At 40.7% G+C, this 144,179-nt stretch overlaps 1 protein-coding gene and 1 long non-coding RNA gene across 2 annotated transcripts; both read left to right on the forward strand.

Moving 5' to 3' along the window:
* The first annotated feature begins 2,847 nt into the window (after positions 1 to 2,847).
* On the forward strand, positions 2,848 to 99,168 carry AQR (aquarius intron-binding spliceosomal factor). Its single transcript, XM_032775001.2, has 35 exons — positions 2,848 to 3,180; positions 5,231 to 5,287; positions 9,737 to 9,777; positions 10,888 to 10,923; positions 11,561 to 11,681; positions 13,348 to 13,488; positions 17,777 to 17,845; positions 19,381 to 19,481; positions 20,325 to 20,401; positions 23,455 to 23,519; positions 23,697 to 23,813; positions 27,616 to 27,729; positions 28,786 to 28,889; positions 30,388 to 30,490; positions 32,226 to 32,346; positions 37,660 to 37,801; positions 38,734 to 38,912; positions 43,574 to 43,741; positions 44,060 to 44,229; positions 49,561 to 49,802; positions 56,354 to 56,500; positions 56,902 to 56,971; positions 63,079 to 63,189; positions 65,478 to 65,587; positions 68,281 to 68,416; positions 69,312 to 69,521; positions 70,444 to 70,581; positions 71,925 to 71,996; positions 76,355 to 76,542; positions 82,694 to 82,865; positions 86,095 to 86,265; positions 86,941 to 87,026; positions 87,708 to 87,882; positions 88,941 to 89,054; positions 98,273 to 99,168. The coding sequence occupies exons 1-35, from the start codon at positions 3,085 to 3,087 to the stop codon at positions 98,492 to 98,494; spliced, it is 4,386 nt and encodes a 1,461-aa protein (XP_032630892.1). The 5' UTR covers positions 2,848 to 3,084; the 3' UTR covers positions 98,495 to 99,168.
* A 33,722-nt stretch (positions 99,169 to 132,890) lies between these two features.
* LOC116821650 (uncharacterized) lies at positions 132,891 to 141,066 on the forward strand. Its single transcript, XR_004372974.2, has 5 exons — positions 132,891 to 133,000; positions 133,139 to 133,172; positions 134,779 to 134,839; positions 136,043 to 136,115; positions 140,073 to 141,066. It is a non-coding gene; the product is annotated as an uncharacterized LOC116821650 (long non-coding RNA).
* Positions 141,067 to 144,179: the final 3,113 nt, after the last annotated feature.

Consider the following 144,179-nt stretch of genomic DNA (forward strand, 5'->3'; position numbering starts at 1 on the left):
CATAATTCATTGCATCTTTCCAAGTTCTTTAAGCCTGACACCATTTACTGCACATTGGACTTTAGAAAGTTTTATATTGTGGTGATTGTCAGCTAGGCTTCACTCTTGATAGCAGTATTTTACTTTGTTAGATGATATGAGGTTTTTAATGCACAATCATTGGTTCCATTATATATATGTCATTAAGGACTTCCTTGTGCAGGCTTCCCCTATCGCTGGCAGCAGTGTAGGGGGAGAGCTGCCAGTGGGCTGATAATCCTAAGGGTCAGAGAAGGGAATAGATGGACGCTGGGCTGTGCAGCCCACCCCAATAAGCTGCTCAGTACCAGAAAGGGAAGCAAGCTGTGTCAGAAAAAGGCCTCCAAGGAGCTGAAGGGGATCATTTTATGACCCTCAGAGTTGCAGTTCAGTCCCTAATTTGCTCTTGGAATAGCACAGCTTTGCTCTGTCCTTTACTTGGGGTAAATTACAAAGTACTAGTGCAGAACATCATAACACACTGCTCAATGTGAATCAGGCTCAATATTTGGCTATATATTTCAGACAAAATTTTACTGAACATCTGAAGTCAAATTAGGGATCTTACATTATTATTGTGTATTACCATAACTTCTAGGAGTCCTGCTATGTTTCCAGATCTCTTAAAGAGAGGAGATGAGGCTTATTAAATGAATGATGGATCAGGAGCAACTCACAATGAGATGAGAATGAAATAATTCACTTCTAAAGGATAATTCTGGCTCTGGGGTACAGTAGTACCTGGTAAAATCTAAAATGAATAGGTAAGACTGAAATTTAAATAAATGTAGTGATATAGGTTTTTAAAAATAACCTGAAGTTTAATTTAAGACCATCAGGGAATTCAAAGTTATAGCTTCATGAGTTTAAGATGTTCAGATCACATGCAATTCCTGTGTCATCAGTAGAAGTGTGTTTTTTTCCCCACTTATTTTAGAGGTGAATTTATCACTGTTCTATATCAAGCTACTATCTATTTCTTATTATTCTATATTCTTCAGATTACAAATGCAAAATCAGGAAACAGGCTTAAAATCTTATACAATTTAATGATGCCAGCACACTTGGTTTTATCCTGCATTTAGTGTTGGCAAATTGAAATACATATTTCAAAATGTAAAATTTAACACCACAGCCATTAACACAAAATAGTGTACAGCATATATAAAAAGGTGACAAGATACATTTACTTTGACCACAAAAAGTTGGAAGTTCCTGGGCCAGATTCTGTGTCGTGAATTCCCAATCTGCTGGAGACTTTGTTTTGTCCAACCCAATTCCAAAACCTGACAGGAATAGCATTTCCTTGGCAGTGCTTCACAGCTGTTCATGCATAACTGAGATGAGAATTTGTTCCCTTGACATTAGAGCTTGTAAAATCTCCTCCATATTGTAGTATTACTATGTCTTTCCTCTGACAGAGATCTGCTGGTATAACTGACAGTGTTTAGCCTGACATGAATTTGAACTGGGGACCTATAGTGCAATAACTGTGAGCCTCTAAAGTGTGAATTGAAGCATTGGGTCTTAGTTGGCTGCCGTTGCTGATTATTAAACTCTTACATTATCCAACCACTCAGTGGGATGGTGCTGCGGGTAATGGGAAGTGCAAGTTATGTTGGCAGAAGGTGTAGAAGAAAAATGAATCACTAATAATACATGAAAATTGCTCTGTTTGGAAATAGGTTTGGGGTAGCTGAGCTCTCTCACTCCTCCTGCTCTGTTCCCTCTTCACAGCTGGTATCACTAGCCTCTTGGTCCCTAGGCATTGCCTTGTTACTGTTGGGGAGAGAGCCTTCTCCCTTGCAGCACCAGGGTCAGGAGCTGCCATAGTCTCTCTTACTGATATTCGTCCCTGGGCATTGCTTGCCCCTCATACTTTTGGTCCCTGGAATAGTGTGATGGTGTTGCTGGCACAGAGTGCCCAAGGGGGCAACAGCAGGGTCCGTTGCCCGGTGTGCTTCGCGCCAATAAACACACCAGGGTGGAGAAGCGAACAAAGCTTATTTGAGATCTCAAAGCAGTGCAAGGAGACTGATACGCCTCAAATCAAGCACACTGATACAAGCAGGTTTTCCCTTATATACCCCAGTTGTTTACTGAAAACTTTTTCTTGCTGACTAGCTTATCCCCCCTCCCCCTCCCCCTCCCTCCTCCATCCAGCTGCAGCATTTCTTCTCACTCAATCGTTTGTCTCCCCCTTCCTTCCCCTGTCTTTCCGTTACAGACATGTATGCTGTATCTAAAAGCGACCTTGAGCTAGTTTCAGCCTGGCTTCAGTGTGTTACAGTAAAGAACTGGCTGCTGACACTACATTTTTGCAGCTGTTAGCACATTAGGTTACACTCAGTTACACAAAGTGTTTAACATGGAGGAACAATGGTTCACTGAGGCCTAGAACAGGAAGGCTTCATTGCCACTCGTGGTCTACCACCCTCTTGAGTTACCTAGGGTTACGCCTGGTGACATCAACAATGGGGTTAAAGGGCGACCCCAGCACCTGCCCCCGATCTCTGGGTTAGGGGCACAGAGCAGGATGAATGAGCAAGGAGGAGACTGAGCTGTGCTGTATAATGGGTTGGTGCCCCATCACTGCCACACTCCCTCCTGGCTCCTACAGCAGCACAGGCTCCCTGCCGACTCACCTGGCCCAAAAAGAGTACAAGGTATGAGAGGAGGGCTCCTATTACCATCTTGCTGCAGTTACACTGAGTGTCCACCAGGTGGTGCAGCCAACGCATTGTCTCCCACTAACTGCCGCTCTAGCAACGAGCTCTCGCTCTCTATGACCTCGCCTGTCTGCCTCTCTAGCCCTGGAGATTCTATGATGACCCGGACGCCAATTCTGTTTCCGTTTTCTCCCTAAACTTCCGCTCTCCTGACCGAAGCGGCAAGCGCCCGGTGTGAGGCGAGTAACTCAGCGGGGTTGGCTAAGGCTCTGGGTGGGAGAGTCCATTCGGGGGCGGACCGGGCGCGCCGCGAAGGAACAGAGCATTCGTGCCTCGAGACCGGTTACCGGGAGGAGACGGGGTGAGTGAGGCACCGGGACCCCCTACGCTCTTCGGCATGGCGGCGACGGCGGCGGCGGCGGCGGCTTCGCTTCAGCCCAAGAAGATCGTGGCGCCCACCGTGGCGCAGATCAACGCGGAGTTCGTGACCCAGGTGAGGGCGGGAGGGGCCGGAGCGGGGAATATTCGCCCGTGTCGCGGCCGAGGAGGACCGACCGCGGGGTGGGAGCAGTGCGGGTCCAGGCCCATTAGCTGCCCTGGGCTCTTTGGGGGCGTCCCTAGGCAGTGCGTTGCTCTGGTTCATGGGGCACGGTGTGTACAGCGTCTGAGCAGTTCGACACCCCGGTCTTCAGTGCGCGCCGGTCAGCGATTTAATGGAGGGTTGGCCTGGGTTTCGTTAATTACGTGGTATGTGGCGATGCTATGAGCACTGAGTTGTCTGTCTGCAGACTCAACACGGCAACTTTGTCTCACACTTGGGTCACGTTTGGAAGGTTATTGTTACAACTACAAGGACTAAAATCTCGTTCTTCTTCAAGTGGAAACATTACAACAACCCCCTCCCCCCATGTAATGGCACCTGAAATAATCACACTGCACAGCAGACTCTGGTCCCTTCTCCAACCTTAATTCCACAGAGCTCGGTATCCACCGAGGAAGCACATGACCTGTGAAGAGAACTACAGCGCGTACAGATGAGCAATTCAAAGCACTGACTGCTTACTCACAGCCAGTTATGCGGAAGGCAGAAAGCTGAAGACTGTTCATGTCTCCTAAGAAGGATGTCCAGGCTGCTCAGGTCCACCTCTTCCAATTGTTCCTCCAGCTAGGGCTCCTGAACAATTTCTTTGCAAGAGCAGCTGCAAAAGCCAAGCATGAGCCATCACTGTACAAAGCTCCGTTGATGCGTGAAATCTTGTCCTCATCCCTTCCTCCATCTCCCATCTCATCTACATCAACCCCAGTCGATGCACAGAGATTGAGTGAACACTGACAGTCTTTGCTCCACTATCATGCCCACTACCCTGCATGATTTTTGTCCCCTGCTGCTTCTTTGTGGCTCCCGAGACCTAGCCTGTGGGGATGCACACTTAGCACGCCTGCACATGTCCTGTGAAAGGAGGTGGTACAACGAGTGGCAACAACAGAGGCTATGTCTATGTTACAAGTCCTTACAACGTCAGGCCTGTAGCTGTGCCACTGTGGTGTAGATGCTTACTACAGCAGCGGAAGGGGTTTTTCCATCTCTGTAGTAAATCCACTCCCTAGAAAGGCAGAATTGTTCCATTGACCCAGTGGTGTCTACACCGGGATGTAGGTCAGTTCAACTATCTGTCTTTCAGGGGTGTGAATGGTTTCATGCCCCTGAACGACATAGCTAGGTCAATCTAAGTTTTAGTTGCAGTTTTTGACTCAGCATATGTTCATGAAACTTGTAGAGTAAGCTGTCTACTGTAGGGAAGTGACTTTTTCAAGTTCATTGTATGGTAGTGTTGGAATATACTGCTGTACAACAGGAAGGTCTCTGCCAAGAAAGTAATAGGTCCTCTGACCTGAGGGACTTACAGGAAAACAATTTGTAATGGTACAAAATAAGCAGAACATCGTAACTGTGGCTGAAGGTTCAGTGTAATTGGAATGTATCATGAAACAGGTGGGTTTTAAGTAGTTGGATGTGAATTCCTGCTCTGCTCTGTCCGGTGGATCCTCCCCTTCTTCATTCAGGATGAAGCTTGGTCAGAGATGACCATGGAGCCTGTGGCAGCATATCTCATTAATCTTGCTGAATCGGGAGATGGGGAGTAGTGAGGAGGTGCTAAGCCTTCAACAGAAATCCTTTGGCTCTTTCTGAATATCCTGAAACCTCTGAAATTTCTCAGGACGTCTTAGAATATCTGCTTGAGTGGAGGCCAATGCATACTGTATGGCAAGCCCACCTGCCCTTCCTGTCCCACCATCAAGATGATTTAGGAGAAACATGCAGTCCTTCATCCAACTTGAGCCTTCTCACATCATCTATGGAGCAGCGCGTGACTTAAATGGCACCTTTTTAATAGGTATATCTGTTAGGAGATTAAATTTAGCTAGCATGTGGAATAAAAACATTGTGGTTTTCGTTCACTATGTAACTACATTGTATCTATTTTAGATGATTGTGTGTTTTGTCCAAATGTTTAATGAAAATACTTTTTTTTCCCTTACAGTTGGCAAATAAGTACTGGGCTCCACATGTGAAGAAAAAATTACCTTTTGATTCAAAGGTAAAAACTTAGGTTATTACTTGCATTGGTATTAACAGGATGTGATAGAGTGATGGATGTTTAAAAAATTCTTGGCTAGTAGTATGTAAGAATGTTGTTGTCTCTCCTCCTCTTCTCTTCCCTCCTCTGCCCCTCTCCCCCGGTGGAGCTCATCACTGTAGTAGGGTTTCTCTAGACAACAAAACAGAAAACCTAGTAGGTAGGGTATTAGGCAACCAATGTTGATATTCTGTTTTTTTTGTATTGTCTTGAAAATTTCCCAGAACAACTTAGTTAACTTTTTATCATGCTAATCTTTCTGATTTTTATTGATAAATACACTTGCATGTTAATAAGGCCCCCATCTTGCAAATGCATGTGCTTAACTTTATGTAGGACTAGGAAGTAATAATCAATGGAGATACACCTATTTCCTAGAACTGGAAAGGACCCTGAGGGTTATTGAGTCCAGCCCCCTGCCTTCACTAGTAGGACCAAGTACTGATTTTGCCCCAGATCCCTAAGTCGCCCCCTCAAGGATTGAACTCACAACCCTGGGTTTAGCAAGCCAGTGCTCAAACCGCTGAACTATTCCTGCCCCTTCTATTTATTAGTAGTAAATCCATTTATTCGTATCTGAATGCTGGTGACATAATAGAATTTTCTGAGGACTTTTCGATCCATTGCTAACTTTGCATGCTAAGCAACTGAACACCCTGTGATCTGTCACACATCAGCTAATTCTCTCCTCACTGGTCGTCCTCTATTATGATGACTTGCTATCATTTCTTCCATGATAATTTTTTCAAGATTACTTCCAGCTCTTCACTTGATGTGATCAAAGTACATAAGTCAACATCTGTCCAATAATATTTCTAACATAAGAGTCCTTCGTCTTTTCCATCCAGGAGATAGACAAGAGACTTTGCCTTCACCATGTTGAAGGGCTGCAGTTTTCTTATTGTCAGCAACATTAGTTTCTTATGTAGGACTACTTGTGTGTAAAGTTAAGTACATGTTTGCAGGATCAGACATAATAGAGCATCTAAAACTACTCCTGGGGGAATTATATGCCAAAAAAATAAAAATTCTGTGCACGATATTTTAAAGGTCTGCAAAATTTTGCATATTTTATTTATCATGTTAACACAATTTAATCATGCTCCTTCTATCAGCTACCGGTGGCTGGGGCTGTCAGTGGGTGGTAGAATTCACAAATGCTGCAGGGGAAAAATAAAATCTGTGGGGAACATCAGTTCTGCACAATTTTTGCATTACACGGTGGGGCAGAATTCTGACAGGAGTAATCCAAACCCAGTGTTGGTTCTGTGTACCCAACAACTATAGGTGAGTCAGTGGATCTAATTACAATAGATTCCACAATAACATGTCTAGGGCTTTAGTTAAGATCTTGTCTGCACTATAAATAAATTGAAACTGAGCTGTAATTAGCTCTTGTGCCTGTTATAATTGTATAGACTCATAGGTCAGAAGGGACCAATATGATCATCTAGTCTGACCTCCTGCACAAGGCAGGCCGCAAAACCCTGCCCATACACATTTATAACAACCCCGAACCCATGACTGAGTTATTGAAATCCTCAGAATTGAGATTTGAAGACCTCAAGCTGCAGGGAATCCACCAGCAAGCGACCCATGCCCCACGCTGCAGAGGAAGGCGAAAAACCTCCAGGGCCCCTGCCAATCCGCCCTGGAGGAAAATTCCTTCCTGACCCCAAATATGGCGATCAGCTAAACCCTGAGCATGTGGGCAAGACTCACCAGCCAGCACCCAAGAAAGAATTCTCTGCAGTAACTCAGTTCCCATCCCATCCAACATCCCCTCACAGACCATTGAGCAGACTTATCTGCCGATAATCCAAGATCAATTGCCCAAATTAAACTATCCCATCATAACATCCCCTCCATATACTTATCAAGCTTAGTCTTAAAGCCAGATAAGTCTTTTGCCCCCACTACTTCCCTCGGAAGGCCGTTCCAGAACTTCACTCCCCTAATGGTTAGAAACCTTCGTCTATACTAGATGACTCCTTAATGTTCTGAGTCTTCTGGTGCATCAGATCATCTTTGTAGTGATAGCATAGACCAGGGATCGGCAACCTTTGGCACGCGGCTTGCCATGGCGGTGCAGGCCAGGCTGCTTTATTTACCTGCTGCCTCCGCAGGTTAGGCTGAACACGGCTCCCACTGGCCGTGGTTTGCCATCCCAGGTCAATGGGGGCTGCGGGAAGCGGCATGAGCTCAAGGAAGTGCTGGCCGCCACTTTTCGCCTCCCCCATTGGCCTGGAGCGGCGAACTGCGACCAGTGGGAGCCACGATCAGCTGAACCTGTAGACATGGCAGGTAAACAAACTGGCCTGGCCCGCCAGGGTAAGCACCCTGGCAGGCCGTGTGCCAAAGGCTGCCGATCCCTGGCATAGGCTAAGAGGAAGGATTGTCCAGTGCTTAGGGCACTGGCCTAGAACATGTGAGACATGGGTTCAATTTCCTGCTGTGCTGTAGACTTCCAAGTTACTTTGTCTCTGTGCTTCAGTTCCCCATCCATAAAATGCCTTCCTACTTCCCAATGATATTGTGGGGATAAATGCATTAAAAGATTGTGAAACTTTCAGATCCACCAGTGAAAAGCATTATAGAAGAAATAGGTATTACCAATATTATTATTATTTTATTATTAGTGTTATACAAGTAAATTTAGGAAATACGTGCTCAGGAGACCTAATATTTTATATTTTATTTGTAAACTTGACTATTATTTTCTGACATTTACGGAAGCACCAGGTCTGTGAAACTGATTGCTTGACACTGGCAGTATGTCTACACTGCAATTAAACGCCTTCAACTGGCCCATTTTAGCTGACTTGGTCTCGCAGTTCTCAGTCTACAGGGCTGTAAAATTGTGGTGTGGATGTTTGGTCCTCCCAACTCACAGGGTCCCAGAGCTCAGGCTTCAGCTACACCGCAGTTTTACAGCCCAGTAGCCTGCCCAGCCCTGCGAACCTACGTCAGCTGACAGGGGCCAGCTGTAGGTGTTTAATTGCAGTGTAGATCTATCCTGGCTGTCTTCATGTAAACACGATCAGTATAATCTTAAACTGTCTAAATACAAAATTCTTCACAGAGAAGGAACAAAGTTGGCAGCCAGTGACATTTATAGGGACTCATGGTTCAGAGGGCTGTTTGTACCTCTGACCCCTTCTTTTCTCTCCTAGAGTGTACTACCCTTAGGGGCGTCTTGCCTTCACCTGTCTTGGAGTGGAATACTATAATCTTACCAATCATAGACCATGCGTTGGGCTATAGTACTCTATGCACTTACCATGATTGCTTAGCAGGGCTGACTAGGTTTGACTACTTGCAAGCTTCCCTTCATAAGCTGTGACCAGTGACCCAAAACAAAACATAAAAATAAAAAGGGATTTTAACACAGTTCGAGGCCTATGCACATATCTATTTTACCTAAAGAGATGTAGGCCTAACTTATCCCAGACCCCCTTTGCCACTGAGCCCTGGGGTTCAGTCTCCTCCCCAGCAGTCTGCCTCACTCTTACCATCTTCCCTCTTCCTGTCTGTCTTAAAACTTTGAGGCTTTTGATCCCCTCACAATCTTTACAGGGCTGTGATGTTCCTGAAGAAATGTGTTTCACAAGCCCAGTTGTGGGATCTGGCCATCACATCACAGCAGATGGCTCTAGCACTGTCAATCCAGTGTTGATGGAGATGGGCATATAAAGTTATTGTCTCTCTTTCTGCCTATGCGGAAAGAGAGACAATGCAACTATCCCCTTTTTGAATTAACTCCTTGTAAACAGCACAATAACAAAGGCAAACAGATGGAATATGTAATATTTATGAAATATTACAGGCAGGTCCCATATGCTTTGCAGGGACAGCCCTACCACTCAATTCTTGGTTTAAAGGAAGCAAAAATAATGAAAAATATAGTGTGTGGTTGCTGGAGTTCTGTAGTGACAGTATCGTCTAGCATACAAGTCATGGGACCCAGATTTTCAAAAGTTTCTAGTGGTTTTGGATACCTCTTTTTGTGTGTGTGTTTGCCCAACTTGAAAGATCTTAAAGGAGTCTGAATTTCTGAGGGCAGTTGCTCAATACTTTCTGAACATCAGGCCTCTTTAATATGTCTCAAGTTGATTACCCAGAATTACTAGTTAGTTTCAAAACTGGGTTTAGTCTGAGCACTGCCAAAGACTTCCTGTGAGACCTTACCCACTTTTGTAAAGCGCTTTAAGATCTGTGGAGGAAAAGTGCAATAAGGATGCAAGGTAATATTGATATAATTGAGGACTCCCTGAGTATCATTAAACATAGAGCATCTGGTTAATGGCAGTTCTGATTTCAGAAACCTTAATGTCTAGAATATAAAAATGAATCCATCCAAAAGTATGAGCTCTTAATTAATATAATTTTTTAATATATCATTTGCAATAGGTTATTGAAGATGTGTATATAAAAGAAATAGTCAAATCAAGGTCAGTACAATGTTTGCTCCTTTATTATTTAGAATATGTTGGAGACATGTATCCATGCTAATTTAAAGTGCTTTCATATTATGAAAGTTAGAAAATGAATGAAAAGTGTAGTAATGGCCGTTGGCTGACTTATATGATTTCAGAGATTAAATGTAAGCTTTCTTTATGACAACGTTTCTAGAATTATGATCTAACTAAGGTCTGATATAGTGAATAAATCATTCTCTGCATTCCATTCTCTGTTCCCTTTATGTGATTTGTCGTAGCATAAGGTGGTCTTCGTAATGATTGTTAATTTTAGAGTCGTTTCCCCCACTCAATGTGGAGATGAGTCTCTCCTTCCTACCCTCTGTGATCTCCCTGCAGTGTATTCCTGTTTGAGATGTGCAAAGGAGATGACAGCTAGGGAGACCTCCTCTTCTGGTTGTTGTCTTATTTGTGTCATTTTCCTAGTTTACTAATAACAGTTTGCTAAAGAGAATGTTTCTAATGAGCCTTAATGTTAAATAGAGAAGATGAGGCAAAGCATTGTGTAAGGTTAAAAACAACATTCCATGACTGTATCCAGAGAAGAGAGGGCAGCAACTAATATCCTCGAAGGCTCATGAAATCCATATAAGTTAACATCCCTGTATAATACAGTTATAAATTTAACTGAACTTAGGACTCCAATAACTAATAGTCTTAACATCCCTGGAAGCAAATTTGGGATCTGGAGATCTCTGATTTTAAAATCTAGGACATTAGAGTTTGATTTACAGTTGCTTTATTTTTAATCCCCTTTACCTATAAAATAACCAAAATCATTTGGATTAAAAATTATCACTTGTAGATTTTTATTACGGTGAATTCATGTGGGATTCCTTTAAAATCTAATCCATTGCCTTTGAAGAATAGGTGCTGAAGTTAATTTGGGATCCATTTAGCTGTCATTGCAAGGCAATATTTGAAAGAAGTTGCACAGAAGTTTTGAAGAAGAGTACAACTTTTATTAACAAATCATGAAGTAAAGGAAAAGTTTTACGCTTCTTTTTCTGAGTCATCTAGACTAAAGATAAGCATGAGGGGTTTTCTTTTCTGTTTCACTTTTTGTCTTTTTTTCCCCTTTAGGTTTGCCATTAGAAAGATAATGCTGCTTGAATTTAGGTAAGTTTTGGAGTGAAATAAAACTTAACTCTCTATAGTAACCAATGAAAGTAAAGATCAGACACAAGAGCTTGCAAGGTAGTGTACTTAGTCCATCCACACCTGTTAAAGCTCAAAATGTTAGTTGCCTTTGTACACCACTTTATATGTATAATCTTTGCTGATGCTTAGTCATTTTCTATTATCAACTAAAATATGTATATTAATAATCATTTTATAAAATGTGGTGTTATGCCATAATGCATTCTCTCATGAGGGAAAGCTGGCATTTGTATCTAAGTACTAGAGGAAGGGTCTGAAGTGTTTATCATATGCAGTAGATTGAGTTATTCTCTTCTACTGGAAAATCAACCTGAAATAGTGTCCAGGCTTACGATATTATGACCACCTTGTACATGTAAAAACTCTTTAATCAACAGTCCTCCAAGTGAGTGAGTAATCTCTCTTCATATATGATGCCTATCCAATGAGTTTTGCTGCAATGACCTAGATTAGATTTAACTTCAGGAACTACTCACGAATTGTAAAGGTGGATTTTAAAGAAAAATCTGTAGCTAATTATGCTTTTTTCAGATAAGTGACAGCTTAGGTGGATGGTGGGAACTAATGAGAAATTCATTCTCTTCACGCTTCACAGCCAGTACCTCGAAAATTACCTGTGGATGAACTATTCTCCAGAGGTGTCCAGTAAGGCCTGTTTAATGTCAATCTGCTGTATGGTGAATGAGAAGTTCAGAGAAAATGTACCTGCATGGGAGGTAACCAATTTCAGTTACAGCTTGCATTGACTTTGATCCACAAGTTGCAGCTTTCACAGTGTGCCCACTTAAAGTGGAAGATAGCAGAGCTGACAATGTTAAAAGTAAATGGTGCGTTTTCTGAGGTTGTCTGCCAGAGTGCTTTAAACAGTTGTATGTTCTTTTTTTTTTGAGAAAAGCAGTGGACAGATGAAAGATTTCTTTTCACAGGGATTTCTCCTTTGATATGAAATCATTTGTTCTACTGTGTAATGTCTTTGCATTTCAGATGTGTTCCTCTTTTTTTGACACTTGACAGAAAGTCTGGCATTTGGTGAAGGACTGTTTTTGGTGGCAGAAAAAAATGCTGAGGGAATTACATTTGTGTATGTAGAAATATATCACTGGAAGTAGGACAACTATTTTATCTCTGTCAGTTTCTTGTTTGAAACCTTTGAGTATATTTTTGTAGCTTATATAAACTGAAAATGTTTTATGTATAATATGCTTATTAGTAACTCCTTCAGAATACCATTTCTTAAGTAAACCTCTAATTTTTAAATATATATAAGCAGGTATCAGCAATATAATCTAGGCAGAAATATAATATGCAAACCTTAGAACAGAGGCACATTTTTCTCCTAATATGATTTACTGATTTAAATATGTATTTATAGAGAGAGAGAGAGAGACCTTTTAAGCACTGCTGAAATAGTGATCATGATTAGAAGTAAAAATATACCATGTTCAGTGTTTTAAAAATAACAACTAAAAATCTCATTATACCTCAATACATTCCAAGTATCGGCAGGTGACAGTACAGTAAAGTCAGTAGTGTGTTAGTTTACTTTTTAATAGTGCGCATAATATTGATCTTACAAGAGAAAGGGAAGGGAATTACTTTAGTATTAGTGAAACAGGCCAGATGAATAGCATGAATGAGTGACTCCGTTTGCCCAGGTCTCTGCAGCTTCTGTATCAGCACAGGGACTGCATGGGAAGTGACAGGTGCAAGCCTCCTCACACCTTCCTATCCATGTACATGAGTCTTGTTCTGGAGGGGCATCTGGTCCCCATGATTATCCAAGCCTTGTTTTCTCTGCTGAGATGATTGAGTGCCCCTATTATGGTGGCTTTGTGGGGTAGGAGCTAGAGCAAGACTCATTGCTTTGACCACCAATCAGCTGTGACTTTTTTTAAGTCAGAATCCACCTGATTCCCTGATAGTCTGACTGGGCCTGAACACAGGTTAGGGTGGTATGGGGGCTGATCTAACTGGTACCAGCTGGTAACAGTCCCACGGGATCCTCGGCTAGCTGAGCCTAACCAGAACATGGAGTATTCCTGCCAGGATTCTGACATACCTCCTCCCCAACACACCACCTGTGCCACAAACTAGGTAGAGTGTGTGTCATAGCCAGCCAGTGGTCTGCCCCTGAGGACTCCTGCACATCATGGGAATTCTGGAACAAGAAGATATGGCCAATCTCTGCTCTATTTGTACTGTGTAAGAAGCATAAAGGGACCAAAGTAGGGCAGAGAATCAGCCACAATGTTTTTCATGTGTGCATTTTGTTAAGAACTTACTTCCTTTTTTGTGTGTGTGTATTTTTGTTTTGTTTTTTAAAGACAGTAAATAGTTTTGACTGGAGCTAATTGAAAATACAACTTTCCCTTCTATTCCTAGACATTCAAAAAGAAGCCAGGGCACTTTCCTTTCTTTTTCAAATGTATTTTGGAAGCATCATTAGATGAGAGCGACAGTGAACTGTCTCTGCATGAACAGACAGTCCTTCTGCTCTTCCTTGATCACTGCTTCAACAGTTTAGTAAGTTATGCTGAATGTGTTTGAATATTTTCCATATGGCTGTATTGCTCCAGGTGAGAGCTAGATTGATTTAATTGGTGAGTCTGCTAAATAGGACATACATTGAAATTTCTACCCTCAGGAGTTGGGAGCAGCAGAGAAGGCTGTGGTAGTTGCTGTGGCCTTTGTGTACTCTTCCATTCCCTTCTCCCTCCTTCCAACTACTGACTGTCCTGCTATGGGGAAGGCATGCAAGGGGATGCAGTGTCTTATCTCAAAGTTGAGAGAGGGACACTTATTGAGAGAGGGAGTGTGTACTATAGAAGACTTAAGAGGGCATAAGGCTATTAGTTATTGGAGTCCTAAGTTCAGTTAAATTTATAACTGTATTATACTGGGAAATGTGCTTTTATTTTATAATTGGGTATTTTAAGAACTGGTTGGAAAACTTCCATGTAAATGAAATTTTGATGAAACACCGAAAAAAGACTTAGCAATTTTTTAAACTTTTCTAACCAGTTCTAGTTATTAATGTATTGCTGCACTAATAGTTGTTTTAAAGAGCAGACACAAAATTATGTGTTTAGTTTCTAGTGGAAGTGGTATAAAACTGTACATCATAAGTTGGGGCACTTGGCATGATACATACAATGGATATTTGAAACTGAACTAGCTTTTGTCCTCTGGAGCATAAGTTTTCTACACACACACATTATTTGAAATATTGCTCCCCCGTCATTCATGGTGGTGATGGTCTTCCATTATTTGTATTTTGCTTTCACCTGCAAATCCCCAGTCAAATTCAGTGTTGTAGTTAAGCTTGATAGAAATTTTTTTTTTTAAATATTGATGGATAATATCAGTGTTTATTTTTAAATAATTTTTTAATCAATTTAAATCTTCACCATTGCGGGACATTATGGGGGAGGGTCAGACAATAATTATTTAAGGACAATAGTCACTGAGATTCAAAAAGTTAAAGCTTTATAACAGTTAAAATGCAAATTGTCCACATGTCAAAATATAAAGTAAATATCCTTAGAGTTTAATTTAAATTATTCTCAAGCATCATTTTTCTTTCTTTGCCTATTTGTACATTTCAATTATTGATACAAATTATTTTTGATCCGATTATGTGTGTACGGCGAAATCAGCTTTTACTGATGTTTACAGATAAAATATTTACTGATTCCAAGCCTACATTTATTGCACTAGGTGCTGTAGAAAAGGAATAAAATATAGTTTGTCCCCCAAAGAACTTATGATAAAATTAAGACAGGATCTAAGAAGTAATGACCAGAAGGTATGGGACAGAGTGGTTAAGAGAATAGTAATAAAAATGTGTTTCCATTGACCAGATATGTGCATAACTAGGTGGTTTGAATTTTTTTGTAAAAATATATTGTAAGAAAATGAACAACATAAATATAAGGTGTCTCTGTTGTTCTTCTACTTAGCTATTATGAGTTAATATTTCTCTCAGAGGCATCATGGTAAAAGTAGATCTTCAGGGCTGTGAAAGAGAACATGGTGGGAATACGTGGACTAATATGGGTAGGATGTTCCATATACATAGCACAGTATGGAAGGAATTATGAAGGTGCTTGTGGTAGGAGACTGGATCTGGGAGCAAACTGGTGATGTAGGCTGGAATCTAACATGGAATAAGGAACAAGAAAAGTTAGAATATTGGTTAACAAGGCAGATGCTAAATTATGAGGTCTGAAAAGTCGAGGATAGAGTGGAGCCTCTCATACTTGCATAGCAAGAGGTCATTGGAGACCTTGGTGAAGCAATTTCAGTTGAGTGGAACGGGCAAAAACTAAATGGATGGAGAGCAAGGGCAGAGTTATAGATGGAGCATTCAATAATTCTGGAGATGGTGCATTAGGAGGAAGTTGGGTCAAGGGTGGATTTCTTTCAGATTTTGGGGAGACTGTAAGAAGTTTCTATTATGAGTGGAGAAAAAACCTTATTAGGTTGAAGAAAAGTCTGAAGGAGTGAGTGGAGCAATGGGAGTCATAAGACAAAAGAGGCTTGTGCTACTAGGGTATGTGGAGGGGATAGTGGAAGGACGGAAATGAGAGAATTCACTGTCATTGGGTAGAGGGAGTAATTGGGATGGTCATGTCAGTTCTTGTCTATCTTCACTTTGAATTACCAACTCCATATAGCAGGAAGTCACCAGACAAACCCTGAAAAGTCGCTAGATGTAGCTGTTGAAACACTCAAAAGGAGTCAAAAATGTCACTGAACAATATTTCCAGAGAATTCAACAGAGAATTATACACACACGCAGGCACACACGTATAGTCACAAAATCATTCACATGCAGCTCAATAGTGTTGTTAAAATCCATTCCATGCTCCTCTTACTACATTCTGCTGCACCCCAGAAGCAACTACAATAGCACACTGTCATCAGGAGGGTGCACTCTTCTCACTGGGAAGGAAACTGCAGCCCTCTCTGCTCATTGGGAAGAGTGCTCTGTATAATGCAGCCCAGGTTGGCTGGGGTTGGTTAATTTCAGCTGAGCCTTCCTATTTTGCCAGCCTGGGATTTGAACTGACAGATTAGTGAAAGGTGGGAGAGTCCAGAACCGGGGGGAAGAGGGCATTCGCCTGACCTGAGCTCAGTTCTCCAGGGAGCCAAGAAAGTAGATTTAAAAACAAAAATCTGCTAGCTGGATCCCTTCCCCCTGTTTCCAGAGTTTCATTTCTGAAAACAGCTGGGCAGCTAATCTCAGGCCAAGCCAGGGGAAAGAGTAAATGGGAACTGAAATAAAGCTATCTCCGTCTTTGATCCTGTAGTAACGGCTTCAATCCTGGAGGCACAGTGCCCCCTCTTCCCTCCTTCCCCACCCCCGACCCAACTGGGGCACATGGCCCTGTCTCTTCCCACTCGTGTCTCATTCCATCCATGTGGATCTCCCTGCTGGCTAACTTGTCTTACCCTCCCTGCCCACTTCATTAGCCTTCTTTCCCTGCATCACAGGATGCACTATCGACTATGGAGCAGCAAGCAAGAATACATTGGGTAAAAACAAGCCCTGGCTAATGTGCTGCTTTCTTCAAAGTGCTCCTGGCTTTAGCATTATATTCAATTAGCATCCACAAACTTCTTTTGCTTGCCTGTAGATTATAGTGTTCTTAGCCCAAGAAGCATTGGAATGCGATTCTTTCTGAGGACATGCTCAACTGAGATGTAATTACATTGACTTGATGTGCAACAGAATGTAGTAAGAAGAACATGGAATGGATTTTATTAACACTATTGAGCTGCTTGTGAATGATTTTGTGAATATGCATATTGATAACGACTTTCTCTGTATGTCACTGTAATTAGCAGTGAAAGTCACTAGATTTGTCACTGGTCACTTTGACACTTATTTTCTTGCTAGGGAAACCAGAAAGTCACTAAATCTAGTGACAAAGTCGCCAAGTTGGCAATACTGCTTTGAAATAGTTAGGTAAGAGGATTACATGGATTAAATAGGAAACTTAAGTGTCATGTACTGACAGAGGATTTGTGAAAGCAAACCGAAACAAAAAATTCCTAAAATAATAAAGTTAGATAGCATGTTAGCTATGATAGCGTGTTAGATAACATGGCATTGTGTAGAAGTCAACTCTTATCTGCTTGGAATCTTCTAAATCTAGAATAGTACGTGTATTTTTTTTATGTGAAGGGTGGAGCCCGTAATATTTACGGACATAAAGGCATTAGGAATGTGCTTGCAAGATAATTCTTTGCTTCAGTCTTCACGGCTGAGGATGTTAGGGAGATTCCCAAACCTGAGCCAGTTTTTGTAGGTGACAAATCTGAGGAACTGTCACAGATTGACGTGTCACTAGAGGAGGTTTTGGAATTAATTGATAAACTTAACAGTAACAAGTCACCGAGACCAGATGTCATTCACCCAAGAGTTCTGAAAGAACTCATATGAAATTGCAGAACTACTAACTATGGTTTGTACCCTGTCCTTTAAATCGGCTTCTGTACCCAGTGACTGGAAGATAGCTAATGTAACTCCAATTAATGGCTATTAGCAAGGATGGGTAAGGAATGGTGTCCCTAGCCTCTGTGTGTCAGAGGGTGGTGATGGATGGCAGGAGAGAGATCACTTGATCATTATCTGTTAGGTTCACTCCCACTGGGGCACCTGGCATTGGCCACTGTCGTTAGACAGGATACTGGGCTGGACGGACCTTTGGTCTGACCCAGTATAAACATTCTTATGTTCTTAATATTTCTGTAAACAGATCTTAAATGCTGTAAGTTGACTTCTCTATTTAATAACTTATTATAGGAAGTGGATTTGATCAGGGGTCAAGTGCAGCAGCTCATCTCCCTGCCAATGTGGATGGGCCTACAACCTGTAAGTATTTTATCACATGAAAATGACAAAACAACCTTCCAAAGAGTGCACAAGGCTTTAAGTATGAAAAGTCCATTAACTTTAATGGAAGACACATACTTTAAAATCCTATGTAATTCTTTTAAAAATGTACTCCTTCATGTTTGCCAAAACTTTCTCTTTACTTGACCTACCGCATCTTCTTGCAAAAATCATTTTAATTGTATTATAGGCGGCAGGGGTAGCATTTATTGCAGTTAAGGTTTCCTAATACTTTCGATTGTGAGACCTGTTTTCGGTTGTTTGTAGCTGTGTTAAACTTTAATGAGTTGGGTTGAGAGAGCTTCCATGCCAGGTGTCTGATTATTATCATTTAATTTTTAAATTCAGCAAAAACAAATCAACGGTTACTCAGAACAAGCTCAGGGAAAAATGCATTGTTTTGACAATTAAAAAAAATTCTTATAATCATTTGAGCAAGTCTAGCACCTCTTGCTTTGGAACAAGGACTTGAAATTTGTCAGGGGAGATCACCCTGGTGTCAGAGATGTACTTTCTGCTGGCCCTGTGAAAAGGGTTCAGATCTGACCAAGTTATGAACCTCTTAAAAAAATAAAAATAAAAATAAAAAATCTCAGTTTACATGTGCATGGTCTGTGATGGCTTATGCTTGATCTATTTTTTATCTTTCTCAGGAAAAATATTTTGTGTATTTGGAAAAATCGTTCGTTTTTAGAGACCAGGAAAGTCAATATACAATAGAGTCTGGTGTTTTATTTATTCTTAATGCAAACAATTGAAAGTAACCACACAAAAAGAAGGAAATTGACTAAACAACACATTACTATCTGGTATTAATTCAAAACCAAAAATATTCTGTGGGCTTCACAGCTGCAGATCTTTTGATGAAGTCAATGAAAAGTAACCAGATTTTCAGGGTTTTTTGATGGTGAGGTTTTCTGTTGTTTTCTAAAAATGTTTTATACTGGGATGTGAATATTGGAAGATGATTCTCTTCTAAAGACTCTCAGCAGACCATCTAAGGCCAGGTCTACACGAAGCGCGAAAATCGATTTTAGATATGCAATTTCAGCTACGAGAATAGCGTAGCTGAAATCGATTATCTAAAATCGATGTACTCACCCGTCTTCACCGCGCAGGATCGATGTGCGCGGCTCGCCATGTCGATTCCGGAACTCCGTTGGTTTTGGTGGAGTTCCGGAATCGACGTAAGCGCGCTCAGGGATCGATATATCGCATCTAGATGAGACGCGATATATCGATCCCCGAGCAATCGATTGTAACGCGCCGATACGGCACGTCGTATAGACGTGGCCTAAGTGTTGACTAATCAGTAGATTATTAATTCGTGTAATGTTGTAACCTTGGTTGTAATAGGTACTTGTTGAGAATAGACTTGGGGAAACCTGGTCATGTTGTTGGATGGCTGGCTATAGATTTTTTTTTCCCTTTCCTGCTAACTAGATTTATATCCTGTATAATAGAAGGGGGTTCATAATTGTTTTTGGTGACTGAATACTATTTCACTTTTTCAGGCACGTCTGGAACAAGAACTGAAAAAGACACCAAAACTTAGAAAATTTTGGAATCTGATCAAGAAGAATGATGAGAAAATGGATGAGAAGACACGAATGCAGTATGTTATAGAAACCTTTTTTCATATTGAATTCAAAGCATGTAATGCATTGCTAGTGGTTCAGTTTAGTATTCCTGAGATAAATCTATTTGAATTAAATAGATCTGAGAGTGACAGAAATCAGCAGCTGATCATGTGCTGCTTTTGGACAGAGAGTTATAAAACAGCATTCCCCCAGATTATCCTATGTGAAATGCTTATGGGGTTATTTATTGAATCATCACCAGTTAACAGATTAACCAGATCTTAAAAAAGACTATATGATGAAACCCGAAAAATAACATTTAACATTCCATACAGTTGATGAATAAATGTTTCCCTGTCTCCAAGATTTTAGAGATTATTTAAGTCTTATTGCTTACGCTTAATGGTTTATTTTGAAGAAATTAATGTATTTCTTACCAGCAGTATTAACTCTTCCAAACACTTACATTCTGCAATGCGCAAGATGTTGCATACATCTGTGATGCATCAGTAATTACCTGCACTGCGATCACTTTCTTTCTTTGACTCAATGGTAAAGTGGTAATCAGTGAGCCAGTTCTTTGTAGTAAAGTTGCAAATCTTGACTATGCTAACTGGTAAGTCATTTTGATTGGTGGTAAGAGAAAATGGTTGCTGACCAAAAAAAAAAAAAAAAATCTTGTTTTTGCTGCTGCTCAGAAATGATGGGAAAGAGTTAAGGTACAATTTCAAAGTTCTCGGAAACAGTTCTAGTAAAATAAACTTACCTTGGATATAAATTGCATTCAGTTTAGAACCTTTTGTGCTAATAAGAGATGTAATATACTTCTAGCCTGCATTTATGAAATATTAATACTTTGATCCTATGTCTGATTTTAGGGCATATCGTGAGAGAAGATTTCTTTCACAGCTCATCCAGAAATTTATCTGTGTGCTAAAATCAATACCCCACTCAGGTAACTTTGTGTGCATGTATATAATATATAAGTATTTTTTTCAGGTATCATTTAGAAGCTCCTATGGTGCTGAACCAACTATTCTTAAGGCCAGAATCCTTCAGTCAGATCCAATAGGTTTGAGTATTTACTTCAATGAGGTATTGTGTTAATGTAGGGATCTGCCTGCATGGATCAGTCTTCAGGGAGTCTAAATCTCTCTATTTTTGTAAAATAAAATAAATTGGAATGTTACTTTACAGAGTTTCTTCTCTGTTGTAATAATATAAGAATAACTATGCACGATCAGACCACTGGCCCATCTAGCCTAGTATCCTGTCTTCTGACATTGGCAGTTCCAGATGCTTCAGAGTGAACAAAGTCCCCAGTTCAGCAAAGCACTTAAACATGTGCTGAAGTCCATCACTGTTCAACAAAGGATTTATGTCCCATTGACAATAGAATTTAAGCACATACTGAAGTCCCACATTCAGCAAAGCACTTAAGTCCACAACATAAACCTGCACTTTCAGTACTGTGGAGTTACAGTAAGGAGAACAAAAACATGTATGAGAAGTGGGGTCTCATGTCTTCACCAGAAAATTGGTCTGACAAGAAAATATGCATGCCTGATTTTGAAGGAAAATGTTTTCATACAGGAAGCAATGTTAAACCTCCAATAAAGGCTATTACTACAATGCTGCCAGGTTCAGCATCAGCTCAGGCTATAGCTCAGGGGGTGGCAATCTTTCAGAAGTGATGTGGCAAGTCTTCATTTATTCACTCTAATTTAAAGTTTCACGTGCCAGTAATACATTTTAATGTTTAATATATAACTAAACTATTGTTGTATGTAAAGTAAATAAAGTTTTTAAAATGTTTAAGAAGCTTAAATTAAAATGCAGAGCCCCCCAGACTGGTAGCTGGGATCTGGGCAGTGTGAGTGCCACTGAAAATCAGCTCGCGTGCCACCTTTGGCACGTGTGCCATAGGTTGCCTACCCCTGCTAAAGCTCCTGCAGGACCCCTGTTCTTAGTTTTGGAAAACGTTAGCTTGTAGTAGTGCGTTAGGTTTCTATGAAACCAAAATTTTGTGCCTCTGGAAGATACTAGAAAACTAGATATTCATTAATGCAGATCCAGTACCCTCCTCACTGGTATGATCCTAAGAGTCTCCCCTACAGGGGCTATTTGAGGCTCCTGTATGACTGCTGTGCTCATGCCTCCTCCTTCTGAGTCAGTGTAACGCTTAATGATTCATCTTGTAAAGCAGCAGGGAAAGTGGAAAAGATACTTCCTAAATCAATAACTGCGACATCTGTCAGGCCTCATCTCTCTTCCCGATAATAATAATAAAAAAAGCCTCAAGGCTATTTCCTTTGAGAGTTTATTTTTAGAAAGATTAGTCTTGGCCCCCTGTTTTGGCCCCCTTCTCCAGGCCCTTATTCCCTTTTTATGTTGGAACCTTGTGATTGGTTTTATTTGTTTGAATTTTGAGTTATAATGGTTTATTATATTCTTAATTATATTTTAATTATATTTTTATCTTGTGCTTGTCTTGTATATTTTTATTATAATATCTTAGCAGGCGAAGCTTTATTTAAATAAAACCTTATGATTCACAGCTGTGCTGTAGACTTGCTGTGTGACTTTGTGCATGTTGCTTAAGGCTGTTTTCTGCACCAGTCTAGAGTAATCAAACTTGATGCAAGGGGATTCCATGAGGGTTAGGGGAAAAAATCTTCTACTATACAATCCAATCTGTGGCTGCTGCAGCAGCCATTTCCATTCCAATGTCCTTGGCTTGTCAAGGGGCAAAATCTACTGGATTTGTATAGTAGTGGATCCATTGACTTTACTCCTCCCTGGTCAACCGCTGTCAACCTCCAAATCTAGCTGCTATGCAGAGCCATTCAGGCAATCCTCTTGAAACTGGGTTCCATAGTGTCCCCAATCCTGTGCATGCTTCTCTACCCTCCGTGCACTGGATTCACACCGCTTTTCTTAACTACAATATGCTGGCTTATGGAAATGCAGTTGTATTATCTGATGAGAGTGCATCACCACAGTATATATATGTTTATTATACAATCAGGCTAGGGAAAGGACTTGAAGGTAACTGGTCCAAGGATAACTTGCATCTCAAATTTAATTATCGAACAAAATGTTTTCTTTAAGTGAAATATAGTTTTTTGTTTCACTGTCCATTATTACTTTTGAATGTTAGTTGTGCCCTATATTGGATAGCCATAGTTTGCTTCCAGGCACTGGAAAGCCCAATGGGTGTGCAGTGTTAAAGTTGAGTACACTTGCTAGATCTGAATAGGAGTCTTAAGAGGGTATCTGTTTTGCTTCTTATTGTTTGTTCTTCCTCTACTTCCTAGTGCAACTCAGAGTCTTAGGATACATAATTGAGCTCTAATAGGCAATTCCAAAAATCAGAACCGAGTGCTTTGAAATTGTAAAGACCTTTTTATTAAAAAAAGTCATGGCCGAGAATTTTTGAAGTGACTAGTGACTTTAGGAGCCTCAATTTTGCATGCGTGGCTTTTGACATACTGTAGAGGCCTGATTTTTGGAGAGTGAGTGCTCAGCATTTTGGAAAAATCTGCTACCTTCATGGTGTGTTAGACTGGCCAATCTTAAATTGAGGCACTCAAACTCACTAGTTATTTTTGACAGTCTTGGCCTGTGACTTCATTACATCTGAAAATCTGTTTTGGTTTTGGGGGAGCATTTCAGAATACTGGAAGAATGAGCCAGTAAATGTATAAATCTAATACAGATTAAATACTAAGAAACATTAATGTTTGCAGTGTTGTTGTAGCCATGTTGCGTCCCAGATATTAGAGAGAAGAGGTGGGTGAGGTAAAAAAGATGTTATCTCACCCACCTTGTCTCTTTAAGAAACATTAATGTTAATTATTGGCTAACAACTATGTTGCTGTGAGAGCTTCAGCTTTTTAGTTCTTGTTTAAATGTGATATATTTTTAATTTTTGAAGTGTGGTGGATCAATGATGTTGAGGAATAAATGATGAGTTTCAGAGATTTTTTTTGTTTTTTTTGTGCTTAGGTCCTCTTTCCATGGACAAAGTTCATTACTGTGAAAGATTCATCGAACTCATGATCGATCTAGAGGTAAGATAGCTATAAGACAGTGTCTCTCCAAAGCTTTGGGGAGAACATACTGAATATTTTCTGAACATATACTGCTCATTTACCTCTATCTGTACACAGAATATTCCAGATGGAAAGCCAACGGTTTCAAAATCATGTATGTTAAGACTGCTACTAATGCCAAGGTATTTATTTTAGGCCTTGCTTCCCACACGGCGCTGGTTTAATACAGTATTAGATGACTCCCACCTTGTTGTTCATTGTTACCTGTCTAGCCTTGCTAAAAGGGAAAAGGAGGGCCATCTCTTCTGCCAGGTGAGTTTTGATCTTACTGAAGAAAGCTCTTTAGTTCGGAAGCAGCTCAAAATATTTGCTTCCTCTTCTCATGTTATCTGTCTTTGTCTGCTGAAAATGATTACTTTGTGTCGCATTTTGCTGGAAATAAACTAAAAATTGGATTATTATTAAGTAGACTTTGTGCCCAGATTTATTTTAAATCCTCAAAACATTATTTTTGCATTACCTGTGTATGTGTGTGTTTATATCCTTGTCTCTGTGTTTTGAGCAGTTTTAAAAATATTCTACACAGCATTTACTCAATGTGTCCTAACACAGATAAAACAAAAATCATTTAAAATCTGCCGTTTTTGTGACCTCAGATTTTCTTCTGCACAACTTAATTCTCCCCAGAAGCCATAGGAAGTGAATGATTTATATAGCATCCCCTGAAGTTCAGCAGTTTAGGCTACTTTAGACCAAGGGTTGGTGCCAGCTGGATGGGATGAGGGCAGTTCGGCCTAGCGGCTGGAGTGGGCAGCAGGCCTAGCAGCCGGAGCCAAAGCCAAGGGTAAAACCAGAAGGCAGAAACTGGGTACCAGGCCCAAGAGTTGAATTGGAGTGAGCAGGATATCAGGCAGGGTATCAGGCAAGGAGGATTTCAAGGCAGGGGCAGGACAGAGACAAGGCTGAGTGCAAGGCAGGATCAGGCACAGTGGTGGGTATGAGCACTGAGAAGCTAGTGAGCTGCTGCTGCTGCTGGCCTAAGAGTTGCCCTGCTGGCCTCTACAACCAATCAGGTTGTGTGACTAGTCAGGCTGCAAGCTGCAGGCCTGCGGTACTGATGAGGCTGGGTGGAGACTAGCCCTGCTGCAGGCCCTGATTCCTGAAAACTGGGAAGCGAATTCCAAAACTGACAAGGCTTCATGAGCATCCTACTGAATTTGACATTAGAATCACGTTATTCTAACTGCCACCCTTCTTTTCTTTTAATGTGCTGACATGGTCTTAGCAGTTAATATTTCACAAATGTTTTACACCATCAAAAAGCTGGTAAAAAAAAAAAATTCTAAATTTTAGAGTGGTAGCTGTGTTAGTCTGTATCAGCAGAAACAACAGGGAGTCCTTGTGGCATTTTAGAGACTAACAAATTTATTTAGGTATAAGCTTTCATGGGCTAGAACCCACTTCTTCAGATGCATGGAGTGGAAAATACAAGAGCAGATATAAATAGCACTCTCCTATACATGCTGCTACACTTACCTATATGCCTCTAGCTTTGATCTAGACCACATCACACTATCCATTGTCTACAGCCAAGCTCTAAGATACAACCATATTTGCTCTGATCCCTCAGACAGAGACAAACACCTACAGGATTTCTATTAGGTGTTCTTAAAACTACAGTACCCACCTGGTGAAGTGAAGAAACAGATTGACAGAGCCAGAAGGGTACCCAGAAGTCACCTAGTACAAGACAGGCCCAACAAAGAAAGTAACAGGACGCCACTAGCCATCACGTGAAGCCCCCAACTAAAACCTCTCCAGCTCATCATCGAAGATCTACAACCTATCCTGAAGGATGATCCCTCACTCTCACAGACCTTGGGGGACCGGCCAGTCCTCGCTTACAGACAGCCCCCCAACCTGAAGCAAATACTCACCATCAACTACACACCACAAAATAAAAACACCAACCCAGGAACCAAAGCCTGCAACAAACCCTGGTGCCAACACTGTCCACATATCTATCCAAGGGACACCATCATAAGACTTAACCACATCAGCCATACTATCAGGGACTCGTTCACCTGCACATCTACCAATGTGATATAGGTCATGTGCCAGTAATGCCCCTCTGCCATGTACATTGGGCATACTGGACAATCTCTACGCAAAAGAATAAATGAACACAAATCTGACATCAGGAATCATAACATTCAAAAACCAGTAGGAGAACACTTCAATCTCTCTGGTCACTTAATAACAGACCTAAAAGTGGCAAGTCTTCAACAAAAGAACTTGAAAAACAGACTCCAATGTTAAGCTGCAGCAATGGAATTAATTTGCAAACCGGATACCATCATATTAGGCCTTAATAAAGACTGGGAATGGTTGAGTCATTACAAAACCTAAACCTAATTTCACCAATACTAATTTTTCCCTACTGTTACTCACACTTTTTTGTCAACTCTCTGTAATGGGCCACTCTCTTACCACTTCAAAAGTTATTCCCCCCGCCCTCCTTGATATCTTGCTGTTAATTGATTTATCTCATTAGATTGACCTCACACTTGGTAAAGCAACCCCCACCCTTTCATATATTTATACCTGCTCCTATATTTTCCACTCCATGCATCTGATGAAGTGGGTTCTACCCCACAAAAGCTTATGCCCAAATTAATTTGTTAGTCTCTAAGGTGCCACAAGGACTACTTGTTGTTTTCTATTTCTAAATTTAATACTCTAACAGCTGTTAATCAAGTCCAGCTTGAAATGAAAAAGAAACCTGGTAACCAGAATGATGTGAATTTTTTTCTGCTTTGGTCCTTTATCTTGAGGTCTTTCAAGGCTAGAAAGGCTTGAGCACTCTTGATGTATTTTCAGGACCAGTATTTGTAGCAGTTGTCCTCGACGACTCATAAGAGAGTGAACTTGGATCCTCTCATTTTCAGCTGGATTTCTTTGCCTTCATAGAAAATTCCATGTTACCTGGATGTATCCAGATATAGTCTCTCTCTGTTAATAGGAGGAGCTTTGCCCTCCAGACGTGCTGTATGGGGTTAGCATTCTTTTTAAAGAAAGGTGCCTTCTGTGGCCAAAGCAGGTTAGCCAGTAAACCCTTAGCGTGTAGCAGTACAGTCAGTGTACCAGGCCTCTGCATCTATGCAGATAGTGTGCCAGCGGTTTCAAGATGTTCTTGCTTATTTTAATCTCATTTAATTTTCTTTCATAAAGAGGTGATTATGATCTTAGTGCAGCATTCAAAAATTAATTTTACTTTTTCATTGTGATACTGTTGAAGCAAACCCTACCAGATTATAACTCATCACTTCATGGCAGATGATTAGAGTTTTATCTTTTTCTCTTGTTATGCATTTATTGCAGGCACTAGAAGTTCACTTTATGTACTTGAAGTTATTTGTTGTTAAGATGTTCTCTTCAGCTGTATCTTATGGCAGTTAAGCTAAATTCCCTGGGTAACTAGTCTCAACTTTAACTCTTGGAAGTTCCTAGGAGAATTTCCTTGATAAAAAGTTAATCTACAATTATTTTAGTCTCTTAAGAGATTACTTCCATAATAGACCTTTATTTTTTGGTTGGAACTATAGCCTTTGCATTTCTGTGAGATATATTGTCACTTCTGAAGTTCATTGTGCACACATTTGGAGCATTGTATATGTATCAAGTGGTATATGAACAGTTCATTTTTATTTGCATGCATAGCATTTTTACAAGAATTAGTATGAATGGCATTCAGGGTAATGTGACTGGCCATGTGGATATAAATTTAATATAGGGGTTCCTATATGAAATATTTTACCACTCTCTGCATACAGAGATAGGTATTATGGCCATTGCTAGGACTTCTTTAAACTGTAGCTAGAATCTCAGCTAAAATTGGTTTCAAGTTATTTTTGGCTAATGCACAAAACATGTAATTAGTCCATGCATATTTCTCTGGCTAAATTATTGGTACCTTGGTAAGAGAGAGATTATATAGTGTACAGGGGTGCCTGAAGTTAAAATGTTAGGTTCCATCTCTTTTTGTTCAAGGTTTTATATGGTAGTTGCTGGTCCCATTGTCATACTCCACTAATTTTCATGTATCGTGTTTCAGCTTTTAGACATGCTTAAATTCTATACTGGCTTTGAAATTAATGACCAGACTGGGAATGCTTTAACAGAGAATGAGATGACTACAATTCACTATGATAGAATTACTTCCTTACAGGTAGGGAAATACTGGATTTCAGTTTTAATGTATTTGTTTAAATATAATTTGCAAGTAAGGTGGTGATTCTGGTCTTTCCAAAAGGAAAGATCTTGCTTTTTCTGCTGTATTGAAGGAATAGTGCTAGTCTTTCAGTTCCTATCTTTGCATCCTAGCTTTTTTCAAAAATACACTGAACTTCATATAACACACACTTCAAATTGCATGAGCAGATAAAAGAGCAAATAGCCTATGTATGTGCAGAAAATCTTACTAAAGTGGCAGGCAGTATTAGTAAGCCTATTATCCAGTTCAGCAAAACAATACCACTTCCAGTTTTGATCTTGTCAACTCATTAACTGAAAAGGGTCAGTCTCCGTAAGACTTATTTGCGTGGGAAACCTTGGTGCAGAAGGAAGTGGTATTGTCACTTTTCCTCAGAATAGATACTGAGTATTGGACAGCAACTGCTGCTAATAGTGCTGTCTTTCAGGTGAGAGAGAAATCAAATCCTGACTACCTGTGGTCATTATGGGACTTTTCACAAGAGCGTTATGCATGTTTTTCACGTGGTGCTAATTAGGACTGTGATGAGATTTCTTTTTGGGTTTTCACTGCAGTTTTGAATTGCGCCTCTGGAGGTTCACTGAAATTTTCATGTCCTTTAAAGTTCAGAACTAGATGAACTTTGATGAGTGAAATTCCTGAGTTTCAAAACCTTGTCAGTCTCTACCAAAATTTCATTACTGCCAATTAGGAGGCTATTATAAAGCCAAAACACCTAGTGTCTATTAGATATATTAGAAAAATAAATACATCTCAGAAGCACAAGAATAGTAAATCACATATACTAAGCAGAAAAATAGTTGCTTTTTCATTATTTTTACTCCAGTAGTGCCCACTCTGTGCTAGGTGCTGCCACATGCAGAGGAAGATGGAGTTCTTACATGTTCATGATCAGGGTCCTTTATTATTAAACTCTTGTCAGTGCAATTCCCCCCGCCCCCTGTAATAAACTTGAAGTTACTGTGAAAAGGTCAGTTTAACCTCTCATTAAATTTTGGGGTGCTTTTCTAGAGAGCAGCTTTTGCGCATTTCCCAGAACTATATGATTTTGCACTTTCAAATGTGGCAGCGGTGGACACTCGTGGTTCATTGGAAAAACTGTGTGGACCCCTGAGGTAAGCCATAAAGATGGAAATTCAGTTTTTCTGTTTCAGGTTTATTTCTTCCCATTGTTTGTTGTTAGTCTTCCAGCCTTTTCATGTATATTGTAGTATACATGTGTAATACTGAAATTAAATGTCACATTGCATATTATGACTCCTGGTTGGAAGAAGGCATTTGGAGTTGGGACTCTTGGGTTCTGCTTCTGACTTGCTGGTTAACCTTGGGCAAATCATTTGTGCTTCAGTTTATTCATTTGTGGAACCTAGTACATAGCTTACTTGCCACATCTGGGTGTGCAGAAGTTTAATTTATTATTGCTGGGTTGCTACTTTTTCCTTGTAAAATGCAACTTTCCTTTAATTCTGATCTCTGGAGTGAAAGAAATACTATCAATTTGAAATATAGTCATTTTAAAAGTAGAAGAGTTATTATTAGTTTTTGGAGCTAATTATACGTGCTCCTTAGTCGTCCTGCCATTTTTTGTAGCTATACAATAATTCAGGTTTTTCTGATATTTTCAAAATGTTTTTCTTTCCTTATTGCTGTATCAAAGACCCACAGAAATCACTGGGGGAATTTGAGTTGGAGCCACTCTTTATCCCAAAGTTCTGCCAAGTGCATAAAATAAAGAAACGGGAAAAAATATAATGCTTTTCACTAATCTTAGTTTCAGTTTAAACATTTTCATATAAGTAACACTATATATTTGCTGTAGTTAGAATAGTCATTTTGTAAGTTGACTGGGTGTCCCTTTATGTCTGCTGTTATAACAATTCTTAATGCAGTTCTGGGATCCGTGATACCATAGGATAGATTAAACTGCTTCCTTTCTGCCTGACTCGTCATTCTGTTAATTTTTCCACTATTTAGTCTTAGTAAAACTAACAAAAACAATAGCAGTAGTAGTGAACAAAAAAGTCATCTTCTCTTGAACTACTTGTTAGAGTTGGCTTTCTCCTGTTCAAACATAATAGCCTCATCCTGAAAAATGTAGACCTTTTCAAGACTAACTTTTAAAAGTCTGATATTAGCAATATTAGCTAACTTGCTGACACATTTTAAAAGTTTAATGTGGACAGGTATTCTACCTGTAGCACTCACGCTCTACCCTGGGCTTTAGCTTGACCTCTTTAGCAAATATTAAAGGCAGGGTGTCTTGTCTATTCAAATATAACTGAATGTACATGGAAATGAAAATCTTAGCTGGAAGGTCTGATTATGTTCTCTGTTTTTGTATCTAAATTCTTTATGAATGGTGTGCTGTTTCTGTTGTTGTTAATCACTTTCTGTAATGCAGATATTGTGCTTGTTACCTCTAGGCAATTACCAGGTAAAGCAACTAAATAAAAATTTAGCTTAACTTTTAAGACTCTGCAAGGTTTTTTTTTGATAGTTTTACAGTTCAGGTAACACAATCAAGTCGTCTTTTTAACAGCAGCTTTTATAAACTGTAAAAAAAAATCACTGAGTGAGTTTTGTATTTTCCTCCTCTCCCCCCGTATTATGCAGCCCAAACACACTCCACCAGGTGGCATCATACCTCTGCTTGTTACCGGCTCTACTTGAAGGGGAAGATACAAGCTATGACAAAGAATTTCTGCTAGAATTACTGGTAAACCACACAAGCAAATTAAATTTATCACCTATGTTTTTTCTTGTAAGAAGGCTTGCGTTCACTTCCTCAAACTGAATAAAATTACAACAATTGCAGCGCTAATGCTGCCAAGCACATGATGGCTTTCACAGTTAGGAGTGCCTTATGAACTACAGCAGTATTATGACTGAGTGAGCTGGAAACAGATGTGAATTCAAATCTAGTAATTAATGACTAATTTTCAAACAGGGAAAAGGATGATTTAGGAAAATATGGCTCCTCTGGGCAAGTGGTGGTGTGTCTGAACAATGGCAACTGTAGAGAACTGTTACCAGTGTTTCATCAACAGTTGCTTAAGCTCCGCATATCATGAAAGTTGTTACAGCATATGTAGATGCTTGCATGATACCTGCGTCCTTAGTTGTTTAGACCTGTTTAAAATATATTTGGGCTGTGATTTTTTGTGTTTCAGTGCTGACCAGAGGGATTTAGACATTCAGTTCCCATAAATTAAAGTGAGAATTGAGCATTCAGATCCCATAGGCAGTTTTGAAAATCTCCATGAGTATAGAAATGGGGTGGAGGTTGGAGGCGGAATTCACTTGAGTAGATACTGCTCTGAGCAAGGAACTCTAACCTGTGTTGTAATGATGGGACACTTCTCAACATATCCGTTGTTCCATTTCCTCTTTAAAGGCTGACATTGCTGTAGCTGATCATATTTTAAAATTATTTGGAATACTTTCTTGATGTTGTGTGTGCAGTTTTAAGTCAGATTGTGGACTGATCCTCCTGCTAATGCAAGGCCTATTCAAACAGGATGCAGAGGTATCAGATACATTTTTCTATATAGGCACTTGTTATAAATATTTATTGCTGAGTATAAAGTATCAGACTTAACTACTATAGGCAAACACTGGTGTTCAGAAAAATTATAGTGAAAATTTGTTTCATCTTCAGTTTAAATTCTAACCTTGTGAGGGAAATTTGACTAGATAGTTTCAGCCATTTCATATCTTTTTATGTGCTGTTGTTTAAATCTACTGGGGGAAAAATGCCATTTTTTAATAGGGAAAGAGAACCTTTCTTCTCCTGTCTTGTCAAAGAGTAATGTTAAAACTAGAACATCCAAATTATAATGGGACACTGCAGTATTAAGATCCATGCTTGAACTATTTATGATCTGATACCATTGAGCTACATGCATACTATTCTGTGATAATCATATGGCTTCATTTGTGTTTGATAATGCATCATTGGATACCACCCGTGCTCTCCAAGAGCCTGATCCAAAAGCCCTTTGAAGTTAATGGGAGTCTCTATTACAGGTGACTTTAGATGAGACCATTAATTAATGAATTATTAAACAAGCCTAGTTTTCAAAGAGGCATAAACCTGGCCACTAAAATTACACCTCAGCTTGTTTGTCATCTTAGTAAAATGGGACCTCTTTCATTGTTTTTTAAAGAAATAGCCCACATCAGGTTGTTAGCAATACATCTTATGATTTCCTTCAATGTACAAACAAGATTGATTAACTGAAGAAAAATAAAATATAGACAGTTTGAAGGTAACTTTTTAATTTCTGAAGTCTTAAGGTACTTTTATCACTTCAGCTTGTTGTGCTAGTTGAAGATGTGATCTTTTTAGTGTTCACTTCCTGGATGACCATCCTATACATTATTTGTCACTTGCATAGCAAAATGCTGACTTGGTTAAGCTTTGGTTTAAATGTTCACTTTCGCTTTCCTAGGTGTCCCGTCATGCACGTAGAATTTCTCAGATTCAGCAGCTTAACCAGATGCCCCTGTATCCCACCGAGAAGATTATTTGGGATGAAAATATTGTCCCAACTGAGTACTATTCTGGAGAAGGTATATTTGTTCAGATGTATTTGGATTGTTCTTAAAACTTCGTAGTTCAGAGGACTTTTAGTTAATTCTAGTTCATGAAGAACTATTCCATAGCTTCTAAATCCGGACAATATTTACTTTTGGCTACTTTTAGTGCCTTTTAACTTCCACGGGGGAAAAAAATCAGTTTTTATAGGTTTATTTGAATTGGACTGCATAAATTTGATCTGAAATGAATGTCTTCATTACCAATTAGATAAACATAGATTAACAAAGGAATAATAAAAGCTTGCAGTAAATCATAAAACAATGTCATTTACTCCATCTATGTATAAGCACAAGAAAAAACTGCTTTCCACATTGCTACTACCTGCTCACAAGAAGTGAACTATACAGAGCTTGAGAGAGAAGTGACTCATGCCATAGTTTTACAGTGAGCAGCAAGTGAATTCTGTGGAGTTCCTTTAAAAGAACTTTGCTCTTTTTCAATATTGATTTCTTGAAAAGTCAGTTTAGTGTGGTGAGGTTTTTTCACTTTCAGTTTAAACTGAAATCCCAAACTCTTAATACATATCCTGAAAGCTAACATCTGTACTATGAAACTGCTTATGCTCAATAATAGCTATTAATTTTTTTAATATTTTAAATACGTTTGCCAGTAATGGCTTGTCAGTGAACCAATTTATGTAATTTTAAGGATAAAAGTGCTTATCTACATTTGTCACAAAATGTCCCACTGGGCACTTCAGGATGGAATCCATAGTCTGTGTGGCAGGCAGGGAATTCGTGGAATTTCTAATGTCGATTTAACCTGTTCCCTTATTGGCACAGATCTGTTCCTGTTGTCAGCTAGGACAATGTGATAAAGCCTGGAGCTCTGCCACTGCTAGTGCTGTAGAAAATGTAGAGCCATATCTCTTCCTTGGCTGAGATGGAGAACAGAACAGTCAGGGAAAATGTTTAAATTAGGGACATGATTGTTCTCTGAACTGAAATTGTTTTTTTAAATCTGAATTCTTTTTTAAAAAGCAAACAAAAAATTCCAGTTTGAATAGCCACGTGGATATTCTTTGGATATCAGCGCACACAGAGCAGAATAATAACTTATACTGACAACAGCACTAGTATTATGGCAGTATTTTGTCTTGTAACATGATTGAGATTCTGCAGAGTAAGAGGTTCCCTTTTCCTTATAGCAGTGATATCTGGAAACTGCAGTGTTAACTTGATCACTCTAATCTCTCCAGGAAGGTAATACTTGTACTGCTTGAAAATCAAGTTTTCTTTTTAATCAGGCAAACAAGCTGGCTACATTCCAGAACAGAGGACATTCTTAACTGGGTACAAGGCCATGCAGTTGTAAAGCTTTCTCCAACAACACAGTCTTATACGGACACCAGTGGAAGGCTTATTCTTTGAAACAGTTTGACATGTTTCAGAGAATCACATATTAGTGTTTGTGCAAACCTGCATTTGCATTTTTATGCACTGTTAGCTGTGTTAGATTCTATCACAAAAGATAGAATTGTCATGTGTAAAACCTACTATGATGGGTGGAGGAGCAGTGTGTACATGAGGTGTTGCACACAGAAATGGAGAACGCCTTCTGAAAATTAAGCCTGACATGGAATAGAATAGTTACAGTAACAGTTTTCATTGCCAGCAGAATGTGGATTAGGTAAGGCCACCAGTGCTGCTTCTCATAGTGGAGAGTCTGTAGAAATCCTTATTTCACCCTTTTTAGTGAAACTTCCATTTCAAATGCACTTTTATTTATTAGTATATGGCATTCTTAACCATATATGCAACAAAAATGAACAATCTTATTTCCACATTGGTAAACTGAAACACTAATTTTAACAGATGTCTGGAAAAACTTCCTGTCATCCTGTGTGATTACTCATTTCTGTGTTGCTTGTTTCATACTTTCACATTGCAAAATATTAATATTGTATACTGTTATAAAGATATTATGCTGAATTGCTGTCAGCCCTTTATGTAATTTGTCTATAACTGCACACACACACAACTTGGTTAAAAGAACATTATTAAGGTTCCAAAGGCAAGCACTCAAATGTAGGAAATGCCAGAACTAAGGTTGCCTATTCACTCTTAATTCTGGCATTTCCTAACTTCTGAGTGCTTGAGTGGGTCCGCAGACCAGGATTTGTGCCTATTTTCTGAATCAGGAAGAAGGCCATGAGCCAGTTTTAACCCAGAATGTTTGTACCAAAACACTTTTTCTTGGTTGGTCCCTGAAGAATCCAGTTTGAACTAGTATATGCATATCTCTCTGGGGGTGTTCCAAAGGGTTGATAACAGAGGAAGTACATTAGCATTCCCCCCACTTTCTGCTAGAGAAGGTAAATGCAATGCCACAATAGATATTAATTCTAATTCAGTAAGCTTTATCTTAATTAAATGAAGCTCATCTTAATTCCATAGGGTGTTTCAGGGTATTACAGGATACTGTCTGCCAGTCACCCCATTGCATGCTGCCATATTGACACCTACATGGGCCATCAGCAGGGCTGGAATCTTCAGATCCACTGCACAGACTTTTGCCACTTGAGTTAAGGGCGTAACTGTTTGCAGTAAAAGACTGTCATTCTCTATGTGGACTGATACTAGGGGGTGTTTGGATACTTTATCAGTGGGTTTCACAGATGTTTGGAAACAGCAGGTGAGACTCTGAAGTCTTGGGTTTCATTCCAGACTCTGGAGAGGGGTATGCTGTACTGGGCACAGACACTTTGGCCCATTGCTCCAGACGTTTTATCTTCATATAGCTTCACGGAATAGAAATAATTGTGTTCTATCACCTTTCTTTATTGGCAGTATGTCTCTGTGCTTGTGGAAGCCAACATGTACTGTGTGCCAGAAAGATTTCAAGGATAATATTGCATGTTGCAAGAATTTTCATGCCTTCACAGTTCATAAACAAAGGTGTAAAACTGGGACAGTAGTCAAGTGAAAGTATTAAATGTGTAAAGAGGGCTTTACCAGTTTTTTTTTTTTCTTATGGAAGTTTGGCTTTTTTGGGACTTGGGAATTTTTTTGTCGGAAAGCAGATGGGCCTCTGTCAGGAGGTGATGGTGGAGGTGGTGGTACTCATGGGCTGCAGCCTTCCACTCCTCTCCTCATCCTGGCCCTTTGGTATGACTCTGTTTGCTTCCTGTGCACAGGATGGGAGTGAGAAGAGCAGGGAACTGGGTCCTGGCAGCTGAGACCACCTGGCCATTACATGGAGGGGAAGGCTTTTGGTGCATACCCCCCCTTCCCCCCCAGGGTGGTTTGTTTTGTTTACCAATTTTCTCCCATTTTTAAATAAAACTTGGTAAATTCCTGGGAAGCTAAAATTAAAAACCAAAAGGCCGTCTAAATGAGCCATGTGTAAGAACTTGAGTTGTGGAGCAACACTAGTATTTTTCATAGTGTAGGCTAAAAATACAGCTATTTATTTTGGAGAGACATGGTGAGTGAGGTAGTAACTTTTATTGGACCAAACTTTTTCATTGGTGGGAGAGACAAGCTTTCAAACTATTCAGAGCTCTTCTTGAGTTCTGAGAAAGGTACTCGGAGTGTCACAGCTAAATACAAGGTCAAACAGATAGATTAGCATAAGTAGTAAGCACATATTCTGAGGGACCATTTATGGTTAAGTAGCCTATTATCCTGGGACTGACATGGCTACAACAGAATTGCTATTTTGGATATTCTGTGCCCAATTTTTAACACACTTAGGTCTCCCTCCATTAGCTTGACTTAATTAAACCTAATCCATCCACTTGAAATTTCGTAGGAATGGTTTTATGCCAATGTGGAAATGATTTGGGGCTAAATGGGCAAGGTATTTTAGGGACAAGATGGCTTGAAGTATGCAGTGATCTTACTTCTAGAACAGTTTCCTATCGTTGTTGTTTGAGTTTGATGTTTTTTTTGGTGGTATGGTATGGTAACTCCACAATCTTGGCTTAGATAGAAACTCCAAAATTTATTTAATCGCCAAACCTGGTGTCAATGATAGTTGGAGAGGTTGTTGCTGTCATTGTTTAACTGTTTTAAAGCATTTTCTGCATAAAATATAATCATGGAGCTTAGTATAGGTGGCTGCAATGCTGGGAAGATAAGGTAGGGAACTCTGTGGGTTGGGTGAGAGGTGTGTGGTTTTTAGCTGACAAGTGAGAGGGATAGTACTGAATGGGTGAGATAGGGGCCGGTATGGATAGTGAAAGGGGCCCATTAAATAGTATAGGTACTTCTCTCATACATAAATTTTCTCCTCTTGCTCCTTCTGTTCCCTCTGCTTATCTCTATCAACAAAAATGTATCAGTTACGTAAGGAGGGAGGAGAACCTTGAACACTAGCACAAATGTTAGTCACTAAAGCACCGTTACTCTGCCTCTATATCACTATTACCATGATGTATTAAAAATAGAGAGAACCATATCCTTAAATGTTTTTACTATATTACTGACAGGAAAATTAAAGGGGACCTTCAGATAACCTTTTTCTGCTGCTTCATAGTGTCTATAGAAGGACAGAAAGCGTGGGGATTTTTTCCTTTTTTTTCCTTCAGGTGTATCGTTAATGTCAAGTTTGGTCCTCTCTCGTTTTATAGGGGGGTTTCTGATAGGAGTTGGTGATGGTTATTGTGAGCCCTAGTACAGCGAAGGAATGATGGTGAAGAATCTTTGGACAGAGCAGCTTTTTGTTAAATGTTATTTTCTCATAGAAAATAGAGATCTATTTAATAATAATAAAAAAAACTTCCTCTTTCAGTTGCTCAGGCTTCACTCTCTTGGCTCTAGTTCTCTAGTCATCAGTCTTCCAGCCTTCTTTTTTTGGTTTCTAATGAAGAAACCACCTGACTTGTCCACAGCATGTGTCACAGGACCAGTTCTTCTACATCAGAAACTTTTTGGGAGAATTGTCCAATATCGTTGTCCTAAACGTGGTCACTTGTGGTGAAGTGAGATTTTTTTTTACCAATCGCTACAAGTAATTTGCTGTGGCAATGCAAAGACAGGTGCCTTTTAAGTACAACAGTTGCATGCAGAGAGATGGTCAACAAGAATAAAATAATACACTTAGATCACTTGAAAGTGATTTACAAAGGAGGGGGGAGAGGGATGTCCTTTGTACCCTTCCCCTTCTCCCCCCCCCTTTTTTTTTTTGGTAGTATGTGGCTTTAGAAGAAAGTGCTCTTTAAATCTTCTCGTATCATAACTAAAGCATGATGATGGAATTCTATATACTGTTTATGAATATGTAAGACCAATGAATTTGTTCCATTTATAGACAGAAGATGAACTTAATGTTTTTTTCCGTAGGCTGCCTCGCTCTTCCTAAACTGAATTTACAATTTCTTACTCTTCATGACTACCTTCTACGGAACTTCAATCTCTTCCGCTTAGAGTCTACATATGAGATCAGACAGGACATTGAGGATAGTGTCAGTAGGATGAAACCTTGGTAATATTTCTGTATTAACTAAAACAAACCAAACACCACAATGTAGGAAATAGCTAAAGTTTTTTGGGGTAATAATTAATTAGTGATATATATAATATAAAGTGGATATATTCATCTAAGTAGTGACCAACTGTTTCCAGTTGTTATAAAGGTATAAATGTGGTGTTCCATAATCTCTTCTAAAATACTGTTTCATGCAAGATTAATCTTATAATATTATGAAAATATATTTTGGGTATGGTTGCCCAGAAAGAACGCTTGTGACTACTATGTGCTGACTAGTATTCCATTTACTAACGTTAAAATGCTATTTGTGTTAAATGTTAACCGCAAACTTCACGGTATTAACAATTGTTCTTAATAGTTGATCATTTGTATTAGTGTTATGGATGGGGAGTACTGGTGGGATTTTCACAAGTACTCAGTATTGTCCTAACTATGCTCCCAGTGAAGTCAAAATGTTATCACTCACTTCACTAGGAGCAGAGTTACACTAGTGCTAAGTGCTTTTGAAAATCCCACCTATATGTCACCAGTACCTTTTTTTTTTTCCTCACTACTTTTTCTGTAGTGCATAAGGTGTAGTCTCCCTTTCATATCCATTAAATCTTTCTGTGGTGTTCTCATCATCTTGCTTTCCTTGGATGACTTCATATTTGAAATGTCATCACAAATTGTTTCATACATCACACAGGAGGTGAGAGTATGAAACTAATATGTGTTAGTTTACATTATATGTTGATTCTTTGATACAAGATATGCTGAAACTTCATGCCTTTAAATTCTGGAATTCTGCTTCATCGTGTCTCTCAAAAATTGGAGCTGATTATGTGATTTTTAAATTATTCAGCGGTTTAAATAAAATCTGAATGAAGCAATGGTTAATGGCTGTAATGCAACACTGATTTATTTATTTATTTATTTATTTTTAGGAAATCAGAATATGGAGGCATTGTGTTTGGTGGATGGGCTCGAATGGCACAACCCATTGTGTCTTTCACTGTGGTAGAGGTGGCAAAGCCCAACATTGGTGAAAACTGGCCAATGCGAGTACGAGCAGATGTTACAATTCATTTGAATGTCAGAGATCACATCAAAAATGAATGGCAAGGTGCTCATTTTTATGTCAGTAATGAACATTCGATGCCTATCATAGTGACAGGACTATCAGAATTTGGGATAAGTGTAGAGCTCTCATAATATTAGTGTTAAAGTACCGTGATCCCACTCAATATTACGGCACAGAAGTAGCTACGCTATTAAGGTTGGTATACAGAGTTCAGTTTTAACAGGAGATTTAAACCTTTATTTTGTAAAAATCTAATTTAAAATATTAAAAAACCCTAATATAAACTTTGAATACTCAGTATTTTTGGTGCCTTGAAAAATAAATTGATATAGAAAAAATAAGAGTTCAAAAATCACCGTAGTGGGTGATCTCCCTCCTCCGCCTCCCACCCCTTACCCCGATTACCTCACTTTTCTTTGTACTCTTTTGCAAGAAATCTGAAATACTACTTCTTCTGACTTCTAAAATGTTAGTGATAGAAAGGTTGTGTTTGTCTGTAGAGCACTTTATAACCTTTCATCTGCAATGGAAATGTATGTGCACCAAACTGAATGTCACATTTTACTTGACTATAAATCTGCTGTATCACAGAATCATAGAATATCAGGGTTGGAAGGGACCTCAGGAAGTCATCTAGTCCAACGCCCTGCTCAAATCAGGACCAATTCCCAACTAAATCATCCCAGCCAGGGCTTTGTCAAGCCTGACCTTAAAAACCTCTAAGGAAGGAGATTCCACCACCTCCCTAGGTAACCCATTCCAGTGCTTCACTACCCTCCCAGTGAAAAAGTTTTTCCTAATATCCAACCTAAGCCTCACCCACTGCAACTTGAGACCATTACTCCTTGTTCTGTCATCTGATATCACTGAGAACAGTCTAGATCCATCCTGTTTGGAACCCCCTTTCAGCTATCAAATCCCCCTTTATTCTTCTCTTCTGCAGGCTAAACAATCCCAGTTCCCTCAGCCTCTCCTCATAAGTCATGTGCTCCAGCCCTAATCATTTTTGTTGCCCTCCACTGGACTCTTTCCAATTTGACCACATCCTTCATTTAGTGTGAGGCCCAAAACTGGAGACAGTACTCCAGATGAGGCCTCACCAATGTTGAATAGAGGGGAATGATCACGTCCCTCGATCTCAAATGCTGTCACTTACTTTAGGCTGCAAATGAGGAGAGAGACTGAGACTCTCTGTCATCATGTAGCCCCTGTAGCCTAGGAGAACGTTCCTTGAGCTGGCAAAGAGTATGCCAAGAATTCAAATCTTACCACTTAATTGCTGTTAAAATTCTCATACAGTTTTCTAAAGCCATCATCCCCAACGTAGAGGGTAGTTAAGGATCAGCCACTGAATGCTTTCCTCTTAATACCTACAAGGAAAGGGGTGGTTGGAGGCTAATCACATGATGGGTCTTGAGTGTTTAAACAGATACACCAAGCAAATACGGTTTTCCATAATCCCCTTCCAGCAACTATTCCTCTATATTGTGATTCACGTTATTAATGGAAATAACACATTCTTTGTAATAGACCAGCGTCAGCACTGGATTCTGTTGTTTGAACTTTCCACAGCCCTAAGAGTTTTTTACCAAGTATTTGGCAATAGGCATTGTGATTGTTCCTTCGAAGTCCATAAAATTAAAGCAGGAAAACTTCTGTAAAATGAAACCCTAGGATGGGTTGTCAGCAGTTTTCATTAAACATGGGACCTCTGGACCTAAAAACCTGATCCTCTACTGCCTGAGCTAAAAGAACTAGGTCTGTTAGTTCCATCTGTAGCAGACTCAAACTGTCTTATGTGAAATGACAGCCATTCTCCATCTGGGGAAGGCAGAAAGGACCTGTTCCTAACCAGTCTTCCGTTCTCTTTATTCTGGCTCATGTACTTCGCTTTAAATAGTCAGGTCTCTCCCTCAGCTCTGCAAGGTAAAGCTCCACTACATTTTCAGCTTTTCACTTACCCCTGCAGGAGCCTACAGTAATCTTTCACCCTAAAGGGTTCTTTTTTAAAGAACCTACTTATTATTTTTCATCCTGTTCAGAAGCTGTCACCTTTCTGATGTGTACACAGGTTGCTCGCCAAAGTAACAACCACAATTTAAACCATTGTCAGAACGTACTTTCCACCTTTTTGTAGCTGAGTGGTAGTTTCATAAACCTCTGCAAATAAAGTTTGTTGTGTTGGCAACAGTGCCCTGTTCTGTTGTCTGTTCATTAGACAGACAGCCTAGAACTACACAAACCAAGGAAACTTGGTGAAAACCTATACTACTACGTTTTGTTGGCATAACTGTGTTAGTCAGGGATGTGAAAAAGATACACCATCTAGCCAACATAGCTATGGCGGCAAAATCTCCTCTGTAGACACTCTAGAAGCTGATAGCTAAATGACAAAAGCATTTGTCTAATGTCATTTGGGGAGGTTAAGTTAGTATGCTGGCAGAAGCACTCCTTCTCTTGACATACGCTATATTGAGACAAGGCCTGGCTATCACTTTTGCAGAAGTAGTAGTTGAAAATCTTATTTATGGTTGCATCTCTGTACGTACTGCTTTAGAGACACTTATTGGCATTGACTCTGAAAAGGGAATATGTCTCCAAAATAAAATTGTCTATATCTATACTGTTGTTGGAATGATTAACATGAAATAGAAAAGTGTCTTCAATGTATGGTGTAATGATTTTACATAAGATCTGCCTTCAGTATTTATTTTTTTAAAAAAAGCTTGTCATAATATTCTTTTATATTGTATGATTTACTTTAATGGGATATCAAGATGGAAAACTCCATAGGTCACTTTAAAATCTTGCAAAACTCTTGAGAAATCAAAGCTCTCCAAAATTAAAATTGCAGAATTATGCAGGTGAAAACTTCTCAACTGAATAAGCACACTGACAGCAAGCCCAACATGCTGAATATTTCCATTGTGTACCTTCTGTGTTACACCATGATGCCATTCCTCTTGTAAAAGTCATACCCTGCTTGCTAACAAGAACAGAGCAGGGAAGTAGTGTGGAGAGATGGTGTGGCCTGCATGCTGGTAGTCTTCTTTTGTTAAAGTTACAGAGCAAATCTGATCCCTTTTATATTACAATGGAAAGGTGATAGGAGTTGAGTTGATTAAACCCAGTGTTTTTCCGGTTGTGCTTTTTAATATTGTCAGGAATTGCCAGCTGGCACTGTATATCCTATGTTTCCTAGTGTAGTATCAGTAGGCAACACTTCGTGCTTAGGGAATTACACTTGAGTTGACCTTGTTGGCAAGCTGCATAGAAGCATTTATTCATATTCTGCATTGACATTGACTGATAGTGCTTAAATAGAGTTGACTATTGTAGGCTGTCACATAGCAAAAATCCTAAATGCAGAACATGCAGTAAAATGGATTGAGTTTATGGCAATAGATATAACTTTCGGATTGTGATATGAGTTTAAGTCCTAGCTCAGATATGGCTTTGTAACATAGTAGATTCTCAGTAGTATTAATAGATATTTCCATATTAGTAATTTATATTTATATTTATAATTTCCATATTATTGTCACATGGAAAGGATAGGTACCTTATGTACAGTACAGTAAGCCAACTACAGTGGTTATACAGTTTCAGATATTTCTGATCAATGACCTATTATTGACTATCAATGGCAGCATGGCAAAAGATGGACTAGAGTATTGTCTGAAAATCAGGTTGTCTGATGTATGCTGGATGTCTGAGAAGTTTGTGCTAGGAACTCAGACAAGTATCCAGAATCCACAATGTCTATTTTAAAAAAACATTCTGCAGTCCTGATCTCTCTCTTCCCTGATGTCTCCGTAGATGGATCTTTCTTTTACACTTCCTTTGCAAAATAATTCATTCTAACTATATTGTCTAAAGCTGCTGTTCTGTCTTTGTTTCTTGGTTTTTTTTCCTCTTTCATCTTGTTTTGTTAAGCAGATTCTTTCCAGAAGTCATTACTTGTATTTTTTTAATCAGATTTTTTTTAATTGTTCTCTGATTACCTAACCATTTTGTCCAGTCTGGATTGGTTTTAGTGTATTTATTATTTGCGCTACTGTAGGAACTTTGAGGAACTTTAGTCATGGACCAAGACCCCACTATGCCAGGCGTTGAACAAACACAGAATAAAGACCACCTCTGCCCCAAAGAGCTTACACTCGAAGTACAAGACAAGAGACACCAAATGGATGTAGAGAGGTGGGGGAGTACAAGGAAACAATGAGACAGTACTAGTCAGCATTATAGGCAGTGGCCTTTAATGGCCTTTAACAAGTGACCTTGTTGACAAAGTTTTTTTTATGGGCATCATGACAAAGGAGAGTTTTGAAGGAGGAAAATTATAGAATCATAGAAATGTAGAATTGGAAGAGACCTAGCTAGAGCACCAAATTTTCCTTAACTTTCTATAGAATTTTATTTAAAATGTCTTACATTATTATCCTTAAACTTGGAAGTGTTCTAGCCCAATTGTAGGATCAACGATAGATTAAAAAAGACTGTTGATTTTATATCCTCTAAAAGCAGGACATAGTCCCCCAGTACAAATTATATCAACTACTAAAAGGAAATGACACTTCTTAGCCAAAAGGTTAAAAAGAATCTTGCCTGTTGTACACCTTTCCAAGTGCTTTTTAAGGAACAAACACAGCAGTTGTTTTTGAATAAACCAAATAACTCAGCTTTTTCCTGTTTTCAATCAGGTCTGCGCAAGCACGATGTTTGTTTTTTAGTTACGGTGCGTCCAACACAACCTTATGGCACAAAGTTTGATCGAAGGAAACTTTTTGTTGAGCAAACTGGCCTGGTGTACGTCAGGGGATGTGAAATCCAGGGCATGTTGGATGATAAAGGACGTGTCATTGAAGAAGGTATGATGATGATTTTTAAACTATATATATATCTCTCTCTATATATAATCATTTGGAACAAATAATGAACCAGTCTATTAGCTGGTACGAATTGGTCTTTGTTCTTTTAGAACAAAATAGACCTATTTCTGAAAACGTTAGAAATGGTATGGAAGCATGCCAATAAATCATACTTGTAAATATAAGCTTCAAAGTGAATTTTTCTTAATTCTGTTTCAAAAGTGATTATTTTTCTCCTAAGAAGTGGTTCTTAATCTGCTTTCAACGCTGTTTTTCTTGCTTTAATCTACTTTTGATTTGTGTTTCAAATATGAACAGGACCAGAACCCAAACCAAGACTTAAAGGAGACTCAAGAACATTTAGAGTATTTCTGGATCCTAACCAGTATCAACAGGACATGACAAACACAATCCAAAATGGAGCAGAAGATGTCTATGAGACATTCAATATAATTATAAGGAGAAAGCCAAAAGAAAACAACTTTAAGGTAAGCTACGTTATAGCTGTTCTTAGGATAATAGTTTTTTAATGTGCTGAGTTGGAAGAGTTGTTGAAATATATGTCCGACATGTCTTTGATTAAGATTGATTGTTTGTTTTGGAAAAAAGCTGGCTGGAATTTATTTCCCTAAACTGTTTAATGACAGTGTTGGTGCTGAATTAAAGAGTTTTGGGTCCTGGTACACAATGGCAATTGGGACTGCCCCTCTGGGGTGTGGGATGCCCTGAGGTTGCGGGGGAAATTTGGTCCAGCCCCCCCAGAGTGGGAGGCTTCCAAGTGGGGTTGGATCCTGCCCTCGGGAGATGGGAGGCCTGAGGGTGGGCTGGTTGGAGGACAGACCCACCCAACACTCACCCCAGAGCAGCGTCTGTCCTGCAGGGCTGACCTGGCTGATCTCTCTGCCCTGTTGGCTCTTGCCAGAGTGCGCAGTGGAGGCCCTGGCTCCTTCCTGTCCCTGGGTTTTTATGTATGCAGGTGTTTTTGTTGCTCCCTTCACCCCTTGGTGGTCGGGGTCCCTCTGAGATGGGGGTCTCTGTAGGTGCAGTCAGTGCATGTTAATTTGGATGTGGACAGTATGTTACATACAAAGAAAGTTTGTAAAGATGCATCTTAAAAATAATAAATGCTGGGAAACTTCAGCCAACCTCTGAAATGAACCTGTACACAATTGAGAGGGTAATATTTACTGAAAGTCTGTTTATAAGTTTCAGACTACAGATATAAAGGTCACAAAAAATGGTGCAACTAGAAAACAGTACTGAGAAATAGAGCCCTGCATGGATACACAATTTATAATTGGGATATAAAGCAGATATCCACAGAGCTGCAGGGCTCTAGTGACAATGAATGAGACTAGCTGTGCCACCCCCTGCCCTGCCCACTGGGATGGACATCAGGCTCATCAGCAAGTGTCCCTGGTCATGCTAGTGTGTGCAAGCGTCTCGCACGCTCCCGGACAGAAGATGCGCAATACTGTCTGGAAAGGAGGAGTGGGCTTTGGTGCTGGCTTCTGCGAGCGGCGGCCCAGCATGCTGCTGCTGCTTTCACCACTTTATATCCACGGATATAAATTGTGTGTCCGTGCAGGGCTGTAATGAGAAACCACTACATATCTTGTGAGATCATTCCCTTCTGCTTTGTAGGCACTCTGTATTCTAATTTCCATTGCCTAGCACTCTTTCAGAGCCTCATAAAAGGTATATATTTTGCTTTGTATTCCATCCACAACTTGACTGAGTATAGCAATGAAACTTATTTTTTTTTTTTAAAGTCAGCTCATTTAGTGGGGTAAGCACGCAACGTTTCACCTGAATGATGGGACCTTCAAAGGGAAATAAAATGACTGAAACTCAAGTCACTATGCTGTGGTGGGGATCAGGAGGGGCCACTACTTTCACATCAGTACAGGAACAGTCACTGTCACTCAAATAATTTCACTTGATTCACCATCGTCATGTTCTTTGTAGAATTATGAAGGGGCACTCCATATACTTTGTGACACTCTGATATAGTCATCTTCAACACACAGTCAACCTGTGGAACTCCTTACCCCCAAAGGATGTTGTGAAGGCTAAGGCTAGATAAGTTCATAGAGGATAGGTCCATCAATGGCTATCATCCAGGATTGACAGGGATGATGTCCTTAGCCACTGTTTGCCAGAAGGAGAACAGGGGTGGATCACCTGATGATTACCTGTTGTGTTCATTCTTTCTGGGGCATCTGGCATTGGCCATTGTTGGAAGATAGGATACTGAGCTATATAGACCTACGGTCTGACTTGGTATAGCTGTTCTTGAGTAAGAATTCAGGTGTCAAAAAAGCTCAGGGCCTGCTTAGTTTTGGACAATCCAAGTATTTTTATGTTTGAGGCACAGTATTGATTTCCAGTTTGTTTTACTGTAAGAGCTTCTTTGTCCTTCATTATGTCTCCAGTGCATATGTGCAGTGTTTCCTTTTGCTCTTTGCAGTCTTATCTATGTCATCTGTTGTTTTTGCTTTGGCCTTGAGGTAATGTTACATCACTTATCTGTTCAGATTTCTTATTATGTATCACTACTTATTTTCTTACCCCACTTATTTCTTCCACTTTATCCATGTTTTGTTCAAGTTCCGAGATTTTTAGTATTGACTTCTTCCGAGAGGTTGAGGACCTTTTCCGGTCACTCTGTTGCCAAATAAGAATGTGTGTTTTAGGCTACTGTTGGGAAGAGGTCTTGTGGCTAAAAATGTGCAGGTTAGTCGACTTTGGCTAATCTACTCTCCAAACTAGGGAGGTGATTCCCCTGCTTGCGTGCAGATACTCCTGCTAGCATGAGTGTAAATAGCAGTGTAGCTTTGCTACCATGGATAGCAGCAGCAGAGGCATAGCTGAGCCGTGCCCAGCACAAACCAATGATATAGCCCTTGATTTCTCTTGTACAGATTCTCACTGTTCAGAGAATGTAAGGATAATGCAAGAGAAAGGAAACTATTTTAAATCTTGATTTCTAGCTATTGTGCCATGAGCACAAAGTGCTGAAGGGAAACACGTCTTAGTTCAGCTCTTTTCTACTTAACATAGTTTTTGTCATTTTTAAGTAAAAGACCAAACTGAGGAAAGAATTCTCATGAGAGTGCATTTTATAGGAGTTGACATATCGCTCAACATCTCAGCTGCTGCTGCTCCAGTTAAGAGTGAAGGTAGCCTCGTGTTATCAATTGGATATTCAAACACCTTCAGATTTGAAAACAAACCAAAAAAAACCAAACAGAACATTAAGTTATGGTTTTTATGTATATTCCATGGCCAAAGTGTGTGGTGCAAATATTAACCAAAGGGAAATTGCCATTGAATAGATATAGTAAGATTCTATTGGAAATATGTATGTCCATGCATTACAAAGTTGAATGAAATTCTAGTTTTCATAGGGGATTGTGGAATATGATCTGTGAAGTTGCTTAAGAAGGGAGGCAAAAAGATCCTGCTCTTTTTAATATTATGTGGAAGAGTGTATCTGAAATGAAACAATGACTCATGACTTTTTTTTTTTAAACTATGCTTACAATTGCAAAGCCCTGAAAAGTCAGAAAACCATTAAATGAATGTTTGCAGATGAATTTTTGCTTAAACATCTTTTCATCTACACCAAAAAAATCTTATGTTCCTACTGGCATCATAGCAGCAGTTAGTTCACAGGTCTGTGTTGTGATGCAAATAAAGAAATAAAACAAAGTTCATTTTGAACAGTAGTAGATACTTTAGTTTGGTCTGTGTTTGGCAAAGGATGGAAGTGTAGTTTTTAGTTTTGTATTAGGGTATTTACAATCAATGGACAGAACAAAAAAAATCACCTTCACAAAGCATTAGTTGTTAGTTTTTCCTCAATTTCATGTTTATTCAATTAAGCCAAAACAAATAATTAGCTGTTAGCTTTTCATAAATTGAAGTACAGATTATCCATATCTAGTGTATATCTTCTCACCAACTTCAGCCGGTTAACAGAAAACAAGGTGTTACTCTAGAATGATTAATGTTAATAATGAGTCAGGCAGATAGAAGACAGCCTTATTTTATGGTGAGCCTGCAGGGGAGAGAGCAGCCAAAAAACCTGTGCAGTGTAGTAAATTAAGCAACTATGACAGCAGCAGAAGTGCAAACATAATCGGATTGCTAGATACGATAGTCAGCACTTCTCTGTGATAGGTCAACAGTGTTATCTTATATGGGTTATTTTCCAAGTTTACATGTCTGCATTCATCAAAGTAATATTTAACATTAGGGGCATATTTCTACACTTTCCACCCAAAGACTTAATATAACCATTTAGAAAGATAATCTAGGATATCCCTGTGTTGTAATTAGTTGTACTACTTCTGAGAAATAAGATCTCACTAAGTTCAAAATTATGCAAAACCACACAATCTATTCCCTTCTTTCCCCCATTACTAAGCATCATCATCCTCTAGATGTGAGATTTATCTGTTTTTGACTCATGTCAAAAGACGTTTGAGGAAGCATAGAGGGCATCGTGTACTGGCATCTCTGTGAAGTCATGAATATAAAGTAGTCCTTAACTTTACAAGCTCTTTCGATTTGCCTTTTGAGTTGCCTATCTTCCTGATATCGTGGGCTGTTAAAGTTGAGGGAAGTGAAATAAATATTATAAATTGACCTACTCCTAATATGCGTTTATCAGCCAGGAAACCTGTCATTTATACCCAGAATGAAATTCCGGATGTTTCCAGCTGATTTGTGCTTCTCAGTTGGCTTAAACCTGTGAGTGCTTGTACTGTGTGTAGTGTATGCACTCAGATGATGCTTAGGAGGGCAGAAAGCTTTACACAGTTCATCTGATTTTGCTTTTTGAGCTAAGGACTGGTTTTAGATTAATAATTCTTCAGGGACACTGGTACTAGACTGATAAGTGAGTTCTGAAAAATGAATCATCCTGAGGGATCCACAGCTCCAAAATGTACAGTACCTGAACAGTGTTCAAGCACAAAATTACATAGTACCTCAGGTTAATGAAATGCTGAATAGGAAGATCAGTAGTTTCTGAATGGAACAGTTGTTATAAAAATAACGCTATCACGTCCTTGTGTTCCTGGTCTGTAACTTTATATCTCAAAATAATTTTGTTTGTTTATTTTTTGTTGTTGTTTTTCTGCTTCTGACACCTTCCCCATCCATAAGGATTCTGGAATGAGAACTTCCTGGAAATTTCGATGATGAGGCAGAATAAAATACAGCATGCCCATCTGTAGATACAGTATATTTGCTTTGCAGCACTGAAAAAAGGAAAGTGCCATTAATGGTCAAACACACAGGAAACAGAGTTACAGCATATTTGCTTTGCAGCATTGAGAAAAGGAAAGTGCCATTATTAGTAAATTCAGGCTATAATGGTCAAACACACAGGAAACAGAGTTATAGCATCAAAGTGCCACTTTTAAAGAATCACACTTCTGATAGCTCTGACATTTCAGTGATGATGATGATTTGGTGGCACTGTACAGATACCGTTGTGAACCAAAAAATCCATTGTTTCATTTGGGCTAAATTAGCGCTCACTAATGGTACAGTTCAGTATTTAGACTGTTCTGCTTAAATACTGACATTTTGTTGAACAGGCTGTGTAATGATATCAGCAGAAAATATAGCAACTGATTCAATCTAACCAAACACCTGTCAGTGGAAAATAACCTTTTTTTTTTTTTTTTTTCTCGGAAACACACTGGGATACTGGGGTATTTCAGAGAATTAATCTTTAGTTTGTTACATTATGATAATAAAAGATGTCACTTTTACTGATTCATCTTCTATTTTGTCACTCACAGGCTGTTCTGGAAACTATTAGGAATCTGATGAACACAGACTGTGTGGTTCCTGATTGGTTGCATGACATCATCCTTGGATATGGAGACCCAAGCAGCGCTCATTATTCAAAAATGCCAAATCAGATTGCTTCTCTGGATTTTAATGACACCTTCCTCTCCATTGATCATTTAAAAGCTAGTTTTCCTGGATATAACATAAAAGTAACTGTTGACAATCCCGCTCTACAGAAACCCCCTTTCAGGTGATCTAAGAATCTCACATGTACTTGGTCTCAGACAGTCTGAATAGATAATTCTCCAATTAAACCATTGTATAAATCTAAGTCATTTCAGTTTTGTTCCTCAAAAGTACCATAGTGAAACTGGTACTGGAAGAGTAAATCAGTTTAGTTCAGTGACTCAGTATGTTCTTTTGCCTGAGAAAATAGCTCATAAGAGCAGCTATTGTAATTTATTATTAATATGTTATACTGCAGTGGCATCCAAAGGTCAAAATTAGGATCAGGATGTCATTGTGCCACATCCTATACAAATGCGTGTGAAAACATATTGTCCCTGACCCAAACAATTGACAGTCTATAGGGGAAAGTGATATACGAAGGGTGGGATTACAATCAGTATATATATATATACTGGATATAAGATAGCGACTGGATAGTGTAGTGGTTAAGAGCGCCGCCCTTTGATACAGGAGACCGCCCTTTGATACGAGAGACTGGGGTTCAAATCCCAGTTGGTACCCAACTTTCCAGTAGGGGTCCTTGGGCAAAAGACCCCCTAAAGCTTCACCTGCCTACCTCAAATATGAGAGTGACACGAACTAGGAGAGTCATGCCAGCTCGGACGTCGCCCGGATTAACAAGGTCCGCGCCAGATGTTGAGGAGCCAGGACAATCTGACGATAAGTGGGCTACTGGAACAAACCATTCATGGACGAGATAAGAGAACCTGGAATTGATGGAATGCTACTACAACAGTAGACCTAATGAGAGGGGATATATGAAACGTATGAGGGGACTTATGGATGGACAAAGACCTACAATCCACACTTACTGCGAAACAGCTATTACCCACGCTTCAACATAGTAATAGAGTGAAGTGCTCGCACTAGGCTTGAGATAGCCAACTCCATCATTACATCCCCTGACCTCAAGAAGTACCTAGAAGACAAGTGGATGTGCAGTCCCACACCTGAAGCTGAAACTTCACTGCACTCCCTCCATTGCGAGCACAGGCAGCTGATATGAGGCATAAGATCATAGGAGAACTTAGCTTACATATCTTCTCGATTCCTGATTTCCAAGGCCTAGTGGATGACAGTACTATCAGTAGTTGTTAGAAGATTTGCCAATAGAGCCGCTCTTATGACAATCCTATCTACACCGATAATCAAACAATGAACTGTTAATACGTCTACAGCTCTGTATCCTGTTGTTGGTGGGTTGTGAGGTGCTTGGCTACATCGATCCGATAGATTACATTCAGTATGTACTTTCACCCTGGAAAATGAGGTTGGAGATTTAAGATTCAAGGCGACTCGGAGAGAGTTAGTTCAGTGGTGGACATTCTACAGATAGGGGTTAGAGTTATTAAGGATTAAGACTCGTGCTATTGAAAAAATAGCAAGGCTGACTTCCACTGAAGCCCTTTAGAGACTGCTAAACAAAGGTGACCAGCACTGGCTACCAGTCTAAGGAGATACCGGGTAGGAAGCAGTAGTGGCCAAATAAGTAAATGCTTTGTCTGTTTTCAAGACATCATCCAAGGTGTACTCCCAATGGGCAGTGCAACTAAACAATAGGTAGCAGAGTCCATCCAGCAGGCAGAACTGAACAAGTACGGATAACATTAGTGGAGAAAGAGTAAACTCATAACCAGTGCAAAGTTTGGCTGCAGGCCTGAGACAGATGCACAATGTCATCTCTCCAGAACCGAACAGTCACTTATCACAGTAGGATTTAGAGCATCTAGCAGGCGGGTCAAAACCATGCAGAGCTGGACAGCAACCTGGACAGACATGATCCAACCTCTGGCTAAAACACTAACAGCAGTGCATGACGCCTAGCAAGCACAGATAAACCCAGTCTGTAGTCAGCAGGGCTCCACTTAACTGGCTTCAGCACAGGGAAGACAGTTGCTTCGATCTATGTGAAAGACCTGCAAGGGAACATGACCTGCCTAACTACCGTCGGCTATAACCTTTTACTATGGTCACAGTTACAGAGGCTCGATTCGTAGGCCTTTAAGGGCCAGTTTTTTTTTTTTTTCCCCGGGTTCTGTCGTGGTTTGCGTGCTCTTGCGCGTTCTTTTGTGTGGCGGTGCCCGGCGGTGCGCGGGCGGTTGTGCTTTGGTGGCTGCGGGGGTCGTGTGCGTTGGTCGGGGCGGTGTTGGTGTTGTTGGTCCTCGGGCGCGGGCGCTGTTTGTGGGTGGTTGGGCGGTCGTTCGGCGGTTCGCCTGGGCGTCGTGGTGGGGGTTGTGTGTGGGTGTCGTCTGTGTCGCAGAGCGGGGACCGCCGGGCACTGTGCTGAGGTGAATGGTAACGGCAGTTCGCAGCATGCTCAGACACTGCTGAACGAAAGTCCTTTTTTTTTTTCCCTTTTTGCGGCCTGCCTCCCCACAACCATGGAAAGTTCTATCAGGCATCTAGCTGCAAGCTCATGCCATATGGGCCATACTTAAAGGCACAGCACAGAGGGCATTGGGAACAAACACCAAGGCTCAAAACCAGTTGCTCATACATAAGCAGTCGCCCCAAAGCTCAAGGTCTAGACAGACCAATCGAGCACAGCATGGATTGACCTACAGAAAGCCTACCCAATGCCGCACACGTGGATCTGTGAATGTCTGGTGCTATATGCAAAGTCAAACAGGACACTAAGACTTCTCAAGAACTCAATGGATATGAAGGCCAACACTACTCGCGAAGTCACATCAAGCCAAGCTTGCGCGCAAGTGGCCATCAAGTGTGGACATATACCGAAGGTGCGTGAACGTCCCCGCTGCTGTTTCCCATGCATAGGCTTAAACCCCTCAGCACAAGATAATTACACAAGGACTGATGTGAGATCTAATACCAGTGATTCAGGAGTGGACTAACCATCAGAACCACCTCCTCTAATGGCTCTATCAAGCTGTATAGCTCAAATGAGAGCGAGACAGTATATCAGATCTACGCAATAGAGATCGACCTGAGCGTGACTTTACCTAGATCGATTTAAGGATCAATATGCGGAACTGAAAGAAGTTCGTAGGCATGATGCGTAGCTTGGAATGATGAGAGAGAATCAAGGATGAGGGATGGAGCTGCAGACTGCAGGGCGCGACTCCTCATAGGCCAGCCATAGAAGTAATTACAGACCAGTACAAGTTACCCTTATGCGGTCCACATGTTGGCACGTCGGAAACCAGCGAGAGGAGGCAGGAACGACATCAACACTCCAAGCTATCACCACAAGAAGGGACAAGGAGTCCTGAAGCGCCAGCTCACGTCGGAAGAATCAAGATCACGCTCCATTAACAGAATACCTGCCGATATAGTGAGACGGCACAAGAGGACATTGTGCTTGGCTTGATGCTGAGTACCCGCAAGTCCTCAAATGCCTGGAGTTACCAACCCAAGAATCCAACACCAGAGAGCTGTATACTTGCCGGAAGAAGGTGGTCGCGGTAGGCTGTGGTGAGGTCCAAAGCCCGTGTCTGGACGAACTCTGGTACACATCCAGTGAGTACATAGTAAGATGGCCCCACAGATAGACGCTGCTGCCGATGAAGGCCTGAGCAACAGCATGACACATGGAGAGAAACCAATGCAGAAGAAGTGGCATCGGCAAGACAAGCCCTGCATGGGCAATGTAGCAGCATGACACGGATACTGAGGTTGGCTTGAACAGTTCGGAAATCCCTACACTAGCCTAGGCATGGAAAGGGCTGGACTAAAAGAACAGCACTGAGGCACTGGATCATAGCAGCACAGGAGAGGCACGAGCACCAGATCGGTTGAGCAGGGGGTCTAGCCCACATAGAGAGGACCACGGTGCAGATAGTGTGCAGAAAGGCCAGAGACAGTCGCAACCATTAGTGGCAAGGATGTAAGATGCAGGCAGAACAGCATACACTGAACGGCACAGACCAAGTGACCGTGCATTGTTAGGTCCATGGAACAGTCTGCACCACGCTTTACGATGGCACTGACCCTCCAAGACCAGAATGGGAGTATCCACAGAAGGTTGTGGAGAATAGCTGGCTAAGATTCTGTGGGACTTCCAGATCCAACGACAGAGCAGAGTATATGGCCAATCAACAAGACATCGGTGGAATAGACAAGGAGCAGAAGACAGCGGTGGTGATAGATATAGCAGTGCCAAGTGACAGCAACATCAGGAAGAAGGAATATGAGAAGCTGGAGAAGTACCAGGGCCTGAAAGAGGAACTAGAGAGAATGTGGAAAGTGAAGGCCAAAGTGGTCCCAGTGGTGGTAGGAGCACTCGGGGCTGTGACTCCTAAGCTGGGTGAGTGGCTCCAACAGATCCCAGGAACAACATCAGAGCTCTCTGTCCGGAAGAGTGCAGTGCTAGAAACAGCTAAGATACTGCGCAGAAGCCTCAAACTCCCAGGCCTCTGGTAGAGGACCCGAGGTTGAGGAAGACACATACCACCCATAGGGGTGAAAGGGGAATTTTTTTTTTTTATAGCTTTTACATTTGACATCTTTTCTATAATAAATAGAAAAAATGTCAACTGTTCCCATCTGTCAGTCTAGCTGTCATTTAATTAGATATGTGTTTTGGCAGACATGAGTCTTCAAGGATGTGAAGTAGGGGAGAAATGGATTTGTAGTAGGCAATGTAGAACAAGGCACCCAGACTACTTATTATTTATTTGTATTGTGGTTGTGGATGGGAACCTCAGTCAAGGATCCAGTGCTAGGCACTGTACACACACACAATGATGATTCCTGGCTCGAAAACCTTGTTATCTAAGTATAAGGTGATGGAATAAGTTGGGGAGAAAGGGAGGTTCAATATAATAATGGGACATTATATATGTGAAAAACTATATACAACCAGTGGGTGAGGTGCAAGATGATCTGTTCTAACACAGTGATTCTCAAACTTTTGTACTGGTGACCTCTTTCACATAGCTAGCCTCTGAGTGCGACCCCCCCTAATATATTAAAAACACTTTTTAAATATATTTAACACCATTATAAATACTGGGGGCAAAGCAGGGTTTGGTGTGGAGGCTGACAGTTCACGACCCCCCCACATAATAACCTCACGATCCCCTGAGGACCCGACACGTAGTCTGAGAACCTCTGTTCTAACATCTAGAAATTGCATTTCTATAGTTTCATTCCAATAAATCTCAAAATGCCTTGTAACCTTTATTTTTAATTTCTCTTGGGAAATGAATTGTAAGGATTTCCTGTCTTTAGCAGAATATAAGTCATTAAAGTCTTTCAAAATGCTGCTTCCTCTGTAATATCTGATGATAGATGTAGTCCCTACACAAAGAGATGAGAGCACTTATTGCCTATCACAGATTTTTTTTTTTTGATTTACACAGCCTTGCCACACAAAGAAGCCCTTCACCTTAATTTATAGCCCCGTTACATTGTAAAGATATTTCTTACTAATATGCTGTACCATGAAGAGGTGCCTGTCGCAATACAATATTAAATGGAATTGGAGGATGCAGGAGCTCTTTGTGCTACTGTCATAAAAATAATGTAGGCAATCTGCGAAGGAAACACTACTACAAGGAGTGAGGTATCACCAATGTTTACAGGGAGTCCATTGCTTCTATCTGTAGAGTGTCTTATTTTCTATCATTAATGTATATTTATATTGACCTCCACCTACTCTCCTTCCCCATTCCCTCTGTGCTGTTCCATTCTATCTCACCTTACTGTTTGTTCATATATCTCTTTTTCCAATTCTCTATTTTCTACCCCATGTCTTATGACTAGAAAACTTTCCCTGTCCTCGTTTGGCAAGTACACATTCTGTCCACCTCTATATTACTCCTTAAAACTAACCTCTTCAACCAAATCCTTTTGTGCCTCATCAATAATCCCACATTTTCTCTCTCCTGGATTGTTGTCCTATTGTCTTGAATAGTGCTGGCCGAAACTCGGGTTTTGGTTCAAGAGAAGTTTTGGTATTTCCAGTTTTATTTTTGATACAAATTTGGAACCAAAGCAAAATTCCCAAAATTTCTTGGCAAACCAGAGATCCCTGAAAAATTGGTTTTAGAAACACCAAAATACAGTGTTCCTGAGACCAACGGTATGAAATTGACATTCGTGTCAATTGCCTGTTTGCTACTTCCTGAATAGTAGCCATGAAATTGAAAAGAATGTCATTTTCATTCTGCTGGCGCTTTCAGGGCTGCTAGGCTCCCTGCTTGAACCAGAGCTTCCAAAGTCCCTGCTGTGAAGCTTGGACCCTAGAAGTTTTAAGACTGGCTCCGAGGGTCTGGGACCACGTGGACTGCTCTGTGTTGAGGACCCCAGGGCTTTCAGACTTCCGGGCCAGCTGACTGCACAGATTGTCCTGCTCCCAAGTGAGGAATACACTTGGTGAAACATTTTACTCCAATGAATCAGCATTTTCCAGCCTGTTCTAGTCTTGAGTTTTGTCTTACAGGTTGTAAGATCTTTGGGAAATGGAATGGCTTATTTATGTATATAGAGTGCCATATCATTTGCTGGTGCTCTAAAAATGTATATGAAAGACTATCTGACCTACTTGTGAAGGAAATGAAGTTGAAACTTTACAAATATGTTTTACAGGATAACTTTTCCAGTAAGGGGAGGAAAAGGGAAGAAACGGAAAGAAGAGGATGAGAATGAAGAAAAGACTGAAGAAGCTAAAACATTAATTGTGGAACCTCATGTTATTCCCAACAGGGGACCATATCCATACAATCAACCCAAACGGTAATATTGTTATAACTTTGTGTTAATGCAAATAGATAAGTAACAATCCAGTGTCTGGGAGACCGAAATTTTATTGTAGGTTTCAAATGAGTTTCCACGTTGGTTTGTTTACACAATCAGGAATAATTTCTGCTTATAAAACAATCAGAGGATATTTATTCTATATTTATTTATTGATTGATTTATTTCAGTAGATAGTAGAAGTGAGCTAGACTGAATTAAGGCCGCTTTAATCGTGAATGAGTGTCCACAGGAGTTTAATGCTATTTAGCTAATCCACTTTAAATTCAGACCTTTAGTTAATTTGGATTAATTTTTTTGAGTGTCGTATATAGACAGTCCCTTTAGAACATCTTTTTAGCATTTTCTGCATTTACTGAACCTATTTTTGTTTGTTACAGCAATACTATTCAGTTTACTCATACTCAGATTGAGGCTATACGTGCAGGAATGCAACCTGGGCTGACTATGGTAAGGACAATAATAATTAAGAGTTATTATCATATTTCTTGTTGAAAATTATGCTGTTTAAATTTAGGAGAGATTCTCTGAAGTGCAGGTAACTTCCATTTTCTGTGTCTACTATGATTGTGTTTTGTGTTTTCTTCCTACCAGCAGATAAAGAGAAGGACACACCCAAAAACATCCTCTCTCTTAAACAAAAAGCAAACAAACAAACCAAAAAAAACTCTGAATAGAATTCTATCCTGTGTTTCACTGGTTGGGGATTCTCTCTGGATCACTGAATTAACATGCATGCGTGTGTGTGTTTGCGGGGGCAGAGGGATTACTAATTTTAGAGTATAGTGATTCTGTGCTGAATTTGTGACTGTTTTGGTTGTATTTACAGTAATTGAACTATCTTGGACCTGATGCAGTACCCACTGCATGCAATGAAAACCTTTCTGTTGACTTCAGTGAGCTTCAGTTGGGCCCCTCAGGAGAATTTCAGTTCCTCACTTCCAAAACTGAGGACATAATTTATAGTATTGAACCTGATTTTGCTTGAATATAGTCTTGACCAGTGAAGGGTTTACAGGAGTCACAGTTCTTAATAAGTAAATTTTCTGCTGAGTGTCTTTGTCACCAGCCAGCTGTTTTCTCTCCTTAAATTAACTACTCAGAATACCTCACTGACTCTTCTTTCTCCACCCCACTGTACAAGGAGATTGAGTGTCTAGACACTCAGTGCTGCTTTTTGAAATTAGGCCTCATGCTACCTTTGCTTTCCTCTCCATCTCTTCTTATGTAGCACACAAACACAGAGGAAGGAAAGAAAATGAAACTTAATTACTGTTCTTTGAGTGCTTGCTCATGTCGATTCCATTCTAGGTGTGTGCATGGTCGTCAGAGTTTTTTGTCTTAGCGGTATCCATAGGGTCGTCAGTGGCACCCCCTTGAGTACCACGTTCATGTGTCAGTATATCAGGCGCTGTCATCCATTTGCCCTTTCAGTCCCTTCTTACCACCTTTGGTGGTTAGTCAGAGCGCCTTTCCTTGCATAGCCATAGGCTAGCGGTTTTTTATCTTTACTGACTTTGAGACTTAAGGCCGTGTAAATAGTTTGTTTATAGTAGTTTGAAGTAGTTGTTAAGTGTAGTTAGAAGTTAGAGTCCCAGGTGAGGCATACCCCAGTTTCCCGGGTTTAAGCCCTACGTGGATTGTAACAGGCCTATGCGTATAAGTCACCCCCATAGCAGCGGCCTCAAGAGCTTGGGGGAAATCACATGTGAGAGATAAGTGCTGTATTTATAAAAACTTTCGGCCTTGCACGCAGAAAGAGTGGGCCATTCATTTACAGGCTCTCCTCATGGAGTTCGCCCTTCATCCGGCTTCCATGCTGTCCCACCAGGACTTGTCAAGTACCGTTCCACGTCGCCAGTGCCCAAAAAGAAGGCGAGAAAGCATGGCTCCCCGGCACCAAGCAAGAAGGGCCATGAGTCATCGGGCAAGGGACACACTTTGGGCTACCCAGCCACTCAGGAGCCACTCGTTCATGCCTCCCCAGTCGGGGCCCTTAGCTCCCTTTAAAAAGTCCACCACTGCCTCGGGAGTGGCATGGGACCTAAACCCCTAACATCACCAGCGCCTTCACAAGCTGCCCTGGTACCGAGAGCGCAGAGGCCTCCACCTGCATTGCTAACGCAGCAGGTGCCCCAGGAATTGACATGAGGAAGCACTCAAAAAAATACCGATTACCTACCTTTTCGTAACTGCTGTTCTTCGAGATATGTTGCTCATGTCCATTCCATTCTAGGTGTATGAACGTACGCAGTTGTCAGAGATTTTTGCATTAGCAGTATCCGTAGGGTCAGCAGTGGTGCCCCCTCAAGTGCCACACTCATGCGTCGGTATATACGGTGCTGCCAGCCCTACTGACGCATGAGCGCACCACTCAAGGGGGCACCACTGCTGACCCTGTGGATACCTCTAAGGCAAAAATCTCTGACCGCACACATGGGCGTGCACACACATAGAATTGAATGGACAGGAGCAACACATCTTGAAGAACAACGATTATGAAAAGGAAGGTAACCGTTTTTCTTTGAGAGATGGTCCTATGTGTATTCCACACATGAGTACACATGCTCACCATGTGCCTTCCCCTGTGTAAAGAGAGAGTCAGCCACTGGAACTGGTATATCTTAAAACCCATAATGCTCTTGGTAGCATACTTAACAGGTGCAGAACTCCATAGCAAGACAAGCTCAACAGACATTTTTCCACACACCATGAATGGGAGATGCATGGTTCTTTTCTGAATGACATCTTCACTCAGTGGAGAACACCATCTTGGGATCTCTTTGCATCCCACGGGAACAAGAAACTACCTCTGTACTACTCCAGAGCAGCTCTGGGCCACAACTTGAAGGGTGATTGATGCCCTGCTACTGTCCTGGATGGACTATCTCAGATATGCCTTCCCTCCCATTCCACTAATACCACAAGTCCTGCAAAAGATCCATCGTGACATGGCTCAGGTTATCTTCATCGCACTCAACTGTCTGAAACAGTTCTGTTCTTTGGCCACCTGAGGATTTCAACTCATTCACATCTGATCATCTTCAGATCTGATGACACAATACAATGATACAATCCAGCACACCAACCCAGGACCTTTTCAGCTTAAGGCCTGATATTTGGATGAGCGTCTGGCATAGAGTGCTCATGTTCAGTGGTGGTTCAGTCCTGTCTCAACCAAAGCAGGCAAGAGTCTACTGGGAAATGTCTGGCCAAATGGAAATGTTACTCCTTTTGATCAATTTAATGCCGGTTAGTTCCATAGTCTAGAATACAAGGAATCCCAGTAGACTGTCTTCCTACCTTTAAGACACTGGGCCTTTGTCAGTTCCTGGTGGGTCCATCTTTCATCCTCCAATCAAGGCCCGTACTATCTTTACCCATTCTACGATGACTTGATTCCTGAAGGCACTTATTAGAACTTTCCCACTAGAGTGAAACCAACACCACATTGGGATATGTCTTGTCCTTTCAGTTCTCACCAAACCTCCCTTCGAACCATTAGAGACATGTTCTGTGTCCTATCTCTCAATGAAAGTGGCCTTCACCATCACAACAGCCAAGAGGGTAAGCACGCTGGGAGCACTCACAGCAGATCTGCCGTGAATCATCATTCATAAAGAACAGATCTCTTCTCCATCACCCAAAATTCATCCCTAAAGTACTTTCAGAGTTTCACATGAATCAGGCTATCTACTTATTGCTATTTTTTCCAAAACCTATAATTGGAAGTTCTTCGATGTGTGTGTGGTCCCTGATTGTAGTCCATTACCTGCCCTCCATCCCCTTTCCTGCGGATCATAATCAGATTCATTGTAAGAAAAGGAACTGGAAATGGCATCAGTCACACTGCCCTTTATACTCTTGGTTTGGAGCATGAGAACAACTGTGCACGTGCCAACCAGTGAATACTACTAACAATCTCTGGACTCAGGTGCATGGTGCCCTTGTGTGGAATACAGATAAGGACCATACATCTTGAAGAATCTCCAGATACAGTTAAGTTCATTTTCATGGACTGATATTGAGGTCTTTACTCACATGAGTAGGCCCACTGAAATCAGTGGGGCTACTCATCTGAGTAAAGGCTTTAAGATTGGTTAACAACTTAGTTTGCAGTAAGGCAAATGACGACCCTGTGAATGATGATAAATCAGTGGTTTATAGTTGGACTATATCTGCAGTTCTTGATGAGTTCTTTTAAAATGAAAGAATACATTTCCCATGTCAGATAGTTTTTGGGCGACAGTAAAATTCACTAGTGATAATTAAAAATTGCTTAGTTAATAATGACTTTTTCTGGAACAAGCCCATTGATTTGAACTGCTGGCTTTTTAATAATTATAGCGTTTGGCTAAGAATACACACATTTGTGTATGGGAGTCTCCTTTCATACCAGTATTCCTCACTTGTCAGCTGGAAAGATGACTAGTAAATTAAAATCTTTATTGCCATTTTGTAATATATAATCAAAACATAAAATACATGGGGGGGAAAAACTCTAGGTGATGTGGCTTTTTGTTTTAATCTTGTTTTTTTAAATCTAGTATTATGCACTGTTAATTAATATAATTTAATCTTTGATGAATCAGTAAGAATAACTTTTCCAGTATAAGCACAATGTATTATGAAGTACCATCTGCATATTTTTATGGGAAGGCTTTTAGGGATAAATTTGTAGTACCTGATCGTGTTTAGTTCCAGCAGTCCATAAGGAAAAAAATAACTACTGAGAGAAATCATGTAAATTTTTGGCTATATTTTGCTAATCTCTTATTTTCAGTTTAAAAATATCTTCTCTGATTTCAGAGAGCATTCTCTTAGACATAATGGGAAAAATGTCACTTAAAATGAGCATTTCTTAAATAACAAGCCTCTTGCAATTTTTACTTAAGCCCACAAGATGATCTTTTGTTTTTGGTTTTTGGCAGCTGTTTGAGCCTGTCTCTTTCCAATTCACTTTACAGTGTGAACCCATATTTTCATTCCAGTTATGATAAATAAGATGAACCACTGTCGAGTATATTGTGCTTATTTATGGTAATGAGGTGTGATCATGCTGTCCCTATGTGAGGAGTCCAAATTACATGTCCATAGGACTGCTTGTCTGAAGGAGGCAAGCAGGACTTGGCCCGTTTTGGTTGAAATGTCATATGTATGTTCTTATGACATTCTACTCTGATGCGTGCTGTATTTTTTAACTCTCTTCAAACTACTACAATTTGAGATTGTCCATAATATTTAGAAACCTTGCTCAAATTGGATTTTTGCTCATATTTAAAATGTTAGGTGTAGAGAAAGTTAGTTTGCTTCAGTATATAGGGGTGAATCTGATGGCTCCAGGATGCAAATGTGAGGTGCTCAGTCTCCACAGGACTCTTCCAGAGTATTCCTCACATTAGCTCCCGCAGGTTCAAGGATAGCATTTGGCAGTTCTTCTGAGTTTGGGTAAACGTAAAGTAAATTAAAATATATTTGTGACATGTGAATATAAGAACCTGGATAGACAGAGACAGATGGTTTAACGGCTTTTAAATACATATGTTTCAAAAAGCAGTGATATTAAGGATAATACAGCTACATCAATGGTAATTAAATCATGTGAATAAAAATGGAAATACTACATTTATGATCATAAATACGTGACGTGGAGTGAAATATAATGTCTGAATTTCAAAACCAGACTCTTAATATAAAGAATTGTAACTGAAATGCGGAGTTATAATGTATTTATTAATCTTAAATTCTGTGTAGTTTCTTATAAATGTATTGATCTCAGATATATTGATAATGTCAACAGGGACAGTCTTAGATTTTGCAGGGACTTATTGTAAATTAGAAGGGCAGGGCCTCATCAAGCTAGCACCCAACCTATGAATCTGTCTCACTCCTTCTTTCTTATCTATGATATTTAAGTCTCTGCTCTTTCTTGCCTTTCTGTGTTGCCTCATGTCTCGCTAGTATTTGAGGTTCCCCAGCCTCTTGTGACCACTCTCCATGTATGCGGAAGTTTCAGTGACAGCCAGTGCTTAATTTGTAATGAAAGGGGTGCCGGGACGCAAGCAAGTTTTTTTTACATTTATAACTGATGCAGCAAGCACAGTGATGCTGGAGCAATGAACTGCCAACCCTAGAGATGCCAGGGCTTAGCCCTGGCAAGCCCTGGGGACAAATTAAGCAGTGGTCACAGCCTACTAGTTTCAGATTGCACACCATGGAATCGGACTCAGCAGTTTGTCTATATGGTCAGGTATATTCCCATTGCACAGGATTCTGCATTAGGACAGGGCTAAATTTTCCACTGTATCTTATTGTATTTGTGTCTGGAGTCCACAGAAACAAGTAACAAATTGCACACATTTGACAATGAGTGGTGCAGTTTAGAGTAGAATTTTGTCATCAGCTTCCTAAGTCAATGCTTTGTCAAAATAAAGATACTTCTTTGCAAACCATCTTGTTCTACTCAACTCATAATAACTTCTTATGCTTCCAACTGGATAGTTGTCATATGTTACAAATTACTTCACCTCTATACTACTACTTTTTTCATTTTGTAGGTAGTGGGCCCACCTGGTACAGGTAAAACTGATGTGGCTGTGCAGATAATATCCAATCTCTATCATAATTTCCCAGAGCAGAGAACCTTGATAGTTACACATTCCAACCAGGTAAATGAACAACTTCTGTATGACAAATTTTTTTTGTACTGCTCTATTTTATGTGGCTTCAATAGTACAGTTATTTCCATTGATGTGGACTTGAACAGGTTTGTGTGGAGTCTTAGGCCTGGTCTACACTGGGGGTGGGGGGGGATGCAGGGGAGAGAGGGGGCTGGGGGATCGATCTAAGTTACGCAACTTCAATTACGAGAATAGCGTAGCTGAAGTCGACATATCTTAGATTAACTTACCTCCCATCCTCATGGTGTGGGATCGACGGCCGTGGCTCCCCTATCGACTCCGCTTCCATCTCTCACCCTGGTGGAGTTCTGGAGTCAACGGGGAGTGCGTTGGGGGATAGATTTATCGCGTCTAGACGAGATGCGATAAATCGATTCCTGATAGATCGATCGGTAACCACCGGTCCAGTGGGTAGCGTAGATGTACCCTCTAACTAGATAAAAACAGATTTGGAAGTTATGATGAAATCAAAATTTAAAACGTTCTGGAGTATGTTAGATGCATTTTTTGTTTAGGACATTTAAATGATTAGGATTGAAATCCAAAAAGTTACGTATTGTTCTCCTATTAAATGTATGAGACTTTTCTGCTTCTGCTATATCTGAAATACCTATTATAGCCTCAGTTGCCCTATCTGGACTACAGAATAACATCTCAGTTTTGCATTTACCACTGAGCCACCATTCCAGTCCAACTTCGTTTGACGAGCCAGATACTGTGGGCTTTCAGATATCAGGCAAGATGCACTAGTGTTACCAAATTAATATAAAATTCATCTAGCTATACCAGTGCAAACCCAAACATAGACATACTTAAGTCAGTTTAATCCTTATTTAAGTCAGTTTAGGTTAATTTGGGCAAAACTAAACTCATTTAAGTGTATCTGTATTAAGGTTTGCACTGTGTAACTAGAATCCAGGCCTATAACACTTGTCTTGTCTTTCACATACAGACCAGACACAACACCTCCCTATATCCACCATCTCATCACAGGCCACAGAGACCTAATTACCTTTCCTGTTATTATGTAGTCAAGAAATCTAATTGTCTCCCTAATCTGCTCATCTTCCAAATGTGATCAAGAAAATCTACCATTATAGCAGTCCAGAGATGCACCTTTAACCTATCTACTCTGTCTGTGTGTGTATAGAGAGAGAGAGTTTTTAGTTATATAGTTTTATATATATAGTTATTCATCACTGGCCATAGACTACACCATACACCCTTGCATTTCTTAATGTTTTCTTAGTCAGAAAGTGTCCTTAGGCCCTACTTAGCAGCCTCCTCTCACTTCAGGCGTTATAAAACCGCCAATTCTGCTTGCCCTTTTGCTCAGATCAGTCATTAGGCCATGTAATGTTATCATCATCTGGGGGAGTTCAGCCATTCTTAGTACATACCTCCCACCCTCTCTAAATAACTTTCTCCACATCCCACCTCACTCCTCTACTGGCATTCTAATTGGCGCAACAAGAGAGCAACTACTTCTGCATCTTCTATCAAAACAAATATAAGCAGTCATGCAGTTGACCTATAGCTCTCCCCGTTCTTCTATTGATTGGCTATAATCTGCGATAATGGTATCCAGGCTGTGTTGGTACAGTGGCTTCTGTCTGAGTCTGAAACAGTCCTGCTTTTGATGAAATAAAGGGTGATGGGAGAGGTAAGCCTAAGGGAGTTCATTACCTGCATGTAGGCTAGTGTTTACAAACTTCTGTATACAGGGATTCCTTTTAGTCATCAGTGAAACGAAGCCATACCTGAGGTGAAAGCCTATAAACAGCACTACTCCATAACTGTTTAAGACAGAAAGTGAAGTATATTCTGTCCAGCTGAAACTACAGGGGAATTTTAGGAAAGCATGCACAATAAATGGTAAATGGACAAAATTTGGTTTGGGTGTCATTTCTTATGACTTGGTGCTTTCATAGCAAATAATTGGATGCTAAGAAGTCTAGTACTTGAAACAGTTTTGTAAACTGATAGCCAATTTTTTAAAGCAGAGGCTTGAAGTAGAGGTGAGTGTGTGTGTGTGATGTTGTTTTTTAACTGTATCTATAGCATGTAAAGGCAGCAGTATCAGTAGACTGACTTTCTTTTCCTCCCCAAGATTAAGAACTCTAATTTAAGAGTTACCTTCATGTTTGCTTTGATTCCAGTTCTTACCAAACTAGGCATCTTTTTCTAGAATGCTCAATGGTAAATCTTCAGTTTTCCCTGCAAGAGCCTCTGAACTTCTAAAAACTACCTTCTCCCCTGTTCTTGTCAATCTCTAGGCCTTGAACCAGCTGTTTGAGAAAATCATGGCATTAGACATTGATGAGCGCCACCTCCTGCGTCTCGGTCATGGAGAGGAGGAATTGGAGACAGAGAAAGATTTCAGCAGGTGAGCTGATGGGCAAGAGGAAGGTGCTAACGATAAGCTAATGTGTGTAAACATGGCAAGTGTATGTTTAAACTCCTGCTTTCATTGGTAGTAAACAATGGACAGTTTGTTTAGACTCATGCTTCCTTTCCCGTAAAATTATGTCCTAACATAATGTTACTGTAACTTAAGGTATGTCTACACTGCAGTTAAACATGTTTGACTGGTCCATGTCAGGTAACTCGGGCTTACAGGGCTCAGGCTACGGAGCTGCTTAATTGCCGTACATTCGGGCTCGGGCTGTAGCCTGGGGTCTAGGATCTATGAGGTGGGATGATCCCAGTGCTCAGGCTGCAGCCAGAGCCCAAACATTTGCATTGCAGCTTAACAGCCCCTTAGCCCAAGCCCAGGCCAATTGTGGGTTTTAATTGCAGTATAGACATACCCTTAGAGCCCTGAGTCTAGGGCTTTTATTTTCAGTATCGATTCTTAGCTAATTCTTTTTTCCCTCAATTTTGTAGCTAATTAGGTTAAAAAACTGCACTTTTCTGTTTTTATACAAATCAGGGCAGTTGTGTATTCACCTGTCTTCATCTAGATGTTTGAACTTGTAAATATATTTTAAGCATGTACATATTTTATGGAGTTTTTATTTAATGAAATGCAAATCGAAGGCTAAAATGTACTCTTTGCAATTCTCAATCTCTTTGCAACTATTCATGTTATTTTAACTTGCAATATGCTGAATATTGCATATTATAGAAGGGTTGAAATTTCAAACTCAGATCCCTTCTGCTCATAATTATTTTACAGAATTGCTTACAATAGTTCATTTTTAAAGCATTTTTTTAACATCCATTTGAACTAAAGAGCTTATACTGTAATGGTAAATAATAAATTTTGAAGAATGTGTCCATGATTAACAATTACCCATATTTCATAAAGTTTTCAGTTCTTCAGCTTAACTTTTGTACAGATGTAGTCCCTGTTCTTGTAAATACTCTCATGCTTAATTTTACATGTGAGTAGTCCCACTGACTTCATTGGGGCTACACATGTTAGTAAATGTTTGTAGGATCAGAGGCTTACTTTGAAAAATAATTGAAGTGAACAAGTATGGGATTATTTCGACAATATCTTGATTTACCTCACACACCTTATGTTTCTGATATCCTGAGACCAATTTGGCTACAGTAACACTTCAGACAAATATTAACACCCAGTAATTTATATAATACATTAACATTTCCCTCTACAAAATAATCTAAGACTGTTGACCTTCAGGTCTTTGTGCAAAGCTACTGCTCTATGCCTAGATTGCTGAGGGCAGGAGAGAAGGATTTGGGGTGGTTGGTATTTTTCTCTGACTGATTACTTTCTGGTGTTTGGATTGTTCCTGGGTTCATTCTTTATACCAGTACAATTGTCTTTTTAATGTATGAAAGGTCTGTGTGAAAGCTATTTTACATATTAAATAAACAAAACTAGGCACATGACATGAATTGTGATGAATCAAAACATTTTTTCTTTTTAGTGAAAAATCTGGTTGTGGCCATTTGTAACTCTGGAGGCTGGATTGTGTTTTTAACACTCCAGAAAGCATATTTGATTACGGCTACTGGAAAAGTAATTTTGTTGCTTCAGTTGTAAAAGAATGGTCTTTTCAGTTCTGTAGCTTATAGTATTCAAATTTCCAGCTTCAACTATCCTGTTTTTTGATAAGTAAGAAAATAGAAATCATGAGTTCTAGGAGGTTCCATTTTTAGTCATTATGAGAAAAAACTTGCATTTTATAAATGTTTTGTTAGGAGCTTTTACTGTCTTTCAAAATTATTCTTTTCTCACATTCAGAAATAATATTTTAAAAGCACACATATGGAAAACTCATTAAGTTCAGTAACACATTTTTGTTTTGACCTTTATGGGGTGTTGTCAGTATAATTCGGTGGGAGGGGAAAGAGTTAAAATAGTATCACATACTATTGCCACCCTTGATTTCCTATGCCATTTGTTATGATTTTAGTCACATTTTCTTTTTTTAATTTTTTTCTCTCCCATTGTTGTGTGAAAGACTTAAACTGGGAAAACTGACTGTGCAAAGGAAACAATTCTGGGTTTGAATTGAGTAAAATGAACACTCAGAGCACAGACAGAAGGTATCCCCCTTACCCCTGCAAGTGGGTCCAATCGCCTGTCTAGGGTGTGGCCATCAGAGGATGGACACAGAAGTGCTTCTAAGAATGCTAGGGCTGCATTATGAAAGGATAACCGCAGAGAGCTTTGGCGTTCACATAAGGAAGCATGGTTTGTGTGAGAGAGACTCAAGAATTACTGGTGAAATTTCTGGTTCTGTCACAGACTTTCTGTATGACGCTGGGCAGTTTGCTGAATCTCTCTGCCTCAATTCCCCACATGTAAAATTTGGATAATTCTTCCCTTCCTCACAGGAATATGTGAGGATAACTTCATTAATGTTTGAGGCACTCCGATTCTGTGGTGAGAGGGGGGCATAGAAGTATTATCTAGATATATAATAACAGCTGGCAGGTAGCAGTTTTTTGTTCTGTTTTTACTGGTAACTAGAAAAGTCCAGTGCTTGTTCTGTGTAGTTATTTTTGCGACATCCAAGTGTTGGCATTCAGCAAAATTCATTTCAGCTGAGAAAGAAACTCAGAATACATAATTCTTTGTATCACATTGCATCCATTCTGTAGGTATGGAAGAGTTAATTATGTCCTGGGTCGAAGACTAGAGCTTCTACGAGAAGTTGGACGATTACAAGAGAGCCTGGGAGTCCCAGGAGATGTTTCTTATACTTGTGAAACAGCTGGCCACTTCTTCTTATACCAAGTAAGAGATTAAATATTTTTCCAAAGAGCAGATTTGGACCTCCTTCTGTTATAAAGCACAATGTGGATATTGGAGTTGAATTTCTCAGAATTGAGTCTAAAGAAATGGTTTTGTTTGGTGGCTGAAAATGTAGACAGCAATTGAAGCTATAATTATAATGTTACTTGTTTGTGTTGCTGTTGTTTTTAACTCTGTGCCTAATGACTCACAAATTGAAACGCCAGCATTCTTGCTTTTTTGTACAACTATTGGCAATGTTTCTGATCTGGATTTTCCTCTTCAGATATGACAATCTCAGCAAGTTTCTTCATGCTCTTGATGATAGATCTCAAGGCAGTAACTTGCTTTTGCTTTTGTTAGATAACTAACTGAAGGAAAACAAAGGGTACACGCAACTGGAAATTCACTTTGATTTTTATGGTAGAGTACAGCATCAAAATAGTAATTTATCTGTTTCAGAGATAGTTTAGTATCAGAGGGGTAGCCATGTTAGTCTGGATCTGTAAAAGCAGCAGAGAGTCCTGTGGCACCTTGTAGACTAACAGATGTATTGTAGCATGAGTTTTCGTGGGTGAATACCCTCTTCGTTGGATGTGCATCCGACAAAGAGGGTATTCACCCACGAAAACTCATGCTACAATACATCTGTTAGTCTATAAGGTGCCACAGGACTCTCTGCTGCTTTTATGGATAGTTTAGTCTTACTGAAAAAATGCAGTTTCTCTCCTTTGAATATATTTGTAAATTATTTTTTGAAGTTATGTTGAAAACCAAATATAAACCTGTGATTTTTATGCAAATATATACTAAATAAAAATAGGTGGCCTGAGGTTTAAAAAAAGCCTGTTGAATAGAAAAATATATACACCATCACGACACCTTTGTTTTTTTGCAGGTAATGTCTCGTTGGGAGGAGTATATTAGCAAAGTGAAAGTTAAAGGTGGCAAGCTTCCTGATGTTGCAGATGTCTCTAGTTTCTTCCCTTTTCATCAGTATTTTGCAAATGCCCCTCAACCTATTTTTAAAGGCAAATCTTATGAAGAGGACATGGAAATTGCTGAAGGGTGTTTCAGACATATTAAGAAAATATTCACTCAGCTTGAGGTAAGATTTATAACGTTTCAATTTACTGGAATTTTTGGAATTATTTATTTGAGGGGGCATTTTTTTAAACTAGACAGTATAAAAGGAAATCTAGACCAGTGGTTCTCGACCAGGGGTATGCGTACATTTGGGGGTACGCAGAGGTCTTCCAGGTGGTACATCAACTCATCCAAATATTTGTCTAGTTTTACAACAGGCTTCATAAAAGGCACTAGCAAAGTCAGTACAAACTAAAATTTCATACAATGACTTTTTTATACTGTATATACTATACATTGAAATGTAAGTACAATATTTCTATTCAAATTGATTTTATAATTATATGGTAAAAATGAGAAAGTTGGCAATTTTTTTAATAGCATGCTGTGACACTTGTATTTTTATGACTGATTTTATAAGCAAGTAGTTTTTAAATGAGGTGAAACATGGAGATACGCAAGCCAAATCAGACTTCTGAAAGGGGTACAGTAATCTAGAATTTTGAGAGTCCCTGATCTAGTCAGTGTATTTGGTGACTTTAAAACTGTATGAGCCTAATTTTCTAATCTCTAAATTTGATCCTGAGAAGCAATAAAAAGCAATGCTCAAAAAAGAGGCAACAGTTGAAACCCAGTTGTTTCTAAAAATGAATGTGTCCTCAGACTATCAGGCAATTTTGTATGTGTGTAAGTTTCAATTTGCAGACACAAATAAGTGTTCCAGTTTTTTGTGGGTGTATTTTTACAGGTCCTTTTGAAATTTTGTTTTTATTTCACAGCTATGTTTTGTTAGAGCTAAGAAATTAAAATATGAAGTTGTTGTAAACTAGTACTTTTTTTCCTATATCTTTTTTGGTTAAGAATGTAAAGACTAAAGTCAGATAGCTTTTGAGTGCATAGGTCTGTTGTAAGCAATATCATTTTGTATTCTCATTTTCCTGTAGGAATTCAGGGCATTTGAACTCCTCCGCAGTGGCCTGGATAGATCCAAATACCTCTTGGTGAAAGAAGCAAAGGTCATTGCAATGACTTGTACTCATGCGGCCTTGAAACGACATGACCTGGTTGAATTAGGCTTCAAGGTAATGATTCCAATAATGGCAATATGCTAATCTAAAATATTTTCCTGCATTAAACATCCTATATTGTAAACATAGACCATTATGTTGACTCACTGCAATTTTTAATTTGTTAAATTACCTTGTTTTCTTTTTAATGAAAAATCAACATCAGTACAAGTTGAGATCCTTTAAGGTATTTTGAGTATTGAAAGGCATAAAGCTGTTAATTTGAATATTGCTTGCATATATGAAACTGTGTGCTTGTGTGTATGTGGTCATGACTTGTTTTCTTACTATTTATGCATTTCATAAATGTATATCATTCTGTTTGAAGAAATGGTACATTTTTGTAGTAGTAGACTAATGTGATCAATTGTAGTGATTGCATGCCAAGATAAAAACAGGTGGAGAGCTAAAATAAATAAGACCCTGTTAACATGTTGTTTAGCTAAACAATGAACAATTTGAAGAAGAGACTCATGTAGCAGCACTTGCTTTTTCCATTACAGAGTGTAAATATTAGTGCTGCATTTTCATTAGGTCTGGTCAGCACATACTAGTGTAGCTATTTCAGTTAGAGAGGGAATAAATTATAGACCAAAATAGGTTTACTTAAAAAAATGTTAGCTTAATTTTGGAGTTTGGTCCTTCTTCCAAGGTAGGCAGATCTGTTTGGAGTTGGGACTGGGCAGGACTGTCCTCCCCACCTCCAAACTAGATATGGCTATTATGTGAGTAATGGATTGGAGCAGGATAAACAGAAGAAATGGTGTTGTTTGTCTCCCTGGTGAATCTGTCTTCATCAGCAAGTCGTCTCCTCCTCCTCCTCCCACTCCGCTTTCCTGCCAGTGGACCTTCAGAAATATGCATGGAAGCAGCAGCTTAGGGCTTATTCCTCGAACAAGAAAGAAAAGGAGAAAATAAAATAGAGACCCAATGCAAAGTAAATCAAAAACTTAATATAATAAGACTGGTATTCAACTTATTCTGTCATTGATACAAGACACACTTTCCTCTGAAAAGGAGGAAAAGGTAGACATAGCATTCTTTTTATCCTAGAGCCTTGTTGATTGAGTACTGAGCAGCATTATAGGCTGATGCTGATTATGAGATTTTAGTCACAGACGAATACATGTGGACTTATTTATTTAGGTTCTAATGGAGATGTGCCTTCATGCTCATGGATGTTTCTCAGACAGAAAAGAAATGTTGCTGCTCTTTTGGTACAAGTCTATGAAAAGTTAATTTCAGCTGTCTGTATATTTGGTTCTGAAATAACTTCTCCCCATCAAAAATGTGTTCCAGTTTCTGTTCTTGTTTTATGTTTTTATTGACCAGAATTTTTAATCCCCCATCTTTTTCAGTATGATAACATCTTAATGGAAGAGTCTGCTCAGATTCTGGAGATAGAAACCTTCATACCTCTCCTCTTGCAGGTGAGAATTTCCTTGTAAAATAAATTACTGCTCTCTCAGATCTTGAACAGTAGGGTTTTGCTAGTGACTGAAAGTATGATATGCATTCTTGAGAATAGTATTTGCTTGTTACACTTAAATGATTTTGGCATCATGATGTATCCATTTCATCCTCAAACGAGGGCCCAGTACTGAAAGTTCTAGTTTCCATTGAAGTAGTAGGAGTTTGGAAGGATTGGCACTTTCAGGATCAGTTCATAAACTCCCTTCATTATGAGTAGGGCTCCGTGTCTATCATGGAGGTCGTAGAAGTCACAGATTCCATAACTTTCCGCAACCAATTGTGACTTCTGCAGCGACTGGTGTGACTGACCCCAGGGCTGCCCAAGCAGCTGGCTCAAGGGCCAACTGCTCAGGTAGCCCTGGGGACAGCCATATTGGCCGCTGCTGGAGCAGCCCCGCATCAGTCGCAATGGCTGCTACTCGAGTAACCCTGGACAGCTGGCCCCTGGGACCGCCCAAGCAGTAGCTGGTGCAGCTAGCCCTGTGAACTATCCGAGCAGCAGTCCCGGGGTGGCTGAAGCAGCCACTGTCGGTGGCCCCTGGCAGTGACCTTCAGGGCAGCTGGAGCAGCGGCGCCCAGCAGCTGGTGTTGCTGGTCCTGACTGCCCCTTACAGCAATGCCCCTTCCACCCCCAAGGTTTAGTCAGGGGTATTTATAGTATAAGTCATGAACAGGTCAAGAGCTGTGAATTTTTATTTATTGCCTGTGACCTGTCCATGACTTTTTTTATTAAAAAATATCTTTGACTAAATTGTAGCCTTTATTATGAGTTATTGATTCTTCTGTACTTTTTTTTTGTTATGCAGTTTATCTGACTTTTGGTTGAAATGTAGTCTTGCTTAAATTATAGCTGGATCAGGCCCTTTGGTTTGAAATGCTTTTGTTACTTCCCTTGATTAACAAGATTTTGGGAAGTATTTTGTAGAAGGTTTTTTGCTATAAAGTTCAGGGGTTTATTATGAATTTAATGTTTTCCTGCGTCGTATTAGAAACATTGAGTGTATTTTATCAAAGTCTTTGTTTTTGTGAAACAGGCAGTTTTTAAAGTTGTGTATACCTACATACATATTTTACAATAAATACAGATAAAGGAAAGGCAAGACTAATGATACAGAGACTTTATAACAGAAGAGTTTGTGACTATATGGTCCCATCTGCATTGAAATAATATATGAATAGGTTTGACATGGATCATCTCAATGCATCACTAATTTGTAATATGAAGCAAAGAAAACTCCTTAGTTCCTCTAAGTCATATGTTGCAGAAGCAAAAATAGTTGCTTGGTGTGTAGTAATGGGCAGGCCTTCCGGTAACTAACTCTGTCCTTAGCAATTAGGTGTTTGAAAATGGTATAGTGGGTTTGGGTATAATGGGCCTGATTCTGATCTCAGGTTTCTACTCCTGTATAAATGAAGTTACTCATGATTTCCTCCTGATACATGCTGATTAGAATCAGGCTCAGTGTATGGCTCAGTGACTAAATTCTCATCTTTGTCTGAGCTATATGTGCCTCTCTGCCTCTTCATAACAATTACTAATTTCAAAATTGGCAACTGTGAAATCACAATATTCTGGATATAAAATAAATGTAGCTGTTTCATTTGACCTCTCCTTAATCCTTTTTTGTTCTTGTAATCTGTGGAATCATTATAGCAAATCACCAGCTCTGCTGTAATTAAGGTTGAGTGTTTAAGTTGACTATTCTAAGTGCTCTCAACTAGACATGCTTATTCAAATTTTCTTGACATTTTCTCTACCTCTTGGGATCCAGAGGAGACATTGATCCAGTTTTTGAGTCATTTGAACAAGGGGTTCCTGAGATACAACCTCCCCTTCCCCCCAAAAATCAGCTGTTTACGAAATCACCTGATTTTTCATACACTCTCTTTTTCATACACACCTGGGTCTCAAACTATGATTCTGGTCCTCCACAAACTGATCACAGCCACTCTGGAATGATCTCTGCTAGTGCACAGTTCCCACTGCCCCTTTGGGGAAGTAACATGGCAAAAGTTATTAAGGGCAAAGTTTATAACTCCAGGGTAGCACGAGTTAAACTGCCATGCCTAAAAGTGAAATGCACATGTGCAGCAAAACTAGGTCTCTATTAACAGCTAGAGGAGTTGGGACACTCAAGATGACATGTTGTGGTCTTTGAATCTGAGCACTGTGAATTCAAACCCTACCCATAACAGGTTTCTGAGAATGTGTTTTGTGTGTTCCTAGCTCTCTGCCTCCATGCTGCAGGGTTTCTTTTTGGAAACTTTGCACTGAGACCAAAGTTTCTTGTTTAAGAGCAATATTATAAAGTGCTGTAAAATGCACATGCAGGTTTTGATTTTAATTTTAATTTAGAAGTATTGTCAAGGAAATTAGCATTCATTTAAATGGAGGAAAGATGAAATATGCTAAATGCATACTAAAGTCATGTAATCACAGCTTCACCCTGTTCCTGAACAATGGACCTGCGTGTAAACATAAGAAAGCATTTTGCTGAGTTACTTTGTCCAGGGGTTCCTGATATACAGCCCTGTAACATGCACTTCTCATAAAATGTTCAGATTCTTATAACTTTTGGTGCAGAGCTAGGGCATATAGGGGTTCAGAGAAGTGTGTGTGTATAGGGGGCGGGAGTTGAAGTGTAGGAGATGTAAGGGGTTTGGGAGGGGGCAGGGATTCTGCCCCTTTTCCAACGTTTGCCCCTTAGGGCTCTGCTCTGGCCAGCACACCCCTGGACAATGACTCTTAGCAGCATAAAGAATCATCCAAATACTTTTTGAAAACCCAGTTTCATGGCGAGAACTTTGATGAACTGGATTTCCAAAAAAGTAGTTTGTGTCTCATCCCTCAATAAGTAAAGGGATCATTCTGAAAGCGACCTAACTCATTCTGAAAGCGACCTAACATTACTAATACATTGTGACCAATATAACAAAGATCCTGATTTCTGCAGAAAAATATCTTGAAGTTGTTTCCCTCTTCCTCTTTCTTCTCCCTGTGTCTTGAAGTTCATTGCAGCGTCTCCTGCTGGCCATGCTGGGGATTAGTTCTGTCATCTCTGCTTGCAGACCCACCTACCACAGTCCAAATTCCACAGTGTCTTCTTCATGACTCGGCCCTCTGGCCACCATCCGTGTTTACCCTCTTCTGCAGGGAGGAGGGGCAGCTATGTCAGTCTAACTCCTGCCACTTCCCCAGTGGCGAGTGGGAGGGACCCACGTTTGCCCACTACTCTGGGTCCCAGCCCAAGGAACCTGTGGATAACAGCTTTCTGCTGTGCCTCTTACTCTTCTTACAGCTGCTATATGTCCCTGAGCCACTTCCCCATGCCCCTTGCACCTTCATCACCCTTCCTCAGGGCATGCAAATACCCAGTCCCGGCAGCCAGCTCCTCTTGCTCCCTGTCTCTGGTAGCAGTTGCTCTGTCCAAGGTGCAGGTTTCTCAGCCTTCTCAAGGAACAGTGCTTAGTCCTTTAGCTCCCAGCACCAGCTTGTCCTGCAGCTCTCATTGGGCCCTGATTGGCTGCCCTGTGCATCCTCCCTTTAAGTGAAGGTGTTGTCAAAGGTAAAAACTAAGAGCACAATAAGGCTTGCAGAATCCACGGTTGTATTGCTTCTGCAGTTTCCTTTAAGTCATATCCAGAATTTCTGAAGGTACATATGATTCTTCCTTTTGCCCTCTGTAATAGAGCATTACTACTTCTGTTATATCATCATTGCAGTGGGTCATATTCATTCTTGCTATAACTTTTATTGTGTTAATGGATAAATTTATCTGATTGTTAATTAAACATGAGCAATTTAGCATAAAATATTAAACTCTCCTTTTTTCAGGTTTTGGGAGACATTGGAAGGGCAGTAATAGAGGCCTTTAGACCAGTGGTGGGCAACCCGTGGGCCGCACGCTGTCCGTCAGGGTAATCCACTGGTGGGCCGTGGGACAGTTTGTTTACATTGACCATCTGCAGTCACAGCTGCTCCCAGCTCCGATTGGCTGGAAATGGTGAACTGCAGCCACTGGGAGTTGCAGGCAGCTGTTCTTATGGACAGTCAATGTAAACAAACTGTCTCGCGGCCTGCCCGCGAATTACCCTGATGGGCCGCATGTTGCCCACCGCTGCTTTAGGCTAACATTTCATTTGCAGTTCAGTGTAGTGCAGTTTAAAAACAAATGATATTAAATATTGAAAATCAGTGTTTATAACAAAGTCAATTTGACCCTTACTTTACTAGAATTATTTTAATAAAGGTAATGCCTTTACATGATCATATGATAACCCAGGTTAATTCTGCAATTTTTAATTGTTTTAATAGAATCCCCAAGATGGATTCAGCCGACTGAAACGATGGATTATGATTGGTGACCACCATCAGTTGCCACCTGTCATTAAGAACATGGCTTTTCAGAAATACTCCAACATGGAACAATCTCTCTTTACACGCTTTGTTCGTGTGGGGGTGCCAACTGTTGACTTGGATGCTCAAGGAAGAGCAAGAGCAAGGTAAGATAAAGGAAAAAAGTCAGGAGGTCTTATTCACAGGTACCAGGTTAAAAACACATAGTTTTGAATAACTTACTTCCTTAAGTATTAAGGCCAAATTGGATCTAACAGTGTCCCTTTAACAGCTAGTGGAGGTGAAAGTATCCTTCTAAGGAACTGGTACATTGCCCAGACTTTAAGAATATTGAAATCAAATCCTAGATCACGTTACAAATCTAGAGAAAATGCACCTTTCATGTAACATTATGATAACATGGCCTTCAGCTCTTAAATATACGAGGCATTCATGATTGACTATTCATGTTTTCATAATACCTCTATCATACAATACCTTCCATTTCTCCCTTACATCTATGATTCACACATTTGTTATTTCAGGGCTGGAGTGCCATAACTCTCAAGTTTATTCTATCAATAAGGTCAACTTTAAACTCAACACTCAGGAGCCTGGGAATGACTAGCCCTAGAGAGTACATCATAGCAGTATTCCATACCCCCCCCCCCAGTGGGTCCTGTTGTATTCATATACAGATAGTCAAAGGTGTTAACATGACCTTGGAGCTGTCCAACATAAAACAGTTTTAAACAAGGCTCAGGGTTTAGTATACAGAGACCTCAGCCTGCTTAGTACCATGGCAAACACACTATTTAAAATCCTTTTAACTGTTTATTTAAAAATACATAAAAGAAGGAAGAACAGTTAAAGCCTTTGAAATGTTTTAAATAATGCTTTCATTTTAACAACAACCTTTGTTCCCTTTAGCAGTAGAGTTTTTTCTAAAGGAAAACCCCCTTTTTTTACAGTCTCTTACATGGAGATAACTCTCCTTTTGGGGGAAAATTGAGAAAAGTAGTTAAGATGAGATGGGCTGTTTTTGTTGCTGCTGTTAAAGTTCAATCCTTATTCCTAAAAGGGAGAGAAAACAACAAAGATAGAAAAATGCAGCTTCTGTTTCTGGTGTTGACGCCCACTTTCAACTTCACTACTGTACCAACACTGGCACCGACATGGTCTTATCATCCACTCCAAGACTTGGCAAACTCGTACCAGCATAGAGCTGTTTAGGGCATTGTTTTTAGCTGCCTCTCTTTGGTCACAGGCTTACAGGAGTGATGCAATATATGCAGTCTTGCCTGGCTAAGCCAGACCCTTATTAGACAGAAGGCAAAAGGAGAGGGCTAGGAAAGAGAAGAAATAAGATTAGGAAAGAAAACAACACATAAATGCGAGGCTACGTGTGTGAGGTGTAAGTTAGTCTTTTTTTTTTTAAATGTAAAGTAAAATGAACATAATAAATGAGAACTTTTAAAATTTTTCCATTATAAAAAATTATTGAAAAATTAAAAGCTTTGCAGACTATTTGTTTTCTGAGCATATTCACTATAAATATTTTTCAGGAAGATTTGCATTTTTAAATTATAATGCTTGAGTATCTAATGGAACTAAATGACAAATAAAGTTAAATTTTGCCATCTGTTGCTTTGCATCTCCCTGGAAAATTTGCATGAAAGGGTTGAAGAATTCCTACATTTTGATGCAAACAGCTCCTGATCAAGGTTCTCACTTATCCTACCCTATCCCCCTTCACCTCCCTGGTTTTAGTTGTAATGGACACTTTATGGGAAGCTACTTATTTTAAATATTCTGTCTCTCTGGATATTGACCATTTCCCCTTTTGTCGGAGATGTTTGGGATAGGCTTCCCTTTCTGAAAATGCAAGAAACAATTCAGACTTCTCCGTGATGCTTCAGGGTTGAGTGTTCTCCTTCTGCCAGGTTCTTTGCATATGGCGGACAAACAGCAGCACTTGAACCTTATCGATTGCTAACCTTTAAAATGAGTTGTTGGCAAAATCCCTTCCCCCCAGCTTTCCCCCCCATCTTTCTTTTCTCTTGAGGGTGGGAGGTAGAAACCAATATCTCCCTAACATTTTGCTCCCCAAATAGTACCACCCACCAAACTCCTTCAAATCCTTTGTTCCATCTTTCCTTCCCCATCACAATATAGCTTACCAAAGGATGCAAGCCCATAGTTAGGAGGTACTCAGTCTGTGAAGTGACAGCCTTGAGAATCATGGATGCGGAACTTATTTGAAGAGCCTCATTGTGCAAAGGGAAAGAACTCAAAGTTAGGGCAATTTATTGGGATCTCTGCATCCCCCTGCCCAAACCAGTCAGGATTCTTCTGGAGATACCTCTGCAAAAATTATTCCATCCTCTCCGTCTTTTGGGACTCAACCAAAAAAAAAGACCATTCACAATGATCAAGAATTATACTGGGCCCTTGAACTCAAATTCACACTCTCTTCGCCCTACCAAGAATTGTTGTAACAGTGGCATGCATAGCAAAAGGCAGTAATTTTTGATGAGGGGGATTTCATCACAAAAGATCTTGCAGAAAGTAGCATAGAACCCATCCATAAAAGGAACTTCGAAGCATTAGCAGCCCTTAGAGCCACACTGGCAATCTCTAGCATCACAGTGTGCTGGTGTAATAAGCTAAAAAACCTTGATCCCTTGATGAATTTGTTAGTGAAGGACTGATCCATGAGACTAAATGAAAGCCAAATCTGGCTTTTCCTTTGAACAGTAGATAACTATTGAAAGTAAATCCCCCCTTGTGCCTCCACGTTCTTCGGTGGAATCCTGGTTGGGAAGAAGGTTGGTAGGATGGGATTGAGGACACACACAGATGAGTGTTTGCCCTTCTTGGACTTTGCTGGAGTGAAAAGCAGTGAGTCCTCATACGAGGGCAGAAGTTATTTTTGTTATTAACTGCAACAAAGGTACCAGAGAAGGGACTCTACTTATTCCATAGCTTAAGACCTTGCCCAAGACCACCAGAGGGAAGCTGGGATCAGGGAACTCTGGTCTGCCTTTATCAGAAACAGTCTTGTAATAGCAAGGTATCCTACTTCTCAGACACCTGGTTTTATGTGACCATAACAGTTGAGAGAGACAAAATGAAGACCAGTCTTCATGAACTAGACAAGGTTTGTCAGGATCAAGGCACTGATGTCTTACGTGAAGAGATGTGATACTGTATGGAATATGGGTGACCATTTATAATATTATTGGTACCAATATTACAAAATTGTAATGAATCTTACAACATATGCCATGTAAGATATCAATGGAAATGTTATAATTTGCTAAGTATGATAATCTGGTTTATATGTATTATCTTTATATTGTGAATTACAAATATGTGTGGTATATTTGCGTCTCCAACCCATGCTGTGTTTCTCGGTAACACTCCTAGACAGATTGTTGTCAACGCTATCTGTCCTGTTTGATGGGCCATCAAGGGCTATCAGCTGTACAATAAGATAGCAGGACATGTAAGGACACACTTGTGGACAGGGAACTCCAGGAGCTTTTCCATGCCCATGTGCTGTGAACTTGTGTTTGGGACAGAGGATGTACAAGCCACATGGCAAAGGATATAAAAAAGCAGCTGCATCTTTTCCATTTTGCCTTCAAACCTGCTTCTCACCTCTGGAGTATCTTCTCTAGAAACTGAAGTTTTGAACAAGGGACTGATAGACCCACCCAAGCTTTGGATGTGTTCCACAGGGACCTTACAAGCCAGCAAACTCACCAGTGCTGTTAAGACTCACAAGTACAATTTGCTCTCCTTTTAGCAGCCTGCCCTGACCTTCTATTTTCGGTGTGGGCTACCCTAGGCGTCTCGGGTCACAGTCTTATTCATCTTTATCTGTTGCTCCTAGGTCTTCTGGTCTTATGCATAGTTATTACTCTGCTCAGTCTTCCTTGCAGGCAGAATTTTCTCTTCTTTCTGCTGCTTCTCAATCAAGATTAACTAAACCTGATAGCTTGGTTAGTTGACCAGAAAGTCCAAAACAAGATACTCCTCCAAATAATAGATTCTACTAGGTTTGTGCAGGTTTTTCACCCATTTGTCCTGCAAGAGTCTAGACAAAAAATCTTTTACTGGTATCAGAACAGAAATATATCAACTCTCTGAAGCCAGGATTTTCTTACAGCAGTGATTCTCAACATGTGGGGGAGTCTAAGATTTCCAAAGGGGTCTGCACTTTCTTTCAAAAAATTTTTAGAGGCCCACAAATGAAAAATGATTGAAAACCACTGTCTTACAGCATGACCTAGACCTGGGCCCAAGACATTCCATCATTTCATTACCTCTCAACATTAAACAGCGGCATAAATGCAAGCCCATCCAAGCCTCCTGTACCTGATAGTAACAGTTTCCTTGTGCAGCATGACTACCCAAGCCAACGGTTAGGGATTTTTTTTCCTACCTGGGATCTGTACACAATACTGTGTTTTCATGATCCAGGCATTCAACCCTCTATGGGATCTAACTCTTTGTGTTTCCATTTTATAAATAATAATGATAACTGGATGAATTTCTGAAATCTCTGCTTTCGGAACATGCTAGCCTTACTGCATCTTCCACAGGACCAACACTGTTGTTCATTCTCCAGAGTCATTTGTATCAAGATGACTTCTTCCTTCAGTACCTGACAGGAAATAATTCTGCCTTATTAATGAAAATAATACCTAGCTCTGATGTAGTGCTTTCCATCATTAGCTCTCTAACGTGCTTTACACAGGAGGTCAGTGTTGTTCACATTTTATGGATGAGAAACTCATCGAGGTGAAGTTATTTGCCACGATCACCCAGCAGGCCCTTGACAAAACCCTATCCACTAGGCATTCATTTTACTCAAAGCCTAAATATCCAAAAGAAAAAGCATGTAAAATGTTAAAATGTATGTTAGTGGAGCCTTTGTTTTCTTTTATTTTCATACCTGGGTCTGAAGCATCTAAACCAATCCTGGCTAGGTGGATCAAGTTATGTATTAGCAGTGTATTCAGCTACAGATAAACTGATCCCAGAGGGGATAAGAGGCCACTCAGCACATTCATGGTAACATCCTGGCCAGAAAGGGCATCAGCCAGCACAAAGGAAATCTGTAAAGCTGCCACCTGGTCATCTATCAAAACTCTTACAAAAGCCCCACAGGCTTGACCTGCATTCCTTTGCAGAAACATCCTTTGGCAGGAAGGTTCTCTGAGCAGTGTGCCGAAAATAGACTAATTTTAGAGGAGGTGGTGGAAGAACATTCTTCTTCTGTTCCACTTGCTTCTTTCCTACTAATTTTTCTTAATGCAGTTTCATCCCAAATGTCTCAGACTGGGAGAGCAGTCAGAATCCAGAACGGAACATATGTTATTTTATTTCTGAGACTGGCTTCTCCTCCTCAGTCTGCCCCATCTGAGATAGTTTCCAATTCTCTATACCATGGTCTTTTCAAGGCCCCCGAGTGTCATCATTAAATTATATTTAATCTACTAATAATTTAGTGTTTTCATGTGGCTCCGTATAAAGGTAGATTGGGCACGTTCAATCCCCATGGACGAACCTAACTGCCTCTAGTATTTGCAGTAAGAGAGATACAGTCTTTTGCACTTGGAAGAGGTTAATTCAGAAGAAAGGATGATTCAAAGGTTAGGGCATTAGCCTGGCATTCAAGAGACTAGAGTTTAATTTCCTGCTTCCCTACAGTCTTCCTTTGTGACCTTTGGGACGTTAGTTACAGCAAAATTTTCAAAAGCGTTTTTAAGTCCTATTTTCAGAAGTGACTTGCACTTAGCAGCATAAGACTCATTGACTTTAATTGGGACTTAGGCTCCTAAATGTCTGTCACTTCTGAAAATGAGACTTAAAAATATTTTTGAAAATTTTGCCATTAGCATGTGTCTGCCTCCATTCTCCATTTGTAAAATGGGAATGACAGGTCCTCACATCGCTCTTTACGAGAGGATCTTGGCAAGGTATGTCCATGATCTCCTACCTCTCAGTTGAGGAAAGGAGGACTTGTAGCTCAGACTACAGCCAAGTGCGATATCACCATTCACATCCTCCAAATACCTTGCCAGATTCCTCCCATTAAACAGAGAGAAGTGAGACCCCAAGTTTCCTACTGTGGAAAAAGAAACAAATATACCAGGCAACCTTTGAATAGCAAGGCATAGTCATGAGAAAAACAGAAACATGATTGTATCTATCTGGTTTGCAAGTCACTTTTAAGAAATATTTTTCATCTATGCCAGAAAGGAGTTCAAGCTCCTCTTACTGTTTTTGTTTTTGTTTTTCTGAAAGCTTGTGTAACCTCTACAACTGGCGTTATAAGAATCTGGGTAATCTGCCTCATGTACAACTTCTGCCAGAGTTCAGAACTGCAAATGCTGGATTTCTGTATGATTTCCAGCTTATAAATGTAGAAGATTTCCATGGTGTGGGAGAGTCTGAACCCAATCCTTATTTCTACCAGGTAAGAAAAGAGAATCACCGCCCTGTTAAAAATGCAGCATTCTGCCTTATTAAATCTGGAAAGAAATGAAGATAGAATATTGATTTCTGTAACGGAAATTAAGTAAGCTTTCAGAGCATTAAAATGTTTTTTATATTTTTGCATACACAGTGGAAATTCAGTTTTTAATGATCAACCCTTATGATTATTAGTTATGGAGGTCATAAAATTATAATAATTATTCTGTGGTATTTGCCTGTTACTCTGAACTATGATTTTCCTTGACTCTCCCTTCCCACCCCCCAAAAGTAGAAATGAATGTCATCTTTTTTTTTTTTTTTGACTGCATATGTTGTTGCAGATAGTTTTTTGGACCAATGCCAAATACAGCCAGTTATAATCTTGTTTATCTGCTTCAGCATTAAAATATATGGCAGAGATTCTCTGTCCTTGGAAGAGGGAGGATTTGCTTTGAGATACATGTCCAGACTGGGAGAGTCACTGTTTTTATTGATCTGTATATAGTGTTCCAAAAAATGGTTTCCCAAAACAGCCTTCACAAAAGGATCAAACTGTGCTATGTCTATATTGTGTGCAGGATATGTATATTTCAACACAGTGTTGTGTAACATTACATTGTGTAACAGTTCAGGCTGCTCAAATATAACAATCAAAGCAAACATCAAAACACTAGGAAATTCACAATTCAGTTATGTCAAATGCTATGCTGCAGTCAACAACCAGCTTAGATAAAGCGCAATCTTCATCTGGCCCCATTAATCACATGTGCATCCTCTATTGCACTGAAAATCACATGTCCCATACCTTCAATTCTTTGTTCCTTTCTTACCTAAAGTTTTGTATTAAAAACTGTGGTACAGATGTACAAAAATAGGATCCTATGTTATGGTTCCTATTGTGAAAGTCTTGGATATAATTTTCAAAGTTAAGGATTTTCATGTGTATGTTTCTGTGAAGATTTTATTTTTGAATCTTGTAATTTTTCTATGGTGTATACAGATGTTTGTCAACTATGGATGAGGTCTTCTTTTACTTTTTAAAAAATTAAATCAATATTCAGGTACAGTGAATATATCACTGCTATAACACCATGTTCCCTTCATTATCTTTTATTCATAAGAACTTAATTATTCTGTGGTTTGTGAAAGCTGTAATACTAAAAAATGTAGACACTTTCACATAGTGGTTTTTTTTTATCATTTCCATGTAATTTCTGATATTTTTTTAGTGTGGGGTTTGTATATACACTGTGTGTGTATTTATAGCACATGGAATGTGTAATTGGTGATTCAGGGTTGTTAATGGGCAGTGATGAATATGGCGTTCAGAATGCTATTTGTGTTCATGAATGTATGAGTATGTCTTTTTGTATAGACTTAAAGGTGACCAGAATTTATAGACCATGAGTAAAGTCTTCCAGTATTTACAGCAATAAGTTCAACAAAGTAAATCAGAAATGAAACAGGGAAAAGAGGGATGTATTTATATAAATATTACAACTACAAATTGTAATATGAAGTTCTTTGAATTAATGGTTGACAAATGGGATTTTCAAACATTCTCAGCATTAGATTAGTTCTGCAGCCAATGAAGTCAGTGGGAGTTTTACCAGTGGCTTCAGTAGGATCAGAATTAAATCACTGCTAAACCCTTTTTTGAAAAATCTCAGCCTTAAAACTTACTCAGAACTATGATACTTAATTAGACGTATCTGTATACTATGATCCCATGGTTTTGAGGCAGTATAAATAAGAGTTGTAACTTCACATTGTCTCCCATGGGGAGGAAATGAAAAATTACAGTCTGTATATTGTAGTACTCAAAGGTCCTGATAAGGACCCCACTGTACAAAGCAAGACACAGTCCCTGATTCAAGGACTTCTGATAACTTCAGTTTTAATCCTATATTGAAATGAACTAAGAGTATTTGAGCATTTCCCAAGAAATAACTGGTAGGTGGGCCTGATTAAGCATACAGTAACTCCTCACTTAACGTTGTAGTTATGTTCCTGAAAAATGCAACTTTACGTGAAATGATGTTAAACGATCCAGTTTCCCCATAAGAATTAATGTAAATGGAGGGGTTAGGTTGCAGGGAAATTTTTTTGCCAGACACAAGGCATTATATACATTTTAAACAATTTTAAATAAGCAATTTAATACTACAATGATCATTGCTGACTATGAAGCAATAGGAGATACCCCCCCACCTTACCCCACACAGGCACAGCCCACTGGCACTGCAGACAATGAGGCAGGCAAGGTGCCTTAGGCTAGGAGAAGCACTGTTGCACAGCAACAGGTACAGCTTCCCCTACTGTGCAAGCACCAGCGGTGGAGGCTTAACCCTTGGTCCACCCACTCCTCTCCTTCCTACATGCCCCCACCCTTAACCCAGCTCTTCCCCACCCCCACCCCCCCTTTACTCCGCACGCTGCATCCTCACTCTTCCCTCCTGTCTCCTGAATGGCACAGATCAGCTGACTACCACAGGCAGGAGGCAGGTGAGAGAGGGGGAGCCTGTGCGCTGAGTCCTTGCTCCTCCCCCCTTCCTCCTGCCTTCTGAACGCCGCAAACCAGCTGGTTGCCGTGGGCAGGAGGTGGGGGGATCGGGGGAAAGCACTGATCTGTGGGGTTCGCCGGTGGCAGGAGGCACTGGGGAGGCATAGGGGCACTGATAGGGGTGCTGCCAGCTGTGGACAAAGCAGGCAGCCAAATGATGGATCATTGCACAACTTTAAACAAGCAGTTTTCTGTAATGGAGCAGGGATGTAAGATCAAAACAACATTAAGCAAGAGGACGTTAAGTGAGGAGTTACTGTATGTACACATAGCTTATTGACTTTGAGCTTTTCATGTGAATATTTTCTTGACTCATCTGTTCGTATCACACCCATAGTCACAGAAGAATTTGTATTCAGTTGTATTTTTAATTGCTCAATGCATCAGCAGTTGTAACCACAGAAACATCAGTTAACAATAATATGGTAACTTTGGGATTTTTGGCAATCTCTTTATTCATGAGGAACCTAAATTAGATGGATGTAACTTAAGGCTATCTTTGGTTCATTCCTCCTTTTTCTACAATTGGCTTGTTTTTCAATGCTTTGATTTATTTCAAATATGGGTCTTCTAAATGCACCAGGACGCCTCAGTAGGGTCAACTCACTCCCAAAGTCAGAGGCACAAATGAGCCAACTAACATTTTATTTTCCTTTTTAAAATGCAGAATCTTGGCGAAGCAGAGTATGTTGTAGCACTCTTTATGTACATGTGCCTGCTTGGTTACCCTGCAGACAAGATAAGTATTCTGACAACCTATAATGGACAAAAGCACCTGATCCGAGATATCATTAATCAGCGTTGTGGGAATAACCCAATTATAGGCCGACCAAACAAGGTAATTTTCAAAATAACCAAATACTTACCATTCTCTGACTTTTTAGAATTATAAATTACAAAACAATATAATTATATAGTTTCACCAATATCTACATGATGAGTTCTTTCTTTGATGGCTACAAATGTTATATTCACTGCGATACTATGGATAGACCACTGTTCCCAAAATGTTACTCGACAGTACATGTAATTTTTTCGATTACTTTTGTTTATTTGGACTCTTGTGTAGGCTGTATAAATAGATGAAATGTGGTGCTCCAACATTGCAAGCTATACAGGAAGGATAAATTAGATGGCTAGCAGTGTTACACAACAGAAGGACCATAATTACTAACAAAAGATCTTTCCAAAGTGTAGATGCCCACTTGGTGAAATATCTGGTAAAAAATCCTAATTAGCAGAAATACTAACATAACTGTAGCAGTCCGTTTATTTCTGGGGGCATTCTGCGCCAAAAATTCTGTGCCAAAAAAAAAAAATTCTGTGCAAAATATTTTAAAACCCTGCAAAGTTCTAAAAATTTTATTTGTCAAAATACCTAATCATACAAACGTCAGTTATTTTGGTAATTTATTTCAGAATACCTGTTCTTAATACCTTTGGAAATGCAAATATTTTTTGGAAGATACAGTAGATGAGTTAATCTTAATTTATCTTTCTTTTTACCTTTTAGGTGACAACTGTCGACAGATTTCAAGGTCAACAAAATGATTATATTATCCTTTCATTAGTGCGAACCAAAGCTGTTGGTCATCTTAGGTATGTAAGAAAATGTCTTCACACATGCATTAAAATGTATAATTCACTTTGCCTAATTTTACCAGAGCAGAATTTCTGGTAATGAGTGTCCATATTACATGTATAAATTATGTAATAAATTGTAATAACAAAGTTTTTTGTGTGACTTATTCAAAGAAGCCCAAAACCAGTTCCATATGTAGCCATCTGGTACCCACTTCACAGCCACTTTGCCCTTCACTATTGGGTCTTATCTACATACTGTAATTAAAATAGTAGAGAATGCAAATGCTAGTTCAAGTAAAATCTTGAAATAATGTTGAGAAAATGGTCTGTCTGAGCTTGATTTGTGTATCAGAGGTGTTTGGTCTTTGTTTAGTTACCCTTCTGGTATGCACATTTTAGAATGTCTGCACTTCAGCTGTGGAGGAAAAAAGAGCCTTTGGAGGAAAAAGATGGACACTGTTTTGTAGAAACATCTTGTTACTGTACATGAGCTTGAATGTAAATCTTTACTGTAAATACTAGAATAAAATATTGAAAAAACTGAGAAGGATATTCCCTTATATCTACAGATTTCCTAATGCTTATATGCCCTTTAATTATGTGTGGCTGTGAGATTTTTGAAGGTATTGCAGTGGCAATCAAAGCACGATAGGTAGTAAAAAGACCATGATCTATTTGATGTTTTGTTTCCTGAAGGGATGTCAGACGTCTAGTGGTTGCTATGTCAAGAGCCCGGCTTGGGCTTTATGTCTTTGCAAAAGTATCCCTGTTCCAGAATTGCTTTGAGCTAACTCCAGCTTTCAACCAACTCACAGCTCGACCCCTTCAACTGCATATAATTCCCTCAGAGTATTTTCCAACAATCAGACAGGTAAGCACATCTGTTCTAAATTGTACTACATAGAATAGTGTGCTAGCAGTCCACTTTCTTTACTGGGTGCATAGTAAAAGAGACAGGATTTCAAAGCTTTCTCATTACAGACAAATATTATTTGGATACTTATGGCCCAGGAATTTGCCATGTTGCACCAGCTGTCATTAATTGAATTGTTTATATTTTAGTTATAGGCACAGTTTAGTTCAGTTATGCATGTTTTCTTATTGAGCTTTGCTTGTGCAACACTGAATCTACAGTATATTTTATTTTACGTTAACCACTTAAGTAGAATGAGTACAGTATGTTGGATATTTTGTTCATGCTAAAACCACTATTTGGAGTCATGTAAATCATCTGAAATAAAACACATGGCTTCTTAATAAGAGAAGTATAAATTTAATATTTGACGCCACATATTGAGAAGTACTGTTTAATCTGTTAATCGTCGCTTTCTTTTCCTTGAGTTCTTTTTGTGTGATTGTGTCACATATATTGAATTGAGATATCTAGAATCCAATAGATGTGTTTTCCTGGAATGTAGGATAGAAGTTACAAATATAACAGTGGAATTTTATGCTGTGGTTCTAGATTTTAATGGTATTTGTTCCTCCTTTTGCAAGTGGCCACTTTGGTATCTTGGAATCAAGAGGTTAATATTCCAAACCCTTAGGTTAATGTTGCTACCATAAATTAAATGAAACAGATGATGCTGCATAGCGATGGGACTTTCAGCCCTCGTAGCAATATGTGCATGTGAAAAAATAAAGGTGACGACTATTAATTTTTTTCCTATTCCTTTGCAAGTTCTCTAAATCAAATGTCTCTTTCTCTCGATGTATACATAGATAGATAACCTTCCATTACATTTATAGGATCTGCATATCTAGACAAGAACCTAGTTCCCTTCCCTCCACACAGTCTTGTTTAAAATACATTTAATTTCACTTTTGTGCTTTTGCATTTCTTCCCTAACATGGGAAAAGAACCTTTCTGAAGATCCATTGTGGTGTTTCTGTATTACTGAATATTAACTGTTCTTATTTTTCCCCTAGAATGGAGAAAGGCCTTCTCACCAAGTACATGTTATAAAGAACATGCCTCAGATGGCTAACTTCGTGTACAACATGTATATGCACGTGATACAGAGTACACGCCACTACAGACAGGTAAGCAGGCTTATAAATTTTGGAAAGCATGCATCTAAAATGTAATTCACTGTAGAAAATAACTGATTCAGGGAATGCTTTTGAGATGGTGTCACGGACTCACAGATCGTGCCCACACTTGGCCCTGTGCGGTCCGTGGGGGGTGCCCCTTTCAGTGAGACAGCCCTTCTCGGGGGTCCACTCTTTTTCAGGGTTAGGCTACTCCACCTCCCGGCGCCACACCTCTTTGAGCCTTAGCACACCTGTTTCTCGCCGTGGGCCCCCTCAGGGAGTCCACTCACTCTGGTCTCCCAGGCCTGCACACCTGAAGGGGTTGATGCAACCCTGTTCTCTATACCGGAGCAACTCTCAGCCAGTGTAAAACAGGAGGGTTTATTGAAAGTTGAACACAGCAGAGGAAACTCTCAGGGCCTTAGGCCTGGCCTTCCTCAGCACAGCATATCACAGTCTCCCTGCATCCCGGTGGGCTCTGCCTGCTCCCTCTCTCCAGCCCAGAGCCCCCCTGCTTCCCAGCTGGGCATCCAATATTCCCGGCCCCAAGCCCAGTCTCTGTCCATTGTTTTCTTTCCAGGTAAACAGGGTCGTAAACAGGGTGGCCTGGGCCTCCTCTTCTCTCAGCCCTCCTCTGGCCCCCTCTGGCTGGAACTGGCTGGTTAGGTCATGGGGTCTTTTTTCTTCGCAACCGATTGTCCTTCCACTGGCCCAAACCGGCTGTGACTCCTGAGCTGTATTTTCGGGTAACAGTTGCTGGGGTATCCATCCTCCAGGCCATCGGCTGGGGTCCGAAGTTCCCTTTCCAGTCCTCTGTAACAACAAACTCCCTCTCCCCTCACCTCGTTAAACCAGGAACACCCAGGGACACTGAGTCTCACTCCCTCCGCATGAAAACCACTGGAACACACAGAAAAACCCAAGAAAACCCCCACTTCATCACAGATGGGTAGGCTAAAGTTTGATGTATCTTACATTGGTTTCCATAGTCGCTGTAGCTTTTTAAATAAGTGAAGCAGGGAGAAAGTGATTCCTTTTTTTAATTTAAAAATGCTTCCTGCAACATAAGCACTCAAAACTCCCTTTGATTTAACAGATATATGAGTGCGATGGATTGAAACAAAATGGTGATGAGGAATCAAATTTTGTTGCTGGCAAAAGTTATTTGGAGGAAGGAGCAAGAACCGTTTCTATATTTAAAAAAAAAAAACCAACACACAAAACCAACACTGATATATTATTCGGTTGTCTTCAAGTACAAGAGTATCAATGCGGCAGTCACTGGGGTGTAACAGCTGGAAGTTAGTTCCATCGGTGGACTTAAGAAGTTTAACGTTTCTGAGCAGTGACCTCTCTTCATACAAGTGTTATTTTTTTAAAACAAATTTTGCGCTAGGTATGTGGGAGAAAGTGTACAACAATGTATTGTGTAGTTAATGAGCTACTTAAAGTATAACATGCAAGCTAAGCTTCCCCATATGAAGAACAGCCGGTGGAAAATGAAAGCCGAACAGTTTCAATCAGCAGCAGATTAAAAAGACTCCAAATGTGTTGTGTTTTTTTTTTTATGAGCTGAAGATTGCGTATGGCCCGCAGTGTAATGGTATCACCCCTGTGTGAAATGCAGATGAGTCTCTGCTGCAAAATTACTGTGATCAAATTCTGAAAAGATGGCTGAACACTTTAATAAGGTTCTGAACTGCCCATACATAACAATCAGCATCAGCATGTGATGATCTTGAAGAGCTTTCAGTTCAAGACCAACTCTCAGTTTCACCGAACATACGTGAAATATGGAAAGTTGTCAAGCAGGTGGTATATAGCAGTGAATCCAGCTGGTATTCCTGTGGAGATCTTCAAATATGGAGACCACGAGCTCTTCAGAAACATCACTGGCCTCTACTTAAGGTTTTAGGAACGGGAGACTGTGCCACAGAAACTTACAGATTCCAACATTATTCACCTTTACAAAAGGAAAGACAGATGTGTATCGATGATGTATCTTTCAAGGTCATTGACAGATTTTGCTACCTAGGCAGTGTAGCTTCACCAAATAGAATGATTTGACAACAACATTAGAAAGTACATTGGGACAGCCAGCAATGCCTTTGTAAAACTTTAGTGTCATCTTTGGAATGAACACGGTGCCAGACTGCAAACAAAAATTGATGTTTGCTGCGCCGCCATCATCATCATCACCAGATTCCTCTGTGGCTGTGATACATGGACTATCAATGCCACATAAATCACTTGGATAAATTCCACCTATGAAGTCTACAGTGGATATTGCAAGATTTGGTTCAAGATTTAGTTCAAACCACCGAAATCCTTAAGTGCCGTAACATCACAGGCATTGAAGCTTTTATGAGAGCGCAGCTAAGGTGGTGCAATCACGTGGTCCATATATCTGACAGTAGAATACTGAAGATGATCTTTTACAGAGAATGGCAGACTGGAACTCATTTTAGGGGCAGACCAAGAAAACATTACAAAGACTTTCTCAAGGCCTGTCTATCAACGTTGACCAGGGAACCTTTAGGTCAGGACAAAGTCCAATAACATTTGCTCCGCCACCTCAGACTGAAAAATGTTAAGAGCTTGCTGACTGCTGCAATCAAGGAGAGAAGTGAAATCTGTAAAGTTAAAAGTAGCACATGTTCATCTACAATTGTCTTCACCTGTGGCACTTGCAGATGGGGCTGCAAGTCTGAAATTGGAGTTTGGTCTCATCCACAATAAGTGACTAGCTCATCCATCAAACTCAGTGGAAGACTCACTCATAATACAGTGTGTGGGCACTATTTTTTTTAAAAAAAAAAAAAAAAGTTGAAATAATAATCTTCATTTTTAAAGGAAAATAGAATATGCACATCACGTGGTATGGAGTTTGTCCCCTAGTTATTTCTTCTCTTCCAATGCCACCACTCTCACTTGAGGCAAACCAGCCCGCTCCTCTTCTTCCCTCCACAGCCAGTTGTCTGGCTATCTCCACAACTACCCAAAACCTATGTAAGTGTGTCTGTCTGTCTCTCTTGCTATGTGGTGGTGATGGTGTGGTTCTGGAGTTCCATATGGTGGATAGAGAGATTGTTCATCATTTATGAAAATAGTCAGGGATAGGGTTTGCTAGCAGTTAATTAGGCAGAAGGGTCCAAGTATTAATTAGCAGCTAACACAGCAATCATCAGTGGGCACTCATTTATTCAAACACATATGTCTGCCTCATTCCCCCTTCTTATCCCTTCCCTCCTCATTTGTGAGTTTATTCACCTGCTTCTTATTGTCTAAATTATAGTCTGTGAGCTTTCTGGGGCAGGAACTGTCTTTGTGGTGATTTGTATAGTGGGGCCTTGATCGTTGATTAAGGTCCTTAGCTGCTACAGCAGTTGAAATAATAAAATTAATCATTTAGTGCTACATGCTAGAAACGGTTGTGTGTGGCATCAGAGACTAATGATGATATTTTGCACTTGCATAGCTCTTTGCACCTGAGAATGTAAAAGAACTTACAGATACATTCATAATTTTGCTAGCGTCTCACTACAGTAACTCCTCAGTTAATGTCCTCCTGGTTAACGTTGCTGATCTATTAGGGAACATACTCCTTTAAATTCCTCCAATGTTCCCTTATAATATTGTTTGACTCCCACTGCTCTGGCTGCCTGGCGCTCCTGCCAGGGACCAAATCAGGGCACAGGGGCTTACCCCGCTCTGCCCGGTGCTCCTGCTGGGGACCACGGTCGGGGTGCGGGGGCTTGCCCTGCTCCACCCGCCTGGCGCTCCTCCCGGGGAGTGAGCAAACCCCCAACCCCAGTGGAATACTACTTCTGCTGTACTGGTGAGTACAGTATTAAATTGTTTAAAATTATTTAAAACTTACACTGTATATGTGTATAATGTCTTTTGTCTGGTGGAAATTTTTTTTCCTGGAACCTAATCCCCCCTTCCCCCCCCCATTTACATTAATTCTTATGGGGATATTGGCTTCGTTTAACATCATTTTGCTTAAAGTTGCATTTGTCAAGAACATAACTAGGACATTAAGTGAGGAGTTACTGTACCATTGCTAGCATCTCGAACTAATTCATTAATAGCTAACACTAGCCGTGCAGCTACATGTTCCCTACTGTGACAGTGAGTCATGCTCTCCCTGCAGGAAAAAATTGAGCCAGAAATTGAAAAAAACAAAAATGCAGATATTAGAAAGCATTGTAATGTGTTTTCCATAATCTATTTTAGTATATGAAGTTATTTTTTATTTTATATGAATCCATTCTTACAAAAAAGAGAGAGGCAGTAATCACACAGGAGGCAAAATGGGACCAGCTGCATCATAGAAGTCCCGTTTACATCTGCCCTCGGGAAGCATATCTTTAGTAAGGATAAAAGAATCTCAGTTTGAGAAATTCATGTTTTTCACATGTCCATAATTGGTATTCACCAAATATTATAAAGACCCATATGTTGTTTTCAAAGTTCATAAGATTATTTCTCGACCTCCATAATTAGCCATAACAACAGCTATATTGATCTCTCCAGAGTTGTCATATATACATAATAGCGTTGTCAGCTGATTGTAGATAAGATTTCACTGTAATTAAATACATAATTTATAGTGTGAAGGAAAACTCTCTTTGTCTGAACTTTGGGTTCATTAAAACTAATCTCAGTATTGCCAAAAAGTATCCATCATGTAACTGAATCATACATTCATATCTCTTCTCAACCTGGAATTGTGCCCAGCACTAACAGTCTTTTTCAGCTGATTGTATCTTCAGTCTTCTCTGCCAGGTATCCATAATGCTGTTAATACTACTGCTCTTAATGCTTTATACTTATAGTGCCTTCCCACCTGAGGACAAAAACACTTTGCATATATTAAATATTTAGTCTTCACAATATTGCTGTGATGGAATATGGGCTATCTAAGGGTTGCTTTATCAACCAATCAGATTTTGTGTTTTAAGTGCTTTACTTTGGATAAAATTCACACAAGTGTAGAGAGCCTGTACAACACGTTCCACACCTTTTAATGTATGTGATAGTGTTTGCCTGGAAGGGGCATCGTGCTAGCTACAAATAGGTTGGTACAGAGAGTTGTTGAAGACAGACCTGGAAAAGGAGCTCTGGATCAGATCTCAAGAATACCCAGTGGTTGTAAATGTCTGCACCAAGGTTTGTGAAGGGGCTCTGCTTCCCCTTTCAAGCCATAGGTGGAGTAGGAAGAAGGCATAGTGCAGCCCAGTGATCTTCCATAGAGTCATAGAAATGTAGGACTGAAAGGGACCTCAGTATGGCATCTAGTCCAGTGCACTGCACTGAGGCAGGACTAAGTATTATCTAGACCATCCCTGGCAGGTGTTTGTCTGACTTGCTCTTAAAAACCTCCAATGATGGAGATTCCACAACTTCCTTAGGTACTTTGTTCCAATGCTTAACTATCCTGACAGTTAGCAAGTTTTTTCCTAATGTCTAACTTAAATCTAACTTCTTGTCACGTCCTCAGTGGTTATGGGGAACAATTTATCACCCTCCCCCTTTTAACAGCCTTTTACATACTTGAAGACTTATTGTGTCTTCCCCCCTTAGCTATCTCTTCTGTAGACTAAACAAACCCATTTTTTTCAATCTTTCCTCATAGGTCAAGTTTTCTGGGCCTTGAATCATTTTTGTTGCTCTTCTCTGGACTTTCTCCAGATTGTCCACATCTTTCCTGAAGTGTGGTGCCCAGAACTGGATGCAGTAATCCAGTTAAGGCCTTCTCAGTGCTGAGTAAATTGGAAGTGTATCTTGCTTACAACACTCCTGCTAATACATCACAGAATGATGTTTTCTTTTTTTGTGACAGTATTACATTGTTGGCTCATATTTAGGTTATGATCCACTATAACTCTCAGATCCTTTTCTGCAGTATTCCTTTTTAGGCAGTCATTTCCCATTTTGTGTTTGTGTACTTCTTTATTCCTAAGTGGGGTATTTTGCATTTGTCATTGTTGAATTTCATTCATTTATTTCAGACCATATCTCCAGTTTGTCAAGATCATTTTGAATTCTAATCTTGTCCTCCAGAGTTGTCCTTGCAACCCCTCCTACCTTGGTATCATCAGCAAACTTTACAAGTGTACTCTATCCAAGTCATTTTATGAAGATACTGAATAGAACTGGACCAGGACAGATCTCATGGGAGCCACCTGATATGCCCTTGCAACTCATTTATGAACCATTGATAACTACTCTCTCAGTACAGTCTTCCAACCTGTAGTGCACCCATCTTATAATAGTTTCTTCTAGGCTATATTTCTCTAGTTTGTTTGTGAGAATGTCATGTGAGACATCATCAAAAGCCTTACTACAGTAGAGAAATATGACATCTGCTGATTTCCCTCTATACACAAGGCTTGTTGTCCTGTAAAAGAAAGATATTAGGTTGGCTTGATATGATTTGTTCTTGACAAATCCATGTTGACTGTTACCTATCACCTTATTTTCTTCTAGGTGCTTAAAAATTGATAGTTTGATTCTTTGCTGCATTATCTTTCTTGGTGCCAAAGTTAAGATGACTGGTCTATAATTCCCTGGGTTTCCCAGCTAGTTTCACAGCTAGTGCCAGATGTGCTGGGGGTGGGATGGGGGAATAGGATTTCTTCTTGCCCTCTAAGGAGTGGCCAGGGCCGAGGCAGACCCACCCCCAGAAACCTCCCCTAGCTGCAAGAAGCTCCGCACACCTCTCCTCCCCCTATTTTCTGTTTCCTGTGGCTGAGAAGCAATGGGGAAGGGGTAATTGTACGGGAAGCTGCTCCCCTGTCCACCTAACCCCTCTGGATCCAGACTTTCCCATACCTAGACCCCCCCCAGTGAGCCTCACTGCCCGACACCCAGAACCCCCGCACCCAAACCTCACCATGCCAAGCCCCACCCTCCCCTGCACCCAGATCCTCTGCCAAGCTCCACCCCCCCCCCCCTCCCGGATCCAAACTCGCACTGAGCCCCTTTCCCCTGCATCCAGACCTCCCCCTGCTGAGCTGCCCCACTCAAACCCCCATCCCAAGGAGCCCGAACCCCCCCATACTCAGACCCTTCTGCTGAACCTCATTTCCCCCCCATCCACATTCCCCCACTGAGTCCCAACTACCTTTACTTGGACCCCCCTGCAGAGTTCCAATCATCCTGCTCTCAGAAACCCCGAGTGAGCCCCTGTGCATCCAGATGCCGCCCACACTCAAATTGCCCCACACAGAACCCTCTAACCACACACCTGGATCCCCCAACACTTAGCCACTCCACACTTGGATTCAGCCCAGCTGAACCTGCCTGCCCCACACCTGTATCGGGCTGGGCATGCATGCAGGACTCTGTCCTTCTTGCTCGCTATCTTGGTGCTTCTGGCACAGAAGTGCAGGGCGCTGAGGTGTTTCTGGGGCAGGCTGAGCCCTTGCACTGTGTCAGGGGTCAGGTGCAGCCTCACTGCCCAGTCCGTGTCCTGAGGGTAGGGGAGAAGATGGGGGAGGCTGCAGGGTGATCTTCCCTCCGTGCGCCAGTGGCCTCTGCTCCCCACTGCCATGCTGGAGCCTCCACATTTATTTATTGACAAATAAAATATGCAGAATTTTAAAATATTGTGCACAGAATGTTTGGTTTTGGGCACAATTGCCTCAGGAGTACTTATTCTGTTTATAGATAGGTACTATGTTGGCCCTTTTCCTGTCCTCTGGTGTATCTCTCATCCTCTACGAGTTCTCAAAGATAATGACTAGTGGCTCAGGAATCTCTTCAGCCAGTTCCTTAAGTATTCTAGGATATATTTCATCAGGCCCTGCTGACTAGAAGACATCTAAGTAATTCTTAACTTGTTCTTTTTCCTATTTTAGCCTCAATCCTACCCCATTTACAATGATGTTCACTATGTTAGTCGTCCAATTACAGCTAACATTTTTGGTGAAAACCAAAGCAAAAAAATGCATTTGAGACTTTGGCCATCACAATATTTTCTGTCATTGTCCTTCCTTCCTGATTTAGTAATGGGCCTTCCCTGTCCCTGGGCATCCTCTTGTTTCTCATATATTTGTAAAATGCTTTCTTGTTACCCTGTATATCCTTAGCTAGTTTAACCTCTTTTTGTTCCTGTTCCTTCCTAATTTTGTCCCTACATGCTTGTGTTGTTTTTGTGTATTCATCCTTTGTAGTTTGACCTAGTTTCCACTTCTTTTGAGTTTCAGGTCACTTAAGATCTTCTGTTTAATCCAGGGTGGCTTCCTACCATAGTTCCTATGATTCCTATGCATTGGTATAGTTTACTCTTGTGCCCTTAATAATGTCTCTTTAAAAAACTGCTAACTCTCTTGAACTATTCTTTCCCTTAGACTTGCTTCCCATGGTATCTTACCTACCAACTCTCTGAGTTTAATGTTTGCCTTCTTGAAGTCCATTGTCTGTATTCTTCTGTTTTCTCTCCTACCATTCCTTAGAATCATGAACGCTTGTCATTTCATGATTGCTTTCACCCAAGCTGACTTCCACCTTCAGGTTCTCAGTTAGTTCCTTCCTGTTTGTCAGAATCAAATCCAGAATAGCTTCTCCCCTAGTTGCTTTCTCCACCTTACGTAATAAAAAGTTGTCTCTAGTGTATTCCAAGAACTTGCTGGATAGTCTGTGCCCTGCGGTATTGTTTCCCCAACAGATGTCTAGGTAGTTGAAGTCCTCCATCACCACCAAGTCCTGTGTTTTGGATGATATTGTTGTTTAAAAAATGTGTAATCCACCTCTTGTTCCTACTTAGGTGGTCTAAGTAGACCCCTCCGTGACATCACCCTTGTTTGTTTTTTTTTTGCCCCTTTTATCCTTATCTGGGTATTTGAGTGAATTCCACTACCCCCAGTTTACTAGGGGTGAATTTCCCCCCTTCTTTTATAGGATTTAGTTAATCTGGAAAGCATGAACTGGTAAGATATGAATATATGCTAAATTCATTTTCATTCATATCTCGATAGGAGTTGCATTAATTGTTTCCTAACGTTCAGAAACAGTAAATACTTGTGAATGTAAGGGAGAAAGACATTTTATGACTTTGGTGGTTAATGTTTCTGGTCTTATGCATAAATGGTTAAAGGTATTTAGGTTTTAGATCTAAGGTGAGCAAATAGAGCTAAAACAGAAATTGGTATACAAGTCTTTTCATAAAACCTGAAGTTATGTTTGTGTATTGAATAATCTTCTTCTTATATTATCAGGATTTATTGCCCCCACCAGCCTTGGTTGAAGAAAGTGAAACAGTTCAAACTCAGGAAGCAGAAGTGGAAGTTGAAACCAAAAGCACGCCAGTGGAGAATGAAGAGACAACAGTGAAGGAAGAGGGAGAGACGGTGAAGGAAGAGGGAGAGCATCGGAAAATGCCAGAGCATCCAGGAAGAGATAGTGATAGTGAAGACAGTGAAGCTGAGACTGAGACTTAAAAGTGATCTTTACCCTAAGTATGTTTTGGGCACAGACTGAAGATGGTGACAGAGCCAAAATAAGTTGGACCTTATTAATAGCTGTCTGTGTAATGTGATCTGTTCTGCATATTTTTCACTGAATATTTCAGTGGACAAATTTAGTGATTAGTATATAGTGGTAAATATTAATGGGTACTGAATTCTTATCAGTATCAATACTTTGTAGTTATTCATGTGAAGTGGCTGGTGATTTTCTTTCATTTAGTAAAAAATATTTTATACTTGTTTTTAATATTTTGGATAGAAAAAGTAGAAATTTTTAATATGTTCATTGATTCAACCATCAAACTTCTAGTGATTTTTAAGTAATTATCTTCAGGCCCACTTCACATTCACTTTCCCTAACACTGATATATAAAGTGGACAGTGGAGAGGTTCGGAACCAAACTGCCTATGCAGAGATGTTGGTATGGGCCCTAATTCAGTGAGATACTTATGCATGTGCCTAATGTTAGATCCATGAGTATTCCCACTGACTTCAGTGGGAGTTAAATACATGCTTAAGTGCTTTGCTGAACACGGGCCTCTGAGAGCAGCATAAGACCATATGCTAGCTGTGCTCTTTTCATTGCTGTCTTCTACTGCTATTCTTAGTATGTCAGCATAGGCAGTAAAAAAAACTTTTTCATTTTTATTTTGAGAGACAGTAATTGCCCATGATAAAGTAACATCGAATAAAGGTGAAGGTCATTTTCCACACACAGGAACTGGGTCTGCAAAACATCAAACACGTAGTGAGACAGAGCTTGAGTGGATTTTCTGGGGTAACTTCCAAACACACATCCTTCATAAGCTCCTAGGGAGTAAAAGGTTTTTCACTGATTCAGCATCTGCCAGCTTGGCAATTGATTCAATTAAACACACACTTCTTTCCCAGTAGATTTGCAAACAAAGCAGTAGCCATAGGACCATCCTTCATATTCTTTGCTGGCAAATGAAAGATAATTTGGTTGTGAAATTGCCTGAAGGATTTCCTCACAAAGTATAGACAAAGTCATTCATACTAATGAATTAAAACATTCAAGTTTCCTAAATATCTTTTATAGTAAAATGAGACTCAAATGTAAAGAAAAACAATTAGAAGCAAAACTTGCCCCGCCCCCCAACACACACACCGCCAACATGATGTATGATAACCCCTCCCCCATCATCTTCATTAAAATCAGTCTCCCTTCCCATGTCTCCACTATTGCACATTGCAATATCTAGTTTTGGTACTTCAGCCTTTTTGAGAGCTGCTGCATTTGTTTTCTGAACTCTGCCAAATCAGCAAATGAATCACTTGAGAAGCACCATCCATCACTTTTTAACAGAGAGAAAAAAATGCACAGCTTCTTTTTAAATTATCTGCTAGTGGAGGGGTGAATGATGCAGAGTTAAATGTATGGGTGATACAGTTTCATAAACTAACGTGCATACATTTAATCAGGGATGAATAGTACAAGGCCTTCGGGCAACATGTGACTAGCTCAACTGAGGGTCGTCTTTGCTTCCCAACCTATTTTCTATAAATATTTGAGTGTTCGACAATCATCTATCTTAATTCTTTAAAAAAAAAAAAAAAAAAAAAATTGGAGCCAGGAGCATGTGGTATTTGTACATAATTAATGAAGCAACTGAATGGGGGGGGGAATTGACTTATGTATTTTTTCTAAAATAGGTAGCCTGATCTATAGATTATGAATAAGCATTTGCAGTTATCACTTTGAGGGTTGACAGGTCCCAAGATCAAGCCCAATATTATTAAAATTATTATATAGTTGGGAACCCAGATGTGCACAGGTGCAACATTCACACTATAGGAACGCTTATATTTACAAATAATTTATTAATACATTTAGCAAAGTCACAAACACTCTAACTCAATAAGGTAGATAGAGATAATACAGAAAGTGCATCTGAACATTCATACTCTCACCATCCCTTGCCGAACAGCCTGAAATGTTACCCATCATCTTCCTCACTTTCCTCATCTTCACCAGTGGTTATCATTGTGGCCCCTCCCAAGGGCCTACATCTCCCTCTCCTACTGCCCTGGGATGCTGCTTTTATAATATGTTATGATGTCACCATGTTTAATGCATATTCAGTAGGAGATTTCCCCCTCTTCCTTATTTGTATTTACTCCCCTTACCAATGTTAAGGTGTCCTTTTTTAATAAGTTAATATATTTAATTTCATACATTTATCATATATGTTAATTTGTTGCCCCAGCACTCTTGTGGTCAGATGTTCTGTCCAGAACTTTCCAGAAGCTGGTATTAGCTCATGTTTCTATGGTTGGCTGGTGTCGTAGTCAGAATTCTCCATTACATTCTACTTCCTGTTCCCCAAAACTGATGGGTTACCTAAGTTTATCTATGCCAAAGTTCGTAGGCTTCAAGCCTCATGCTAACTGCTGAAGCCAATGTCTTACAGTATACAAGCCTCTAGGTTCCTTGCATTACTGCTGAATATAATAAAGCAGAGTATAATGCAAAGCAGAGAATATAATAGAGGTAAGTTGGCCCACAATATGGAGTCAGGAACTATCTCAGTAGCAGTAAGAGTACAGAGCCTGATGGAATGCCTACAGCAACCGGAGAAGGTTTAGAAAAAGGAATGAGAAGATACTTTTGAATGTATTTGCAGACCCCTGATGATTTCCCCAATGCCCACCCCACATGCTGATGCACACTGACTCTGTGTTGAGCTGTGCTACATATGAAGACCCTTCTGCATGGTCTCCAGGAGTCTTGGGTCCCCAGTGCATGTGATGCAATTTGTACCTGTTCTTCGAGTGCTTGTTCACATCCATTCCACATTAGGGGTGCGTGTGCTGCGTGCACGAGCATCAGAAACTTTTCCCTTAGCAACTTCTGGTGGGGCCCCCGCCTGAGGGGTGCCACTGCGTCATGCATATATATCCCCGCTGGCCCAACCGCCTCCTGTTCCTTCTTACCGTCCATGGCAGCACTGGAACAACCTCTTGCTCTCATATGAAAAGCAATCTCTTAGCTTTAGAGTATTTAGCTGCTATCAGTTCATTAGCATTCCCTTATTGTGGACACTTATATTAGGTGCTTGGAGGCTTCCAGCACCTGCCCCAGGCTGTGGGGCATGCCGCAGGCCCTGGGGTTTAAGGCTTGCGCCACGAGCCGCAAGCCTATGCTGGTTAGTGACCCCCACAACTCCTGTCCACGTTCCCTGGGGGAAGCCAACCAAACAGAGCAGTGTAAGATTTGCAAGGCATTTAAGCCTAGATCAAAGAGAGAGACTTTCGCTCGAAGCAGTTGTTGATAGAGGCCATGCTGTAGCCATCAGGCCCGGAGCACCTGACGCCGGCTTTAGCCTCCTCAGAGCGGAGTGCCCCAGAGTTGTCAAGAGACCCGGTGCTGGATAAACACCGCAAGCCGTCGGCCTCGGAGCGAAGTAGGCCCCGACACCACTCATCCTCCCTGATGTGACCCAATGCTAAACCAAAGGAAGGGCGTGGACGTTCCTCATAAGGGAGACTGGCGGTATTTAAGGGCCTGGGCACGAGGAAGAGCGTGATAGGTGCTGGCATCAGTGGCACCAGCACCACAAGTCCCACTGAGTCGAGCCCTAAGAGAACTCAGTGAGGACGACAGGCTCGAGGGAGTAATAGATCAGCCCTCCACGCCTGACACCTTTGAGACGGTGAAGGACCTCATCGGGTTGTTGGCGGTGAGCCTCCTTCCAACGAGGGAGAAGCATCCCGGGCCTGGGGTGCCATTGAGGGTAAAGCCGGCAATGGTGTGCTGTTCGAGGACACCATCCCAGCATTGCTCCTGGCATTGGTCCTGGTTGAGCTTGGAGTCTGTAGACTCTGTTACCCCTGACACAGAGGGAAGTCTCGGTACCGGAGGCGAGTCAGCACACAGGTTAAGTGCAAGGGACCCAATGCTCTCCGGCATCCTCCAGAGACCAGCACCAGAAGAAGGCGAGGTGGTCATCGCCAAAGGCTTCCAGAAGTCACTGGTCCTGGTACAGGTCTTGGGAGCACCAATACCCATCCCGGTTCCGATCAGCAAGAAGACGCTCGTCAACCTCCTGTCAGCACAGATCGACGGCACTACTGTGGCCTTCGCACTCGGTGTCACCAGAGTCCGATGCTGACTTATCTGATACAGTTACCTGCACCGAGCACCGGACAACAGAGAGCACCAGGCTAGGTGGAACTCAAGTGGGGACTGCTGGGACGCTGGCCCTTCTGGACCCCTTGGGCCTACCAGCAGCGGCAGGGGCCTCCATCCAGGGCCGGCTACTCAGTGTACCAGTCCCTGCACCGACGCTTCTCCATGCAGGAAGCTACGGTGTCCAGACCACCTGCACCTTCACTGAGTGAGAGACTGGAGAAACCAGCACCGAGTCCGGTGCTACTCCAAGGTCAGCTGTCCTGGCCCGAGTCAGAAGCCCCTCCCTCGGGGGAGGGGGGCTAAAGGGACCACCAGGAGGAAGCTGAGCAGCTGCTGACTTCCTCATCCCTGGATGAAGCGGTGGCAGGCACAGCAGTATCAGGGCCTCCGCCAACAGACCACAGAGCCCACCAGGAGCTGCTGCGTTAAGGTTCCTCATAACACGGGATTACAGGCCGAGGAGACGGTGGAGCGGGAGGACCCCATGGTGGACATTCTGAGCCCAGAAGGTCCATCCAGAATAGCGCTTCCGCCCATTAAGACCATACAGTCGAATTATAAGACTATATGGCAGAACCCGGCCTCCAGCTGTCCAACAGCGGAGGGTGTGGAGCGCAAGTACTTTGTCCCATCAAAGGGGCATGACTTCTTGTTTTGCCACCCAAGCCTATGTTCCCTGGTAGTCTCTGTGGTAAATGAGAGAGTGCCATGGGCAACAGGCCCCAGACCCTAAGGCCAAGGAAGCAAAGTGCCTGGACCTGTTTGGCAGGAACGTATATTCGTCAGGGGGCCTCCAGTTGAGGATTGCTAATCAACAGGTCATCCTCAACAGGCATAACTTCAACTCCTGGGCAGCAGTTGGGAAGTTTAAGGACAACCTCCCGCAGGGATCCCAACAGAAGTTCACGGCGCTGGTGGACAAAGGCAAGGCCGTAGTGAAGACCTCTCTCCAGGCGTTCTTGGATTCGGCGGATGCGGTGGCCAGGACAATCACATCTGGCGTGGTCATGCAACTCTCGGTGTGACTTCAGGAGTCAGGTCTGCCACCTGAGGTCCAGAACTCGCTCCAGGATCTCCCCTTCGAAGGGTCTAGGCTCTTTTCAGGCCAGATAGACACACAGCTACATAGCTTCAAGGACTTAAGGGCTACACTCAAGTCACTGGGTATGCACACCCGGGTGACTCAGAGGAAGCCCTTCAAGCTGCAGCCTCCTCCTCAGCGTCACTACTAGCCTCATCCTAGGCATGAGCCCCACCACAGGTGAAGCGGAGATAACAGGAGGCGATGTAGTAATAACAATATCTCCAATAGGCCGGGCCAGAGCCAAGGCCAACATAAATCCCAGCCAGGCCATAAACCAGGCTTTTGAATGTGTGCTCAAGGACAGTGTACCAGACCAATCGCTGGATCTATTCCCTTGTTTCCTGAACTGCCTGTCCCGTTTCTCCAGTGTGTGGTCCAGCATTATGTCAGACGGTTGGGTGTTACGCATGGTGCGAAGCAGATACATGCTGCAGTTCTCCTCCCTGCCTACCCCCCCACCCCATTCCCATTCCCTCTTCAGGGACCCCTCTCATGAGCACATCCTGGAAAAGAACGTTTGGACGCTCCTAGAGGCGGGGGCTGTAGAGATGGTACCAAAAGATCTAAGGGGGAAAGGGTTCTGCTCCTGATACTTCCTCATTCCCAAGGCCAAAGGAGGCCTTCAACCCATTCTAGACCTGCACGGGCTCAAGTTCCTGGTCAAGGCCCGGTTCCGCATGGTCTCTCTGGGCACCATCATCGCTTCCCTGGATCCGGGGGACTGGTACTCTGCCCTTGACATGAAGGACGTGTACTTTCATATCGCCATCCACCCAGCACATAGCCAATTCCTGCATTTCACCATGAACCAGGAACATTACCAGTTCACAGTTCTCCCATTTGGCCTAGCAGCAGCCCCATGAGTGTTCACAAAATGCATGGCAGTAGTGGCAGCCTTTTTACAGAGGCAGAGGATTCGAATTTACCCGTACCTCAACTACTGGCTCCTGGTGGACTGGTCCAAAAAGAAGATTCGGTCCCACGTGCAGGTGGCCCCGAGACTATTCCGCAAGCTTGGACTCCTGGTCAGCATCCCCAAGTTCACCCTCATTCCAACACAGAGAGTAGAATTCATAGGGGCATTCCTAGATGCGGTACAGGCAAAGGCGAGCCTTCCAGTATCACGATTCCTGGCCAGCCGGCAAGCAGTGAACTCCCTGTGCTAGTTTCCCAGTACAATGGCCAGATGCTATCTGAGGCTGCTGGGCCTCATTGCAGCCTGCACTTTGTAGTGCACGCATGTGGTCAAGCATGCCAGACAAACTCAGAACGCTGCAGGCTTGGCTCGCCCGTGTATACTGCCCAGGCAGGGACCCCTTGGACCTGGTAGTGACAGCTCCTTGTGATGGTGGCAGTCCCCACCTGTGGTTTGCAAAGGCATCCCCTTTGCCACACAACAGCCGGACCTGATGCTTGTGACGGACGCATCAGACCTCGGCTGGGGTGCTCACCTAGGGGACCTCAGGGCTTGTGGTCAGGAGCAGAGTGGTCACTCCATATCAATGTGAAGGAGCTCAGTGTGGTTCATTTAGCCTGCCAGACCTTTCATGCCACTTTGAGTGGTCACAGCATGACGGTTCTGATGGACAACACAACTGTCATGGTTTTTTATATAAACAAGCAAGGCGGAGCCTATTCCTCGCCGCTCTGCCGCGAGGCTCTTCTCCTCTGGAACTTTTGCATAGCCCACACCATTCACCTCAAGACATCATATCTCCTGGGGATGCGAAACGAACTGATGGACCATCTCAGCAGGTCGTACTCCATGCACGAGTGGTGAGGAGAGTTGTGAAGGGGATTGCCACTGGAAGGGAACAGAGATAGTTTAGTATAAATAGCAAAAGCTTAAATTATTGCTTTACTGCATCCTCATTTGGGGCATGCCTCCCGGGTGGGTTGAGGGACAACAAGGTAAGGAGTAGGAGGGGAGAAGAGTTAAAGGTCTATTAACTTAGGGTATGTTTGCACTTAGAATGCTGAAGCAGTGCTGCTGGAGTGCTTCAGTATAGATGCTGTCTACGCTGACAGGAGAGGTTCTCCCATTTACATAGGTAAGTCACTGAGGGGTGGTAGCTAGGTCAAGGGTTAGGTTGGTATACTGATGTAAATTTCTAATGTAGGCTTCATTTTCTTAAAAGGAAAAGGGATCAAATATCAGAAGTTTGGGAGAATGGATGGTTTACTGAATGGTTGGAAAGCTTTGGCTTTTTGAATCCTTCCATTCAAAGCCGACAGCCTTCATGATTTAAATATATTGAAATCTTACCTCCAAAAAATGCATATAGTTACTGTTGACCTTTTTCTTGTATGTAAATATCACATAATTTAGGGCTTGGTGACTTGTTTCTGAAAGAGTATTTTCTTGGGATTTAACATCTTTTAGTGTTTGCAGCTTTGTGCTAATGAAAGAGACAGTGAAATTGAATAATATATTTTCATTGTCCCAAGTTGACTGTAAATAAGCACTTTTTACAAAACCCTAAGAGCTACAGATGGTTCCATTTTTTTAATGCCTTCCTTGCATATGTACCATGGCAGGACATTTGTAAGGCAGTCACGTGGTCTGCAGATTGGCAGAAGCCCTGGGGGGTTTTCAGCTTTCTCTGCAATGTGGGGGACAGGTCTCTTGCTGAAGGATTCTCTGCACCTTGAAGTCTTTAAGTCATAAGTTGAGGACTTGAATAGCTCAGACATAGGTCAGGGGTTTGTTACAGGAGTGAGTGGGTGAGATTCTGTGGCCTGCATTGTGCAGGAGGTCAGACTAGAGGATCATAATGGTCCCTTCTGACCTTAAAGTTTGAGTCCTCCGTCCACATCTTTTCTGCTAACGATGCCATCACCCCAGCAGTGGCAGCGGTGGATGCAGCAGTTGGCCAGGCGATCCTACAGACACTGACTTCTTGCGAGTCCTCACACTCACCTCCATGCTGAGCACTGCTCTCTACTCTCCCATGTCTGGAATCCATATAGGGGCCATCACTTGAAGAAGAACGGGAAGCTGCTTACTGTAACTGGAGGTTCTTTGAGATGTGTGTTCCCTATTTGGATTCCAATACCCTCCCTCCATGCCCTCTTAAAGCCTTAAACTCATCACATGGCCGACACACGTGAAGATCAATAGACACTACTACAAACAGTTCCGGCGCATGGCAGCATGCACACCGCCTTTGGAATCCAAATAAGGACCATACATCTTGAAGAACGTCCAGTTACAGTAAGCAGCCTCTCTATCCTATTGAACAATGTTATACTGTGTTTTCTAAAGTGAGACATACCCTATACATTTGAATTCCTGAGTTGAATAGGGGGAGAGAGGTCCTTAAAAAATCATCCCCTTTAGCCGAGTACACATACAAGAATACTGAAACAAGAGTTTTGGGAGAATGCTTAGTTGCCAAGGAGTCTTTCTTTTGGACATGTATCGGCTACTGTTTTGAAATATGAATGGACATTGTCCAGTCAGTATTTTTATTCACCATATTTGAGTGTGTGACCTTGAAAAAAAAAATTTATGTAAAATAACCTTAAACCCTGATATTGGCTGAAGTATCCATGCCCTTTAGTGAGTGGGCCAGGGGAACCACCCTGAGAAAGGGAAGGACCTGGATGAGATAGACCCCACTGAATAGTGAGTTTGTGTTCATTTTGCACACTGAAAGGGCTTATTGGAAAAAAAGTTTGAGTGTCTAAGGCCCAGATTCTCAGTGGTATTTAGGCACCTGATTCCTGTTGAAATCAATACAAGCTAAATATCTTTTGAGGATCTGGGCCTGTGTCTCATTTTTAAGTTACTTTTAAAATGAAATTTTTGTAAGAAGTATTTTTGAAAAAAAATGGCTTAGGTTAGCAAGGATGTTTGTTGGAAATTACTACTGTCTTTCATGACTCTAGATTTGTTCATAAATAAAGAGAATGTGCCTATGGTGAGTGTCCCACCTATAGAGAAAATCTTTACTGCAGAAAAGATTGACTTCCAGTTTTATTAGCTCGGTTGTCTTGGTATGTACCCTAAAGTAGAACATTACATACATGCCTTGTGGGGACTGTTAAATTCATTCCTGAGCATGAGAATCCTACTGACAAGAGTGAGTATGATGATCATCTGTCTAGATTTGTATATTGCTCTCATCACTATGGTATTTGAGCATGTAATAAGGAAAATTTAGGACTAGGAGTGGGTGGGACACGTAGTGCTCTGCCTGATCTTTGGCCAAAACAGAAATCTCTATGGGACTCCTCCAACCAATGTAATTTAGTAGATTGAGGTGATCAGCTCAGGATCAGAGGAAAGAAAGATGTCTTAGAAACAACTTTTTCCCACCTGCATTGTATGTAAGCTTGGCTCAGTTGAGGACTAAGCCCTTAGTATCTGCTACGCTGCTTCAGTTTGCATTTTGAAAACTGCCACATCCTGTCATAGAAATCAATGAGCGAGTATAACCTGAAGGAAGTACAAGGCTAAGATTAAAGTAACCTGTGCCCTGCCTTCTCCCTTCCAGTTTAGAAGTGAAACTGGGCTGCCTTGGTGCCCTTAGCCTGACTATCCATTGCCATACTTCCTGGACTCCTTAGGCTCACTCATAAGTACCAAATGATCCAAACATAATTCAGATTCTGTTAGTGTATGTTCCCATTCGCAAACTGATTCAATCCCCACTGAGCACAGGGCTTCTAATGCACTAGGTCCTAATCTCTCTCATGCACACAGCTCAGACTTTAGTGGTAGGCCAACTGTCCTAAATTGCTCCTTACTCCCACAGCATTCACCCACTGGCATTCTGTTAGCCTGAACTATGTAATGAGAGGAGGCATTGAAGACAGCTGCTGCTGCTGACTTATCGCTCAGTCCTGTACATAGTGCCCTACTATAAAATTCTGAGCTGAGTCAAGTAAGATTTACTGATGCAAAATCAGGATGAGGACTTGAGGAAATATGTGGCTAGCTCCTTATGGTATGAAATAAATTATATAGTCTGTCTACATATATACAGATATATTTATTGGAACTTGAAGCAAGCTTCTCTTATAAACACACACGTAATACACCCATCTAATTTCATCAATATGAAATAAATCCATCTTACGTACTACATTACACATCTTACCTAAATTCTGTCCTTACTTTGGACAGTTTGGTTCAAACTGGGCAAAAGTTGTTGTAGAGGCATTCTGGATATCTGTGGGCTCAGTATATGAGGAGCCTTTCAATTACAATATTTTTCTAATGCTGCTTTCCTTCCTCCCCCAACCCCCCATCTCTGAAAGAGGTTTGCCCTGCAAATTAGTTTTATTTTGATGGCCTTGCTCCAAATTGGTGCCTTTTAATGTTTTAGGCAAGTTGTGAGATGGAATTACAAAGATATAAAGCTGATACAAATAACTATTGCTGTGGTGCAATTATACCTGTTAATATGTGTTTGCAGTAAAAATGTATACATTATAAATATGCTATACATGGCCTGGGTGACATGAGCAGAGGCCTGGAGGAGAGAGCCAGAGCTCAGGAACTCCACGGGGAAGAAGAGAATATGGGCGGAGAGAGCATCTCTGATCTGAACTCGGTATGGCTATACTTGCAGCTATACAGCTCTGGGTGTTAAACCTGTCTTTGTACAGCTGAACAGGGAAAGCGCTGCAGTCTGGTCGCACTGACAGCTACCAGGGCACTGTTGTGGCCACATTTGCAGCATCTGCAGCAGCATTGGGAGCGGTGCATTATGGGCAGCTATCCCAACGTTCAAGTGGCTGCAACGTGCTTTTCAAAAGGGGGGAGGGAGGGGGAGTGTGACAGGGAGCGTGCAGGAAAGGGAGAGTGGATTTTTGGAGCCGACACTGTGTCAGCAGCTGCCTTGCAAGTTCCGACCCCCTCCCCCACCCCCTCTCACTCACTGAAAGCAAATAGCCCTCTTTGTTTTTTTCCTCACAGACCAGATAAGCAGCCACTCTGAAACGGAACCCGCCCCCCTACCCACCGCGCTGCTTCTCTCCTCAAGCCCCCTCCCTCCCTCTCTCCAAGCAAACACTAGCTGTGGGCGTTCCAAAGGGAGCTCCCTGCCTGCCTCTGCTCGTTCACAGGAAACAGGAGCTGTTTGTTTTTTTGATAAGCAGGTCCCAGAGCCCCGAGTTCACAACAAAACAGAGGCATCACAACAAAACAAAGAGAGTAATCTTTACTTAAAAGGATTATGGGAAGGTTCCGGAGGTCAGTTACAGCGTAGTAAGATTATTCCCTGTTTACACTGGCACCCCAGCGCTGCAGGAGCAGCGCTATGCTCTTTATTCCTCTCATTGAGGTGGAATGAGGGAGATACAGCGCTGTATGTGCCTTGCCAGTGTGGATGGGGAGTGCCCCATCCACAGTGTATGTGCCTTGCCAGTGTGGATGTAAAGCCACCACCAGTGCTGTAACTCTCAAGTGTAGCCAAGGCCTCAAGTGTACGGAGAGAGGAGACCATTCTAAATCCAATCCCCTTAGCTCTCCCCATTAGTGCAAAATTCCCAGGCAAATGTAAGTGTTTAAAGTAGAACTGTCAATTATTTGCAGTTAACTCAAACGATTAACACAAGTTAACTAGATTTTTAAAAAATGATTAATTGCAGTTTTAATAACAATAAAGTACCAATTTAAATGTATTATACATATTTTTGGATGTTTTTCTACATTTTCAAATGTATTGATTTCAATTACAATACAGAATACAACGTATTTATTATTTTGATTACAAATATTTGCACTGTAAATAAAAGAAAAGAGTATTTTTCAATTCACATCATACAAGTACTGAAGTGCAATCTCTTTCTTGTAAAAGTGCAACTTACAAATATAGAATTAGTATATTTTTACATAACTACACTCAAAACCAAAACAATGTAAAACTTTAGAGCCTACAAATCCATCCAGTCCTACTTCTTTTTCAGCAAATCGCTAAGACAAACAAGTTTGTTTACATTTACAGGAGATAATGCTGCCCATCCCTTAATTACAGTGTCACCAGACAGTGAGAAGAGGCAGTTGCGTGGCACTGTTTTAGCTGGCGTTGCAAGGTATTTGCGTGCCAAATATGCTAAATATTCATATGTCCCTTCATCCTTTGACCACCATTCCAGAGGACATGCTTCCACGCTAAATTTAAATTGGTATTCTATTATTGTTTAACAGTGCAATTAAAACTGTGATTAATCACAACTATTTATTTTTAATCTCACGATTGTGATTTTTTTAATCGTTTGACAGCCCTAGTTTAAAATTTAATCTCCCAGGATGCACCATCTGAGCTGTTTTGCATGAGACACTGTGCTGTTGTGGGCAACTAGAGCTGGAAGGCAGTGTGCACAGAGCAGTGGTTGAAGGCATTAGACCTGATGGGGGGAGGCATTATATGAGGAGTTGCCTTCCAAGCAGTGTGTGTGTGACAGAGATATAAATATATGTGGTTGGGTGTTGGTTGTAGTCAGGATTAACACCCTTTTGCACCCTTTCCTATCTTAAAAAACTTTAACTAAGTGTTTTGTTGTTTTTTTTAAGGGAATCATGCAAACAGAAAAAATAAATTCTGGGGGGAAGACCAGGTTGAGTCATTTTTTCCACCTCAAAGTTGGGCAGGACGAGGCTCTGACTCCACAGATGAGCTCAGTTCCCATCCTTCCAAAAGTCCCCCAGCAGCACCATGTCCCATGTATATCTGAAAGTGTATGTGCAATTTTGTGTGTGTGGTCATGTCTGTCCATATGTGTGTCTGTGTAAAGCATGTCCCCACAGTGTCCTTCCTACAAAGTTTGTGTCCTTCTATGACACATCACCCCCAGCACTCTGTATTCCCCTTTGGTCTCTGTTCAATCTCCCCAGCAGACCATATCTGTCTCTCTCCCAGCCATACCTTTCTCCCTTAACAGGGAAGGGGCTGCTTGTCTCTGTCCCATACTATGTGCTCCAGTCCTCTGGAGAGAGGACTGGAGGAGAAAAGCGGGTCTCTTCTCTTTGGTCCTCCTGCTGTCTGAAGTGATATTGTCTATATGCTAGAGAACTGAGCTTTTCATCTGTACTCCTCAGCTGTCAGGTAGTGCTGAGATAGCTGCTGCTGCACACAGTGGCATTTGGGAAGTTAGAAATGGTCTCCCTTTTCCTTTCTTGCCTCCCTGCTATCACTGATGCAAATTTAGAGGGGGGAAAGACATTGCAGCTCCCCCACCCATACCTGAAACTTCTAGGGGAAATGTCCACTTTAACCTTTCCCAGCGGTTACTTCAAATTGAAATATCTTGTCCAGTACAAGTAACTAAATCAAAATCTCCTATGGAACAAATAATGTATGCAAAAGAAGGGCAGTATTGCATAGTAACTAATCATAACTTTCTAGCATGGTCAACGTAAATGTATGGTCACAAATCCAAATTTTTGTTTTACATCTTAAGTGCCTACAACAATTGGCCATACAGCAATATCTCCAATGCCCACTTTTAAAAATAAAACTGTTATTCTAAGTAACCCTAATTATCAGGATTTAACTAAACAAAGTACTCCAGTTTTTTGTGCATATATACCACCACTAACCTTACAGCTAAAACAATTGTTAAAAAAAATCACATTTAATTAAAATTAGTAACAACATGAATAAAGCAAATCGAGCAATAGTTAAAATTTTAAATAGTGGCAGTTCAAAAGATAGTACACCTCAAGAAAAGAAAACTGAATGAAAAGGGTGAATTGCTGGTCACAGTATCCTTACTATGTGCACCATCCTTGCCCTATGTATCATGAAAGGAAAAACTTAAATCACTATATACAAGAACGGTTAACCCCCTGCAGCGTATAACTTAGCCTGTTTCCTTTCCCTTGTTGTCAACTGTCACAGCCCCAGCAGCAGCCAAAGCTAATATAAAAAAGTACATAAGGAAGTTAACACTTATAAAAAAAAAAAAAAAAATGCTAAGTATAAGTCTACATCCAGTCCCAAAAGCTCCATATAATTGTAACGATGTACCACAATGCAGAGGAGCAACTGATCCCCCACTTGCAAAAGTCCCTAAAAAACCCAACCCCAATCCCTAATAATATAAAAGAATGGCATGCAAATAGACTTGTTACATATAATCTTTAGGCATAAATTTAAATTACAACCAATACGTAAACACATCAATTAAATTTGTTATGTGCTATTGTATTAATCATTACTGTCATAAGTATGTAACAGGGCTCTTGTTATCAAATCATCGCTTAATAACAAGATAACACACACCTTGTCAAGGGGGGAATGTGGCTGATGATTTTAGTTTAGTATCCATTTATCGTGTGATGTTATGATTAATCAATGTATTATATTACATATAGTCACTGTAAGTTAACTAGAGTTAATTTGTAGGATTATAAAAGTATAAGATTGATCAGTATTTAAAGGAACTATGTGGTAGACATTAGTAAGACAAACTGAAATGCAAAAATCCATAGGCCGAGCCTGAAAACCCTTAGGTTAGTTATTTTGGGCCTTGGAGACAAAAAATAATGGCGCAAGTCAATGAGCAAGAAATAACGCAAAAGATAATGGAAAAGAGGTACCAATCAGTAATATTGCAAAAGTATAGCTGGAAAGATTAAATTAAATTATAAAATGCTGTGAGAACAAATATTGTCTCTAACATGTGCCCTAACCACAGAATAAAGGTGGTACGTTGATGTTAATGTTAACAAAAACCTACCCAGCCTATAGAATTTGGGGTCCCTTGTGTTTCCAGGGGACACAAACCAATAAGAGAAAGAGGGTTGACACTTTCATGTACATGTGCAGAATGTAGGTATAGACAGACTCACAGTATAAAAAAGGGTGCCCAAAACAGAAAAATTGAGGGAAAACTCCCCCACGAACCACTCCCATATTAATGGTCAGTCCTTCAAAGGGCCATCTGGAAAAATGTAAGTATGTCTGTAGGTATAACTGGTCTATTACACTTATCTTTAGAAATTGTATATGCTGTAACATTTATAGCTTTGTCAGTAATTTTAATAAAATTACTAACAAATATAAGTCCTTGCAGTTGTATGTGTTGTTTGCCTATGGTTTTGTGTGTTCCCATGAACTCTAAATATAAAACAAACAGAGGTAACTCTGTTGAACTTAAAACTATAGCCACCAGAGCCAAACCCACTAAAGTATAATTAACCTTAAATAAAGTAAAAGGCTACAGGTCATAACACTTTAACAGTGAGATAATTAACTGTTAGAATAATTTGCCAACAGCTGTGATGGGTTTGCCATCATCAGCAATTTTTAAATCAAGATTGGTTTAGGACATGCTCTAGTCCAAATGGAATTATTTCCAGGAAGTTCTCAGGAGATCAGACTAAATGATCACACTAATCCCATCTGGCCTCGGAATCTAGAACTCTATGCTGGCCATCCAGAAACACCATTATGCAGCTAGAGTTCCCCTGTGTCCAAAGGGTCATGACATAGTTGCGTAAAGCTTGCCAGGCCAGCCAGAAATCCCCCCCCCCCCCACAAAGGGGGAAATCCCAGATGCCTTGTTATGGCAGCGTTAGGTCTCTTGTGCTGCAGAGAGGGATTGTTCAGAACTGAGGATCTGGCCTACAGTATTCAGTGATGGCTCTGGCAGCAGCATTTCAGTTCAATAAACATCCTCTATTTTCTGCTTCAGGGAGAGGAGAAGAGGGAAAGATCCATAGGGAGCTTAATAAATATATAGATGGGATTCTATGTGATAACAGGGAAGTTGGTCAAAGACTGGAATGGACCTGTTGACTCACATGTCCAAGTGATAGTCTAATTCATAAAATATGAGGATTGGTGGAAGGAACCTCAGGAGGTCATCTAGTTCAACCCCCTGCTCAAAGCAGGACCAATCCCCAGACAGATTTTTGCCCCAGATCCCTCAATGGTCCCCTCGAGTCTTGAACTCACAATCCTGGGCTTAGCAGGTCACTGCTCAAACCACTGAGCTCTTTCTCTGTCTGGATTCTTCAGTTGCAGGTATTTCTTGGCAGGGCTGAGATCCAGAAGGGTTTTTGCTGCAGTGTGATAGAGACAGTCCTGACATTAGTAGTGCCCAATGGAAACAATAGTTTGGAGAAGGCATTTGACAGAAGTAGTCTAAAACTGGAGGAGGGGGGGGGAAATCAGTGCTCCAAAATCCTCAATGGAATATTGCTGTGTTTGTATCAGTCACACATTCACTTCAAATATTTCCAAATTCCTCTGATACAGTTTAGATTTTTTTTTTAATGGTTTCTTTTGTTGGGGGAAGACAAATATGATAGCATTTCTGCAGTTGGTGGGGTACTTTCATTTTATACCTCTGCTTTTGATGCTTATTCCTTAACCAAATAAAGTTCAATTAAATTCGGTTTGCCATTATGGATTTCTTTACAGTAAATAAAAGGTATTTGTCATGCCATAAACATTTTTCCAGGTGACTTCTCTCGTTCTTGGATAGCTCAAACAAAGAATATTCCTTCCTTCCACCACCCAAAAAGATTCCAGCAGCTAGCCCAGCTGCATGCCAGTTACAGGCTTTGGCCCTGATCACAGTTATTTAAATTCTACATCCTACATTCAAGATATATACATGGTAATCTTAATATTGCCATCTCTCATGCAATCGCAGTTTATCATCAATCGCCACTGATTTTTGTTTTCATTAATAAAATTTTCAGTGCAAACTATATTAATGCAATATTATGATTGCATTATGATTAAATGTGTAGAGGTCACAAAATTCATAGTTATGGCTTTCACAGCAACCTTGACTTGAACATATTGCAGACATATTTCTATTTATGGAGTTAATCTGTGTAGGAGGCAGAGAGTCCTTTTCCATTAGCACTCCTCCAACCCCATCTTCCCTGAGCAGCTCCATAACTTCCAATTATAGCACACATTTTTGTCTTTTAGAGCTTCCTTAGGCTAACCTTTACTCTGAATAGATAAGCACTCAGTGCCAGCAATCTCACAAATTACTGCTCAGTTTCCAATCTCTCTTTTTTAAGCAAGTTAATTGAGAAGTTAACTAAAAAATAGGCTGCAACTACACCTCTCTGTTGCCAACATCCATCCCAATAAGGCTTCAGGCCAGGACGTGGTGGAGACACAGCCCTTGTTATTCTGGTGAATGAGTTCCTCATGCCCATAGTTTGGGGGCGTGGGGGGAAGCACTACTCAATGTTTTGGACTCACCATGGCATGTGAAATGGTTGACAACCTAATTGTCCCATTCTATCTGCAAGGCTGAAATTGCTCAGGTCTTTCCTCTCAGCCTAACTGAGGACAACTGTTCCTCACTCTCCAGGACTCTCAGATGCAGGATTCTTCAAGTCTCCATGTTTTCCCTCATCCTATTCGGTATCTATACAGATATATTCACTGAGCTGTCCACTTAGTCCAATGACTCGTAAACGTTTTTTCCAGAGAGAATCCTATAAAATCAGAGCCTATCTTTGGCAATTTTTGTTAATGTATGTTTATCCAAGTTAAAGATAATCTGCCATACACTTAACCAGTCCTCCAATGTGTTTAAATCCATCTGGAGTGACTCATAATTCTCCATAGCTTTTACTAAATTAAATAACCTAGAGTCTCCAGCAAACCTCATTAACCTGCTCTCCATATCCTCCTTCAAATTATTAGTACATTAAACAATGCTGATATCAGTACTGACCCCTTGAAGTGTTCTACTATTCATTTCTCTGCAACCTGCTGGGCATCCATTCACTATCATTGGATTTTGCTCCTAACCACATAGTTCTTTATTCTTACACGTAAAAACACAAAGTATGCCTACATACCTGATCTAGGTCCTGAGCCAGCAAAGCACTTTAACATGTTCTTAACTTTAAGAACTAGAGTTGTCTCATTGACTTGAATGTGATTAACTTGGCATCTTAATATTAAGCCTGTGATTAAATGTTTTGTTGGGTTGGGCCTTAATGCACATACAAATCCCAGTCACATGTTTCAATTCTGTAATATTAATAACACGTTGCATTTCAATAGCATATTTCACCCACAAATCTCAATGTGCTTTAAAGAACCTAGCAAATTAAGCTTTCCTTTATCTCCATTTTAACTGTCAGAAATTGATATGAGGCCAAAGGCCAAAAGCAAGTCAGTGATATAACTAAGAACTGACCTTTGAACTCCTAAACTGTAGTCTAATGGTCTTTAAGAGAGGACACTGAGGGGACATGCTTTACACACAGACAGACATGGCCGTACACACACTGTCACTAATTTAGAGATTGCCTTTGAAAGTTTGAGTTGGCCAAGCATTGTAGGTGATAGATTTATACTGTCCATGTAAAGTAATCCCTCTCCTATTCATCATAGTTCTTAGACTTACTCTAATGAACTATATCCTACCACAAGAAGTTGAAGACACAGATTTAAATTGGGTTTTCAAGGTGGAGGTCAGTTGTTATGGCATTTAATTAAAGTGATCTAAAGAAAAGGAGGAGATGGGCAAGGGTGCAAGAGCTAAAAGGGCATTTCGTGCCAAACACAAAGCTGCCAAAGAGAAGAAGATGGAAAACTCCAACGACTCAGGAAGACTGGCAGGAGAGAAGTCAGCAGACAGGGAGAATCAAGCACAAGGGAGGTGGAGATGCGGCTGTCAACATTTACAGACTTGATTAGTGAACTGTCTCATTTTACTGTAATATTGATTATTTTGCATATTATTCTTCGGGTTTCTGGTTTTAGGTGGAGACTAATCAAATTACAGAAAGCCTCTTCAGAAAAAATTGGTGAAGAGACTATCAATTTGAAGTGACTTGATTAGTCTTCCTGAATTACATAATTGATATGCTTTTTAATTTTTTTAACATTCACCTTATTCCAAATTGACATTTCAGTAACAAACAATCCTGTAATACAATTTAGAATGTCCAAAGTGCTTGTTTTTGGTTTTCTTTTAGGAGCATACAGATTACTGTGTATCTCCAAACTCAAATTATCAATGTCCTGTACCCGTTGTTGATAAGCAGTAATCTTATCCACAAGGAGTACTGGAAAAAAAGATGCCACTTTGGTGTTTTTACAATAACAAAATTTGCTCATTTGCCAATTAGATAAATTTAACACAACAGGAATATGCATGAATTGTACTTGACTGGTTAATACCCCTGACATAGGTGTGGCAGTGAGACCACTAAGGGGACCTTTCGGCAATTCTGGACATTCCACTGAATTCTATCACTATTATTGCCTGTACTTGTACTTTTGAATTATAATAACTTTGACATTATCCAAAACCTTAATTTGGATACATGCTTCATATTCTTTCTTCTTTTTATGCTTTAGATTGTATATGATTATTGCTTCACATTTTACCAAGCTTTGACATTTGATTCTCTCTTTCCATGATTCATACTGAATCTCATTACTGATTGACAAAGAGTGAATTTTTCCTGTAGTATATGTTTTACATTCTTCCCCTCTAGATTCTTCCAGTAAGGGGAAGATTTGTTTCCAATTTACATAAGGCATGTGTATTCATTTCCTTTTATATTATATGTAAGAATAATATGTTTCCCTATTATTTCTTAAACCTGTTGGTAAAATTTGTTATGAGTGGTTTGAAGTATTTGTCTGCCTAATTTTTTTTTTTTTTGAAAATAGTGTATGTACCTTTCTCCACGTATTTGAACCTTCAGTGGGAAATTTTCCATAATACTAATTTTTGCCCTTCTTTTAATACCATATGTAATTCCAATTTATACAAACCTGATGTATAATTTGGTACCTTATACAGTGTTACAGTTGTACTATTAGTCCATCCAGTCAACAAAGTTTTATTTCAAGTTTTAGATATAAACTGTTCTTGGTTTGGTTGATAATTCCATTTAAAGAAAATTTTAGTTGCCAGGCATGGTATTTCAAATTGATCTTGGCCTGGTTTCATTCTTTTTCATACCCAAGTTACTGTTTGCAAATCTTTAGCTTCAATAGGCAAATTTGACTCCAGTCCCAATGCAACATTTTGATTTACACTAACGGTTTGTGTTTCTTGTGGTGAAACGGTTGTGATTCAGTTTGGATGGCAGCATTCAAGCAGAAGTATAGGATTAGTGTGGTTGTGCTTTGCATTTTTTCTAGTTTCTGTTACTGGGATGATTGTACTGGCTTTCTTGCGCAATTATTGTTTCTGGTTGCTGCGCCTGTGGAGAAATATTTTTTTTGAGCACAGTTTAAACTGATTTGCATAGTAGAATTTATTAACCTTTTTGTTTCCCTGTAAGATTCTAATTTTATACGCAGAGGTATAAACTGCCTGTAACAGGAGGGTAAAGCAGTGAACTTGGGGAGGCACTAAGGGACCCAGCAGGAGCTGGTGTAATCAGAGGGTACAGCAGTGAGCTTGGGAAGGTGCTAAGGGACCCAGCGGTGGCTGCTGTAATGGGAGGGTGCTAAGGAACCCTGGCAAGGTGCCATCCTGAGTCAGTAGCTTTGGTTCACTCCCCCAGGATCTCAACAACTTCATGGAGAAGCTGATGATGGAGAACTGGTACGCCCTTCACCCCAACAGTGCCATCAGTGTAAAGCTGGGGAGATAGCAGGTTTGAGGGGATGGGGAAGAGAAGTGTCAGGGGATGCAGCGGCTTTCCTGGGTGGATCTTGTGGAATCAGAAGCCCTTGGAAGCAGTGTGTCGCCTCTTCCTGTGGAATCAGCCTGTCTCCTCAGGCAGAGCAATTCCCAGCCCCTCCTGGCTGCACCCCTGTGGTGCTAACGGTCCAACTGCTTCTGGTGCTTGTATAAGGCACTGCCATGCTCAGGGCTGGGGGCCCTGGCGTATACCTGCTTCAGGCAGGCTACACCTTCCTTGCTCATTCTCACCCCTGCTTCCATGCACCCTGTTTGATTGCTTCACACAACGTACAGTCAACCTGTGGAACTCTTTGCCAGAGGATGTTGTGAAGGCCAAAACCATAATGGTTCAGAAAAGAACTAGATAAATTCATGGAGGATAGGTCCATTAGTAGCTATTAGCCAGGATGGGCAGGGATGGTGTCCCTAGCTTCTGTTTGCCAGAAGCTGGGAATGGGTGACAGGATGGATCACTTGATGATTACCTGTTCTGTTCACTCTCTCTGGGGCACCTGGCATGGCCACTGTCAGAAGACAGAATACTGAGCTAGATGGATCTTTGGTCTTACCCAGTATGGCTGCTCTCAGGTACTGAGTCTATTCACAATAACATGTGGCCTAGTCCATTGATGACATAAATTGTATTCAGGCACAGCATAAGATAGAAGCATAACTTGGTCTCCAATTTCCCAAGCATTTTCTCTTTGATTCTTATTAAAATAGGTTTTCCTTTTATTTTAATTTTTCCAGTTTGACAGCTACCTGCAAGTGGATCTGATTTAAATGTTTTTGTAATGCTTGCAGATAGGATTTTAGTTAGATTTTCTTTAGCTTTGTGCCACTGGTATGCCACAATAGATATTTAGGTATTGGCATAGTTTGTTCAGTTATTACCTCAAATAATGTATGAGCTGTGGAGACAGCTGGAGTCACCCTGAATGCCATTAAATTGAGCAGAATTAGGGTGTTTCTTTTGTGTCCATTGGCATCTACCTTTTTTCACAGCATGAGTTTGATGGTGCGATTTGTTCACTCTACCATCCCTGATGATTGGAGTCTGAATGGAATATGCAATTTTTGTTGCACTTCCAACAACTGTAGGCATTTTTGGAACACTTGTCCAGTAAAATGGGTTCCTCTATCTGACACTACCGTAGCAGGGAGTTCCCAGTGAGAAAAGACTTGTTTCATTAAGATTTTTGCTGTAGCCAAAGCAGTGTTTGCTTTTAAAGGAAATGCTTCTACCCATTTAGAGAATGGATCAATGATGACCAAAAGGTATTGGTTTCCTCTGAGTTTTTGACAAAGGTCCCACAAAATTAATTTGCAGATCTTGCCATGGACCTTTATACATTTGAGATATTAAGGAAGCATTCTTTTTTGTGGGGATAGGATTGTTTTGTTCACAGACCAAACAATTTTCACAATACTATTGCACATCTGTTTTCATTCATGGCCACCAACCCGTGGAGATGAGGCTCTGCTAGAAGGAGATCAGGTTGGTTTGGCACGATCTACCTTTAGTAAATCCATGTTGCAATTCGTCCCAATTACCATTGACCTCAATGTCCTTAACTACTTTCTCCTTTAAAATTTTTTCAAGACTTAACATATAAGACGTCAAGCTAACAGGCCTGTAGTTCCCCGGATCACTTTTTTTCCTTTCTAAAAATAGGAACACATTAGCAGTTCTCCAGTCGTACGGTACAACCCCCGAGCCATTAGCGAGAATTTTTAATCAATTGGTAAATGGGGTGTACCGTACAACTGGAGAATTGCTAACCGTAGTTCCTATTATTAAGAAAGGGAAAAAAAGTGATCCGGTAACTTAGGACTGTTGTTGACATCTGTAGTATGTAAGGTCTTGGAAAAAATTTTAAAGGAGAAAGTAGTTAGGACATTGAGGTCAATGGTAATTGGGACAAATTGCAACATGGATTACTAAAGGTATCGTGCCAAACCACTGATCTCCTTCTTTGAGAAGGTGACGATTACTTTGAAAAGGAATGCGGTAGATCTAATTTACCTCGATATCAGTAAGGCATTTGACACGGTTCCAATGGGAACTGTTAGTTAAATTGAAAAGATGGGATGAATATGAGAGTTGTAAGTGGATAGGACTGGTTAAAGGGGAGACTCCAGCGGGTCATACTGAAGGGTGAACTGTCAGGCTGGAAGGAGGTTACTCGTGGAGCCCCTCAAGGATCGGTTTTGGGACCAATCTTATTTAACCTTTTTATACTGACTTGGCACAAAGAGGGGAATGTGGCTAATAGTTTGCGGATGACACAAAGCTGGGGGGTATTGCTAACACGGAGAAGGACCGGGATAATACAGAGTCTGGACACCTTGTAAACTGGAGTAATAGTAGGATGAAATAATAAGTGAAAAGTGCAAGGTCATGCACTTAGATTAATAATAGAAATTTTAGATATACATTGGGGATGCATGTGGAAGCAACAGAGGAGGAGGACCTTGGGTATTGGTTGATAGCAGGATGTCTATGAGCCGCAATGCGATATGGCGTTAAAAAAGCAAATGCGGTTTTAGGATGATCAGGCAGGTATTTCCAGCAAGGATAAGGAGGTGTTAGTACCATTATATAAGGCGCTGGTGAGACCCCACCTGAATATTGTGTGCGTTCTGGTGTCCCATGTTTAAGAAGGATGAATTCAACTGGAACAGGTTCAGAGACGGGCTACTAGGATGGTCCGAGGAATGGAAAACCTGCCTAATGAAAGGAGACTCAAAAGAGCTTGGCTTGTTTAGCCTAGCCAAAAGAAGGCTCCGGGGGGATATGCTTGCTCTATATAAATATACAGAGGATTAACGTTAGGGAGGGAGAGGAATTATTTAAGATTAGTACTAATGTAGGCACAAGGACAAATGGGTACAAACTGGATATTAGGAAGTTTAGATTTAAAATTTAGACGAAGTTTCTAACATTAGGGAATGAGTTTGGACACCTCCAAGGGAAGTAGTGGGAAAAGTTATCTGGCTTTAAGACTAAGCTTGATAAGTATATGGAGGGGGATATGATGGATAGTTTAATTGGGCAATTGATCTTGGATTATCAGCAGATAAGTCTGCTCAATGGTCTATGAGGGATGTTGGGTGGGATGGGATCTGAGTTCTGCAGAGATTTTTCCTGGGTGCTGGCTGGTGAGTCTTGCTCACATGCTCAGGGTTTAGCTGATCGCCATTTTGGGTGGAGGGAATTTTCCTCCAGGGCGGATTGGCAGGGGCCCTGGAGGTTTTTCGCCTTCCTCTGCAGCGTGGGGCATGGGTCGCTTGCTGGTGGATTCTCTGCAACTTGAGGTCTTCAAAACACAATTTTTAGGACTTCAATAACTCAGTCATGGGTTAGGGGTTGTTATAAAAGTGGACGGGTAGGGTTCTGTGGCCTGCTTTGTGCAGGAGGTCAGACTAGCTGATCATATTGGTCCCTTCTGACCTACGAGTCTATGAGTCTATTTATCCCTTGATGTTCTCCCTGTGGTGTGTCATGGACCAGGTAGATCATTTTCCTGCACAACTGGGATGGGACTACCCACACTGGAAAGTGCTCTTTGAGATACATCAATATACCCTTACTTATATATAACTCTGATTTGCACTTCTGACATAGGGAATCTTGTGATAGAGAACTTCAAGCTCTGTTTGTTCTCTGCGTTTGACAATTGTCTGCTTCTTTGCCTGCAAAGCTTTTAGCTCTGGTACCCCTGTGTTGAATTGCTCTTTTGCTGCTCTGACTGGGGTCAAATTTGAATTTGCCACGGGATCTATTTGTCTGGGTTTCTCCCATAAAATTCCACTCCAGGCTTCTTTTTTGGCTAACAAATCAGCATGATGATTTTCCTGAGCATATGGCACTATTTTACTATGAGCTTGCATCTTTTGAACTATGCGTTGCTGTTCTGGAGTGGATACTTCACAGGCAGTTTGCCAATATTCTGCAAAAGTGATGCATATTTAAGTTGAGCTCCATCTGAGGATGTAAATTCATAAGCATCCCATACTTGTAAAAAAATAAAAAATCTGTAAGTGAATTACATCCCCAAGCTGAATCTGAAAAAAATAATTAAGGGGTGGTTCTCTGTAGTAATAAATAGGTTTTGGCACTGTTACAATATACACGCTACTGCTGCAAGTTTCACATATTGAGCAGGATGTGGAGCATGCGAGTGTGATACTTTCCAAACCATATCAGTTTCCCTTGGATTTACTTACCCACTCTACCAATGTCCAGATTATTTGACTTTGGAGGGATGCCATAATTTCCTTCGATTATGATAGCTGGATTCATCAATGAAAAAGCAATAAGATTCTGTAATTGTTATGTAGGACAGCATTAATGTGAAGAATTGATTTAAGAGTTTCTTTTGATCTACATTTGGACACACATGATGGTTTTCAGAATATAACAGAGCCTCTGGCAATGGAGATTGAATCTGTACCGGGGTCACTGTTGTATCTTTGCCCTGAAATAACAAGGTACGGTGTTCCAGTTGAGCATTAGACACTTGCTCATCTTTGATTTGATTAGAAAGCAAGACCACAGAATGCAAGACTGTGGGATTTAAGACAATCAAAGATGAAAAATGTTGGATTGCCCAGTTGGTGGCTAACAAGTACTTCTTGCAAGTGGAATATTTAAGTTTAACTGGATTCATTTTTCTGGAAGCAAAAGCCACTGGTTTGAGTGTTGCATGTTTCTCTTGAGAAGCTACTGCTGTGAGTGCAGTTGTGCTCACAGATACAGCTAGATGCTATGCTTTGTTGGGATCTCGGGTGATCAGCACAGGTGCCTGCGTTATTGGTTGCTTTAACTTGATGAATGCATTTTCATGCTATTCAGACCCAAGCAACTCCCTTTTTCAAGAGATTATAGAGTGAGCAAATGTGCTATGTGAGTAAAATTAGCGAGGATGTCCTGATGGTATTCTGCTAAGCCTGAAAAAGAGTGTAAAGAAGTTATGTCAGTGGGCATAGGCAATTCCCAAATCACATTCACCTTCAGTTGGGCAGGTATTTGACCTCCTTGAGACCATGTGATGCCTAAAAAAGAAACTTCTGAGACCATTGATAGAACAAGATAGACCAATGATAGAACAAGAAGCAATGGGCTTAAACTGCAGCAAGGAAGATTTAGGTTGGACATTAGGAAAAAGTTCCTAACTGTCAGGGTAGTTAAACACTGGAATAAATTGCCTAGGGAGGTTGTGGAATCTCCATCTCTGGAGATATGTAAGAGTAGGTTAGATAAATGTCCATCAGAGGCGGTCTAGACAGTATTTGGTCCTGCCATGAGGGCAGGGGACTGGACTCGATGACCTCTCGAGGTCCCTTCCAGTCCTAGAGTCTATGAATCTATTAGTTGTACCTTTTGTTGTGGTACACTTCTTCCTGCTTCCTTAGCACTGTGTCAAGGCTTAATCCCAACTCTATCACTCTGAGAACAGAAGTGGGGGCCCGCAAGGATTAAAAAAATTAATACTTTCCATTCCAGGCTTGTATTACACTCCCAAGGTTACAGTTTTTCTCTAACCTTGGCTTGGTAAATGCTGCTACCATTCAAATGCAAAAAAACCCTCCTTTGAACCCAGGAAGGAGCACTTGGGAATTTCTCCCTGTGGGGTACCCTCAAGCGCTTTCATCCCTCCTCCGGGGAAGAGCTGAGAAAGAAAAGAAAGGAAATTAGCTGTGGCTACCAGCTAATCAAACATGTGCAAACCTCTTAGGACATACAAATCCAATCCTGTTCTTTAAAAAGGTAAATTTTATTAAAAACAAAAAGAAAGAATATACATCTGGAACTTGGACTTTTGCTAGATTTTAAAAGAGCAATTCCAAAAATCAAGCATGCAAAAATAGCTTTCTTGGGGTTTCAGCTTAAAGATTACAAGCAAACAAAAGCATCTGGGGTTAGCACAGAGGAGATCCACAAGCCTTAAAAAAATAAACAGAAATAAACCTGATTTGCTTCTAGCTAAACATTCTGATTTACTTACATCTTTGGGTTGTTAAAAGTAGTTCTAGATATCATCTGGTTCAGACTTTACACAGCATTCCTGCTGCCACATCTCTTCAGCCCAGAGAACAACAGACAAAGGGAAAGTTTCTTTAAAAGTTCTAGCCTTCCCACTGGCGCTTTTGGTCAGGTGCTCAATCCTTTTCTTTTACCTGTGGGCTTGTTAACCCTTTGCAGGTAAAGCAAGCAGAGAACAGACACCAAGAGGGATTTTACAGCTAACTGGCTCACTGGGTGTTCATCAAGGGGAGCTACTCTCCTCCCCACCCCTACCCCCCTTCGTGTATCACGCACTGTAAGGTCTGGCCTGATCCAGAAAAAGATATTGCTTCTGCGGGGGGAAATTTCCTCCTGAAAATTTAACAGTTACATCCATCATTTCACATTCACACTTGTATTTAGCAAAAGCATCAACATGCTTAGTTACTAATGCCTGCACATTAGTTCTCCCTTTTGCAATGTTTTCTATGATATACATTCCTGGTTTTGGTACAGTTGAAACAATGTCACAAATGGAAATGACAACAGGTTGATTGTCTAATGCCTGTACTGTTAAGCATAGCAAGCGATTGGTCAAATCTATAATGGATCCATGTTTCCTCAGAAAATATACTCCCAGTAAATTGTAGGATTCTTTCAAATTTGCTATTGCAAATACATGTTTGGGTTTTTTTTTAATGTCCCCTATTTCTGTCACTACTGATTTTGATAACTCAGCTGTGACCTGGTTACTTGCAAATGTTGCTAACACTCTGGGTTGTCCTGATGATAAAGGGGATGATTTGGGATTTTTATTATTGATTATGCTGATTGAGGCTTCAGTGTCAATAATAAATCAAAAATGGCGGCCCCTCACCATTGTTGATACTGTGGGTTTCCCATTTACATCTTTTTCTAAAGAGGCTACAAATTTGCATGGGGCCTTTTGGCATCACCCTTCTGTTTTTCTGGATTTACATTTTTCTCTGCTTGGTGATTCTCATACTCCACGCATGGAGTTGAAATCTAGGATGCCGGTTCAGTTGTTATGGCAGTGGGTTGAGGTGGGGTGTGTTTGTTGTTCAACATCCTGGAATTCATTTGCTGCTGTATTTTTTGCATTTCACACTTGTGAGAATCTAGTGTTTTCCCTATTTGACAGAGTTCTTTAATTATGTCTATTATAGGACTAGAGGGTCGATAGGTCAGGCTTCTCAGGTGAGAACGGTAATGGTTCATGTCAGTCATGAATTGTTTCCTGCTTGTAGTTGGTGAAGATGATATGGAACGTGTCCCTATCCCTTCATTCATGTTTCTAGGGTTATAGTATCTGGGATTTTGAATTCAAGGACATCGTGGTACACCCCCCACCCCCGGTTATGATCTGATTTTAATATTATTATCCAACCCTCTTAGACCAGGTGATTGTCCTTGTGTCATAGTTTGTGGACCTTCTACTTTAATTACTGGTTTACCTGAGGCTTCTTGAGCAACTGCTACAGGAGGGTGAGTTCTTTTGGAACCTGTCTGTTGGGTTTGAATATAGGCTTTAGACAACAAGTCCAGCACTTCTGGAAGAGTGCTCCCGGGGTTGACATGCATTTTTACTTTAAACCAAACTGCTTCTAAAGAATTGTTAACAAGTAAATTAATATACTGTGGTTCTGTTTCCTTTCCAGGCATATTATTAGATATCCAGGCTGCAGAAAGTCTGTTATGAAATTAATGTGGTGATTTGCCTTCCCATTGCTTCATGTTAGCTACCAAAGTAACTCCTGGCCTGGATGCATATTTCTTTCTAACAGTTGCACAGTGTTTTTGAATGATTTTTTCCCCTTCTTGAAATTTTGGTGGCAATGTATTCCATAAGGCTTTGTCTACAGTTAACTGTAGAATCTTATCCAAATTCTCTTAATCTAACAGCAACAGTTTCACTACTGTTTCTAAATGTGCTGTGTGGGCAGCCACTGGATCTCCTTTTTTCATCAGCCTTACCATTTTTGCAATGGCTTCTAAGGTTTTTACATGTGTTACCATGGCTGTTGGAGAGACATAATTACTGGATTCCTCTGGTTCCACATTAGAAATTGATTCTTTCTTCTCCTTCATGGTTTTATTGGGGAGTCTAGGTTTCTTTTTCTCTAGAGGAATTGGTATCTCTCAAGTTGGGGCAACTTTAACAGTAGATAATTTAGATGTAGGTTTTGCTGTAAACCTTTACATTTTCTTTTGCCTTGGGTAGGTGCCTGTACCTTAGGAAAGTCTGACACTGGCATAGGTTTTTGTGGAGATTCTGATTTTGGCTCTAAAGTGGCTTGGGGTACAGTGGGCACATCAGATTCAAAATGAATTGTTCTTTTCATTATTCCTTCTGACTCAGTTGACTTTGAGATATCAAAAATACTTGCTGGAATTTCAGGTTGCAAAGACTTTTGCCTTTCCTGAGAGGTTCTGATATTTAAGATTGCCTTCTTACAGGCCTTCACAGCAACTTTTATAGTTCTCTGTGTTTCTTGCAACAAACAGCACAATTGCGGATGGGTTTGTTACGTGTCTGGCTCACTCATTCTTTGTCCCGCTTTCTTCCAACTCTCATGACAGCTACTAATTGCTGTTCATTTCATTTCTTGTCTTAAATCTGCAATATTTAATTTCTTATCAAAACGTCCATCAAAATGTTTTACAACTTGCTTCACTTCTGACGGTTTCTTCAAATCCTCCATTCTCTCCCTCTAAATATTCTGTGTTTGATACTTCCTCTATTCTTAGCTCTCCAGATTGTTCAGTTTCCTGTTGTTCTTCCTGTCCTAGTTTAGCTCTCACTCTGGTAAGTAGGGGTGAAATTCTACCTCCATGTGTTGTGGGTTGTTCTTCCGCAGGTCCCACCATAGCTACTGGAATATCTGGAATTATAATTACAACATATACAGGTGGCAACTCCCAGGGGCAGCAGGTTTGTAGAAATTTTGTTGGTGTTCAGAATGCCCAGACCCCACTCGTCCCAACTCCATCCCCCACCCGCCGAAGGCTCTGGGTGGGAGCTTGGGGGATGGAGGGGAGGATGTGGGAAGTGGGTGGGGATGCAGGCTCTGGGAGGGTGTGGTGGGGTACGGAGCTTACCTGGGGCTCCTAGGTAGGGTGGACCAGGGGGCTTCCATGTGCTGCTACCCCCAGGCAATGCCTCTGCAGCTTCCTATTGCCTGCAGGGGCATTTGGAACAGGACACAAACCCACCCTGCCCAGGGGCGCAGGGAGGGGCTGGCAGCCATGGGGAGCGAGCAGGCAGGAAGCCGCTCAGCTCCGCTGAGCTGCCGATGGTGAGTGGGGGCCCCGGGCTCTTTTAAATGGCCCGGGGGACATGGAGAGGGGGCCCCTGGGGGTCAAAGGTGGGGCTGAGAGAGAGAGACCAGTGCTGGAGCCGGGCCCATGGTACCTGGGCACTGGAATATTCCTGGGCACCACGGACCCAAGGCAGGGCTGGCTCCAGGCACTAGTGCAGCAAGCAGATGCCTGGGGCGGCTAACGGAAAGAGGCGGCACGTCCAGCTCTTCTTCCGCCTAATTGCCACCGGTCCCTCAGTCCCTCTGGGCTGGTAGGACCTGCCATTGAAGAATGAAGCAGAGGCAGTACAGCGCCAGTCATGGCTTCTTTTTTTTCCGCTGCTTGGGGCAGCAAAAATGCTGGAGCCAGCCCTGCTCCAAGGACATTTGTGGGTCTGTTAAAACGCATTCCTGATCTGATAACACTGGTCTACAATTTTTGAGAAGTCATCTGCTTCAGAGATAAAATGTGGTATTTATTATGTATTTTGATGTGCTGAATTCAAATATGACAATTAAAACAACTGATTGGCTACTGTTTCTAAGATATTTAAGTTTTTACATTTTATGTCTATGTATATTGTGTAGATAGTAGTTTTAATCATAAATTGTAAACCTAGGTCTTTTCATGTGTTTATGGTTGCTTTACATGATAATATTTCACCTGTCCTGTTTATGTAACACTTTAAAAATCAGCAAAAGGGTTATATAAATAAAATTTATTATGAAACAAAAGGCAAAAAACTATTATGTACATAGTTTAGTCCTATTCAGTGTCTACTCGGCGCTTCTTGGCTTGTCTCTTGTATTCATTAAATGGAGCATCTCTTGTCACTGTCCAGCAATAGTCTGCAAGCATTGATGGGCTCCATTTGCCCTGATAGCGTTTCTCCATTGTTGCAATGTCCTGGTGAAATCGCTCGCCGTGCTCGTCGCTCACTGCTCCGCAGTTCGGTGGAAAAAAATCTAGATGAGAGGGAAAAAAATGTATCTTTAGTGACATGTTGCAACCAAGGCTTTTGTATGCCTTGAGGAGGTTTTCCACCAACAACCTGTAGTTGTCTGCCTTGTTGTTTCCGAGAAAATTTATTGCCACTAACTGGAAGGCTTTCCATGCCGTCTTTTCCTTGCCATGCAGTGCATGGTCAAATGCATCATCTCGAAGAAGTTCACGAATCTGAGGACCAACAAAGACACCTTCCTTTATCTTAGCTTCACTTAACCTTGGAAATTTTCCACGGAGGTACTTGAAAGCTGCTTGTGTTTTGTCAATGGCCTTGACAAAGTTCTTCATCAGACCCAGCTTGATGTGTAAGGGTGGTAACAAAATCTTCCTTGATTCAACAAGTGGTGGATGCTGAACACTTTTCCTCCCAGGCTCCAATGACTGTCGGAGTGGCCAATCTTTCTTGATGTAGTGGGAATCTCTTGCACGACTATCCCATTCGCAGAGAAAACGGCAGTACTTTGTGTATCCAGTCGGCAGACCAAGCAAGAGAGCAACAACCTTCAAATCGCCACAAAGCTGCCACTGATGTTGGTCACAGTTTATGCACCTCAAAAGTTGTTTCATGTTGTCATAGGTTTCCTTCATATGGACTGCATGACCAACTGGAATTGATGGCAAAACATTGCCATTATGCAGCAAAACAGCTTTAAGACTCGTCTTCGATGAATCAATGAACAGTCTCCACTCATCTGGATCGTGAACGATGTTGAGGGCTGCCATCACACCATCGATGTTGTTGCAGGCTACAAGATCACCTTCCATGAAGAAGAATGGGACAAGATCCTTTTGACGGTCACGGAACATGGAAACCCTAACATCACCTGCCAGGAGATTCCACTGCTGTAGTCTGGAGCCCAACAGCTAGACTAGAGCCAATCAACAATTTTAAGCATCATTTTCGTTCTCAGTGACCCAGAATTAGTAAAGTTTGACTACATTTATTTCAGAAACATTTTGGCTGTAGAGCAGTGTAATTTATACTGTTCTATACATTCCTTAGAAAAATTATAGGAGGCATTTTTTCCTTGCTCCTGATAAATATAGGGATTTCTCTATTTGAGAAGGGCTTGTGGTGCTTACTTCTCCTGTAGCTGTTTTACAGCTGGAGTACATCGAGAGGAGGGGTGGTGACCAAGGTAACCCCACAAAGTTTTACTTGATCCTCTGTTGGTGATGCAGTCCAGAGGAGCGTAAAGTTCATGGAACTTATTCAGAGATTTGGGGAGTTTATGACTTGCAGATGACGATGGAATATCTGACTCATTCTGCCACACCTGATAGGATTTCTACTCCTACGAGAGTGCTAGGATCCTTTTACACAACTGTGGTCTCACTATTTTTTCCCCCTGAGCTCAATTCTTACAACATCAGATAGGCAGACAAACAAAACAACACAAAATGCAAACAAGCATAAGCGAAAGCAGGAAGTCTCCATTTTAGTTCATTATGACTTTTGAGCTACATATATTTTTTTCTCAAACTTTTGTTTCTTACTGATTTTGTGTGATTTCTATGGCCTTGCTATTGGACACCAAATCTGTAGCCTTTTATTTTATTTAAGATTAGTTATACTTCAGCGGGTTCGGCTCTGGCAGCTAGAGTCTTAAGTTCAACAGAGTTACCTCTGTTTGTTTTAGATTTTGAGTTCATAGGAACACATGAAACCATAGGCAAATAACGCATACAATTACAAGACCATTTACCTTTTAGTAATTTTATTAAAGTTACCAACAAAGCTATAAATGTTACAGCATATAGTTCCTAAAGACAAGTATAATGGACCAGTTATACCTACAGACATACTCACATCTTCCTAGATGGTGTTAGTCTGTTGGCCCTCTCATGGATTGACCATCAGTATGGGAGTGGTTCCTGCTGGAGTTCCCTGTTCTGGGCAACCTTTTTTATACTGTGAGTTTGTCCATTCCTACGTTCTGTGCATGTATGTGAAAGTGTCAACCCTCTTTCTCTTATTGGTTTGTGTCCCCTGGAAACACAAGGGACGTCGAATTCTATAGGCTGAGTAGGTTTTTATTAACATTGACGTACCACCTTTATTCTGAGTTTAGGACATATGTTAGAGACAATATTTGTTGCCACAGCATTTTATAATTTAAATTCAATCTTCTCAACTATACTTTTGAAATCTTACTGGTTGGTACCTCTTTTCCATCATCTTTCGGGTTATTTCTTGGTCATTGACTTTCACCATCACTTCTTGTCTCCAAGGCCCAAAATAGCTAAGCTAAGGTCTTGCAGGCCTCACCCTATGGGTTTTTGCATTTCAGCTTGTCTTACTAATGTCTACCACATAGTTCCTTTAAATACTGATCAATCTTATATTTTTATAGTCCTACAAATTAACTCTAATTAACATACAGTGAATATATGTAATATAACCTAGTGTGACATGACAAATGAATAAATGGATACTAAACTAAAATCATTGGCTGCATGACTTATTTCCAGTCTGAATTTATATAGTTTCAGCTTCCAGTCACTGGAACATTTTATACCCGAAGAGCCCATCAGCAGGTATATGTTCCCCTTGCAGGCAGGGCTAGTGCAAGGATGTTTTGTGCCCTAGGTGAAACTTCCACCTTGCACCCCCCACGCCCCTGCCCTGAGGTGCCCCTTCCACCGCGGCAGCTTCCACCCCCTCTACTGCGGCAGCTTCTGCTCCCACCCTCTGCCCTGAGGCACCCCCCTGCCCAGCTCACCCCTGCTCCGCGCACGAGCACCCGGAGCACTCTGTCGCTGCTTCACTTCTCCCGCCTCCTAGTCTTGCGGCACCTAAGCTGATTGGCACTGCAAGCCTGGGAGGTGGGAGAAGTGAAGCAGCCACGGCGTGCTCGGGGAGGAGGCGGAGCAGGGGTGAGTTGGGGCTGGGAGTTCCCCTGTATGCCGCCCCACCCCTTACTTGCTGCAGGCAGCCCTCCCCTTGCTCCCCTGCCCCAGCTCCCTCTGCCTAAATGCCGGCGGCGACTGGGGTAGCCGAAGATCTGGCTGCCGCCGTCACTGCCGAAGAAAATAGTGTCCCCTCAAATCCCAGGGCAGTCGCCTAAATGTTTGCACCGGCCCTGCTTGCAGGTACTTATAGACTGATCAAATAATCCCTTAACCTCCTGTTTGTTAAGCAAAATAAATCAAGCTCCCTGAGTTTCACTAGAAGACATGTTTTCTAATCCTATAGACAATTCTTGTGGCACTTCTCTGAATCCTCTCCAATTTATCAACATCCTTATCAAAGTATGGACACCAGAACTGGACACTATATTCCAGCAGCAGTCAGACCAGTGTCAAATACAGAGGTAAAATAACCTCTCAATTCTTATTTGAGATCCCCCTATTTATGCATCCCAAGATCCCATTAGCTCTTTTGGCTACAGCTTTGCACTGAGAAATCATATTCAGCTGATTATCCACCCATATCCCTAAATCTTTTTCAGAGTCACTGCTTCCCAGGATAGAGTCCTCCATCTTGTAAGTATGGCCTATGTTCTTTGTTCCTTGATGTATACATTTACATTTAGCTGTATTAAAATGCATACTATTTGCTTGTGCTCTGCTTACCAAATGATCCAGATCACTCTGTATCAGTGATCTGTCCTCTTCATGATTTACTACTCCACCAGTGTTTATGTCATCTGTAAACTTTATCAGTAATAAGTTAGGGCAGTTGATGCTGAACTGGCTTCTATCTGCCTTAAGACTGGGATGTGCAAAAATGGTTTAAAAACACATTTTCCGTCATCCTTTCCAGTTCTGTGCTAAGTCTGGGACAAAGGGACTACTAGTGTAAGTAAGAAACTGTGTGTGTGTGTGTGTGTGTGTTTGCAGGTTTGAGCCCTTACATGTCTCTCATTTGTTCATTGTTCTCTCTTTCATTTTCCTGCTCTATTTCTAATCTTTTTTCAGAATTTTCAGTTGTTTATTTATATCCTTCCATTACCAGCTTTTCTCTGTGATCTGTTTAACCTATGGTTTACTTTTATTTTTCACTTCCCCTTCAGGGTTTTAATGTATTTGTTTCATTTCAGTTTATTTCCCTCTTTCTGCCTCTCTTCCATTATAATAATTTATTAGGAATATTTTATTTTAATTACTCTTTTATTACTGTTGCCTCCCTTAGTTACGATGCCTTTGTTTTCTTATAGAACTGTGTTTACAGATTTCTTTTCCGCTGTTAAAATATACCCTAGAAATCTGGGCACATTTGAAGAGTAACTGCCACAGGATGGCAGTTGGAAAGGTCTGAATACGCTGCAGGCTGAACTAAACCCCACCAGGGGGTGTGTGGAAAGAAGGCAGGAAAGATTAAGGGCTGAGAGTGTTTCTGTTTATGATCCCCCCATCCCAGCTCTGGACACCTAGTAATTCACTGGGGCCAATTCAGAGTCAGCTGGGAGGGGAAGAGCCTGGTTGGTTTGGGGGGTGCAGGCTGCCCCTCTTGTCCACTCCCTGAGGGCAATCGGGCAGTCTGCCTCCTTTCTTCTTAGGGTGAGGCAGGCTCCTTGCTGCTTCTGAGACAGGTCCCTCATTCACATGGAGCCATGGGTCCCTGCCCCATGGTAACTACGTTAATCTGATTTGAGCCCCCTTGGCCCAGCCCTGCAGCTGCTGTTCCCCCTCTGCTCCGTCAAGGCCAGAGGTTGCTTTGCTTGGTACTTGTGCAAGACTGGGTATGGGGTGGGTACATGCCTCTGACATCCCCAAGGTGGGGCATAATGTGTGACAGGGACCCAAAGTGAGGGGCAAGGGCAGGAGAGATAGGGCAACTAATTGTATAGGATGTGTGAGCATAGACTGCATCTGTTCAGTTTTTAGGTGATCAATGGCAAATCTTTCCCCCCAAGTTTATACTGTCAGAGATATTTGTATGACAACAAGACATTTGTTTCAACTCATCTGCTCCCTGTTGCCCACATGAAACAGTGGCCTGTTTGTGATGTCACATTGGTTACTGTGGGAGTGTTAATGTTTTGATTCGCTTCTGTTAGCTGATGTCAGCAAGTTGCATAAGGGGGAACAAAGACTTTTCTGTTAAGATCCTGGTGATTTTCAGCTTGCTTGTTTTCTTGTGCTTCAGTGAATGCCTAGAAGAGTACATCTGGTCATTTAAAAGGCTCAGAAACACATATGTTTTAAAGGTAAGCCTTCTATTGCTATGATACTTATAGTCAAACAAACTATTTACCTTTCTGTGACAAAGGGCAGTTTAAGTTAGTAAAGCAGTGTCCTCTCATGCACGTCAGCTACTTGATGCTAATATGTTGCTGTATTCGTCTGTTACTAGTTTAACCACAGAATCCTGGAAATCAGCAATGAAAAGGGCCTATTGTGGAATCGTGTCCATTAGCCACTGCCACGACAAGATTATACCCTGTGGTGCATTACATTTTCTAGCTGTGCTTTAAATGTCTCAAGCAACAGAACGTCTTTTGGGACACTGTTGCCCAGCCTGAGTAATCTCACGGTCAAGAAGTTTTTCCTGGTAGCCACCCTAAATTTTCTTAATTTCATCCCATCATTTATTTACCTACAGTAGAACCTCAGATTTACGAACACCTCGGGAATGGAGGTTGTTCATAACTCTGAAATGTTTGTAACTCTGAACAAAATGTTATGGTCGTTCTTTCAAAAGTTTACAACTGAATATTGGCTTAATACAGCTTTGAAACTTTACTATGCAGAAGAAAAATGCTGCTTTCCCTTTATTTTTTTTAGTCATTGATGTTTAACGTAGTAGTGCACTGTATCTGCTTTTTTTGTTTTGTTTTTGTTTCTGCTGCTGCCTGATTGTGTATTTCCGGTTCCAAATGAGGTGTGTGGCTGACTGGTCATCTAGTAACTCTGGTGTTCATATCTACTGTATTTTATTATTTATGATTTTTTTGCACAGCGCCTATTGCCATGGCATCCTTTGCATCTTAATAGCATCTCAATTAGAAACAACCAATTTAAATCAGTAATATTGTAGTATCTACAATGATACTTCATTAAAGATCAGTGTACATTCATGATGGCTAATTATAGTACCATTTTGCCGCCCTAAGTCATTTCTCGCTATCCTTGATGCTTAACCACTTCATCTTCAAATATTTATAAATGGGTATTACAATTTCTTTAGTCTTCTGATAAACAAGCAGTTCTTTTAACTTTTCCTCAATAAACCCCAGCGCCATTGCCATTTTTGTATTATTTGAACTGCTTCCAATCAACCTACATTTTTCTGGTTCTAAGGTGCCCAGGGTTGAATGCAATGCAGAACAGAATGCAGTATTCCAGAGATAATAAACAAAATAAATTGACTAACTAACTGTTTTGACAGTATCCTGATCCTGTTGTTCTAGTTTCCTTAGGTGGAGCTTGGTCCGATCATCGATTTTCTTTGAGTAAGGTGACAATTGGGAATTCTGGTCAAAGGTACCAATTTTATAAAAATATATTTTGTGTTATAATTCATATATGACAAGTGATACTACTTTAAAATGATTATTTATATAGTGCCATAGGTGTGTGCAATTACTCTTTAGAGACCGTTACAAAATAGTACATCTCTGCCCCAAGAAACTTACTACCTGAAGGCCCAAACCTTGATGTGTATAGTCCCAACCCAATGGGACTACGTACATGAATAAGGATTACTCATGAAATTGGGACTACTTGTGTAATTAAGGATAGGAAGGACCATCTTCTGGTTAGTCACTGTACTGGGAAACAGGAGATTTGGGTTTATCTCTTGGCTCCACCCTTATCGATAAGAGCTTGGTCAAGACACTTAATTGCTCTATGCCTCAGTTTCCCCATCCATCAAACTCAGATATGCCATGTCTGTTACCTTTTATCTGTCCCAGGGACCGAAACTCTCTCTTACTCGGTGTTTTTACAGTTCCTACACAATGTGACTGTCATCTCATGGTAACCCTGTAGCTACTATATTACAAATAATAAATAGAGCTAGATGGAAAACCACATTTCCATTTCACAGGAAATATTCACTTTTTGACATTTGTTTTTGTTCTGAATCAGAACAAAATATTGAAGTTTCAGAATTTCTCTCAGAATATTTCCAACTTCTTTTTACTTTGGAACATTTCATTTAGATAAAGTTGAAACTTAATATAAAATATTAAATACTAAATTAATATATATATAAATGTTATAACATTAAAATAAAATGGAACAAAAAGAGTAAAAAACCAAACATTTGTACATAATCAAAACCAAACATTTCAACCATATTGAAATGAAACAAGAAATCAAAATAATTCATTTTAACATTTTCTTGTTGAAAATTCTGTCTTAAGTCGACATTCCAGTGAAACATTTTGATTTTGGCAAAACTCCATTTTCTGATGAAAAATTATGCTGTTGAAATTTCTTTGCCCAGCTTTAATGATTAACAATATAATTTCCTGATAAAGACTACATGAAAATGGAATTAAGGTTGAAAATACATAATAGTAATTTAGGATAAAATAAATTATATTGGGAGGAATAGCTCAGTGGTTTGAGCATTGGCCTGCAAGACCCAGGGTTGTGAGTTCAATTCTTGAAGTGGGCCAGTTAGGGATCTGGGGCAAAATCAGTACTTTGTCCTGCTAGTGAAGGCAGTGTGCTGGACTCGATGACCATTTGGGGTCCCTTCCAGTTCTAGGAGATAGGTATATCTCCATTAATTTATTTTTATTTTATTTTAATTGTACCAAAAGCTGGCATTTTAAACTCAGGAAATTAAGAATTATTATTAAACTTCAATCCAAATGTGTTAAGGTACGGACATTAACAGTTAGGGCACACTGAAACACCTTAACTCTATCCTTAACACCATCCAAAAAGCATATGATTTTGATTAAGACATTTGAGTGCTTGTGATCCCAAATTAGATTACGATACATTGATTTTGAAAAATGCATTCAATTTTTTTCTTTTCTCCTAACAGTGCCACTACAGAACAGATTTAAGGTTGTCTGGATGCCCAAACTGTTCATTTCCACATTTTAACATATTTGAATTAATATATAACATTAAAAGTAGTCCAAAGAAAACCTTTTTGGGGAGAAAAAACTTTTTTATGAGGAATCCTTTATGTAACCTACAGGAACATAAAGGTGACAATCACCACTGGAGTCCTCACAAGTATAGCAGGATGCACCAAGATGCATTTAGGGTTGTGTAATATTTGAGGATGTATAGTCTTAATAAAAGCAGCAGAGAATCCTGTGGCACCTTATAGACTAACAGACGTTTTGGAGCGTGAGCTTTCGTGGGTGAATACCCACTTCTTCAGACGCAGGTAGTGGAAATTTCCAGGGGCAGGTATATATATGCTAGCAAGCAAGCTAGAGATAACGAGGTTAGTTCAATCAGGGAGGATGAGGCCCTGTTCTAGCAGTAGAGGTGTGAAAACCAAGGGAGGAGAAACTGGTTCTGTAATTGGCAAGCCATTCACAGTCTTTGTTTAGTCCAGAGCTGATGGTGTCAAATTTGCAGATGAACTGAAGCTCAGCAGTTTCTCTTTGAAGTCTGGTCCTGAAGTTTTTTTGCTGCAGGATAGCCACCTTAAGGTCTGCTATAGTGTGGCCAGGGAGGTTGAAGTGCTCTCCTACAGGTTTTTGTATATTGCCATTCCTGATATCTGATTTGTGTCCATTTATCCTTTTCCGTAGTGACTGTCCAGTTTGGCCGATGTACATAGCAGAGGGGCATTGCTGGCATATGATGGCGTATATTACATTGGTGGACGTGCAGGTGAATGAACCAGTGATGGTATGGCTGATCTGGTTAGGTCCTGTGATGGTGTCGCTGGTGTAGATATGTGGGCAGAGTTGGCATCGAGGTTTGTTGCATGGATTGGTTCCTGAGCTAGAGTTACTATGGTACGGTGTGCAGTTGCTGGTGAGAATACGTTTCAGGTTGGCAGGTTGTCTGTGGGCAAGGATTGGCCTGCCACCCAAGACCTGTGAAAGTGTGGGATCATTGTCCAGGATGGGTTGTAGATCCCTGATGATGCGTTGGAGGGGTTTTAGCTGGGGGCTGTATGTGATGGCCAGTGGAGTCCTGTTGGTTTCTTTCTTGGGTTTGTCTTGCAGTAGGAGGCTTCTGGGTACACGTCTGGCTCTGTTGATCTGTTTCCTAATTTCCTCGTGCGGGTATTGTAGTTTTGAGAATGCTTGGTGGAGATTTTGTAGGTGTTGGTCTCTGTCTGAGGGGTTAGAGCAGATGCGGTTGTACCTCAGTGCTTGGCTGTAGACAATGGATCGTGTGATGTGCCCGGGATGGAAGCTGGAGGCATGAAGGTAGGCATAGCGGTCGGTAGGTTTTCGATATAGGGTGGTGTTAATGTGACCATCACTTATTTGCACCGTGGTGTCTAGAAAGTGGACCTCCCGTGTAGATTGGTCCAGGCTGAGGTTGATGGTGGGGTGGAAGTTGTTGAAATCGTGGTGGAATTTTTCTAGAGTCTCCTTCCCATGCGTCCAGATGATGAAGATGTCATGAATGTAGCGTAGGTAGAGAAGGGGCGTGAGTGGACGAGAGCTGAGGAAGCGTTGTTCCAGGTCAGCCATAAAAATATTGGCGTATTGTGGGGCCATGCGGGTGCCCATAGCAGTGCCACTGATCAGGAGGAGTTTTAATGTTTTCCCAGGCTGCTGGTAGAAAGAGCAAGACAAAAATAAAGGACCCTGACAGCTCACAACATATGTCTCAGTTGAGGGGGGCGGGGGAAACAACTATTATGGTGGTTCTGGCCCCAACTTTATTGGGCTGTCAAAGAAATCACATACTCCCAGTGTTGAGATCCCAGAGGAAGTGGCAGTGAAAGGGGCCAGCAGGTACTGAGATTGAGCAGAGTTATTTCTAATTGTGTACACACTGTACCTCCCAAGGCAGTCAACAAGCTGCAGGAGTTGACCTCATTCAGCATTGCCTGTTGGCGTCCTTAGAGGTTACGTGCACCCTCAGAGTGCCTGTTAATAAGACATGGATTTCTTTATGCTGTTAACATCATATGGTCTTCCTGCCTTACTAATCTTCATTATGTTCCTTATCTAGAGTCATATTTTCTTGTAGTTTAAAAGCCAGTATCCCACACTTGCTATTTAGCATAGTTCTATATAGATAAGTATCTGAATTCAAAACATTCAGGGCTGGGAGAGAGTGGTTCTAATATAACTTTTGTTTCACCCAAGGCTACACCTGTGACTTGAGAACTGTATTGCATTAGATTGTTTTGTAAAATGTAGGAGTTAGATTTGCTTTGCTTAAACAACTCTTTTTTTTCTGAATAGGAATTTTTCTTAGGAAGTAAAATATATATAAAATATCTTTTAACAGAACCTGCCCAAATTAACTCCTATTTTCTAACTGTCTCACTAGGTTCAAGATGGCAGATTGCAGCTGCATAATGTGGGGAATATTTTGGCTCATCGTCCTGGTGTTTTTTGGCTGGCCCTTAAGCATTGCCTTGGGTGGCCTCTATGGATTCCTCTCCCCTCTCACTACCTTAATAGGACTGGATGACTTCAGTGAAGCACTATTGAGGGGAGTAAATTTGGGGAGACAGTGTGCTAAGAATGTACAAAATGGCAAGCCCCTTTGCTGAGCAATAAAGACAGAATTACAACTGACAAGCATTTTATTGTGTACTGCACTGGATTTCAGAGTTATTCTATTAACCTTAAAATGTTTGCATTTCAGTACAAAAGTTGTTTGGTTCTTAGATAATGTATAAATGGCACTTGATAATCTCTGAAGGAAATTATAGCAATGCTGCTGTTTGTCTTTTAAAACCATTCTTCCTGTTTCCGCAATGAGTAATGATGCTGTCTTTACTTATTTGTGTACACAAATTGAAATGAGAGGGAAGCCAAAACTGAAACTCTAGACCTAAACCTCAAATTAATGTTTGGATTAACGGCCATGTTAACAGCCACCTCAAAACTTGGGTTCCAAACTGTAGGCACACACATTTGAAAACATTGTCCCAGAGCTCAAATCAGTCTAGTGGGCCTAAGCAAGAGACGCCCACATTTGGAAAGATGGGAATCTGCATTTGAACCCTGTTTGGGGGAGTGTTTGGCTCCTGAATTTTATTTGGCCTCGTTATAAAATATGTGAATGTTAGATTGGGCATTCTTGTCAGATCACTGTTTCATTTTCGTATTTATTCATCCATGTATATATTTACATTGATGCATAGCTTAATTGTTTATAGTAGTCATTAGCTTTCTTTCCACTTTATCATTTTGTTTAATGCTAATTTACTAGGCATATTTATGATGGCAACTTTATTTGAGAGTTTGCTACACTGAAATATTAATTTCAAGAATATTCATAAATCAGTTGTCATAAATACAGACATTAAAGTTTCTTTTGCTTTGCCATTTTCTTATTTTATGATATACAAAACTGTAAGCTTGAAACATTATCCAACTAGTTTTCAAGAATCTTTAAAGACATGCTAAAATTTATGGAAACTGAGTGTTCTAAAAGTTTTCATTCTGTCTTTATATAGCCTATTTTTGCTGGATATCTCCTCTCATATTTTTGTGAACATTTATATGGAACATTATCTTTGGGTTTATAAGAGCTTTTCTGTTCCTGCTGCAGCGGACATTAGTTGGATGTTACTGAATGGGGTATTCATTACACGGCAGGGTGAAATTGACTATATGCTTACCCATGCATTTCCAGTAATCCCTTAGAGACACGGGTCCACCACCACCACCACCTCTGAAAGCCAATTGCCCAATGGTTAAGGATGTGGGAGACCTATGTTCTAGCACCTTGTAGTAACTTGGACCTGGTTTTCCTACAGCTCTAACCTCTGGACTAGCTGCTATTTGACCAGAAGTTCCAACCTGGACTTGAGAGACATTCTCAATGAAATTTTAATTGAAACCAGTATGCTTCTGCAAAATTTCTGATTCAATGAATTAACATTTTCTGATGGCAAATCATTTTGTCAAAAAATTCCTGGCCAATTCTGCTTTGGACCATTACTCTGTGCTACAGTTTCTCCATCTGAAAAATGGGTAAACAATATTCTTTCCTTTGACTGGGGTGTTCTGAAAAGAAATCTATTAATGTTTAGCACTCACACTATACTGATGAGTAGATCTGGGCAAATTTTTTTCAGACCAATAGTTTATTTGCTGAAAGATGCAGTTTTGGGTTGACTGAAATCATTTGTAAAATAATTTCACAAATACTTTCTTGCCTCCAAAAATAAAATAAAATATATGCAAACGTCCTCCCACAAAAATTAAATAAAAATTTTCTTTTGCATCAAACAAAATGTTTCATTTTGACCTGAAAAGATTTTTTTTTATTTTTCCATTCAGCCACCAAACTGAAAAAAATCAATTATTCACTCATCTGTAATGATAAGTGTCACAGAAATCTTATAAGGAAATAATCTGTCTTCAGAGCAGGATTGGAATAGTGTGGGGGACACTGGATGATAAAGATAAAACAAAATAGTGCATAGCTATTCTTTCTTTATACACTGAATGAGGTAAGGGTCCTGAGATAAAAATAGTATGTGACCATGTAATTATAGATTGTATCATAATTAGAGCTGTGCCATTTTTTTCTGGTGAATAGTAAATTCACCAAAAAAATGATTTTTTTCAGCAAATGATTTGGCTAATTTGTGGCCAATTTATGGAATAGTTTCATCCAATTTTTTTGTGTTGGGGACTGAGGACCCCATTACAAAATGGGGCTGCTGGCGGTGCCCCTACATAACTTACAGCTGGGATAGGGGAGATCAGAGATTCAATGCCCCCCCTCTGCTTGACGCAGAGACTTGCATCTCCTATATTGCAAGTGAGCTAACCTCTGGCCTTTGGGATGTTCTGGGGTCAAGTCTCAATATCTCCTGTTAAAGCTATATAAAAATTGGACCTTTGAGCAGGGATCTCCCACATTTCAGGAGAATGCCCAGGAGAACATCTATCACCAGCAGCACCACCACCCTTCTCCTCCTGCTATTTTGTGAATCTAGCTCTTTAAAAATACTTGCAAACAAAAGGTCTGGGTACACTGAAATGTTTTGTTTGACCTCAAATGAACTCATTCCAGTTGCCAAAATGTTTTGGAATTTTCAAATTTTGTTTTGAATTTTTATTTTTTGAAACTGCCAGTGAACCAAAAATTCAGTGATTTGCCTAGCTCTAATCCTAATGTACACATACAAGGGGGTCTGTCCAAATTATTTTCTTTCCCCCTCCTTCACAAAATCTAAATTTTTGATGGGAAAGTCAAAATGATGTCTCCTTGACTGTGTCCTCCTGGAAGGCACTTGTCCATTGTGCTTTCCGCCTGTAAACAGAAAGTGCAATGGACAAATCCCTTCTAGGTAGGCGGTAGAGGCTAAGTGCCCCAACTATCTTTTGAAATATCAATTCCAGGGTCATTTTTTGGAAAGAAAAGCAACTGAACACGAGTGTAATGAAATTTGCCTCCCAATCATAACTATAGAAACTCTGTCATGTCTGTTTCTGATCTAGGTACAGCAATAGTATTAACTAGTAAAATGGACTCTGAAGTGTATCAGAGAGATTTGTACATTGCAAAGTGTACAATCAAAGTTGTTTTGTCCTGGGGATTTTGAAGCACTGATTATTTCCCTCTTCCCTGCTACTTCAATTACGTGCTTTCTCTGTATGATGGGGCACTACTAATGTCAAGGCTATGTCTGTGACATTGCCACAAACCCTCCTGGAACTCAGCCAGGCTCAGAGATAGAGTGCTGAAGGAGCTTTGCAAAGGATCTAGAATGGTTCCCTGTGGTTCTTTTCCTCTCTATCAGCCTTGGGTTAGAGGATGTTTACAACTCTAAACTGAAATGAAGCTGCCAAAATCATCCTAGAGTTCAGTAGGACTGCTCCTGTGAGTAAAGATACATCATGCATGTTTGCCAGATTGACTTAGTTATTCTTCCCTTCGTTTTCCTTTTCTTCTTTCCTATTCTACTTTTTTTTTCTCAATTTATTTTCCTTGTCTTTTTTCTTTTACATTTCTGGATGTGTTTTTTTTGTTTTTTCGTTATTTAACACTCACTTTTCCTTATTATTTATGTCTCCTATTACTCTTTCCTGTAAGATTTGATTGTCCTTTGGCTAGCTTCTTTCCTTTGGCGATTTCATTTGTTTGTTTGATTTTTTTTTCTTTTATGCTCTTCCATCATTTCCCTTTGCCCCATTATCATCACCTCCTTTAGTTTACTGAATTTCCCGTTGTAGTTATAAAACTGTATGTATGACATCACACCAGCATAAGTGAAAGAAGGGAAGCTGCTTGTGCCTCCCCTATTCAGGGTCTATGGGGGTCAGTGCAACTCCCCCATGCAAGCTAGGGCAGACCCAACTACTGTACAAGTTGCAATAATGTCTGTGGTGTTGTAGGGGTGCAGAATTGCCACAGTGCAGGTCTGCCTCACTACACCCCAGTCCACCACCTCCTTCCTCTGGCTCACAT

Source organism: Chelonoidis abingdonii, chromosome 4 (genome assembly GCF_003597395.2).
Source record: "Chelonoidis abingdonii isolate Lonesome George chromosome 4, CheloAbing_2.0, whole genome shotgun sequence".
NCBI lineage: Eukaryota > Metazoa > Chordata > Testudines > Testudinidae > Chelonoidis > Chelonoidis abingdonii.

What these genes read in the sequence shown, in the direction of transcription:
- AQR (XM_032775001.2), top strand. Translation starts at nt 3,085, where the DNA reads ATGGCGGCGACGGCGGCGGCGGCGGCGGCTTCGCTTCAGCCCAAGAAG. An exon ending in AGGGCCATCTCTTCTGCCAG is followed by an intron (nt 23,814 to 27,615) that starts GTGAGTTTTGAT and finishes ATCGTGTTTCAG; the next exon opens with CTTTTAGACATGCTTAAATT. An exon ending in TGAGTACTATTCTGGAGAAG is followed by an intron (nt 32,347 to 37,659) that starts GTATATTTGTTC and finishes TTTTTTCCGTAG; the next exon opens with GCTGCCTCGCTCTTCCTAAA.